We start from the raw sequence: 144,179 nt of genomic DNA on the forward strand, positions 1-144,179 counted from the left end.
TAAAAATTCTCTTCTTTTTAAAGTATTCTAAGAATAATTTTCATATACTACCTAGCATTAATAGAGCACTTTTAGTTTTACAAAATACTATATTTGTTATTTAATGTATTTAAATATTAAATAAATTAAATTAAATATATTTAATATATTTATTAATTTATTTGTTAATTTATATGAGGTAGGCATAATTACTGCTCCCTTTGACAAATGATGAAATTGAGGCAGAAATAAATTAATTGACTGCCCCAGGCGCCAAGAGCCAAGGAATATCTGAAGCACGATTCAAACTTAGGCTTTCCAAGTTCTCTGTTCTATCCACTGCCACCAAATAGTGATCCATATGGAAACATATATAGCCATTTTTATTAACAACTATTTTTGACATTCTGATAGGGAAGGTTTGATGAGTTTAACACACTGAGACCTTATTTGTTCTTTTCAGAAATAGATCAATGCATGAAATGTCCTGAAGATCAATATCCCAATACAGAAAAGAATCTCTGTCTCCACAAAGTGGTGACCTTCCTTGCCTATGAAGAGCCTTTGGGAATGACCTTGGCCTCAATAGATATTTGCTTCTCTCTCTCCTCACAGCTCTGGTTCTGTGGGTATTTGTGAAGTATCAAAACACCGCCATAGTCAAAGCTAATAACTGGGATCTTAGCTACATTCTCCTCATCTCCTTCACCCTCTGCTTCCTCTGCTCTCTACTCTTCGTTGGTCGTCTAACTGCAACCAATTGCCTTCTCCGACAGACAACATTTGGAGTCATGTTCACAGTGGCCATCTCCTCTATTTTGGCCAAAACAATCATTGCGGTTCTGACCTTCAGAGCCACCAGACCAGGTAGCAGGAGCAGGAAATGGGTGGGATCCAGAGTACCTATTTCAATTGTTCTCTTTTGTACCTTGTTTCAAGGTATGCTCTGTGGAACCTGGCTGCTGCTCTCTCCCCCACTCCCAGAGGCAGGTATGCACTCTGACCATGAACATATCATCCTGAAGTGAAATGAGGGCTCTGTCATTGCCTTCTACTTTGTCCTGGGCTACATGGGATTCTTGGCCCTGAGGAGCTTCATTGTGGCTTTTCTGGCCAGAAATCTCCCTAACACCTTCATTGAAGCCAGGTTCATCACCTTCAGCATGCTGCTATTCTGCAGTGTCTGGATCTCCTTCCTCCCCACATACTAGAGCACCAAGGAGAAAATGATGATGGCTGTGGAGGTCTTCTCCATCTTGAGCTCCAGTAGTGGCTCGTTAGGCTGCATCTTCATCCCCAAATGCTATATGCTCCTTCTACAGCCAGAGAGGAACACCAAGAAAACTTTAAAGAATAATACCAATTGCTAAGTCATTCTGAAATGTTTTGCATGACTTCCACTAATAGTGTGAGATGTTTACAAATTAACACAAAGTAGTCTTGCTTTGAAATATCCCTGTGAAACCTGTCTGAACTCTTGATTCTACTGAACTCTATTCTTATACATACCACACTGTTCAAATACCTTCTGAGGCATCAGTTTCATTAGGGCCCTCAATTTCATGAATCTGATGATGCATCTTGCATTGTTATCTCTCCTCCCCCCCCACTCAATTCATTTTTGATTTGGAGAAATTCTTCCATGATTTTTGCATGAAAAACACTTCCTTTCCATTTTTTCACCCATATCATGGGTTAGTCTTCTGCTTAATTTGTCTCTCTCTCCCAGAGATACTCCCTTTTTTCCTCTTCATCCTCTCTAACCTTCCTGAAAAGAAGATACATATACATTAAATATATTTTTCATTACAAAATTCATTTGTTTTTTGTATTGTCTCTTGTATACAGTTGCATCAAGGGATTGAATCTCCAGATAGATAGATAGACAGACAGACACAGCAAAGACAGATTGACTGACAGGCAGATAGACAGACAGACAGACAATCAGACAGACAGATAGATATATCTATAGATAGATAGATAGATAGATAGATAGATAGATAGATAGATAGATAGATAGATAGATGAAATTGATATAGGGGTAGTATACATATATATGTAGGAGGTGATGATACAAAAGACTGAAATTCTGGGATCTTATTTTTAGCCCTATAAAGGAAAAAAGAAGAAAATGTAAATAACTAATGATCCTTAATTATGTGGCATAGTGGATAGCTCCTATCCCAGAGACAGGAAGACCAGAGTTTAAGTGTGACCAAAGACACTTATTAATTGTATGATCCTGGGCAATCTACTACTTGCCTCAAATTATTTATCAATAGAATTAACCAAAGGAGAAAAGGTCAAACTACTTTCTTGCTAAGAAAGTTCCAAATGAAATCACAAAAGATCTCCATGACTGAATTGATTGAAAAACAACAAAGCACATCATTTTCAAATATTTTAAAGAATAATCTATGTATGTATGTGCTTCTAATAAAGTCATAAAATGAGTCAGTCACTAGGCATTTATAATATAGAGAAATTTGAATAGAGGATTCATAATACAGAAAATTAATTGAAAGGAGTACGTAGCACTTTACATTTTAAAAACTCAAAGTAAGGGGGCTGCTAGGTGGCGTAATGGATAAAGTACCGGCCTTGGAGTCAGAAGTACCTGGGTTCAAATCTGGTCTCAGACACTTAATAATTACCTAGCTGTATGGACTTGGGCAAGCCACTTAACCCCGTTTGCCTTGCAAAAACCTAAAAAAAATTGACTGACAAAAAAAGAAACAGGTAGAGGAGGAATTTTAAGGTAGAATGGTAGCATGTCAACCTAGAAAGTATATAGTCAAGCAGAAGAGGGTGATGCACAGTTCCTGGTACATTGTAAGCACTTAATGTAGATCAATTGACTAATCGACAGGCTCAAAGGTTGTTGAGAGATCAAGAAAGTTTAGGATTGAGAGGTGATTTGATTTAGCAATCAGATCAATAGTAATCTGGGAAAAAAGCAACTTTATTTGATTGATGAGGACAGATGCCAGACTGCAAAGAATTAGAAGGAAATAGAAGGAAGGAAAGCATTGATTATAGTGTATTCAATAAATGTTGTTGCTCATTTCAAATAGTGAATCCTTTAAGGGAAAGCACTAGTCTTGAATGTAATTCTGTTTTTGCATTAAGCTGGTTAATTATTATTATTATTATTATTATTATCTTTTTGGTGCATAGGTCTAGTCAGTAATATGAGAAGCAATTACTAAAATTAAATCTGATTCCAAGTTCCAAATAAGCATTTGTTCATATAGATGTGACAAGCTATAGAGCAAATGGAGAATGATGAATCAGAAAACTTTTAAGCTAAAAGTTGAGAAAATATGAACACCAGAACTGTTATGTGATTTGGGAAATGAGTGTAGTTTGAGGAAACTAGATGGTACATTGCTAAATTTAGTCAGGGATGATCTGAGCTCAAATCTAACTTCAGAGATTTTTAATTTTTTTTATTTTCTTCCAGTTTATTTTAACATTCATTTTTCTAAACTTTGAGTTCTGAATTCTCTCCCTTTTTTCCATCCCCCTACCCTTCAATGAGAAAGCATGTGAGACAGGTTAAACTGTGTAGTTTTGGAAAACTTTTCCATAATAGTCATGTTGTGAAAATTAATTTAGCCTGTCCCCCCATAAAAATATCAAGAAAAATGAAATTAAAAAGTATGCTTCAATCTGTATTAAGACATCATCAACTTTGTCTTTGATGGATAGTATCCTTTATCTTAAGTTCCTCAGACTTGTCTTGGGTCACATCATTGCTGAGAAAGGCTATCACTAACAACTGATGATCCTACAATATTGGTATTACTTTGTATATAGCACATTTCCCCTTGCATCTGTGCATGTAAGGTTTTCCAGGTTTTACTGGGAATATCTTGGGAGCCACTGGTTCAGTGCCAGGGGAAGCTGCTTCTGGAGCTCTTGACTCATAGACAGTAAGGGGATGAGAAGGAGATTATGGAGTTCTCTTTGCTATCACTGAGGCAAGACTCTTTTGCTTTGCACATACTTGGATCTGGGTCACAATCCAAGATTAGAGTCCTAGGTCTCAGTCCAGAAAGAGGAGTAATGTTTTTCTTGGCTACACAGTCTTAATCTACACCAAGTAATGAGGGATGTAGGGTGGGGAAGAAAGGAAAGAATTTAGAACTCAAAGTTTTGGAAGTAAATGTTGAAAATTGCTTTTGTATGTATCTGAGGGGAAATTTTTTAAAAAATAAAATAGAATCAACACATTTAATAAAATTTAGAGTGCAGAAAAAAGAAGTAAATGTGACTGTGAGAAATCAAGTAACAAAACCAAAAGAATGAAAAATATAAGACAATATAAATCATCTCACTGGGAAAAAAATTTAACTGAAAATAGATCAAGAAGAGATGATTTTAAAATTATTGAACTACTTGAAAGACATGATCAAAAGAACCCAAGACAACATCTTCAAGAAATTATCAAGGAAAAACTGCCCTGATGTTCAAGAACCAGAGAATGAAATAGAAATTGAAAGAATTCACCAATCACCTCCTGAACGAGATTCCAAAATGGAAACTTCCAGGAATATTAAGGCCAAATTTCAGAATTTCCAAGGCAAAGAGAAAATATTTTTAGTGGCTTAAAAGACACTATAATAATAACTGAAAATTCCAAAATGAAGTGAAATGTCATTGCCTCCAGGGCCTTCATACTCTAATATACAGTAATTTGAGTGAATATTGCAGAGGGCTTTTTTTTATTTTAGCAAAGGAACCAGAAAATTGTATACAGTACCAAAAATATTATAGTCTTAAACAATTGTGAATTAGCTACTATGATTTAATGCAATGAGCCATACTTTCAAAGGATTCATAATGAAAAATGATACATTTCCAGAGAGAGACCTAAATCACTCTGAGAAAACAGTGAAGATTTTTATTTTTTATTTTTTTAATCTTGTTTTTAACATCATGGCAAATATTGAATTCTATTTTGTACTATTGCACAAGTGTAATGAGTATTGCATTGGTTGCCTTTTAAAAAGTTGAAAAAAAATTAAAAGGGAACCTGGAATAGAAATTTATTTTTTTAAATCAACACAAAAAATTAGCAATGTGTTAGATAAAATAAAATATTGCTATTATTTTGTAAAAGATATTGATGTGTGGACAAAACTATGCTTCATGGAACAGAAACCAGAATCGATTAATTGGCTGGAATCAAAGAGTAATTATTAATAATTTAAATCAAGTTAAAAAGAGATCTTGAGTAGAGCTATGTTTTGCTCTGGATATTTAATATATTATCAGTAAATGATAAAAAGATATAGTTGACCCCTTGCCAAATTTTTAGATGGATATGAGCACATAAAATCTTTAAAGGTAATAATATTCATGTCAGTCTAAGAAAATGGAGTTTAGTGAAGCTTTATGTAAATTCTTATATAAGTTTAAAAATGCAATTTCACAAATACAAACTTTGGGCAAAATATAAAAGCCAGTAGAATTTGCTTGAATTTCTGGAGGAAATTCTGGAAATAATAATTAAAGAATTAATTCTGGACATCTAGAAAAGCAAATTATTACTCCAAATGAAAAGTATTTAGCCTTCCGGCCAAGGCGGTGGAGAAAAGACAGGCACAGTGCTAGTCTCCTGATCTTCCCTCACATATAATATGAGACAAACCTTTTAACAGAAATCCAATCTACAAAACCCAGAAAGAAAAGCCAGAAGAACATCTACCTCAGGATTTGTCTTCCACAATTGTGGGTGATACCAAGCTCAGAGGGTAGACTCAGCTGGGAACACGAAACAGGTGAGAGCCTGGGAGCCTGGATCAGCAGCAGATTACCCTGATTAGCAGTGGGACTGGAGCCCAAAAGCCTGAGGGCCTGAGAACCAGACCCGCACTATCAGCAGCAGGTCAAGAGCCTGGTCAGCTGCAGGGGCTCAGGCCAACTAGGGAACAGAGGCATTGGTTGTGGCGCTAACCCTCTGGAGTTTGCCGGCAGGGCTAGAGGGAGAGTTCCGGTGTCAGAGAGCTGCAGACAACAATCCCTGGGCCCCTCAAGTCAGAAGGAACTCAGAGTCCACACCTTCATTTCAGCAAAAGCCTCTTCCCAGAAGAAACACAATCACAGCCCACCTTCCTCCCTAGGCTAAGGTCAAGAAGCAGAACCATATCCGCTGTGAATAGGAGAGTGATGAGTTCACCCCAGGGTAGAGGCCACCATTGATCAAAGATAAAATTATTCAACAACTTCAATCACTTCTCAAGGCCAAGGGTGAGGGCCTCAATCCAGCAACCAGCACCCCCTACTGGCCAGCTATATATACTACACTCAGTGAGCAAAACCTCTAGTACTGCCTACTGAACAGCTGGAGATACTACACTCAGTGAGTAAAGCCTCTAGGGATCCTAGAACCAGCCCCTCCCCAACACAAGGTCTTAGGATAATGAAGAAAGACCAGCACAAAGGAGGGTCCATAGAAAGACTCTTGGAATGAAAAGACTCGGAGAGACCTAGAACCTCTGAAGAGAATATGACCTGCTCTCCAACACAGAAAGACTTCTTTGAAGAAATAAAGAAGGAGCTTAAAAATCAATTGGAAAATTGGGGAGAGAAAATTAACACCTTGCAACAAGAAAACAATTCTCTCAAAACCTCAACTGGTCAAATTGTAAACTCTTACAAAAATAGAACTGACCAATTGGAAAAGGAGTTGCAAAAAGGTAAATGAAAAAATTCTTCTCTTAAAAAAAAGAATGAAGTCTATGGAAATTAATGACTTCATGAGACAGCAGGAGTCTGTTAAATAAAACCAAAAAATTTAAAAGATAGAAGAAAATGTACAATACTTCATCAGCAAAACCACTGACCTCAAGAATGGATTGAAGGGTGAAAACCTGAGAATTATAGGCCTTCCTGAAAACATTGAAGTGAAAAAAAAAAAGCCTGGACTTAATATTACAGCATTTAGTGATGGAAAATTGCCATGATATCATGGACCAGAGGGCAAAATACTTATTGATAGAATACATCTATCCCTTCCAGAAAGATATCCTAAAATAAAACACCAAGCAATGCTGTGGCCAAATTCCAGAACTATCAGATAAAAGAGAAAATCCTGCGATCAACCAGAAAGAAACTATTTAAATACCAAAGAGCCACAGTAAGGATTACACAGGACCTGTCTGCATCAACATTAAGGGATCAAAGGGCCTAGAATGAGAAAATCTGAAGAGCAAGGGAACTTGGAATGCAGTCAAGAATCTACTATGGGGCAAAACTGAGCCTTCTCTTCCAGAGAAAAAGATGGTCATTTAATGAAATGGGAGAGCTCCAACAATTCCTGATGAAAAGACCAGAGCTAAATAGAAAATCTGGACATCAAACAGGAGGTTCAAGAGATACATGAAAAGGTTAAAAAAAGGTGAGGGGGCGGTAAAGAGGAAAACAAAATGCTATCCAATAGAACGAAACTGGCTATATTCCAGCAAGGAATTCTCTTGAGAATTGTAACTCTTTCAGAGAGAATATACTTACCCAGAAGTGATGAACTCCCATGACTTATCCATGAGACAGGAAGAAAGTGGCTATATCCCTACTACCTGTTTGGTGCCCTGCCAATCAAAATTCCAAAACATTACTTTAATGAGTTAGAAAAAGTTGTAAGTAAATTCAAAAAGAAAAATAAAAAGTCAAGAATTTCCAGAGATTCAATGAAAAAAAGTGCAAAAGAAGGTGGCCTAGCCCTACTAGATCTAAAATTATATTATAAAGTATCAGTCATCAAAACTGTCTAGTATTGACTAAGAAATAGAGTGGTAGACCAGTGGAATAGATTAGGTGCAATAGCAAGAAATGATTATAGTAATCTGATATTTGGTAAACCCAAAGAGTACAGCTATTGGGATAAAATCTCTCTCTTCAATAAAAATTGCTGGGAAAACTGGAAGTTAGTATGGAAGAAACTTAGATTAGACCAACACCTCACACCCTATATCAAGATAAGATCCAAATGAATACAGGATTTAGTCATAAAAAACAATCTTATAAGTAAACTAGAATATCAAGGAGTAGTTTATCTGACATATCTATGGAAAGAAAAGCAGTTTATGACTAAGGAAGAGATGGAGAACATCTCTAAAAACAAGCTGGATGATTTAGATTACATTAAATTAAAAAACTTTTGCACAGACAAAGCCACTGTAACCAAGACCAAAAGAAATGTAGTAAATTGGGAAATAATCTTTACAACTAGTATTTCTGAGAAAGGACTCATTTCTCAACTATACAGAGAACTGAGTCAAATTTTAAAAAAAAGCCATTCCCCAATTGACAAATGGTCAAAGGATATTCAAAGGCAATTTACAGATAAGGAAATCAAAGGGATCCATAGACATATAAAAATTGCTCTAAATCATTACTTATTAGAGAAATGCAAATCAAAGCATCTCTGAGGTATCACCTCACACCTCTCAGACTGGCCAATATGACCAGAAAGGACAAAGATCAATGTTAGAAGGGATGTGGGTACATTGTTGGTGGAGCTGTGAACTCATCCAAACTTTCTGAAGAGCAATTTGGAATTATACCCAAAGGGCAATAAAAATGTGCATGCCCTTTGATCCAGCAATACCACTACTGGGCCTATACCCTGAAAAGATGAGAAAAAAGAGTAAAAAATACTTGAGCAAAACTATTCATAGCAGCCCTGTTTGTGGTGGCAAAGAATTGGAAATCAAGTAAATGTCCTTCAATTGGGGAATGGCTTAATAAACTGTGGTATATTTATGTGATGGGATACTACTGTTCTATTAGAAACCAGGAGGGATGGGAATTCAGGGAAGCCTGGAAGGATTTGCATGAACTGATGCTGAGCGAGATGAGCAGAACCAGAATAACATTGTACACCCTAACAGCAACATGGGGGTGATGATCAACTTTGATGGACTCACTCATTCCATCAGTGCAACAACCAGGGACAATTTGGGACCGTCTGCATGGAGAATACCATCTGTATCCAGAGAAAGAACTGTGGAGTTTGAACAAAGACCAAGGACTATTACTTTTAATTTAGGGAAAAAAACTGATATCTTATTATGCAATCTTGCTATCTCTTATACTTTATGTTTCTTCCTTAAGGATATGATTTCTCTCTCATCACATTCAATTTGGATCAGTGTATACCATGGAAACAATGTAAACACTGGCAAATTGCCTTCTGTGGGGGTGGGGGGAGGTAAGCAAGATCAGGAGAAAAATTGGAAAACTCAAAATAAATAAAATCTTTAAAAGGAAAAAAAAGTGTTTAAACATGCTACACACATTACTGACATAGAAGTGATGCACCCAGCATTAAAACTCAGACATAGTTTGTTGGGAGAGATTAGTTTTACTTCACTATACAAACTTGCAATGAAGTTTTATATTTCTATCTTTTCCCTTGGGGAGAAATATAATTCAGCAGTCTAAACAAAGGATTTAGTATTTAAATGAATTGTAGAACTGCAGCCAATAGTGTGATATGACAGTTAAAAGAGTCATGTGATTCTGGTCCATATGAGGAGAGACATAAATGAGGAATAAGATGATAGTCCCATCATGGGTCCCTTGCTAGATATAATTTAAAGCATTGTATTCATTAATACATCAATTTAGGTTGGACATTTGATAGTTTGAGAAAATCAATAAGAAGCCATCTAAGACACTGAAGCATCCTGAATCCTGACCAAAGAATGGTGCAAAGACATAGATATATATAGAGAGAGACAGAGAGAGATAAATAGATAGATAGATAGATAGATAGATAGATATCGATATAGATGTATAGATGTATAGATGTATAGATGTATAGATGTATAGCTGTATAGATGTATAGATGTATAGATGTATAGATGTATAGATGTATAGATGTATAGATGTATAGATGTATAGATGTATAGATATATAGATATCAGCAAAGTGTTGGTTATAAGAAAGATTGACCCTGTGCTCTTCAAAAGAAGGAAAATGAAGACATTGTCAATTATCATTCTTCCATCAACAACTTCCACTGTGAACTCATCCAAAAACAAAAGAAGTATTCAATTCTCTCAAGATATAAGTTAAAATCTCATTTCTCCTCAGAATTTTCTCAATTAAATCATAATTCACTAAATTCATTGGAAATGAATTAAAATTCAATGATAATTCAGGAATTATATAGTTCCCCAAAGAATGGTAGCTAAATTGAATTGTCTCAAAGTGTCTTTTCAGAGAATCTCAAAGATGGCAATTATAATCAAAGCCTTTGAGATCATGGTTAGTCTTTGAATTGGTCAAAACTGAACTCCTTTTGGTATATGATAAAGACCTGCAGGCCTCTATGACAGGCAATGTGGAATACTGAAAGAACTATTCAACTGAAATTTATATTTGACCTGGAATAATTGCTATAGAATAATGGGCAAATCCTTTCTTGTTTCTGTGCCTTACTTTCTTTTTATTTAAAATGAAAGTAATACTACACAAGTTACAGAATTCTTTTGAAACAATCCCAATATTTAAAAGAAGTACCATATAAATGTCAGCCATTTGGTCCTATCTTTGGGCTTTATTTTTCTCTATTTTCATTGCATCCTTCTCTCATTCTTTCTACATCGTTATTCTTCTCCACACTATTAGTGTCATCATCTTCATCCTATAATTTTCATGCTAATTTCTCATCATATACACCTCATTTTTCTCTATTTATGTCTTTCCTTTATTCCTCCCACTTTTTCTTTTACTTTGAAAACATTATTCTCTTACCCATTATCTTTATCATCATGATAGTTACACCATGGGCACTATAAAAGGCATTTCTGCTGTAATGAATTCAAGATACCTTACTATAGCCAACTATGCTGAAGCATAATTCCCTGGTTTACATATAATGAACACATCTAAGACTTTAATAGAAGGGAATGTCCAACTCAGTGTGCTGGAAAGAGAAATGAAATAACTCAGTGTGACCTTGCTACCACAGGAATCAGCCTTGAAGTATCATCTCAGATACAAACAGAAAAGAATCTGTTTCTTCATAGAACTTTATTCATAGCAGAATTAAAAACTGCTTTAGGGCAGGGACTATCTAGATTTTTGTCTTTGGTAGCCTAGAAGCCTGCATATAGAGTTTAGTATTGGACATTAGACCCATAATTTCCTCAATACATAGCATTCTGCAATGAGAAAATTTCTTCTATAATTATAGTAGTAAATTATTAATAGATTTTTAGTGTATTGAATTCCCTCATGAGGTTAATTGACACATTTCAATGGGTCACTGATCTGCAAAATATAAAAATGTCTGCCATTCATGTAATTGGAGTGATATTATATGTTCCTTCATTCGGAGGACAGAATTGAGGATATGATGTCCTGTTCAAATAAGCAGAGATCTGAGGGACTCAGTGTTGAGATACCACAGAAAATAAAGATAGGTTCTTCTGCACCAGAACTTGTTAGAAATCAACTCAGGCAACAGCTACTGGGAAAAAATGTCTATCTACTCCTGGAAAAACAGAATAACTCAAGGCTGCCAGGCTTCCCGATATGAGAATATAAGGGATAGGAGACTGACATCATCTAAACTATGCTCATTCAGTCACTAAAACTTTCTGACTTTGTCGACTCTCATGAACTCTACATTGTTGCACCAGAGCAGAGTTACACTGGGAACTCAGGCTCCAACATAGGTTTTCACACAGTCTGAAGTTTCCCTGCCTCTGGAGAGGTGATTGGACTTGCCGCCCACTTAATCCCAATTGGCAGTGTTGAGGACACAGGAGTTGGAAAGGAGTGTGAAAAACAAGTTTTTCCCTGAGATACAGGGACTCAGGTGCATGGCCTCCAGCAGCAATGGTCCCAAGAGTCCCTCAGGAATTAAACTCCCTGTCTCTGAGAGGGACAATGCAAACACAGCATCCCATCCACACATACTGAAAAAAGCATTTTAATGATCTTTTAGCCAGAGCAAATCCTCATAAATAACCCTGAACAAGCAAGCAGTATTTCTCTCTTGGACATGAATCAGTCATATTGCACTGTGTCTCCACAAGTGTGAGAGGCAATAAAGCCTGAACAGCTGCTCAGGAAAGACACAACTTACCTTGAGTGTGAGCCGGGAAATAGTCTCCCTGATGTTCTCCCTGCATTTCTTCTTCCTGTTCCTGCAGCTGTCCCTATCCACGGGCAGGGAGGAAGGGGCACTTTGCCACCTAGAAAGGACTTTTAATCCAGGATATTACAGAGATGGTGACCTTGTTATTGGAGGATTTTTTCCTTTATTTATACATAAATTTGACAGCAATCCATATTGGAAAAGATTTGAGCACCATCCTCGGGAAATTAAAAGAGAATTTCAGTAAGTACTTATTCTATTTTATTTATAATTATTTTTTTCAATATAAGGATTTTTTCTGTATCACTTCCAATTTCCCAATGGAAGAAAAAGTAAAAAGAAAAGAAAAGTCCTTGTACCAATTAATCATAATCAAGCAAAGAAAGTGCTCATAGTGACCAAAGCAAAAATTGGGTATCTTTCATTTTTTCCCACATTAGTCCATCAGCTAAAGTGGGTTTATTCTTCACAACCAGTAAACTTGCAAGCCTTGTGAATCATTGTGTTACCCAGAGTTCTTAAGTCCTTTTGAGTTTTGGGATTTGGGGTTTTTTCCTTTTTTAAAATAAAATATTTTCTAGAGTATTGTTCATCTATATTCATATACATTGATTCATATATTCTACTGGTTTCTTTGTAATCAAATAGATTCATTTTCAACACTATACTAATAACAATTTCATTACAGCAATAAATTGTAATTTGTTCAACCATTTTTTAATCAATGGGCAATTCTTTAGGTATAAATGTTTATCACTACAAAAATAAATTATATATATATATATTATATATAATTATATTAACTATGTTATATATAATATATATTATATTTTATCATACCATATTTATATAATGACATTATATGTTATAAATTATATATATTATATCATATTATATTATGTCACTTAATATATATATATGTACAAATTCATTACATTTAGATCCTTTTCCTCTTTTTTTAACCCTTTGAAGGATTGCTTAGTCCAAAGATATCTAACATTCAGTAACCTTTTGGCTAAAGACAAGAATTCCTTTCCAGAATGTTTAAGTCAATTAGTTTTTATATCGATATAAAATCAATGTGACTATTGCCTTATGTGCCTTTACATATTTCTCTCTTTTCTGGTTAACTTTGCCAATATGATGGCTGAAAGTCAAAACTAAGTTGGTTTAATTTTCATTATCACAAGTAGAAACCATTTGAAGCCTTTTTTCATATGTCTAGAGATACTATGGATTTCTTTCCTTGATAACTACCAATTTGACTTCTTTGACAAAACACGAATTGAAAAATGGAAAAACATTTTTCAAATTTGAATCTATTTTGAGTAAATATCTTAGAAATAAATTTGTTAAAAGATGAATAATAAAATGATTTTTTCCATTTAACTCTAGCCCTTCTGATCTAAGGTGCATAGAATTTTTGTAAGGGTGGAAACCATTTTTTTTAAATTTTATGTCATCAAAATTTTCTATATTATATAATTTTTGTATATACCTTCTTTGGTCATGAATTCTCCAGTTTATAATGCTGAAAAGTAATTTCTTCCTTCTGTCTCTAATTTCAATAATATTTTTCTATCTATTTTACGTATTCATTTGGAAATTATATAGAGATATAGTATCAGGTGAAGGCATTGTTTTCACACAAACTGACGCCCAGTATTCCTAAAATTTTTTGTCATTCATTTTTATGAATATTTTTAAATGGCTCCACTTTTCAAAAATTATTAACTGACTATCTAAGGAATTGGGCAGTTCTTGGAATAAATCTCTACAAGGTTTGGAAATAAATTGGTACTTGACAGAGCAATTTGGCAATTTTTTGAGTGTGTTGATAAATATAAATGGGAGTGAAAGAGAGTCTCTGCTATAGCTTCTGACTCCCTTTGTTCTAGATACAGGTAAGATGGCAAAGTAATAAAGCAAAATATTTTAAGGTTACAAAAAAGAATAAAAAGATGGCTTTGGCTAAAACTTGTAGACACAAAATTTTACCTTCATAAGGGACAATTTTCAGTTCTTTGGAGGGGAGGGGAGAATCATAAGTAATCCTTAACCCTAACAAGCTTCTTCCCACTACAGGTGGCTGTTCAAATACTATTATCAGGTCCTGGCCTTAATATTTGCTGTAGAAGAGATCAACAAAGACCCCAATCTGTTACCCAATATTACCCTGGGATTCCACATCTACAATGCCTATCACAGTGATGAGAGGACCTTGGAGAGTTCCCTCTTGTGGCTATCAGGCCAGAGACAGACCATTCCCAATTACAACTGTGAGAGGCAGAGCAAGTCTATAGTGGTCATTGGAGGAGCCACTTCTGAGCTGACTGTCTCCATGGGAAACCTCCTAGAGCTCTATAAGTTTCCACAGGTAGGGAATCAGCCTATACTGACTGGAGGGCAGAGGCATGTCTTTGAGGATCTGACAATGTGACTTTGGTGAATTTTGGTACCTAATTTACCTTATAGGTGGTTCTTAGAGAAGGAAAAAAAAGAGCTAAGAGATTGAGAACAGACTTGTTCCTTTCCTAATGTCTTGTAGCAAGAAGCATTTTTCAACAAACAGAACTTTTCAAATTATACAATTGAAACCTCCAAAATATTTTTAATGATCTATTATTGGCAGGTTTCCACATTCAGTACTAAAGAAACAAAGAAGCAAAAAGACAGAAAACACATATATTTCAGCTACATTAGGTCTTATAAAGGAGATGACACCTGATAGTGGTCTGAATGATCAGAAGTACTTTAACAGGCAGAGAAAAAGAAAGAATCCATTCTAGGTAGAGGGGGATGATGATTGTAGGTCCAGTTGTGGAATTGAAGGGTGGGGTAATCATTTCCTACAATAAATTCATTAAACTGAAAATGGCTCATATTTGGTTCCTATTCAGATCAGCTATGGTCATTTTGATCCACTCATAAGTGACCCACTTCAGTTTCCTTCTATTTATCAGATGACCCCCAGGGATACCTCTCTTCCCCTGGCCCTGGTGAAATTAATGCTTCATTTCAAATGGACCTGGGTGGGTCTCATTGCCTCAGATGATACAAGAGATGAGAAATTCCTTAGGGACCTTCAAGAAGAAATGGTCAGAAATGACATTTGTGTGGCCTTTGTACAGAAAATCTGGATTGGTCAATCATGGAGTTATGAAATGTTTGTAGTTTTGTTAAATAACATATTGGCTTCTAAAACTAATGTGATTGTCGCTTATGGAGATGCAAATTCATTTCTGAGCCAGATGTTTGTAAAATTTCCTCATCGAGTTCTAAGAAGAATGTGGATAACCAACAGCCACTGGTATATTGCCAGAAAAACTGGTTTTAAGAAGTTTTTTATCTTCCATGGGGCCCTCATAGTTTCACAACAGACAAGTAAGATCCCTGGGTTCAAAGATTTTCTGAAAACCGTAAACCCTGCCAAATACCCAGAGAGTGGATTTCTTAAAACCTTCTGGAAATCAGCTGTTGGGTGTCCATTTGAATTTGAAGGTAAAGATGGATGGTCCTGTTCACCAAATCATTCTAAAGACACAATGCGTTTGAAATATTTAGACATCATTATGTCTGATCAGAGTTCCATTGTCTACAATGCTGTGCATGCTGTAGCCTGGGCTCTTAAAGAAATGTTCCTGTTGAGATCGGAGATGGAATCTAATGAAGATGGAGATAAGAGCATTGTTCACCCCTGGAAGGTAAGATTCCCCTCTTAAAAGCACTGATATCCAAATTATAGGAACTCTCATGTCCAGAAAAGAAATAATGGTTTAATCACTTAACTTACCTATTCTTGCAAAGAGGAACTTCTGCACAGCAGACCCAAGGAATAATTTCAGGTCATTTCCAATTTATGAACATTTCAGTTTCTTGTGACCACATGCAGGAGTGTTCATCTGTTCCTGAGGGTCTTTGCCAAAGAAGATATCAGAGGAAGGGTAGGATCATAAACACTCCAGATTCTGTGTCTACACCAGGGCTGAGGAAGTCAGAACCAGGCAATTCTCCTTTCTCTGGAAGACATAGCTACTCCACACTAGCATGATACTCTTGGAGAGATCTGGCTTCAGAAAAAAAGGATCGTGGTTCAAATCCTATATCTGAACCGTTTCCCCAAATTATGTGATGTAGAAAGACTTCACATGTAAATAAATAAAGTTGGACTAAATGGTCATGAAGGATCCCTCCAGCTCTAGATCTAACTCCTTACATGGGATATTAAATTTCAAAACAAGAATTTCGTTATTGACTTTTCTAATTTACAGACTCTTAAGAGCTGGGATTTCTCTTCTTTTTGTCTTTAGTCTCTAACACTGGAATGAGACTTTGATCACTTCATAGCACTATAATAGGTGTTTATTGGAAGAGAAAACCTCTTAACTGTGCCCCTAGTTTCTTGTTTCTCCTATTTCCCATTCACCATGGATAGAGCTGCTAATGGAGCCTCTGGTAGGTATGTATAATGATTCTACTAAAAGACAATATGCTATGTGGTGAAGACAGGAAAAGCAAGATGAAAACAAACATCCTTACTCTCAGAGCTTCACAGTTGTGAGTATGCATATATATTTCCAAAGACACGTTTATATTTATTTGTGTATATATAGTAAATAAAAATACAATATAAAAGATTTATATATGCATATAGGTACATAATATCAATGTACAGATTGAAATAAATGCAATCATATATTACACAAAACCATAAAAACCAACAAAACTGAGATCATTAGGAAAGGAAGAGAAATATTAAGAAATTAATCTCCCTAAAGAACATCTGACCAAATTTTCCTGATCCTCTATGATCTCGTGCTCCCTTTTTTAGGTTTTTTCCAAGATAATGGGGTTAAGTGACTTGCCCAAGGTCACACACCTAGGCAATTATTAAGTGTCTGAGGCCGGACCCAGCCATCCCTATGCTCTCATACTCTTGGTCAAGAACCATAAAAGATCCTATATCCCCTAAGGGAAAGGAACCAAAAAACATTCTCAGCTTGCAATTAAAAGTCCTACACTCTCTAATTCCAGTTTTTCAAGCTAAATTAACATTATATCTCTTAACATTGTATTTCAGCAAAACACTGCTCCTAGCTGTTCTCTGAAGTAGAATTGAGTCACCCAACTCTATAACCTCTCCCCAGGCAGTTTAGCCTGATACATACTGCTCCCTCCCCTCTGGCCACTAGAATCTCAAGCTTCCTTGTAGGCTCACTTTGTATTGGATCATTGACAAAAATCCTTTTATAGTTCACTTATCAACAAAGAGACAATTGTGGAAATTACTTAGCCCATTGCATCACACATAGAGGTGCTATATTAATACTTATTCTTTCCCTTCCAAGTTGGTCACATCTTCTTCCTCCAGAAATCATACTGTATTTGCTTCTCTGGTTCAATGATGTGGTCACCAAATGAATGAACATTCCTTGAAGACAAGAATTTATTATTATCATTTTATAACTTAAGGACCCAGCTACTTCTAGATAGAGGGCACGTAGTAAATAATTATAAAGCTTGGTTGAATTGCATTGGAAACATTCTGATTAAACATGAGAGTAAAATCTAAATCACTCACCCACTCCAGATTTACCTCTCAGACTCACTTCTAGGCCTCCTTTCCTGTTTCTATTCTCATCAAGGTAAGGGCACCTTTCTGATCTTTTCTTCCAGGTTGAAAAATTCTTACTTCCAGTTTCCCATTTGGACTAACCTTCTAAGCTTGGTGAGACCTTCTTAGATGCTGGTCCTGTTATACAATTTATTAGAAATTTATCCTAATTCTGTGACATTTAGTTACTGAGAAAAATGTAAGGCAGCATAGAGTCTAACAGACATCCATGCAAGATTTTACTGAGGAGATTCCATTTAATTTTCTTCTCTTTACAGCTTCATTCCTTTTTGAAGAACATTCAGTTTCCTGACAGTGCTGGGAATCAGGTAGTCTTGGATAAGAAGATGGACTCGGTGGCAAGCTATGAGATTTTCAATTATGTAACTTTTGATAATGATACGGATATTCTGGTGAAAGTGGGAGAGTTTAAATCTCAAGCTCCATTTGGTCAAGATTTCACCATCCAGGAGAAGACAATAGTGTGGCCCAAGTTGAAGCAACAGGTGAAGAGTGATTGAAATGTTGGTTTTATGAAAGATGTAAAATTAAAAAGATATATCATCAGAATAGTCATTAAAGTATTTAAATAGGATGCAAATGCCATAAATCTGACTGCAGATAACAGCTAATTAATGAAGTTTTTAGACCCAAATTAGTTGAGCTCAAATCCAATTCTTGTGCTTGTCATGGCGTCATCTCCCTGATGTCATGGTCTTCTTCAAAAATGAAGGACGGGGGTGGCTAAGTGGCACAGTGGATACAGCACCGGCCCTGGAGTCAGGAGTACCTGAGTTCAAATCCAGACTTAGACACTTAATAATTACCTAGCTGTATGGCCTTAGGCAAGCCACTTAACCCCATTGCCTTACAAAAACTAAAAAAAAAAAAAAAAAAAAAAAAGAGGGACAATCATTTCTTCTCCAATATATTTTATTAGAAAAATCTTAGGAAAAAGTCTCTCTTGGTTAAAAAAATTATAATTAATATGTTTAACTCCACAAAATATTATAAAATCCTACTCTAGTGAAAACGTAAATCAATAATAAAGTACAACTTCAGCCTCTGATGTTGATGTGGTTCAGTCATTCAATCTTCTCCGATTCTTTTTGACTCCATGGTAATAGTGCATCAGGCCCTTCTATCAACCACTATCTCTCAGAATTGATCCAAATCTATGACACTTAATTCCATGATATTCTATCTCCATCTCATCCTTTAAAATCCCCCTTTTATTTTCTCTTTAATGCTACACATCAAGGTCTTTTACAACAAGTCCCATCTTCTCATTAGGTGGTTAAAGTATAAAGGCTTCAGCTTCATTATTTACAGTTAGAAATGAATGGCTACTATTCATTTTTTGAAGTATTGCCTGTTTTGATATTTTTGATTCTAAAAATCTTCTCTAACAACAATAAATAAGATTAGAAAATACACCCTCATCATAGCCCTTATCTACTTTTAAACCAATCAGTTCTTTCAAACTTAGTTCTAACTGTTGGTTCACAGCCCACATACAGACTCCTAAGGAAACAATGAAGATTTGGTATTCTCCTCAATTTGAGGACTTGCAATATTTGCTGAAGTCACATAATCAGAGTGTAGTCAATGAAGATGTGAATTTTTTAAATGGAAATCAACCTGCTTTTCTAGTAATTCTTGGTTCACTTATCACAGAAGCCTATTTTATAAAATCCTAAATATATCCTTGCTGACATTTCACATGAAATTTCCACATTCCTTGGCTTTGTCCTTCTTTTGAATTGGTATGTGCAATTATCTTTCCAATTCAGTGGCTACAGTGTGTTTCCCGAATTTACTGGCATATGGAGTCCAGAAATTTAATAGCACCATATTTTAGTTTTAAATAACTCCATGAGAATTCTATTACTTGCACTACCTTTATAATTAACAAGGGTTCCTAAGTTACACTTCATTTTATTCTCCAGAATATCTAGCTCGTTATCAGTAACCAAACCATAGCAATTATTGCTGATATTCAGACTTTACTTGCATCGCTGCTTAGTGGAGTCTTCCCACTTCTTCAGATTATGATCTACTTCTGCTAAAACTTTAATATTGGTGTCTTTTATTATGCCCATTTCTGCATGAAACTCTCCCTTGGGACCTCCAATGGAGGGGGGGTTGCAAGGCAATGGGGTTTAAGTGGCTTGTCCAAGGCCACACAGCTAGGTAATTATTAAGTGTCTGAGGTCGGATTTGAACTCAGGTTCTCCTGACTCCAGGGCCAGTGCTCTATCCATTGTGCACCTAGCCACCCCTAGGACCTCCAATTTTTTTTAAGAGATCTCTTATCTTTCCTATTCTAGCAAAGGTTTTTTTTCCTATTTCATTGTGTTGCTTATTTAAAAAAAAATCTCCAACAATTTTTTTCTGATAATAGCCTCTCTTCTGTGGCTGGGAAGAAATAGAATTCCTTAGGTCTTTAGTGCTCTGGGCCCCTTTTACAAGGAAATTGATCCAAACTTGGCAGAATGACTGTTTTACTCATGTGAAAAAAGCATTGGTAGATTTTGCAGAAAATCCAGTTATATGTTTATTGCTACAAATAAGCTAAGCATGGGTAATAAATATTCTAAATCATGAATGGTGCTGCCTCAAAAGCCTTTGGATGCTTCCTTCTGTAGCCTCCTTACTCCAGATGCACAACAAGTTGTGGTCCTGGATTCCACATGAAAGCCAGGGAGGGAAAGCCGATCTGCTGTTTTGACTGTGTCCCCTGCCCAGAGGGATACATTTCCAACAATACTGGTAAGTCTGTGTAGACACTTCTGATCTTTCTCAACAAACATGGACTCAGGGTAACAAACCAAAGATCAATGGATCTCCTGGGTAAAATCAAGTAATGGCAAGGTTTTCCCTGTAGAACAAGATGTCCAGAGACCAAGAGAAGCCTAGAAGAAAGGTCAGAAATCTCAAACAGATTGAAGGTTAAGAGTTATCAATATTAGTGAGAGATTTTGGATTTGAGGTTTCCCCAAATTAGGAATTTCTTGCCCCTCACCTGTGACCCAATCACCAAGGGATAGATGCCTGGAGGAAAAAAGCCTTCTTACCCAGATCTCTTACATTTACTTAGGGCCTTACAGCTTTCATCAGTTCTTTCCCAACAAGACAGCAGTGACAAAATACAAATATTTCTACACTAGTTTCATAGAAGAGAAAGATAAAGTTACCATCCACAGTTAAACAGCTATCAAAGAGAGTTGAGACTTCAGTCAGGGTACTGGATGACAATCCATTTCATTTTTCAATTCCTGTAGACTGTCTTCTCTGGAAGTGTCTATTCCACCCCTATCTGGCACTCAGAAAATTCCCTCTCTTTCAGCTCATTAGACATCTATTTGAAGGTCAGACTTCCACTTATTCAATGCAACACTGATTTGTGGGAAAATGCAAATACACTTTGAAGAGATTTTAAGCTGACAAAGCTGGGCTACTAGGAAGAAATTTGACCAATTACTGCCAATGTGAGGGAAATAAAATAATAATAGATGATAATCATAATCATAATCATAATAGACAATGCTGAAATAATTTGACCTAGAGTAGTTCTTCCAGGACCAAGACCTCTGTGAAGTTGGGGATGGCACTAGTCATTGGAAAGTAAAGGAAAATCTTTAGGAAATGTTCTCTCCTCAGAAGAAAATGAAGAAAAGTAGTAGCTTCGGAGGGGCATCTATGGTACCTGTCTCAAAAGAAAATACTGAATATTGTTCTTGTCACCTGAAATAGAAGGAATTGAGCAGGGGTCTTCCCAAGACAGAGCAGGAATTCAGTTTTCAACCCTGGACTAAAACAAACTCCTATGCCTCCACCATTACTCTTTTGTTAAGTACATCTTATTAGAATATGCTTTCTTCCTAAAGGCAAGTATTCCTGGGTGCTTATAAGTGAATTGGAAGGTTCTCAGCAGCCTTCAGATCCCTAGGATCACACATCCAAAAAGTGGACATTCTGTTTCCACTTAAAGTTCCCCAACTTGAGGGTAGCATTCACCGCAATGAAGCCCAGACCATTTCTAGACCACTCTAATTACTGAGAAGCTTTCCCTGACATAGATCCCAAATGGTCTCTTCCTATTTCCCAGCCTATTTCCATGTTAATTCTCTAGCATTGAAAAAGACAAGTTCAGTCCTCCACATATCAGCACTTTAAATACAAAGCACCCACTGTCACATCCCTTCAGAATCTTGTAATCTCCAGGCAAAGAGGCCCAGGTCTTTTGATGAGTATTTCTAGAGCTTTCAGAGTTGATACCAAGCAAAGGAACTCAAAAATCATGTTAGCAAAGCCTGAATGACATGTCGTCAACAGAGAGTTGGATCCATACACTTCATAAGTATGTTAGTCATCGACAGGAAAGACAAGGGAACTGATATCTTTAAATGATGTAGGGGCAGCATCTCCATCCCCAATCCAGAAGAAGTCCAGAAAGAATAACACATTCAGAATAATAGAAAAATTCTCCTATAAGAAGACACTACAAAGAACTGAGACTTCTAAGCTTGTGTGATGAACCCTTAAAAAGGTTATAGTCCAATCCACACATGGAGGTGAAAAACAAAACAAAACAATGGAATTTAAGTGCAGAACAAAACATAATATGTTCACTTTATAAGACTTCTTTCCTTTCATTCTCATGGATTTTTCACTCTTAGTTCTAATTCTTCTTTCAGAAAATTACTAATGTAGAAAGATGTTAAATAGGATTGCATAGTTATGACTTAAATCAGATTGCTCACCGCCAAGAGAAGCTGGAAGGAAAGGGAGTCTAATAGAAAAATATGGAAATCAGAAGCTTGAAAAAGGTTAGAGGCTGAAAATTATCTTTCTGTGAAATTTGAAAAAATAAATATTAAAAATAAAGATTATAGTCCATGTCCAGGAAATGAAGTCAGCAAAGAAATGATTTCTTTAGTGTGTAACATACTACTGTCGTGTTTATTATTGTTGCTTCTAAGAATAATACCTCATATCTAAAAAGTATTCTCTAAATATTATTCATATAGGAGCTAGCATTTATATAGCAGCAATCTAATAAATACAGCAGTGGATAAAACACAAGACCTGGAGTCAGGAAGATTTATTTTTCTGAGTCCAAATCTGATCTCAGACACTTATTAACTGGCCAAGCCACTTAACACTATTTCTCTCAGTTTCATCATTTTAAAAAAAAGCTGGAAGGAGCTGGAGAAGGCAATACCAAGTAACGCCTGTGTCTTTGCCAAGAAAACCTCAAATGGGTCCTGGAGAGTCAGACACAACTCAAAATTATTGGAATTTATATAATACTTTAAGATTTATAAAACTTTCATTTATTAAATCATTTGATCTTTATAACAACTCTGTTAGATCAGTCCAATTATCATTCCCATTTTACAGATAATGAATTAAAGTAGAAAGAAGCTAATTGGCAAAACCAGCATGAGAAAGCCAAAATTATCTGGGGCAGGATTCAAATTCAGGTCTCCCAAGTTCTGTGTTCACCACATTCTCATCTCCATAGAACCAGACAGAACAATTTGTATTATTTTAACAATCATTTGGTGATCCTCTGATAGGAAAAGTTGAGGAATGCTAAAATGTTGAAATCATTTGTTCTCTTCAGATACAGATCAATGTAAAAAATGCTTTGAAGATCAATATCCCAATAAGGAAAGGACTCAATGCCTTCCCAAAATGGAGACCTTCCTGGCCTATGAAGAACCCCTGGGGATGACTTTGGCCTCAATAGCTATTTGCTTCTTTCTCCTCACAGCTCTGGTTCTCTGGGTATTTATAAAGCACCAAAACACACCCATAGTGAAAGCCAATAACCGAGATCTTAGTTACCTTCTCCTCGTCTCCCTCATCTTCTGCTTCCTCTGCTCTCTGCTCTTCATTGGCCAGCCAACTAAAACCAATTGCCTCCTCCGACAGACAACATTTGGGGTCATGTTCACAGTGGCCATCTCCTCTACTTTGACCAAAACGATCACTGTGGTTCTGGCCTTCAGAGCCACCAGACCAGGCAGCAGGAACAGGAAATGGGTGGGATCTAGAGCACCCATTTATGTCATTCTCTTTTGCACCTTGATTCAAGGCATACTCTGTGGAATCTGGCTGCTGCTCTCTCCCCCATTCCCAGAGGCAGATGCACACTCTGACCGTGAACATATTATCCTACAATGCAATGAGGGCTCTCTCATTGCCTTCTACTTTGTCCTAGGCTACATGGGACTCTTGGCCCTGGGGAGCTTCATTGTGGCTTTTCTGGCCAGAAATCTCCCTGACACCTTCAATGAAGCCAGGTTCATCACCTTCAGCATGCTGCTATTCTGCAGTGTCTGGATCTCCTTCCTCCCCACATACCAGAGCACCAAGGGGAAAATGATGGTGGCTGTGGAGGTCTTCTGCATCTTGAGCTCCAGTACTGGCTTGCTAGGTTGTATCTTCATCCCCAAATGCTATGTGATCCTTCTGAAGCCACAGAGGAACATCAAGAAAACTTTAAAGAAGAATTCCAATTCCTGAATCAAAGATCATTCTGAAATGTTCTGCCTTATTCCCCCAAAATAGCATGAATTGTTAAACAAGACAAACTTCTTTCCAAATGTCCTGATGATAAACTTCAGAACCCCACTTTCTACTGCCCAAGAGCCTCTTGCCTATTTCACATTGCCACAGAATCTGCTGAGGCACCAACTATGTTCAGGATCCCAGCTTCATAGACCTGATAATGACACTTTCAGAGTCATCTCCCCTTTTCTTCCATTCACCCAATGAGTTGAATAAATTCTTCCATGATTTCTCTATGAGCACTATTTCCTTTCCAATTCTTCAACAATTAGATTGGTTCCTTGATTACTGAGAAACCCCAGGAAACTGAAAAACTTTTTGGTTTTTCCTTTTGTTCTCCCCCCAAATTTCTTGTCTATGTGAAAGGAAAATTGCAGTTTTATTTTCATTTAATATATTTGCATCCCACAATTCATTTTTCTAATACCCGCGACTGATTTATATTGTCTTTTTCTATTGAGTGGTATCAAAGGATGAAAGAAAGACAGACAGAGAAGAAATACCAATGATAGACATAAGCAAATACATACATACATATATATATATATATATATATATATGAATGTGGATATGTATGCAAATGTGTGTATGAAGTTGTTGATGATACAGTAGCCTTACTGAAAAGCCAGACACTTCTTTATAGTCTAAAAAACAGGCAAAAATAGGCAAATGCCTATTGAAGATGACTAGCTTGATAGTGCAGCGGACAGAGCATCAGACTCACAGTAAGGAAGGTCCAAGATCATTGACATATCACCAAAGCCTGTTTGCCTCGGTGTCTTCACCTGTAAATAAACCAGAGAGAGAGAATGGCAGAGCATTCCAACATCTTTGCCCAAAAGAAACTCAAAAGAGGTTAGGAGGAGTCAGACATAACTGAAATGACTGAAAAACAGCAACAGCAACATTCTTTCCCCTACTGGTAGAGCTTCTCTTACAATACCTAATACTTTCAAGAAGACAGAGAGGAAATGATAAATAAAACGCTTCAACAACTGAAAGAGCTGATTTGCTCCATAAGATATTTTTATCTCTTCAAAAGAATACTGGGGAGGGGAGCAAGAGGGTGGCATATCTGTGTGCATTTCATTGCCTACCAAATTGTATATAGCGATAGGATGGCTAGGTGGTGCAGTAGATAGAACCCCAGCCCTGAAAGTCAGGAAGACCTGAGTTCAAATTCAGCCTCAGACATTTCATAATTACCTAGCTGTATGTCTTTGGGCAAGCCACTCAACCCCATTGCCTTGCAAAAAATAAATAGATATGGATATAGATAGAGATAGAGATAGAGATAGAGATAGAGATAGAGATAGAGATAGAGAAAGAGATAGAGATAGAGATAGAGATAGAGATAGAGATAGAGATAGAGATAGAGATAGAGATAGGCACAGGCACAGGCACAGGCACAGACACAGGCACAGACACAGACACAGACACAGACACAGACACAGACACAGACACAGACATAGACATAGACATAGACATAGACATAGACATAGACATAGACATAGACATGGACATAGACATAGACATAGACATAGATAGATGCTGTAGCCAGTCTCATTGTTGTGTGCTTTTGAAATCTGTACAGTATACAAGCACCAAACCAGGAAAATTCTGAAAAACATCCAGCAAGATAAAGTACCCAAACACACAGATTCTTTCTCCAGCTAAACTGTAAAGCATTCAAACTCTACTTCAGATGGAATGGAATATTCAAATGCCAAAAGGATGTTCACCTTATAGAGAACTCATAAAAAACTAGTGTCCATGTGTGGACATCAGAAGAAGCCAAATTCACTAGCAAAGTGTCTCTGAAATGCTTTGGGACTGATTGTAAGCCATGGGAGACCCTGAAAGGATCATCCAGCATGAAAAAAGAGGTTGTGTTCTATGAGTGACGCCAAAGTTCAGTAGCTTAAAAGAACAATGAGATGGGAGAATTTAGATAGCTCCAACACAAATGTCCATTGTGGGTACACAGGCTATTCTAACAGCCATGACACAAATCATCTCCAAGTAAAACTGCCACCTGGACAATCTCAGGAGCTGGCAAGCCACCCTGAGAGATAAGGTGAGCCAGAGTCCTTGGGAGCTGGACATTCCACCCCACTGACCAAGGGCACTAGGCACAGCTTTGTCTTATCACCTCCTCCCTAACATACCCCTTTATCCTGTAATGCAAGATGCTGTACCGTACACAATACTTGCACCCCCATTCCCTCATTATTCTTTGTTCTACCCCGGAAGACCTAACAGTATATATGTAGAAGCTAAGCAGTAATAAAATTGAGCTAGAGGCATAAGGCAGTGGTGGCTTGACTCCTTATTCTCAGCTCCCCTCCAGGAGTGAGGTCACTGCTGTGGGCCCCAAGGAAACAAGCCACAGCAGTCTATGTGGACACTTCTCTGTAGTAGAACCTTCTTGGCTCATGTTGGTCTGATCAGTCATAGTAAGACACACCTACCTGATTCCAATATAGTGATGTCATTTTGCTCCTCTTCAAGAACAAAAAGCAACAACCAACCAGTAAATTGACAAAAAGAGGTATGAGCTAATAGATTCTTTTTTTTTTAGTTTTTTTCAAGGCAATATAGAGTTAAGTGGCTTGCCCAAGGCTACACAGCTAGGTAATGACTAAGTATCTGCGGTAGGATTTGAACTCAGGTCCTCCTGACTCCAGGATGGGTGTTCTATCCACTTCGGCACCTAACCACCCTTAACTAATAGATCCTTAATGACAAATAGCAAATATGTTTTATATGATCAAATATATTTAAATAACATCCGGATTTCTTTCAGGATTGATTTTGACAATATCAAAACAGATCCAGATTTATAATCGCTAATGGTCACATTTTAAATTTCAGTTTATTCAAGGTCCATCTACTGTTATAACTTCAAAAAAGTCCATTATTATAATGCTCATTAAAAAAAAAGATTCATGGTGGCAATTTCCATCTCCCTAAGTTTCTTCCTCTACTTCCTCAAAGACCTGGATCAATTCTTAGTCCCCAACTTCTTTTAAGTCTCTTTACTGGTATTTGGCTTTCAATTTCCAGCCCCTGGAAATATCAAGCTTCCTAATCACAAATATTTACATACAGTTTCCCATATCCTCATCTGAATGAGATCAAAATTCTTTCTCATTTCTCTTTCCCAAATCTCCATAACCCCTTTACCTGGACTACAAAGCTTTCCTTAAGGTTTTGCTAATTTCCTCTTCTCTCTTAAATAGACAAAAACTTTAAAAAAAAACCTTCTCCTGGCATTTCTTTCATTACCTGATCAGCTTATCAATCACATCTCAGATTCCACCTTATTCCACTGGTATTTAATATTTCTTTTATCTGTTTTTCTGTTGTCTACCTCTTATACCTTGGCCACTATCAGAAAAAGGAGAGGAGTGGAACTCTCCTTTTTTTGTATTTTATTTTATTTTTTTACATTTTTTAAATTTTTCTTTAATTTATTCACACAATACTAAACTATTCTTGTTTAAGAGTAAACATAATACCCCCTCCCCACAAAAAATATAAAACCTCATGAAAAATAAAGTAAAAGAAAGAGAAACAAATGTGTTTCAGTCTGTGTTCTAATACTACCAGCTCTGTCTTGGGTGGGTCACATTCTTTATCATAAGTCCATCATAGAAGTGACTTCCATATTTTTCCACAGTTGCTGTTGCTGATTGTAATTCCCACCATCCATTCCTCCCCACTACCATCTATTATATTATCTCTCTCCTTTCACTCTGTCCCTCTTCAAAAATGTACTGTGGTACAGCCGAGTGGCCCAAGAGACAGCCAAGAGGCCCCAAGTCTACATCCCACCCCAGAGACCCAACAGGCCACCCAATCCCAGCACCTTGCAAAAAGTCAAAAAAAAGAAAAGGTGTTCTATCTGACTATCCTCCCTTATGACCTTCCCTGTCCTCTATCACCCACATCCCCCCTCCCCTCCCAGTCCCCCTTCTCTCCTTTTTCTTTTAGATGTCTATACCCTACTGAGTGTGTCTGCTGTTTCCTCTCTGAGTCATTTCTGAGAATGAAGGCTCCCTTATTCTCCCTCACCTTCCCCTCTTCCATACCATTGCAAAAGCTACATGAAATACCTTTTACATAAGATATCTTAGCCTATTCCACCTCTCCTTTCCTCTTACTCCCAGTACATTTCCCTTTCACCCACCAACTCCATTTTTACACTATACTATATCTTCAAATTCAGCTCTTTCCTGTGCCTCATCTATAAAAGCTCCTACCTGCTCTGTTAAATGGGAATGTTTATGAGTATTCTCAGTATCAGCTTCCCATGCAGGAATACATGTAGTTCATCATCATTAAGTCCCTCATATTTTCCCCTTCTCCTCCACTCTCTGTGCTTCACCTGAGTCCTGTATTTGAAGGTCAAACTTTCTGTTCAGCTCTGGCCATTACAACAGGAACATTTGAAATTCCCCCTGTCCATGCTTAATAAACTGTGACATAAGGGGCAGCTAGGTGGCATAGTGGATAAAGCACCAGCCCTGGAGTCAGGAGTACCTGGGCTCAAATCCAGTCTCAGACACTTAATAATTACCTAGCTGTGTGGCCTTGGGCAAGTCACTTAACCCCATTTGCCTTGCAAAAACCTAAAAAAAAACTGTGACATGAAACACAACCTGCATTGGGAGGGGGGGGCACTCCATTGATGGCCAAATACTGAAGATCTTGCCTTCTGATTGTGCTAATGAGCATCTATGCCTCTCCAAAAAGTCACTGGGAGTCCAGTTTCAGCGGACTTTCTTTCTTGCCTCATTGACTGCAGTTCTAGATTAATAATAAACACTTAGTAGTCTAATTTATTAAGACCAAACTCAAAATGAACAAAATCCAGCTCCCTTAGTAAATACCAGTATTTTCATGCAAATATATGTTAGATCTTTACTCACCTGCCCCACACTGCCCAGCACTTTTTCTTTTTTCTCTTCTTTTCTTTGTACACACACACACACACACACACACACACACACACACACACACAAACACACAACAGACACAGACAGACATATCAAAATCTCTATGGAGCTATATTCTCTACCATTTCACTACTGAAATGGCCCGCTGAGGACTGGGAGGGGGTTCACACCAGACTTCTTTCTTAACCCTGGCTTATGAAGAGGGAGGAGGCTCTCCCATAGTTTAAGTCAGAAGTCAAAAAACCCTCAAAAAAAATCCAGATTGTTTTTCACCATTTAATGAAAGGAAAATTATTCATTTGCATTTTTTACTTTGATTAACAAGGCAAAATTCAGAACAAAGAAAATTAAAAGGAGTTTATTAGAAATGTCAAGGTTATTTGACACTTTGACATATTAATCATTGAAGATCAGCAATGGCTTCAAAGCTGAACCAGCCTTCATAACTAACTTTAAGACAATTCAAATAGGTCTGAATCAGTAAAAAAAAGAGATCAAGACCTTACATCTCTCTTCCTCCCCAAGGAAGAAGATAGGAATACAAAAGACTCACAAATAAGGGATGACTTGGCTACATGAACACTATCAGGGGACTGAGGGACACCCCTCCTAGGTCTGACAGACAAATAGAATTGGGAATAGCAACATGCCAAGTCGATATAACTTTCAATATAAACATGAACTTGATTTCATAGTAATAGTACTAGCAAATACATAAAAGGCTCTACCAGTTTAAATTCACTGCTGTTGGGGTGGCACAGTGGATGGAGCATTGGCCTTGGAGTCAGGAGTACCTGAGTTCAAACCCGACCTCAGACACTGAATAATTACCTAGCTGTGTGGCCTTGGGAAAGCCACTTAACCCCATTGCCTTACAAAAACTAAAAAAAAAAATTCACTGCTGTTATCATTAAGTTAACTCGAAGTGGACTGAGTCAAGAATCATAAGCTAATCCGGTTTAAATTCCTTACTCTAAAACTCTAGATGGAGGACTGATCTTTGACTAGGCCAAAAGCTCTAAACAATTATGTCATGCAGCCAGGCATCTCCCAGTTTACAAAGAACAGAATGAGAGTTTAAACAATTATTCTCATCTCACATGATATAAGAAAACATTTAACATATTTTATAGCAGTCACAACTGAAACAGAGGGCGGTATTGAAAATCACAATAGCCAACATTTATGTAGGGTTTAATGTATAATATGGACAAAGCTTGATAGCAAGTATTCTATGAACAAGAGTTTCTTACAAACCATCCTCAGGGGTAGATGGGCACAAGTACTCAGAGCAAAGAAATTAGGCTTTAACTCAAAACTTGAATGTCTTATTTTGCATCAGTTGAAGTAAATACATTCTTCATAAAACAGCCCTTTGCACGCATTGTGGATCACTTTGTTGCTCAGATTTCTTACTTCTTTGGGAGTAATTTTTATGATATTGTTGTTAAAGTAGAAATTGTTTTCCTTGTTCTATCTTCATACAAGTTAAATGAAATGGCATTTCTTCATTTTCAACAATATGAAAGTATTCAATTACATCCATATGTCATAATTTCTTCAGTCAATCTCTAATCAATGGGCATTTCCTTTAGGTTCACTTGGTTGTCACAAAAAAAGAGATGCTATATGTATTTCACTTCATATGGTTCTTTTTCCTCTTTCTTTTAACTTTTTTTACAGATTACTTAGTGAAAAGGTGTCTACAATTCAGTAATTTTTTGGCCATATATACAAATTCCTTACCAAAATGTCCAAATAGATTACCAATTCTGTTGTTACATTACATGCCCTTACATATTTCTCTCTTTTCTGATTAACATTGCCAATCTGATGGATGTAAAGTCAAGAATTAGATTTGGTCTTATTTTGTATAAGAATAAGTATTAGTCATTTGGAGCATTTCTTCATATTTCTAGAGATAGATTGATTTTCTTACCTTGATAACTACTGATTTAAGTAATTTGACAATTTATCAATTAGAAAATGGGACTGATTTTTACAAACATGAATCAATTCTTAACATATATATATATATATGAAATAAAATTTGTTTAAAGAAAGCAATGCAATAAAAAGGTGTTTTTCCTACAAATATTTCCCTTCTAATCTCATTTTCATTGAATTTTATATAATCAAAAAGCTTTTATTTTCAATTTAATATAATCAAAATTTTCTATATTACATTATTTCTTTTTTATATCATCCTTTGATCATGAATTCTCCAATTTATAAGGCTGAAAAGTAATTTCTTCCTTGTATCTCTAATTTTTTAGTGGTGTTATTTTATTATATTTTATGTACACATTTTGAGATTATATTGAGATATGGTTTCAGGTGAGGGACCTATTTTCCACCAAAATGATGTCCAGTATTCCCAAGAATATTCATCTTATTTCTTATTTTTTATTGTAATAAACTGCTCTATTTTGTGAAAATGTAGCAACTCGTGGAACAACTCCATGTAATGTTTAGATATGAACTGGTAGTTGGTAGAAAGCTTCTATGATGCTCTAACTACAATGAAAAATCTGAATGAGGATAGAAAAGAGTCTACAATATAAACCTATGATGTCCTCACTCCAGATACAGGTAAGATGGTAAAGGCCTTCCTTGGTATCTGAATCATTGGTATTAATAAAATAAAATAATCAGAAGATAATAATGTCATTTAAAAAGAGAATTAAAAGGTGTCTCTGCCATAGCAGCCCTGTTTGTGGTGGCAAAGAATTGGAAATCAAGTAAATGTCCTTCAATTGGGGAATGGCTTAACAAAGTGAGTTATGTGTATGTCATGGAACACTTTTGTTCTATTAGAAACCAGGAGGGACAGGAATTTAGGGAAACCTGGAGGGATTTGCATGAACCGATGCTGAGTGACATGAGCAGAACCAGAAAAACACTGTACACCCTAACAGCAACATGGGGGTGATGATCAACCCTGATGGACACGCTCATTCCATCAGTGCAACATTCAGGGAAAATTTGGGGCTGTCTTCAATGGAGAATACCATCTGTATCCAGAGAAAGAACCATGGAGTTGAACAAAGTCCAAGGACTATTCCCTTTAATTTAGGAAAAAACTGATATCTTATTGTCTGATCTTGCTATCTCTTATACTTTATGTTTCTTCCTTAAGGACATGATTTCTCTCTCATCACACTCAGTTTGGATCAAGGTACAACATGGAAACAAAGTAAAGACTGACAGAGTGCTTCCCATGGGGGAGGGGAGGGAAGTAAGATTGGGGGGAAATTGTAAAACTCAAAATAAAATCTTTAATGAGAAAACAAAATTAGTTAAACAGTTGTACAAAGGAAAAAGGTGAAAAATCAATAGGAAAACAAAAAGCTGTACCAAAAACTAACAAACTATTGCTGCAAAACAGTTTGAATCATTAAACAAATTCCCTCAGAGGAAGCTGAAGCCAAAAAAAAGGTGTCTCTGGCCAAATATAAAATTGTTTTTTTGACTTCATTTGGCTGAGAAAATTTTTCTTCTGAAATTTTCAGTTCCTTTTCAGGATTGCGTAGAACTGTAAATAATCCTTGTCCCTGGCAATCTTCTTCCCTCTGCATGTGGATGCTCAAATACTATTGCCAGGTCCTGGCCTTAATATTTGGTGAAGAAGAGATAAACAAAGATCCCAATCTGTTACCCAAAAACCTTGGATTCTACAGTACCTATCACAGTGAGAAAAAGGCCTTGGAGAGTTCCTTCATGTGATTTCAGGCCAGGGATACACCATTCCAAATAACAGCTGTGAAAGGTAGGGTAAGTCTCTTATGGTCAATGGAGAGCCACTTCTGAACTGACCTGTCTCCATGGGCAATTTACTTGAGTTCTATATGAGAAAGAAAAGAAAACAAAGAGATTGAGGAGATCAAACCTGTTCCCTTCATCATGTTTTATAGCAAGCAGCATATTTTGATGTACCGAGTTTTTTTAAATTATACAATTGAATCCTCCAAATAGTTTTAAAGCATCTGGTATCTGCAAATATGTTTAATACTAAAGATACAAGAAGTAAAAAGACAAAAAATTCTTACATCTGTTTCAACTTGGGTAAGTTTGATGAAGGAGATGTTTGATATGGTGGAAATCTGAATGATCAAAGATACTATAATGGGGGAAAAGAAGAATGAGTCTATTCTAGGTAGAGGGTGATGAAGATTAGGTTTGGATGTGGAATGGTGGGATGGGGGAAATCTTTTGCCATAATTGGACTCAACCTGAAAATGACTTATATTTGGTTCTTATTCAGATCAGCTGTGATCTCTTTGATCCATTTGTAAGTGACCAGGTTCAATTTCCTACTGTTTATTGTGATGGACCCCAGGGACTCTTCTTTCCCTTTGTCATAGTGAGATTAATGCTGCATTTCAAATAGATCTGTTGTCTCATATGAATTCAAGAGTTGAGAAATTCCTCAGAGAACTTTAAGAAGAAATAAGCAGAAATGATGTCTGTGTGACCTTTATCCAGACTGGTCAACCATTGATTTATGACCCATTTCTTAGATCTGATAAGTAATATATTAGGGTTTTTTTAATTTTATTCATTTAAGGCAATGGGATTAAGTGACGTGCCCAAGGTTACACAGCTAGGTAATTTTTAAGTGTCTGAGGCCAGATTTGAACCCAGGTACTCCTGACTCCAGGGCTGGTGCTGTCTCCATCCACTGCACCACCTAGTTGCATCACATTTTAGGTTTTCAAGCTCATGTGATTGTAATTTATGCAGATACAAACTCAGTTCTGAGCCTGATACATACAAGTATCCTCAGCCAATTCTATGTTAATAATTTCCATGGGGCTTTGATCTTTCCAGAACAGAGAAGTAAGATTTTCTGGGCTCAAATATCTTCTGAAAACCATTAACTCTGCCAAATACATAGAGTCATTTTCTTTAAAATCTTTTGGAAATCAGTTGTCAGATGTGCATATGATTATGAAAGCAAGAGATGGATGGTTCTTTACACCAAAAGTATCTAAAAATACAATACATTTGTATTATTTAGACATCCCTATGTCTGACCAGAGTTCCACTGTCTACAATGCTGTGTATACTGTGGCTTGAACGCTTCATGAAATAGTCTTGATGAGATCTGAAGTGAAATGCAAAATAGATGGAAACAAGAGTGGTTCATCCCTGGAAGACAAAGTCCCCTATAAGCATTGATGTACAAATCTTTGATGATGGAAACTCTCGTGTCCAGAAAAGTAATAATGGGTTAGCAACTCAGTTCACCTCTCTTTTCAGTGGAGAAGCCCTGTACAGCAGACTCAGGGAATAATACTTCCTTTCTGGCCATTTCAGACTCATGATCATGTCAGAACTCTGTGACAGAATGCAGCAGTGAGAATCCAGTTCAACTAATTCCTGAGAATCTTTGAAAAAGAGGATGACAGAAGAAGCAGAAGAACATAGGTTCTGAGAAAGACAGAACCAGGCATCTCCCCTTTCTCTGGAAAATGTGGGTATATTCCTCCAGCAGCAGGATACAATGGAAAGAACGCTTGCTTCAAAGTCAGAGGATTCGGGTTCAATCTGAACTTATTTCTCTCAAGATTTTCAAGTCAATGTGATTGCACTTTATGAAGATACAAATTCATTTCTGAACCTGATGTATCCCAAGTGTCCTCAGCAAATTCTAAGAAGAATATGCATCCCACCAGTCACTGGGATATTGCCAGTGCTACCGGGGATATTCCCCAGGGGCTACTGAACAAGTTTCACAGACTTCATCTATAAATAAAATAAAGTTGAACTAAATGATCTTTAAGAGTCCTTCCAGTCCTAGACCTAAAAACGTAACATGGGATTTTCTATATTGGCTTATCTCAAGTATAAGTTCCTGGAAGGCAGGGATTTCTCATAGTTTTGTCTTCAAGCACAAGCACTATCACGATTAAATTATTTTGTTGGCACTTTATAGGTGCTGTTGAGTGGAAAAGGATCTTAATTGTCCCCCTCGATTCTGGTTTCTCCTGTTTCTACTTCATCATTGATAGAGCAGCCAATCAATCAACAAGTAGGCATTGATGATGGCTACGATAAATGACAAATAATATGCTAAATAGTGGACATAGAAAAACAAAGATGAGAACGTATCCGAACTCTCAAAACTTAACAATGGAGGAGGCAACATAAATGTATATGTATATATACATAAATGTGTATGTATATATTTACATCTGTACACATATTATATATGTAGCGAATATATATAAAAATAAATATAAGAGGTATACATAATATATGTATATATTATATAGATACATACTACTGATGCAAACATATAAAATGAATATACAAAAATACTATGCAAAACTAAAAATGCCCTTAGAAGATCATTATGGAAAGACGAATTTTAACAAAATAATCTTTTTTTTAAAGAACATCTGACCATGTCACACTCTCCTGACCCAATAAGATTTGATACTCTTGTTCACTACCCTCTAAGAGAAAATATAAAAAATTTTAAAAGCTCTTCAGTCCTGCACTCTGGTTCCAGCATTTCAATCTAATTTTGCATTATGCCTCTTAACACATTATATATTTCCAGCAAAACTCTTTTACTAGAAATATTCTGAATTAGGATTAAATCACCCAAATCCAGACCTCTCTGTAGACACTTCAGCCTGAGGTATCCTGCTCCTCACCTCTAGCTCCCAAAATCTCAGGCTTCCTTATGAGCTCACTTCTTTTCGGACATTTATGAAAATACTTTTTTAATTCCCTTATCCTCTAAGATAAGATTTGAAAAAAATGACTTCGCACGATGTCTTGCTCATAGTAGTTTTATATAAAATACTTATTCTTTCCCTATCAATTGGGTCAACTTTTCTTTCTCTTGACATCAAGCTGTACTTATTTTTCTGGTTCAAAGTTGCAGCCTCCAAAGGAATGAAAACTCCTCGGGATCAAATATTTATTATTTTTATGTTATAACTAAAGACCCAGCTCAATTCCTTAGAAATAGTGGGCTTTTAAATGATTACAAAGGCTAGTTAGATCCCATCAGAAGCATTCTGATTAATTATGGGGGTGAATTTTGGAGCACCCTACGGCACAGTCTGCTTTCTCTGCCTCCTTTCCCATTTCCACTCTCATCAAACTGAGGGTACCTTTCTGGTCCTTTCTTTCAGGCTGAAAAATTCTTACAGCCAGTTTGAAATTTGACCCAACCTTGCAGCCTTATGAAGTCTTCTTGGTTTCTGATTCTGATATTCACTTTATTAGCAATCCATCCCAATTCTGTGACACTTGAAAATCTTAAGATTGTGCTATCCCTGCCCGTATTCAAGTCATTGAGAAAAATGTTAGCCCACATACAGTCTAGCAGATATCCTTAAGAACAATTTCCACCTAATTTTCTTCACTTTTATCTCTGTTCCTTTCTGAGCACACAGTTTAATTACAGTGCTGGGAAATAGATGCCCTTGGATAATAAGAGGAACTCGTTGGCAAACTATGATATTTTCAACTGTGTCACCTTTGATAATTATCACAATGTTCTAGTGAAAGTGGGAGAATTTATTGCTCAGGCTCCACTTGGCCAAGATTTCAGCATCCAGGTGAAGATGACAGTGTGGCCCAAGTTTAGGAAAGAGGTGAAGAATGATTGACATGCTGTTTTATGAAAAATGTAAAACTAAGCATACAGTCCATTAGAAAATTAGAATTTTCAAATCTGTGATAAATGCCTGGAAGAAACCTTGGTAAATCCAATTTTTAGACTCAATTTAGTTGAATTGGGGTAAAGAGTCCCAGGATACATGGTTCTTTGGGTGAAGAATCTAAGGGCCAAGGAGATTTCCCCTCTGTACAGCTAGGACAGCAAGAATACCACCTGGTCCATGGTATCCAAGGCTGAAGGAAGAGGGAACATTCAGGAACTTCCTATTAGATCTAATGCTCTTGATCACTTGCTGCTAAAAACAATAAAGTTGCTTTGCTATTGCAGTATCCTGATTGACATCAGGGTTCTATCTGGAGACCTGGATTGTCATTAATGGGAATCATATTTTCCCATTTTATATCATACCATCTCACATACTGATAACTCTACCAACTCTCTCTGTCATGTGGATCCCTTTGCTTGAACAGGCAATGACACAATAAAAAGACAAAGGAAATCTGAAAAAAAATCAAAATTTTAATATAATGAAATTAGACAAGTCCCTAATCTGTACACAAAAGCAGTTTAGACACTAATGGAGTTTATTTTGATGAGGCTAACCAATTCCTAAAGTGTAAATTTTCTTAAAATTGGATACTCAGTAGGGTTAAGGAAGAGAATGACTATTTTTATCATAAAGCACAACCCTTCTCTCTTTCATTAATTCATTCTTCTATTCATTCATAAAGAATTTGTTAAAGATTTTGTATGAACTAAGTTGAATGTTTGGCATGATACAACGAGAATGTCAATATCCTTCACATGTGGTTCCTTTTAGATAAAATATAGGAGTTCAATTAAAATTGCTCTGAACTTATGCTTAGGAACATTTCAAACTTTAGGCTATGGATGGATTCCCTGCCTAACTTTACCTTGTTTCACTAGCTTCTCCTTGATTGAAGTAAAAATTCAGGTTCCTAGAAACATTTGGATAACAAAAAGGCTTATGTAATTATATTCTCTGTAGATAGGCAAGGGATGGAAAGCTGATGTAGGAGCCTAGATTTCCTCAGGACTTCCCTCAATGTACATCTTTGCTCCAAAATGCGTGTAAGAGATAAAGAACTTTGAGACTTTTCCTCTCTCTCCCACATCTCAGTCTGACTTTGTTCCTGAGAGATGCTAGAATGCCAAGGTTGCTCCAGTCTCTCCTCCTCTAGAACCTTTAGTTCTGAAAAAACTGCTGCCTTGAAGATAAATTGCTTGTTATTACAAGTGTCACAAACAATGACTTTAAAGAATTCAATAAAATGGAGATGTTCTGTTCACCTTCAGTTCAAATAAAATCAATCACATAATGCTCTTAAATAAGGTATCACTTTTAAGTGGAAGAATAATCAACGAAGCATTACACACACACACACACACACACACACATACACACAAATACACAAACACAGACACACACGTAAACACAGAGTTTTAATATTGGTTGTCCTAAGAAAATCTACTGGAGTATATTTAGCAAAGTCTCTAGTCTTAAATCTCAGACAGGTTTTCGTGACAGGAAGAGTCTGCCTTATCTTTTTTTAGTACTTCTCAAATAAATCTTACTAGAAAGTCTTAGAAATTATCTGTTGGTAAATATACATATATATATATATATAATTAACATTTTTCTCTCCCCAGATTTTAAAATTTTAAATAAATTTTTATTTATTTATTTAAATAAAATTTTAAATAGAGCACAACTTTACCCTCTGTTGTTTATGTTGTTCAGTCATTCAGTCTTAGCTAACTCGTTATGTCCTCTTTGTGATAGCACACCAGACCCTTCTATAATCCACTCCCTCTCCAAGGTGGTCCAATGCTATTACTATTAATTCCATGATATGATATTTCCATTTCATTCTTTGCAAACCCCTTTTCCATCTAAAGACTTAACATCTCCAAATAATATCAAATGTCACACAGTTTTCATTTCTTCTCTCTTTTTGCCATGAAATGATGGAATCAACTACCAAGATCTTGTGGGGTCTTTTCTTTTAGCCTCAAGACAGGGTTTGTTTAATAACTCTCATCAAGGGGCTTTCTTCCATTTCTGGCCTCATATTGTCGACATTTCTCCTGAAAAAACTTAATTTCAGTTTTTTGGTTCATCCAGCCTGGAATTTCTCACAAAGTACTTTGTGTATCATTAAAGGAACAAGGTAATAATATACGGCTGTGTCATACTCCTTTTTCCAGCTTTAAAACAATCACTTGTTGCCTGTTGATTTCTAACTGTTATTTCTTGGCCCAGTTACAGATTCCTAAGGAATCAAGCAAGATGATCTGATAGCCCCATCTCTTTCAAGACTTTCGTTGTGAATCACATCATCAATGTGTCGTCAAAGAAGCAGCCATAGATGTTTTTTCCTGCACCTCCTTTGCCTTCTCCATAATTCAGTGAAGTTTGGCCATTGATCCCTAGTTCTGCCTCTCTGAAACCCAGTCTCCATTTCTGGTAATTCTTGGTTCACTTAATGTGGAAGCTTAGTTTGAAACATCTTAAATATATCCTTTCTGGCTTGTTAAATGAGTGTAATTGCCAAAACTGCCTTTCTTTAAAATTGGCATATTAACTGGTCTTTCCAATCCAGTGGCCACTGTTGTATTTTCCAAATAGGTTGATATATTGAGTGCAGAAATTTAATAGCACCATCTTTTAGGGTTCTAAATAGCTGAGCTGAAATTCCATTACTTTCACTAGTCTTGTTATTATTAGCAAGGCTTCCCAAGACATACTGGATTTCCTTCTTCAGGAGATCTGCCTCTTGATCACTAACCATACCGTCATGGTTATTGGTGATGTTTAGTCTTTAATTGTAGGGTTGCTTTGTGTCTTCTTTCCACCTCATCAAAATATGTTCTGCTTCTGTTAAACCCAAACTAGTTGTATTTTATCATTCCCATTTTTACATGAAACTTTTCCTTAATAACTACAATTTTCTTGAAGGGATCTATAATCTTTAACATTCTATTGTTTTCTTTTATTTCTTTACACTGCTTATTTAAAAAAAAATATCTTTTGGGGGCAGCTAGATGGATAGTGGATAGAGCACTGGCCTTGGAGTCAGGAGTACCTGAGTTCAAATCTGACCTCAGACACTAAATAATTACCTAGCTGTGTGGCCTTGGGCAAGCCACTTAAATGGTTACTAACCTTGCCTTGCAAAAAAACCTAAAATAAACCATCTTTTTGTTATTATGATAATAGCATACTCTTGTCTGCACCCAGGAAGAAATATAATTCCTAGGGTCTGTAGCCATCGAAGTCCCTTTTGCAAGGAAACTGGTCCAAGCTTTGGCAAAATGACTGTTGTACTCATATGAAAATAGCATTGGTAGGTTTTGCTGAATAATCGGATTGTGCATATAGTTACAAATAAACCAAGCATGAGAAACAAATTATATTAAATCATGAATGATACTGCCTCAAAAGTATTTGAATACTTACGAGTAGCCTCATTACTCCAGATGTACCATAATCTGTGGTCCTGCATTCTATATGAAAGCCCAGCAAAGAAAACCTGTCTACTGTTTTCACTGTGCCCCCTGGCCAGAGGGGCAGATTTCTAGCCAGAAGGGTAAGTCTATGTGCATACTTTTCTTCTCCCTTTGCAAGCACTGTCTCAGGGTTACAAAAAAAAAAAAGTAATGAGGCTTACAGACAACAATCAGACAAAGGAAACTTGTTTCCCATGAAACAGTGCATGGAATGTTCCCAGTAAAACCCTCTTAGAGTTAATATTCCTAGTGAACTCCTCTCAGGGTTAAAAAATATTAAGGGAAAACCAAACTTTTATTCTTAGATTATTCCTGGGAGAAAGGCCTTGCATTCCAAGCGAGATACATAAAGCCACCTGCTTTCCAATAAGGATATTTTTACTAACTAGGAAGATAGTAGACTATTCCTAGAAAGTCCTTGCATTCTAAGACAAGCTCATAAACTTCCTGTTTCATCTTAAAATTATTTGTTTTACTTAACACTATTTCATTTAGATAAGTATAAACATGAAGGTCATTAGAATTTTTTTTGGTATTCTCACCATCTGGATAATGCGGTCATATTTTATGACAACCTTTCATTCTTTTCTTTGTTGTTGGGGTAGATTTTCACAAGTAGTATGGAACTCTGAATTCTGAACCATTGGGTCAACAGAACGGAGGGATAGGGAGGGGAAGAATTGTGTTAGGCCATATAATCTCACTTGGCTGTCAGCTCCCTAATCCTCATTGATTTTAGTGAGGTCTGGAGCTTGCCCCTCTCTCAAGAAAAGCAAGTAAACATTTTTTCTTTTTGCTCAGATGAGTCTTTGCAAATTTTTCCTAGTGAATTTTTTCTCACACAACAGGATGTTCAGAGACGAAGGGAATCCAAAAGAAAGGTCAGCAAGATCAAAAGACTGAATGCTTAGAGTGAGCAATATTAATGAGGTCCACCAAATTAGAAGTTTCTTGCCTAGTGTCTCTGTGGTCCAGTTTCTTGCCTAGTGTCTGTGTGGTCCAGCTGTCTAGGGATCAATGGTTAAAAAGAATACCTTTTTACAAAGATCTCTTAATTTACATGGGGCTGAAAGTCTGGATTTCAGTCCAGTGTATTTTTTTAGTTTGTTTTTTTTTTGCAAGGCAGTGGGGTAAAGTGGCTTACCCAAAGCCACCCAGCTAGGTCATTATTAAGTGTCTGAGGCCAGATTTGAACTCAGGTACTCCTGACTCCAGAGCTGGTGCTCCATCTACTGTATCACCTAGTAGCCCAGCAGTGTATTTTTCAATGTATTTCTCCTGGATGTATATATATATATATATATATATATATATATATATATATACATATATATGTATATATATATATATGTATGTATGTATATGTATATGTATATGTATATATATATATATATATATATATATATATATATATATATGAGGCACAATGGATACCAAGAAGGTATCAATCTACCTAATCCAAGCCCAGCAGTCACTTAGAAAATTCCTTGCCTGTCTACTCAAGTCACCTATTTTAAGCTCAGATCTCCCCTTATTCAATACAATATTTTGATTTGGAGGAAGATGCATATATACTTTGAAGAAAGTGTGACTGGCAAAGCTGAGTAAATAGGCAGGAATTTGTCAAATTGTTGCCAATGGAAAGAAAAGTAAATAATGAATGATTTTGATATAGTTCCCTAGAAAAGTTCCTCCAGCAACAAGAACTCTGTGATGTTAGTTCTTGCCATAGCCATTGATTACAAAAGGAAAATATTTGGGAAGATATTCTCTTCTCAGCAGGGGGTGAGGGAAAGTGGTAGCTTAGGAATGTATTTCAACAGTACAATTGTTCTCCTCACCTGAAATAGAAGGAATTGAGGGGGGGAATCTACCCAAGACTCAGTAGAAGAAAAGTTTTCATCTTAGGACTAAAACAAATGCCTAATCCTCTTCCATTGTCCTTTTGATAAGAACATTTCATTCGAATATTTCCTCCTCATGAAGGAAAGTATGACTGAGGGCTTGGAAGTGAATGCGTTCTGAGAATCATTAATTTCAGCAATAGGAAAGCCCTTATTAGTCTTCAGGTCCTCCGTATCACACAGCCAAATAGTTATCATCCAGTTTCTGCTTAAAGTCCCATAAGGAGAAAATAGGCTTCCTCGCAATAAAACCCAGGTCATTTTTAGCCCACTCTCATTATCAAGGAGCTTTCCCTGACATGGAATTAAATGCTCTCTCCTCTGTTGCGAGCCTCCTTATAAGTTTGTCTTCTAGCACGAAAAAGGGCAGGTCTAAAACTTCCTCTAATACCTCATAAAGCCACCTGCTTTCCAATAAGGACATTTCCTTCACCTATAAGTGCTTGGATGATAGCAGCAACTGTCCTGTCCCTTCCAAATCTTCTCTTCTCCAGGCAAACAGATCCAGTTCCTTTGATTAACATACTTAGAGCATTCACAGTTGTTGCATTGATTGTAGGTTGTTCTTAGCTTAAAAGAGTCTAAAAGGTAGTGTCTCTGGACAGTTCCCTTGTCTTGGATGGAAACATGCTTTTGAGTTAAGTAGGCCTCAACAGTCAATTTGTCTGTTGCATAGATATGCTCAGAGTTAAGAGATGTTACTAGAGTCTGACTCTAAGTTCTAAAAGAGCAGTGGCTCATTTAAATGTGATCAGCTGTAGAGTGAAGGAAGAATGCCCAATGAGCATTTAAGTTAACAAATTAGCAAAATACCCCAAAATGCCACAACTCTTATACAACTGAGGAACAAATGTAATTTGAGGAAGCAAAATGGTACAGTAGATAACATGATGAACCTAGAGAAGGAAGAGTTGAGTTCAAATTGATACTCAGACTTGTCCCAGCTATATGACATTTTTAAGTCACTCAACCTCTGTCTGCATCAGTTGCTTCAGCTGTTAAAAAGGATAATCATTCAATACTGACATCATGATAAATTAGATGCAATTCATAAAACCCTTTGCAAAGTTGAAACGGCTATATAATTGTTAGACCTTGTTAATAAAAATTTACTTTATCTTGGATAAATAAGATTTGATTACAAATCATAAGCTAAGATTTCATTGTTCAAGGTCAGAAACCTAAGTCTGAACCATAAAGATGAGTGAATTTATAACACAAATATTACAAACGTGTCAAAAAAAGTTCATAACTTTCTGTGTGCAATTGGCTGGGTATAGGCAGTGGCTGACGAATGAAAAAGAGAATTCTGCATACTGACCCTGCCATCAGAGAGGAAGAAGGAATATAGAGAATATATTGGACTCTAATTAGAGAGCCTGAAAAGAATCAGATGAAAGAAAATTGATTTTCTATTATGATGTCCTACTGAGAAGACAAAAAGATTTTTCTACAGCTTCATATATTGTTACTGTGAGGTAGATGAGAGGACTTCTGCCAAGAGCAATATTTAAAATGACTTTTTAAAAGAAAAAGAAGGTAATGATAAAGACAAAGAAGAAGGAAGAAGAAAAATATGAAAAAGAAGAAAGGAGGAGGAGGAGGAAGAGGAAGAGGAGGAGGAAGAAGAAGAGGAAGAAAGAGGAGGAGGAGGAGAAGAAAAGAAGGAGAAGAAGAAGAACAAGAACAAGAACAAGAACAAGAACAAGAACAAGAACAAGAACAAGAACAAGAACAAGAACAAGAAGAAAAACTGCTTTAGGGCGGGGACAATCTGGACTTTTGTCTTTGGTAGCCTAGAAGCCTGCATATAGAGTTTAGTATTGGACATTAGACCCATTATTTCCTCAATACATAGCATTCTGCATTGAGAAAATTTCTTCTATAATTATAGTAGTAAATTATTAATAGATTTTTAGTGTATTGAATTCCCTCATGAGGTTAATTGACACATTTCAATGGGTCACTGATCTGCAAAATATAAAAATGTCTGCCATTCATGTAATTGGAGTGATATTATATGTTCCTTCATTCGGAGGACAGAATTGAGGATATGATGTCCTGTTCAAATAAGCAGAGATCTGAGGGACTCAGTGTTGAGATACCACAGAAAATAAAGATAGGTTCTTCGGCACCAGAACTTGTTAGAAATCAACTCAGGCAACAGCTACTGGGAAAAAATGTCTATCTACTCCTGGAAAAAACAGAATAACTCAAGGCTGCCAGGCTTCCCGATATGAGAATATAAGGGATAGGAGACTGACATCATCTAAACTGTCCTCATTCAGTCACTAAAACTTTCTGACTTTGTCGACTCTCATGAACTCTACATTGTTGCACCAGAGCAGAGTTACACTGGGAACTCAGGCTCCAACATAGGTTTTCACACGGTCTGAAGTTTCCCTGCCTCTGGAGAGGTGATTGGACTTGCCGCCCACTTAATCCCAATTGGCAGTGTTGAGGACACAGGAGTTGCAAAGGAGTGTGAAAAACAAGTTTTTCCCTGAGATACAGGGACTCAGGTGCATGGCCTCCAGCAGCAATGGTCCCAAGAGTCCCTCAGGAATTAAACTCCCTGTCTCTGAGAGGGACAATGCAAACACAGCATCCCATCCGCATACACTGAGAAGAGCATTTTAATGATCTTCTAGCCAGAGCAAATCCTCATAAATATCCCTGAACAAGCAAGCAGTATTTCTCTCTTGGACATGAGTCAGTCATATTGCACTGTGTCTCCACAAGTGTGAGAGGCAATAAAGCCTGAACAGCTGCTCAGGAAAGACACAACTTACCTTGAGTGTGAGCCGGGAAATAGTCTCCCTAATGTTCTCCCTGCATTTCTTCTTCCTGTTCCTGCAGCTGTCCCTATCCACGGGCAGGGAGGAAGGGGCACTTTGCCACCTAGAAAGGACTTTTAATCCAGGATATTACAGAGATGGTGACCTTGTTATTGGAGGATTTTTTCCTTTATTTATACATAAATTTGACAGTAATCCATATTGGAAAAGATTTGAGCACCATCCTCGGGAAATTAAAAGAGAATTTCAGTAAGTACTTATTCTATTTTATTTACAATTTTTTTTCAATATAAGGATTTTTTTTTCTGCATCAGATCCAGTTTCCCAATGGGAGAAAAGGAAAAGAAAAGGAAAGTCCTTGTACATATTAATCATAATCAAGCAAAAAAAGTGCCCAGAATGACCAAAACAAAAAATGGGTATCTTTTATTTCTTCCCACATTAGTCCATCAGCTAAAGTGGGTTTATTCTTCATATTCAGTCACTTGCAAGCCTTGTGAATCATTGTGTTACCCAGAGTCCTTAAGTCCTTTTGTGTTTTGGGATTTGGGTTGTTTTTCTTTTTAAAAAATAAAATAGCTGCTAGAGTATTGTTCATCTATATTCATACACGTTGATTCATATATTCTACTGGTTTCTTTGTAATCAGATTCACTTTCAACACTATACTAGTTACAATTTGATTACAGCAATAAACTGTAATTTGTTCAACCATTTATTAATCAATGGTCAATTCTTGAGGCATAGATGTTTATCACTACAAGAAAGAAATTTTATATATACTATATATAATTATATTAAATATGTTATATATAATACATACATTATAAATTTATTAAGTCATATTTCTATATAATTACATTATATGTTATAAATTATATATACATTATATTATATTATGTAATTTTAATTCATTACATTTGGATCCTTTTCCTCTTTTTTTAACCCTTTAAAGGATTGACTAGTCCAAAGATATCTATAATTTAGTAACCTTTTGGCTAAAGACAAGAATTCCTTTCCAGAATGTTTAAGTCAATGTGACTTATGTGCCTTTACACATTTCTCTCTTTTCCAGTTAACTTTCCCAATATGATGGCTGAAAGTCAAACTAAGTTGGTTTAATTTTCATTATCATAAGTACTAACCATTTGAAGCCTTTTTTCATATGTCTAGAGATACTATGGATTTCTTTCCTTGATAACTACCAATTTGACTTCTTTGACAAAACATGAATTGATAAATGGAACTTATTTTTCAAATTTGAATCTGTTTTGAGTAAATATCTTAGAAATGAGATCTCTTAAAAGATGAATAATAAAATGATTTTTTTCCATTTAACTATAGCCCTTCTGATCTCAGGTGCATAGAATTTTTGTAATGGTAGAAACCATTTTTTTTTAATTTTATGTCATCAAAATTTTCTATATTATATAATTTTTGTATATCCCTTCTTTGATCATGAATTCTCCAGTTTATAATGCTGAAAAATAATTTCTTCCTTCTGTCTCTAATTTCAACAATATGATTCTACCTATTTTATGTATCCATTTTGGGAATTGTATAGAGATATAGTATCAGGTGAAGGCATTTTTTTCTCACAAACTGATGTCCAGTGTTCCTAAAATTTTTTGTCTTATTCTCTTTCATGAATATTTTTAAATGGCTCCACTTTTTAAAAACTTGTTAACTGATATTTAAAAAATTTGGCAGTTCTTGGAATAAATCTCTAGAATGTTTGGAAATAAATTGGTAGTTCACAGAGAGATTTGGGAATTTTCTGAGTCTGTTGATAAATATAAATGGGAGTGAGAGTCTCTGCTGTAGCTCCTGATTCCCTTTTTTCCAGATACAGGTAAGATGGCAAAGTAATAAAGCAAAATATTTAAAGGTTACAAAAAACAAAAAAAGATGGCTTTGGCTAAAACTTGTAGACACAAAATTTTACCTGTATAAGGTACAATTTTCAGTTCTTTGGAGGGGAGGCAAGTCATAAGTAATCCTTTACCCTGACAATCTTCTTCCCACTACAGGTGGCTGCTCAAATACTATTATCAGGTCCTGGCCTTAATATTTGCTGTAGAAGAGATCAACAAAGACCCCAATCTGTTACCCAATATTACCCTGGGATTCCACATCTACAATGCCTATCACAGTGATGAGAGGACCTTGGAGAGTTCCCTCTTGTGGCTATCAGGCCAGAGACAGACCATTCCCAATTACAACTGTGAGAGGCAGAGCAAGTCTATAGTGGTCATTGGAGGAGCCACTTCTGAGCTGACTGTCTCCATGGGAAACCTCCTAGAGCTCTATAAGTTTCCACAGGTAGGGAATCAGCCTATACTGACTGGAGGGCAAAGGCATGTCTTTGAGGATCTGACAATGTGACTGGTGAATTTTGGTAACTAATTTACCTTATAAGTGGTTTTCATAGAAAGAAAAAAAAAGCACTAAGACATTGAGAACAGACTTGTTCCTTTCCTAATGTCTTGTAGCAAGAAGCATTTTTCAACAAACAGAACTTTTCAAATTATACAATTGAAACCTCCAAGTATTTTTAATTATCTATTATTGGCAGGTTTCCACATTCAGTACTAAAGACACAAAGAAGCAAAAAGACAGAAAACACATATATTTCAGCTGCAGCACGTCTTATGAAGGAGATGACCCCTGATGGAGGTCTCAATGATCAGAAGTACTTTAACAGGCAGAGAAAAAGAAAGAATCCATTCTAGGTAGAGGGGGATGATGATTGTAGGTCCAGTTGTGGAATTGAAGGGTGGGGTAATCATTTCCTACAATAAATTCATTAAACTGAAAATGGCTCATATTTGGTTCCTATTCAGATCAGCTATGGTCATTTTGATCCACTCATAAGTGACCCACTTCAGTTTCCTTCTATTTATCAGATGACCCCCAGGGATACCTCTCTTCCCCTGGCCCTGGTGAAATTAATGCTTCATTTCAAATGGACCTGGGTGGGTCTCATTGCCTCAGATGATACAAGAGATGAGAAATTCCTTAGGGACCTTCAAGAAGAAATGGCCAGAAATGACATTTGTGTGGCCTTTGTACAGAAAATCTGGATTGGTCAATCATGGAGTTATGAAATGTTTGTAGTTTTGTTAAAAAACATATTGGCTTCTAAAACTAATGTGATTGTCGCTTATGGAGATGCAAATTCATTTCTGAGCCAGATGTTTGTAAAATTTCCTCATCGGGCTCTAAGAAGAATGTGGATCACCAACAGTCACTGGTATATTGCCAGAAAAACTGGTTTTAAGAAGTTTTTTATCTTCCATGGGGCCCTCATAGTTTCACAACAGACAAGTAAGATCCCTGGGTTCAAAGATTTTCTGAAAACCGTAAATCCTGCCAAATACCCAGAGAGTGGATTTCTTAAAACCTTCTGGAAATCAGCCGTTGGATGTCCATTTGAATTTGAAGGTAAAGATGGATGGTCCTGTTCACCAAATCGTTCTAAAGACACAATGCGTTTGAAATATTTAGACATCATTATGTCTGATCAGAGTTCCATTGTCTACAATGCTGTGCATGCTGTAGCCTGGGCTCTTAAAGAAATGTTCCTGTTGAGATCAGAGATGGAATCTAATGATGATGGAGATAAGAGCATTGTTCACCCCTGGAAGGTAAGATCCCTTCTTAAAAGCACTGATATCCAAATTATAGGAACTCTCATGTCCAGAAAAGAAATAATGGTTTAAACACTTAACTTACCTACTCTTGCAAAGAGGACCCTCTGTAAAACAGACCCAAGGAATAATTTCAGGTCATTTCTAATTTATGAACATTTCAGTTTCCTGTGACCACATGCAGGAGTGTTCATCTGTTCCTGAGAGTCTTTGCCAAAGAAGATGTCAGAGGAAGGATAGGATCATAAACAGTCTAGATTCTAGGTCTCCACCAGGACTGAGGAAGTCAGAACCAGGCAATTCTCCTTTCTCTGGAAGACATAGCTACTCTACACTAGCATGATACTCTTGGAGAGATCTGGCTTCAAAAAAAGAGGATCATGGTTCAAATCCTATATCTGAACTGATTCCCCAAATTATTTGATGTAAAAAGACTTCACATGTAAATAAAGTTGGACTAAATGGTCATGGGGGACCCCTCCAGCTCTAGATCTAACTCCTTACATGGGATGTTAAATTTCAAAACAAGAATGTCTTTATTGACTTTTCTAATTTATAGGCTCCTTAAGAGCTAGGGTTTCTCTTCTTTTTGTCTTTAGTCTCCAACACTGCAATGAGACTTAGATCTCTTCATAGCACTATAATAGGTGTTTATTGGAAGGGAAAACCTCTTAACTGTGCCCCTAGATTCTTGTTTCTCCTATTTCCCATTCACCATGGATAGAGCTGCTAATGGATGCTCTGGTATGTATGTACAATGGTTCTACTAAAAGACAATATGCTATGCGGTGAAGACAGGAAAAGCAAGATGAAAACAAACATCCTTACTCTCAGAGCTTCACAGTTGTGAGTATGCATATATATTTCCAAAGAGACATTTATATTTATTTGTGTATGAATAGTAAATACACATACAATGTAAAAGATTTATATATGCATATAGGTACATAATATCGATGTACACATATGAAATAAATATTATACAAAACCATGAAAACCAACAAAACTAAGATCATTAGGAAAGGAAGAGAAATATTAAGAAATTAATCTCCCTAAAGAACATCTGACCAAATTTTCCTGATCCTCTATGATCTCATGCTCCTTTTTTTAGGTTTTTTGCAAGACAACAGGGTTACGTGACTTGCCCAAGGTCACACAGCTAGGTAATTACGAAGTGTCTGAGGCTGGACCCAGCCATCATTATGCTCTCATACTCTTGGTCAAGAACCATAAAAGATCCTATATCCTCTAAGGGAAAGGAACCAGAAAACATTCTCAGCTTGCAAATAAAAGTCCTACACTCTCTAATTCCAGTTTTTCAAGCTAAATTAACATTATATCTCTTAACATTGTATTTCAGCAAAACACTGCTCCTAGCTGTTCTCTGAAGTAGAATTGAGTCACCCAACTCTAACTATTTTATTTTATTTTTTTAGGTTTCTTTTTTAAGTTTTTGCAAGGGAAATGGGGTTAGGCAGCTTGCCCAAGGCCACACAGCTAGGTCATTATTAAGTGTCTGAGATCAGATTTGAACCCAAGTACTCCTGACTCTAGGGCCGGTGCTTTATCCACTGTGCCACCTAGCTGCCCCTAGTCACACAACTCTATAACATCTCCCCAGGCACTTTAGCCTGAAACATACTGCTCCCTCCCCTCTGGCCACTAGAATCTCAAGCTTCCTTGTAGGCTCACTTTCTATTGGATCATTGACAAAAATCCTTTTATAATTCTTTCATCAACAAAGAGAACATTTGCAGAAATTACTTAGCCCATTGCATTGCACATAGCAGTGCTATATTTTTGTTTTTAGTTTTTGCAATGCAATAGGGTTAAATGGCTTGCCCAAGGCCACACAGCTAGGTAATTATTAAGTGTCTGAGGCCGAATTTGAACTCAGGTACTCCTGACTCCAGGGCTGGTGTTCTATCCCCTATGCCACCTAGCCGCCCCATAGAGGTGCTATATTAATACTTATTCTTTCCCTTCCAAGTTGGTCATATCTTCTTTCTCCAGAAATCATACTGCATTTGCTTCTCTGGTTCAGTGATGTGGTCACCAAATGAATGAACGTTCCTTGAAGACAAGAATTTATTATTACCATTTTATAACTTAAGGACCCAGCTACTTCTAGATAGAGGGCACGTAGTAAATAATTATAAAGCTTGGTTGAATTGCATTGGAAACATTCTGATTAAATATGGGAGTGAACTCTAAATCACTCACCCACTCCAGATTTACATCTCAAACTCACTTTCTAGGCTTCCTTTCCTATTTCCACTCTCATCAAAGTGAGGGCACCTTTCTGATCTTTTCTTCCAGGTTGAAAAATTCTTACTTCCAGTTTCACATTTGGCCTACCCTTCTAAGCCTGGTGAGACTTTCTTAGATGCTGGTTCTATTATACAATTTATTAGAAGTTCCTCCTAATTCTATGACACTTAGTTACTGAAAAAAATGTCAGGCAGCTTTAGAGTCCAGCAGACATCCATGCAAGATTTTACTGAGGAGATTCCATTTAATTTTCTTCTCTTTACAGCTTCATTCCTTTCTGAAGAACATTCAGTTTCCTGACAGTGCTGGGAATCAGATAGTCTTGGATAAGAAGATGGACTCGGTGGCAAGCTATGAGATTTTCAATTATGTAACCTTTGATAATGATACGGATATTCTGGTGAAAGTGGGAGAGTTTAATTCTCAAGCTCCATTTGGGCAAGATTTCAGCATCCAGGAGAAGACAATAGTGTGGCCCAAGTTGAAGCAACAGGTGAAGAGTGATTGAAATGTTGGTTTTATGAAAGATGTAAAATTAAGAAGATATATCATCAGAATAGTCATTAAAGTTTTTAAATAGGATGCAAATGCCACAAATCTGACTGCAGATAACAGCTAATTAATGAAGTTTTTAGACCCAACTTAGTTGATCTGGGGTAAAGATAAAGGCTCCAGAACACATGCCTTGAAGAGCCCAAGAAACAGACAGATTTCCCCACTGCACATCTGGGGTAGCAGGAGCATCATCTGTTCAGTGACATAACAAGGGGAGAAGGAAAGAGAAACATTCAGGAATTTCCTATTAGATCTAATGATTCTTGGTCATTTGATGCTAAACTCAGTAAACTTCTGTGGTATTGCCGTGTCGTGTTTGACATCTGGGCTCTTGATACATTGGAGCTCTGGGAAAATACTTGGATTATATTATTTCTAACTCTAGACTTCATTCATGGGAATCGAGTTTTCCCATTTTATGTCATATCACCTCTCTCTCTCTCTCTCTCTCTCTCTCTCTCTCTCTCTCTGTGTGTCTCTCTCTCTCTGACACACACACACACACACAAACACACACTCAAATACACACAAACACACATACACACATATATACATATGTGAGGCTGACCAATTCAGGGAATACAAATTTTGTAAAACCTATAGGCTGAGGAAGAGAATGACCATTTTTGTTTTTAAAGAATTCCTTTCTCTCTCACTAATTTTTTTATTCATTCAAAAATAATTTGCTACAGACTTATGAACTGAGTACTGGGTTTTTGGTGTAGAATGATATAAAAATAACATGAATATCCTTCATGTGTTTTTTTTTCTTCTTAGCTTTAGATGAAAAGTTATAAGTCCAAGTATAATTGCTCAGAACTCATGCTGAGGAAATTTCAAACTTTGGGCTACAGTTGCATTTCTACCTAACTTTGCTCAGCATAGGTCTTCTACTCCAAAATGTGTGTAGAGATGATGATGATCATCATGACTTTTCCCTTCTCTGCCACAGCTCAATCTAGACTTTACTCCTGAGAGGGAGCAATACCAAGCTTGAATACCAAGTTTGCTCCAGTCTCTCCTCTTCTGGACATTCAGAATCTTTAGTTAGGAAAAAGTTGCTGCCTTTTAATATAAATTCCTTTGGTGATTACCAAGTATCTCAAACAATGACTTTGAAAGATTCAAAGAAATGGAAATGTTCTGTTCACAATCAGTTCTAATAGAATCAGTCTCATAGTACTCTTAGTTAGTTAAGGTACCACTTTTAAGTGGGAGGAAGAATCCATGAAGCACTACATTTACAGACACATACATACAAAGAATTTTAATTTTTTTTTGTCCTGAGGAAATGCACTGGAGTTAATTTAGCCAAGTCTATACTCCGAAAACACAGAAAAGTTTTAGTGACAGGAAGTGCCCTCATTATCCTTTTTTAAAAATATTTTTCCAGTGTGACAGTAGAGGAAACATTGTTCTTAAGTCAGGAAGACAGGAGTTCAAATTTGGCCTCAGACTCTTACTAGCTATGTGACCTTGGACAAGTCACTTAACCCTGACTACCTCTCATCCAGGGCCATCTCTAGTTATCTTGATTCATATCTGGTCACTGGATCCAAATGGCTCTGGAGGAGAAAGTGAGACTGGTGACTTAGCACAACATCCCTTCACTCAAATCCAATTCTTGTGCTTGTCATGACATCATCTCCCTGATGTCATGGTCTTCTTCAAAAATGAAGGACAGGGGAAGCTAGGTGACACAGTGGATAGAGCACTGGCCCTGGAGTCAGGAGTACCTGAGTTCAAATCCGGCCTCAGACACTTAATAATTACCTAGCTGTGTGGCACTGGGCAAACCACTTAACCCCATTGCCTTGAAAAAATTAAAAAACAAAATGAAGGACAATCATTTCTTCTCCAATATATTTTATTAGAAAAATCTTAGAAAAAGTCTCTCTTGATTAAAAAAAAATTCTGATAATTAATATGTTTACCTCCCCAAAAGATTATAAAATCCTACTCTAGTGAAAAAATACATCAATAATAAATAAATAATGTATAACTCCACCCTTTGGTGTTGATGTGGTTCAGTCATTCAATCATCTCCAATTCTTTTTGAATCCATTGTAGTAGTGCATCAGGCCCTTCTATCAACCACTACCTCTCAAAATTGATGCAAATCTATGACAGTTAATTCCATGATATTCTATCTCCATCTCATCCTTTAAAATCCCCCTTTTATTTTCTCTTTAATGCTACACATCAAAGTCTTTTACAACAAGTTCCATCTTCTCATTATGTGGTTAAAGTATATAGGCTTCAGCTTCATTATTTACAGTTCCAAATGAATGGCTACTATTCATTTTTTGAAGTATTGCCTGTTTTGATATTTTTGATTCTAAAAATCTTCTCTAACAACAATAAATAAGATTAGAAAATATACCCTCATCATAGCCCTTATCTACTTTTAAACCAATCAGTTCTTTCAAACTTAGTTCTAACTGTTGGCTCATAGCCCACATACAGACTCCTAATGAAACAATGAAGATTTGGTATTCTCCTCTCTTTGAGGACTTGAAATATTTGTTGAAGTCACATAATCAGAGTGTAGTCAATGAAGATGTGAATTTTTTAAATGGAAATCCCTTGCATTCTTCATGATCCAGTGACTGATGGCAATTGATTCTAGTTCCTCGGCCTCGGTTTAAATCAACCTGCTTTTCTAGTAATTCTTGGTTCACTTATCATGGAAGCCTAGTTTAAAAGATCTTAAATATATCCTTGCTGACATTTCACATGAAATTTCCACATTCCTTGGCTTTGTCCTTTTTTGAATTGGTATGTGCAATTATCTTTCCAATTCAGTGGCCACAGTTGTGTTTCCAAAATTGACTGGCATATGGAGTCCAGAACCATATTTTAGTTATAAATAGCTCCACAACAATTCCATTATTGCACTAGCTTTACAATTAACAAGGCTTCTTAAGGCACATTTGATTTTATTCTGCAGGATATCTAGCTCGTTATCAGTAACCAAACCATTGTGATTCTTGCTGATATTCAGACTTTACTTGCATCTCTGCTTAGTGCACTCTTCCCACTGCTTCAGATTATAATCTACTTCTGCTAAAAGCTTAACATTGGTGTCTTTTATTATGCCCATTTCTGCATGAAACTCTCCCTTGGGACCTCCAATTTGGGGGTGGGGTTGCAAGGGGTTAAGTGGCTTGCCCAAGGCCACACAGCTAGGTAATTATTAAGTGTCTGAGGTCGGATTTGAACTCAGGTTCTCCTGACTCCATGACCAGTGCTCTATCCACTGCGCCACCTAGCCACCCCTAGGACCTCCATTTTTTTAAAGAGATCTCTTATCTTTCCTATTCTAGTAGAGGGTTTTTCTATTTCTTTGTGTTGCTTATTTTAAAAAAAAATCTCCAACAATTTTTTCTGATAATAGCCGCCCTTCTGTGGCTGGGAAGAAATAGAATTCCGTAGGTCTTTAGTGCTCCAGGCCCCTTTTACAAGGAAATTGATCCAAACTTGGCAGAATGACTGTTTTACTCATGTGAAAAAAGCATTGGTAGATTTTGCAGAAAATCCAGTTATATGTTTATTGCTACAAATAAGCTAAGCATGGGTAATAAATATTCTAAATCATGAATGGTGCCGCCTCAAAAGCCTTTGGATGCTTCCCTCTGTAGCCTCCTTACTCCAGATGCACAACAAGTTGTGGTCCTGGATTCCACATGAAAGCCAGGGAGGGAAAGCCGATCTGCTGTTTTGACTGTGTCCCCTGCCCAGAGGGACACATTTCCAACAATACTGGTAAGTCTGCGTAGACACTTCTGATCTTTCTCAACAAACATGGACTCAGGGTAACAAACCAAAGCTCAATGGATCTCCTGGGTAAAATCAAGTAATGGCAAGGTTTTCTCTATAGAACAAGATGTCCAGAGACCAAGAGAACCCTAGAAGAAAGGTCGGAAAACTCAGATTGAAGGTTCCAAGTTATCAATATTAGCGAGAGAATTTGGATTTGAGGTTTTCCCAAATTAGGAATTACTTGCCCTTCACCTGTGACCCAACTGCTAAGGGATAGATGCAGGGGGGGGGGCAGCCTACTTACACAGAGCTCTTACATTTACTTAGGACCTTACAGCTTTCATCAGTTCTTTCCCAACAAGACAGCAGTGACAAAATACAAATATTTCCACACTAGTTTCACAGAAGAGAAAGATACAGTTACCATCCATAGTTAAACAGCTATCAAAGACAGCTGAGACTTCAGTCAGGGCACTGGATGACAATCCATTTCATTTTTCAATTCCTGTAGACTGTCTTCTCTGGAAGTGTCTATTCCAACCCTATCTGGCACTCAGAAAATTCCCTCTCTTTCAGCTCATTAGACATCTATTTGAAGGTCAGACTTCCACTTATTCAATGCAACACTGATTTGTGGGAAAATGCAAATACACTTTGAAGAGATTTTAAGCTGACAAAGCTGGGCTACTAGGAAGAAATGTGACCAATTACTGCCAATGTGAGGGAAAGGAAAATAATCATAGATGATAATCATAATCATAATCATAATAGACAATGCTGAAATAATTTGACCTAGAGTAGTTCTTCCAGGACCAAGACCTCTGTGAAGTTGGTGATGGCACTAGTCATTGGAAAGTAAAGGAAAATCTTTAGGAAATGTTCTCTCCTCAGAAGAAAATGAAGAAAAGTAGTAGCTTCGGAGGGGCATCTATGGTGCCTGTCTCAAAAGAAAATACTGAATATTGTTCTTGTCACCTGAAATAGAAGGAATTGAGCAGGGGTTTGCCCAAGACAGACCAGGAATTCAGTTTTCAACCCTGGACTAAAACAAACTCCTATGCCTCCACCATTACTCTTTTGTTAAGAACATCTTATTAGAATATGCTTTCTTCCTAAAGGCAAGTATTCCTGGGTGCTTATAAGTGAATTGGAAGGTTCTCAGCAGCCTTCAGATCCCTAGGATCACACATCCAAAAAGTGGACATTCTGTTTCCACTTAAAGCTCCCCAAGTTGGGGGTAGCATTCACCACAATGAAGCCCAGACCATTTCTAGACCACTCTAATTATTGAGAAGCTTTCCCTGACATAGATCCCAAATGGTCTCTCCTTATTTCCCAGACTACTTCCATCTTAGTTCTCTAGCATTAAAAAGGACAAGTTCAGATCTCCACCTATCAGCACTTTAAATACAAAGCACACACTGTCATGTCCCTGCAGAATCTTGTAATCTCCAGGTAAACAGGCCCAGGTCTTTTGATAAGTATTTCTAGAGCTTTCAGAGTTGATGCCAAGCAAAGGAACTCAAAAGTCATGTTAGCAAAGCCTGAATGACATCCTGTCAACAGAGAGTTAGATCCATACACTTCATAAATATGCTAATCATCGACAGGAAAGACAATGGAACCGGTATCTTTAAATGATGTAGGGGCAGCTTCTCCATCCACAATCCAGAAGTCCAGAAAGTATCCTAAATTCAGAATAATAGAAACATTTTCCTATGAGTCGACACTACAAAGAACTGAGAATTCTAAGCTAGTGTGATGAACCCTTAAAAAGATTATAGTCCAATCCACACACAGAGGTGAAAAACAAAACAAAACAATGGAGTTTAAATGCAGAACAAAACATAGCATGTTCACTTTATAAGACTTCTTTCCTTTCTTTCTCATGGATTTTCACCTTTAGTTCTAATTCTTCTTTAAGAAAATTACTAATTTAGAAAGATGTTAAATAGGATTGCATAGTTATAACTTAAATCAGATTGCTCACCGCCAAGAGAAGATGGAAGGAAAAGGAGTGTAATAGAAAAATATGGAAATCAGAAGTTTGAAAAAAGTTGGAGGCTGAAAATTATCTTTCTGTGAAATTCGAAAAAATAAATATTAAAAAAAAAGGTTATGGTCCACAACCAGGAAATGAAGTCAGCAATGAAATGATTTCTTTAGTGTGTAACATACTACTGTCATGTTTATTATTGTTGCTTCTAAGAATAATATCTCATATCTAAAAAGTATTCTCTAAATATTATTCATATAGGAACCAGCATTTATATAGCAGCAATCTAATAAATAGAGCAGTGAATAAATCACAAGGCCTGGAGTCGGGAAGAATTATTGCTCTGAGTCCAAATCTGATCTGAGACACTTATTAGCTGGCCAAGCCACTTAACACTATTTCTCTCAGTTTCATCATTAAAACAAAGGTAGGAGGAGCTGGAGAAGGCAATACCAAGTAACGCCTGTGTCTTTGCCAAAAAAACCTCAAATGGGTCACAAAGAGTCAGTCACAACTCAGAATTATTGGAATTTATGTAATACTTTAAGATTTACAAAATTTTCATTTATTAAATCATTTGATCATTATAACAACTCTGTTAGGTCAGTCCAATTATCATTCCCATTTTACAGATAATGAATTAAAGTAGAAAGAAGCTAATTGGCAAAACCAGCATGAGAAAGCCAAAATTTTCTGGGACAAGATTCAAATTCAGGTCTCCCAAGTTCTGTGTTCCCCACATTCTCATCTCCATGGAACCAGACAGAACAATTTGTATTATTTTAACAATCATTTGGTGATCCTCTGATAGGAAAAGTTGAGGAATGCTAAAATGTTGAAATCATTTGTTCTCTTCAGATACAGATCAATGTAAAAAATGCTTTGAAGATCAATATCCCAATGAGGAGAGGACTCAATGCCTTCCCAAAATGGAGACCTTCCTGGCCTATGAAGAACCCCTGGGGATGACTTTGGCCTCAATAGCTATTTGCTTCTCTCTCCTCACAGCTCTGGTTCTCTGGGTATTTATAAAGCACCAAAACACACCCATAGTGAAAGCCAATAACCGGGATCTTAGTTACCTTCTCCTTGTCTCCCTCATCTTCTGCTTCCTCTGCTCTCTGCTCTTCATTGGCCAGCCAACTAAAACCAATTGCCTCCTCCGACAGACAACATTTGGGGTCATGTTCACAGTGGCCATCTCCTCTACTTTGACCAAAACGATCACTGTGGTTCTGGCCTTCAGAGCCACCAGACCAGGCAGCAGGAACAGGAAATGGGTGGGATCTAGAGCACCCATTTTTGTTGTTCTCTTTTGCACCTTGATTCAAGGCATACTCTGTGGAATCTGGCTGCTGCTCTCTCCCCCATTCCCAGAGGCAGATACACACTCTGACCGTGAACATATTATCCTACAATGCAATGAGGGCTCTCTCATTGCCTTCTACTTTGTCCTAGGCTACATGGGATTCTTGGCCCTGGGGAGCTTCATTGTGGCTTTTCTGGCCAGAAATCTCCCTGACACCTTCAATGAAGCCAGGTTCATCACCTTCAGCATGCTGCTATTCTGCAGTGTCTGGATCTCCTTCCTCCCCACATACCAGAGCACCAAGGGGAAAATGATGGTGGCTGTGGAGGTCTTCTGCATCTTGAGCTCCAGTACTGGCTTGCTAGGTTGTATCTTCATCCCCAAATGCTATGTGATCCTTCTGAAGCCACAGAGGAACATCAAGAAAACTTTAAAGAAGAATTCCAATTCCTGAATCAAAGATCATTCTGAAATGTTCTGCCTTATTCCCCCAAAATAGCATGAATTGTTAAACAAGACAAACTTCTTTCCAAATGTCCTGATGATAAACTTCAGAACCCCACTTTCTACTGCCCAAGAGCCTCTTGCCTATTTCACATTGCCACAGAATCTGCTGAGGCACCAACTATGTTCAGGATCCCAGCTGCATAGACCTGATAATGACACTTTCAGAGTCATCTCCCCTTTTCTTCCATTCACCCAATGAGTTGAATAAATTCTTCCATGATTTCTCTATGAGCACTATTTCCTTTCCAATTCTTCAACAATTAGATTGGTTCCTTGATTACTGAGAAACCCCAGGAAACTGAAAAACTTTTTGGTTTTTCTATTGTTCTCCCCAAATTTCTTTTCTATGTGAAAGGAAAATTACAATTTTATTTTCATTTAATATATTTGCATCCCACAATTCATTTTTCTAATACCCGCGACTGATTTATATTGTCTTTTTCTATTGAGTGGTATCAAAGGATGAGAGAGAAAGACAGACAGAGATACAAATGATAGACATAAGCAAATGTATTATATATATATATATATATAGTTATGAATGTGGATATCTATGCAAATGTGTGTATGAAGTTGTTGATGATACAGAAGCCTTATTGAAAAGCCAGACACTTCTTTATAGTCTAAAAAACAGGCAAAAATAGGCAAATGCCTATTGAAGATGACTAGCTCAATAGTGCAGTGGACAGAGCATCAGACTCACAGTAAGGAAGGTCCAAGATCATTGACATATCACCAAAGCCTGTTTGCCTCGGTGTCTTCACCTGTAAATAAACCAGAGAGAGAGAATGGCAGAGCATTCCAACATCTTTGCCCAAACGAAACTCAAACGAGGTTAGGAGGAGTCAGACATAACTGAAATGACTGAAAAACAGCAACAGCAACATTCTTTCCCCTACTGGTAGAGCTTCTCTTACAATACCTAATACTTTTAAGAAAACAGAGAGGAAATGATAAATAAAACTCTTCAACAACCGAAAGAGCTGATTTGCTCCATAAGATATTTTTATCTCTTCAAAAGAATACTGGGGAGGGGAGCAGGAGGGTGGCATACCTGTGTGCACTTCATTGCCTACCAAATTGTATATATAAATAGGATGGCTAGGTGATGCAGTGGATAGAGCCCCCCAGCCCTGAAGTCAGGAGTACCTGAGTTCAAATGTGGCCTCAGAATCTTCATAATTACCTAGCTGTGTGGCCTTGGGGAAGACACTTAACCCCATTGCCTTGTAAAAAAAAAAGATTATCAGACTGCCTTCTTGAGGAGGGGTGGAGAGGGAAGGGAGGATGGGGGGAAAAACTGTAAATTCAAAACCTTAGAAAAATGATAGATAGAAACTACTGTTGTATATAATTGGGAAAGAAAATAAAGTATCTATTAAAAATAATTTCCTTGATATTCTTGATCTTTTGTTTTTCCAGATAAATTTTATTGTGATTTTTTTCTACCTCTGTAAAAAATAATTGTTGGTAGTTTGATTTGTATGGCATTGAATAATAATTTGTATGGCATTGAATAATTTTAGGTAGAGTTGTCATTTTTATTATATTAGCTCAGTCTACCAATGAACAATACATATTTTTGTTTATATCTGCCTTTATTTATGTGAAAATTGTTTTGCAATTCTTTTCATATAGTTCCTGTGTTTTTCTACATTTTTCTACTGCTATTTCTTCCTTCTTTCCCCTGGTTGTGAACAGCATGGGAAAAGTAAATTTGCACTTAACATATTTACATATTAGTGATTTTGTTTGAAAGGAATTAGGACTAAGGGAAAAGAAAGAAAACCGAGGAGATGAAAGGGAAATATATGAGAGGTTTTTAAAAGAGTGAACAAAATATACATTCAGATTCAGATTGTTCCTTTTTCCCCCCCTCTGGATATGGATTGCATTGTCCTCTATGGGTCTCCCAGAGTTGCCCTAACTCTCTGAACTGCTGAGAGGAGCAGCATCCATCATAACTGATCATCTCACAATGTTGTTGTTAATGTGTACAATGTTCTCTTAGTTCTGCTCCCTTGAGTCAGCATCAGTTGATATAATTCCTTCTATGTTTCTCTAAAGCCTGACCACTCATGGCTTCTTATAAAAACAATAGTATTCCATAACATTCATACATCATATTTTGTTCAGTCATTTCCCAAATGATGTGCATCCCCTCAACATCCAATTCTTTGCCAATACAAAAAAAAAAGTTGCTATATAATTTTCTTGAGCATGTGAGATTTTCCTATGGTTTTTATTTTATCTGCAATCAGGTCTTGTATTGATACTGTTGTGTCAGAGTATGATCAGTTTTATTGCTCTTTGGGCATAACTCTAGATTGTTCTCTTGGTTGATTGGGTGACCTTAGGCAACTCACTTAAGCCCATTACCTTGCAAAAAAAAGACAAAAACAAGACAAAAACAAGACAAAAGCAGAATAGTTGGATCTGTTCATATTCATAACAGTTCAATGCATTAATGTCCCAATTTTCCCACATCTTCTCCAACACTGAGAATTTTCCTTTTTCATCACATTTGCCAATCTGATTGGTCTGAGGTGGCACCTCATAGTTATTTAATTTGAATTTTTCTAAAGGCAAAATCCTTTCTTTCTTCTGTATTTCTTCTCCTTCTCCTTCTTCCTTCCTACTTTTTTCTTTCCCCTCCTTTCCATGCAGTTCCTCCTCTTCCTCCTCCTTTTGCCTTCAGGTGACAACTTTTCATAGCTCTGCCTCATTGAATTAAAATCATATGCAAGTCAAGATATTACCCTCATGATGTCTTTGGTCCTTATCAAGAATAAAGGACAAACAATATCAACCTATTAACATCACCAGTGCCTTGCTACAGGCTCTTATCACCTCATGGTTAGACTAGTGATGCTGTTTGTCCTTCATTCTTGAGGACCACCACATCAGGGAGATGATGTCATGACATGCCTGTGAATTCAATTTGAGTGATTGGTGCTAGGTAAAGTCACCAGTCATACTTTCTCCTCTGAAGTCATCTGGCTCCAGTGGTCAAATCTGATTCAGGATGTATGGAGAAGGCCTTTGATATGACAAAATCAGTGTTAAGTAACTTGTCTAGGGTCCCACAGCTATTAAGTTCACTAGCTTTAGAAATAGCCTATTCGGGGCAGCTAGGTGACGCAGTGGAAAGAGCACTGGCCTTGGAGTCAGGAGTACCTGAGTTCAAATCTGGCCTCAGACATTTAATCATTACTTAGCTGTGTGGCCTTGGGCAAGCCACTTAACCCCATTTTGCAAAAAACAAAAAAAAAAACTAAAAAAAAATAGCCTACTGTTTCATATTGGTATCCCAGATCTCCCCACTTTAGTCCATTCTCTTTCAACTGTCAAATTGATCTTCATAGAATACAGGCCTAATCATATTACCTATAATATCCAGTAAATTCCAGAGATTCCTTATAAATCCCTGAAATCAAATATAAAAATTGGATTTTTAAAGCCCTTCATATGCTGACTCCATCCCATCTATTGTGTCTTACCCCTCCTCATGTTCTCCAATTCTGGCCTACTTCCTGTTCATTTTATAAGACACTCCAACGCTCCACTCCTAGTGTCTTCATTGGTTCTATCTACCAAGGCCTGGAATTTTTCTTCTTCTCTTCTCCACCTCTTGGCTTCTACCTTTCCTTACAATCCTGTGAGGAATCTAGGGTGCTGGTCTTCACAGGGTGTGGAGGGAGCCCTTAGGGAATTCATTACAAAGGGCCAATCACAAGACTGGAAGAGTTTTCCTAATCCCATCCCAAGGATACCAAACCCCAAACTGGTTCTCAAACAGGTCAAGAGTGACCTAGAGATCTTGACCTAATGCAACTGAGTTTGCACAATTAGGGAATTGAATATTAACCCACACACCCTCTGTGATTGGGGTTCATTAGCATATCACCAGTCATGTGATGTGGGGGGGGGTCATATTAGGGGCATATCATGGAAAGGATGGACCTCTTAGATTGTAACTCAAATTCTGAGAGCCTATGAACATCCCAGAGGGAGGGAAAAGAGTTTCTGAAGACCATAAATTACCTGACTTTGAAGACGAATTGGTGCCTCACACCTAGGAGTGAGGTACCCATATCTTGTAAGATATATCTTGCAAGGTTCGTGAATAAAATGTACAATTTTTCTCTCACTCTAGCAGGTTTTTCTTTTCATTCATTTATAACAATCCTGTCTCACATTAATCCTATTGCTTTCTTTCTGTTGATTATCACTAATTTATTGTTTCCCTACTTTCTCTTCATCTTGTACTTGGTGCACATGGTCTCCTCCCTAAACCCTAAGTTTCTCCAGGGCCCGTTACTTGTCTTTCTTTCTATCCCCAAAGCTTAGCACATTGACTGGCCCCAGTAGGTCCTAACAAATACTTTTTAGCTTAATTTAGCAGATAAACCTCTTCAGACTAGAATGAGGGAAAGTTACAGGAGTGGGGGGGGCATCTTGTAGATGGGCATTATTGGGGTGTAAAAGTGAAATTTCTATGAATTTATATTTCTGATCAAAAAATGGGTTTCTCAGCTTCTGATTTAGGTTCATAAGTCTGAATGGTAGCCTCTGCCCTTCTCAAGGTTGATGTCTCTCTTCAGCTATAAATGAGAAGACTGACTGTCTGCATGAAACAGTCTGGCTCCCTTCTAATTGCTTCTGGAAGCTAGACTTGCACATTTGTGTCAACAGTTAGACAAAGACCATCCTGAGAAGGCAGGAAACTGGTCTGGTTATCTCTGTAAGATACTTTAATAAATTCTTATACTTATGACATTTTGGAAAGGGAAAAATTCCAAAGTTTTATATGGGTATGACACATCTGATCAGCATAGGAGACAATAGTCCTGCTGCTAATGGTATCTTGGTCAATTCTGACAGAGAACAGACCTCATAGACAGGTAAGAGTATCATAAAGTAATCAATGTCCACCTTTATGTACTAACTAATGTGTATATTTGGTTGGACACCAAAAGTTTAGAACTCTATGTGATTTCTTTTTTTTGTTGTTGTTTTGTTTTGTCTTTTTTTGCAAGGCAGATGGGGCTAAGTGACTTGCCCAAGGTCACACAGCTAGGTAATTATTAAGTGTTTGAGGTAGTATTTGAACTCAGTCCTCCTGACTCCAGGGTCTATGCTCTATCCACTTCACTATTTAGCTGTCCCTGTGTGGTTTCTATCAATACATTTTCCTCATTAAGCTTTTGGTGGATAGCTTTAATTATATTTTCTTCCTCTAGGTTTTTCAGTAAACTTGAGAGAATAAAATTCACGTACAACCTAATTTTTTGTTATTTCATTTTTAACCCCCGAATAATTAAGGGTTGACAGTGGGGAGGGTTGGAATTCTGTTGGAGAAGGATTTCTTGGGGGGGGGGTCCAGGATGGGAAAAGAGTTGGAAGTAGGTTCAGCAGAGATAGGGATGTTGGACTGGATTTGTTGGGAAAGGAAGGGAATAAACAATTATTAAACAGTTACCAGGTTCCAGGCACTGTGCTAAGCGATTTACAAGTAAGATCTCATTAGGTCTTCACAACAACCCTGGGAAAGTAGGTGCCATTATTAGCTAATTTTACAATTGAGGAAATTGAAACACGGAAAGATTTGGTGTCTCACCCAGGATTGTGTACACAGATAGCATCTGAGACAGATTCTGAATTCAGTTCATCACTTTATTCACTTTGCCATTAAGAAGGAGCATGGAGAGGTGGGGCCCAGGAATACTGGTTGGGGTAGGGCAGTTACAATGCATTATTCTGGGTGGTAGAAATGAAGGTGCAAAAGGGTTCTTGTAAGATTAGGAATAAGTAAAGGGGGATGGGCTAGGAGAAGTGAACTCTGCCGGACTGGGGCAGGAAAGGGTATGTCTGGCTGGGGGGAAAGGCAGAAAAATTGTAGGGACTTTGTAGAAATTGAGGAGATAGTGTATTGGGGAATGATAAAAGTGGGAAAAAGAAGAGGTAGAGAGAAGAGGGAAAGTGTGGTCCTTCAGAATACATCTGTGCCTAGTGGAAGCGGAATGGAAGACAGAAGGATGACTAAACAGAAAGGGAGGTGAGAGAATTGGAGATAGCAGGAAAGACAAAGAGAGGGAAGCAGCCCCCCAGCCAAAAGCAGAGGACTTCTGGGAAGGCGGCTGTTCCTTACTCAAAGTCCCTCCCACTAGCATCCTTCTAAGCTCACAAGCCCATCCCATAATAGTTGTTTACAGCTTCATTATCCTTTGTGTTGCTGTACTTAATGATTGAGGGGAGTGGGGATGCCAATGAAGGGAAGGGGTGGCAGCTGGGCTGCAGAATCTCCATTTCCCAGGGGTGCCTCAGCAATTTGGGGAGCTTTCATGATTTCAGTCTTGGTGTCTGTCCCCAATTGGAAATGGCCAGCTTCCCAGGGCTCCTCTTCCCTTTTCTCTTTCTCAGTCCCTGAGCCAACAATCCATGCTCTTGGATGAACAAAAGTCCCATGGTGTGATGAGCCCCCCCTCCATGCCCAGCATCCTGTAGGTCCAAGGCTGGGGGGAAGCAGCTGTTAGAGAAGGGAACAATGGACCAGTTAAACTGGGAGAGAGGAAAGACAGTCTGGCCCAGAGATGGAAAAGGACTGGCCAGAGGGGAAGGGGGCTGTCTGGGGAAGGTTTCAGGTGTGTGTGTGTGTGTGTGTGTGTGTGTGTGTGTGTGTGTGTGTGTGTGTTGGGGGGGGGGGAAGTAATGGCTCCTGACCAATTAACCAGAAGAAACCAGAGTCGTGTAAATAATCCAGCTACTATTTAAACCCAAGAAAGGTGGAAGAGGATTCTTTTGTTAAGGTCCGAGAAAAGTCCCCAATTATGGAACAGAGGCACTCGACACCATGGAGATGCAATAGCAAGGGTTTATTAAACTAGCTCGAGCTAGGGTTATGTCCTAGGACAGGGCTAGGATCCTGGAACCCCGAGTAAAGCGAGGAGAGACCTTATATATTGTTCACTAGGGGAGTTCCAAGCATCAGCTGCTTGTCTTGAGATAGTGTGGCGTCTTATCATTGAATGCAGGGCCTCGGGGAGGTTCCCCCGTTGCATGGTCCGATAGATGACCAGGCAGAAACTTAGGAGCAGAAGTTAGGCAAAAGTTCACAGGTTTCCACACTCAGGGTCTTACACTTTAGTCTAGAAATGGCAATTTGGGGTGGGGAGGATGTTTGTAAGGTAGGAGCTGGGAGCTTGGGGGCTAGGGTATTCAGGACTAGATGTAATGGTGAGGTGGTGGTAAGAGAGAAGCAGAAGTCCTACCCTTGAAGGTTTGGAAGGGTCTGTGTGTGTGTGTGTGTGTGTGTGTGTGTCTGTCTGTCTGTCTGTCTGTCTGTCTGTCTTTCTGTGTCTCTGTGTCTGTATGTGTGTCTATGTGTGTCTGTTTCTGTATCTGTGTGTCTGTGTCTGTGTCTATCTGTGTCTGCATGTCTGTTTCTGTCTGTGCCCGTGTGTCTTGTGTATGTCTGTGTATGTGACTGTGCTTCTGTGTGTGCCTATGTCTCTGTCTATTGTGTACGTGTGTGAGTGTATGTGTATGTATGTGTAACTGTATTTCTATCTGTGTCAGTCTGTGTGTCTGTGTGCTTGTATGTGTATATGTGTGTATGTGTGATTGTGTGTGTCAGTAGGTGTCTGTATGTGTGTGTGTGGAAATAAAAGAGAGATGGAGAATTAGAGGTTGGAGGGAATGAGAGCTGGAGGAAGAGAGTGGTACCAAGGAAAAGCCCTGATGCTGAGTGAGGGGAGCAGAACCAGGATAACCTTGTCCACATTAACAGCAACACTGTGCAATGGTCAACTCTGAGGGACTCAGCTCCTCTTGGCAATTCAGTGTTTAAAGGCAACACTGAAAGCCTTGGGTTGGCAAATGCCATCCACATCCAAAGGAAAAACTATGGCGACTGAATGCAGAGCAAAGCACATTTTAAAACTTCTTTTATGGCTTTTTCTTTCTCATTTTTCTAATTCTTCTTTCATAACATGACTAATATGGAAAAATGTCAAACCTGATTGCATATTCAAGCTGTATCAGATTACTCACTGTCCCGGAAAGGGAGAGGAAAGGAGGCATGGCAGAACAATGTGGAACTCCAATGCATATAAAAAAGATGAATGTTGAAAACTATCTTTGCATGTAATTAGGAAAAAAAAGAAAAGAAAAGAAAGAACAAAAAGAGGTAAAGGAAGGAAACGTGATCATAAAGATGATTATATTGTGGCTTGCAGGACCTAGGATTATGGATCTGTAAGTATAGGGAATGACTGAGCAGGAAGAGGAGTTTTCAAAGGATAGGTGGGGAGAATTTGAAAAGAGGTCTCTCAAGGGACTAGAAGCAGAGAAAGGGATAAGTGAAAGAAAGTCTAAATTGTCTCTGTGTAAGATGCGAAGGTATATCTTCAAAGGTTTTTTGGGGGTGTGTGAGAGAGAACTGTATAAACTCAGTATTCAAAGCAGCTAGGTGTTGCAGTGGTTAGAGCACCAAGCCTGGAGTCTGGAAGAGCTGAGTTCCAATCTGACTTCAGATCCTTACCAACTATGTGACCCTTGGCAAGTCACTTCACCCTGTTTGCCTCAGTTACTTCATCTGTCAAATGAACTGAAGAAGGAAATGGCAAACCCAATATCAAGTGTCTTAGCCAAGAAAACCCCAAATGGGATAGAAAGAATTAGACACAACATTGAATAGGAACACAAACAGCATTTAAAACCATTCACAAACAACTTTCAACATTTTCTTTCAGTCTTATTAAATATTGTTTCTGCTCTTTTCAATCTCAAGAAATTGGCCTTGCTGTTCCTCCTGCCCACCCTCCCCTTTCCCATTTCCAAGTCTCCCCCAGCCTCAGCCCCACACATTAGGGTACACTCATCTTCATCTCCCTCCTTTGGAAACCCTTACTGCCTTTAAAGCCCAGTTCTCAAGCTGGGAAGGGTAAAACCGTGTGGATCTTGCCAGGTGCTAGTTCTCCCCACACTCTTAAAAAGTCCTTGAACTCGCTTTGCATTTTGTAACTGCTTCTATGAGTACGTGTTGTTACCTCTGAGAGATTATAAAATCCTTTCTGAAGTCAAGGATAAATCCATTTTTCCCTTGTCTTCCCAGCCCCCTGCATTTGGATGCTTAACTTCTTTTTTTTTCTTCACAAGACTAGGAGATTAACTGACTTGGCCAGAGTCACACAGCTAGTAATGAATTTGAATTCAGGTCTTCCTGACTCCAGGTCTGGTGCTCCATCCCCTGGGTCATTTAGCTGTCCTTTTGGGTGCTTCACTCTTCTTTGTTTCCAAGTCCTCTCTGGAGTTTGAAGATGCCTGTGGGGCTACTCTCAGATTCATTTCTTTTTAATGCAAAAAATACAGTACAACACTGTCTTCTGGCTTCCCTAGCCTCATCTAAAAATCTCACCTTCTTCCAGAAGCCATTTCAGGCTAGCCTTGATGCTAGTTCATTCTCTCTATGTTTATTTTCCTGGAAGAAATATCCCTCCTTTTAATTCCTGTGATAGATAACCGTTGTCAAATAATCACAACACAGAATTTTGGAGTTAGGAAGCCGACATTTACTGTGCTTGAGCTCAGGTTCAGGAAGTAAAAAAAATAACCTTGAGTAAAGATGAAAATTCTAATGATGTCATGAAGGTAATGATTTTTGACAAACAGCAACTTCATACATCCTCTTAATCCATGCTAATTGAACAAACTTAGTTAAAACAAAATCATAAATCTCATACATCTCCTATAGAAGCAAACTAGTTATATGGATCTACAGGTAAACTGAGTCAGGTTATAGCTTAAACTACATATAGAGAAGGTTCACAATGGACTGTTTAAAAGAAGGACATGGGGGCAGGTAGCTAGGAGCACTGTCCTTGGAGTCAAGAGGACTTGAGTTTAAACCCTACCTCAGACACTTAATAATTACCTAGTTGTAGTAAGTCACTTAACCCCATTGCCTTGGAAAAAAAAAAAAAAAAAAAGATGTACATGTTTCAAAGAGAACCAAGGTTTAGAACCCAGATAATCTTTCCACAAAGAGCTAAATCACTACAAAAAACTCAGCCTCCCCTTTTGTTTTTCCTTCCCCACCTCAGGAACTGCAAAAGGTCTTCCCTTAATTTGTCATTCAGTGAGTCAGGTTTTTGACCTGGTAAGGTGTATACTAACAGAAAACAGGCATTGTTTAGTCAAATGATGCAGAAAAAAATGGCATTATAGTAATCAAATAAAAATGAAAAATGATCATCACACTGTATATATTTTGCTTGATTTGCTATCCCCCCCTCACCTTTGAGCTTGAGCTCCTCCTCCTAGCCTTGCTTTTTCTCTTTCAGCACGCTGGACAGTTCACACCCTTTGTTTGGAACCCCAGAACTACAGAATAGAAAACATTGGAAGGGAGAGATACTCAACTTTCCTGGAAGCTGTTTGAGGGACCCTGGAAGGGATGTGCCCCAATCCTGGTCTGCTCAATCCAGGCTATGGTCTATGGCCACTTGACCAGAGGAAAGGAAAAGTCTATACCAGAGAGGCTGACAAATCTGCACCTAGCTAGCAGCCAGTGCTGAACAGCTTCACTTTCTCTAACCATTTCTCCTTCTACCTTTATTGTATCTTCCCCTCAGCTGCCACATGCATCATCATAATTAAAACAGGTGAAGAGAAATTGAACTCCCCTTCTCCATGATCCTCCTACAGTCATGGGTCATGCCACTGCCTTTTTCCTGACACCACAACCCAACTGATATAACCTGACTTCTAATTCAGCTTCAGATACTTACTAGTTGTTTCCTCTCTGTAAAATGGGAAAAATAAGAAATACTTACTTCCCAGGGTTAATGTGAGAATCAAATGAGATATTTCCAAAATGTTTTGAAAACTTTAAAAAGCTATAGAAATGATAGCAATTATTATTATTCTACCTTTTCATCCTCATTCTCAATCTCTTTTTAGCCTAAAACACTTTGTCATCCTCCTTTTCATTTTCTTTTTCCTTATCATCTCTAGTCTGTTCCTCTGCCATTTTCCTTCACCATTTTATTTTCCTCTTTTCCCCATGGGTTTTCTCAAATACTATTTTTTCCCTTTCTTTTCCTCCAGTCAAAGCAATTATTATTACATCCTAATACTAGGCACAGGAGATACAGAGTAGAGTGAAATTTCTTACTTTCAAGAAGTCATTCTTGGTCCTGAGTTCAATTGAATCCTCTAGAGATGTACAAATTCATTTACTTTTCTTGGCTAAAGGACTTACAGCTGTATAAAATATAGTTGATTACTTCCTCTTGTGAGTTACTCTAGAGTCCTCACTTTAGGGGGCCACCTGAAGCTGTTTTTGTACCCTGAGACCAAAACCAAGAAAATTCAGACACTCCCCAGCCCAATGAGGTAAGAATTCCCATTAAACTCCATGCTAAATTCCAGAGAATAGTTCGATTTCAAATAAAAAAAAATTCAAAAATAAAGCAATTGAGTTTTAAAAAGTGGTAGACCTGGGGCAGATAGGTGGTTCAGTGGATAGAGCATTGGCCCTGGAGTCAGGAGTACCTGAGTTCAAATTTGACCTAAGACCCTTAATAATTATGTAGCTGTGTGGCCTTGGGCAAGCCACTTAACCCCATTTGCCTCGCAAAAAAACTAAAAGAAAAATAAAAGTCATAAAATTTAAAAACTGATAGACTCACCTCATTGCAAGGCCAGCTTTGGCTAAATATCCAATGCTATTAAAAAGGGAGTTTACTCCCTTTCCAAGTCAAAATTTGTCTAATCTCAAATCTGTCAACTGAAACACAGGTTTGGAAAAGAGCAGAGATTTGAAAAGTTACAGACTTCTTTCCCTCTAAGAAGCAGAGACGGCTTGTCCCTCCTCAAATTCCCATCCATACCTGCATGTCACAGCAAAAAAAAAAAAAAAAAAAAGTAAATAAATAAAACTGTGAACTCTAAAACTGTAATCCTTAAAAAATAGGATTGAAATAAAATAACAGAAAATATAGGTTAGACAAGAAGTTTTATTTCTCTAGGATTTACCATATATAGGTGGAGGCCAAAGAGGACTACCCTGAACTGAGGTAGAGGAAAATCTTTATCCAAAAACACAAGTTAGGGGATCTTATAAACCTCTTTGGTGGCCTGACAATGAAGGTTGCACACTCTTAAGTTGTTCAATTGCCTTCTTATACAGTGCTATCTGATGAATTGCTATCTCTTCCTGGACTTTTAGCATCAGGCAGGCAGAACAAATTTTCCTGTATCCTAGCCATTGTCTTCCTGAGTTTGTAATTAGCTGCTGAAATGGATAGAGCACTGGCCTTGGGTTGAGGAGGCTGGGAGTTTGAATACAACCTCAGGCATTTGCCACTTGCTAGCTGTGTGGCCTTGGGCGAGTCACTTCACCCTGATTGCCTAGCTGGCCACTGGCCCCAAATGTCTCTGGAGAAGAAAGTGAGACCTGTGACTTAGCACAACACCCCCTCACTTAAATCCAATTCATGCGTTTATCATGGCATCACCTTCCAGGTGTCACGGTCTTCTTCAAAAATGAAGGACAAACTTTGTCATTGTTAATTAACAAAGGGGAAGACCCACAGGTCTTGACTTCTCATCTAATGACAAAGGTGCCTGAGACATAAAGGCTTTGATTACTGTCCAAAGAAGTTGCCTTTTATTACCAGGAATGCAGTTAAGACTTTGACAACACTAGGTAATTTTTACAAAGGGATGTTTATTTCAAAGATATAGGCAGGGCGAATATGCAAATGTTTTCGCCAAAAGGCATTCTCTTTCCCTAGACTATCTCAGTGTATGGAGGGAATAGGCTCAAAACTGCTCACTTTTTGTGAAGGGCATAGGGAAATGATCTTGTTGGACTTGAAAGTGATGCTCTTAGGAACAGTGAAGACTAGTGCCTAGAACACCTTCGATGAACAATGAGTACAGTCTTAGCCACTCCTTGGGAGCCACCCCTGTGGTATACATACACATACCTGGAACCCGGTGCTAAACCACTTCCTAAGTACCACCCTTGTCCAACCCACTATGGAAATGCATTTAAGCAAGGTTCTCCAGAGTAGAGCTCTTTTTCTCTTGTTCTTTTCTTTGCATTTTCTCAGCAAAGATAGTCACTTTCCCTGTCTGCTCCTGGTCTATGCTTGCTGGAGCAATATGGCCCCAGCTCCGTGGGGCCAGATTCATGTTGATCTTTCCCCTCCTGGGCTCCCTGCCATCTCCTTCTCTCTTCTTTCCTCTAATTTTCTTCCCGTTATTTCTGGGCTTGTAACTAAATTCTTTTGTAAGTCTATGGTTGTTTCTGTGAACTTTGCAGGCTTGTCAAATAGCAATCCAGAGCTCTCCCAACGCTGGGGCCAGTCCTGAAGCGAATGGCAAGAGCACCCATTTCGTGGGTTAGACCGACTCTGCTCAAGTGCAGAGGAATGAGGGATGACCGTGCTGGGTTTTGGAAAGCGGGATCACGCCCTTCTCGTCTTGCCCTTAGAACCCTGGGGCTCGGTGTGGGGGATTCCCTGAGATGAGAAGCCCCCTCCTCTCCCCTGGATAGCCGAGCACCAAACACGCGGAGCCAGGGGGCCCTCCCGGGCGATGAGGCCAGGAGGGGCACGGAAGTCGGTTCAACCCTTTTGGCAGGCCCCCCAGGGCTGGCAACGCCCCCCGCTGAGGCCCGCACCATGCCCGGTGCCGCAGACGTGGCGGCTCGAACAGAACTGGTGCCAAAGACCCTTCTTTGGCAAGTTAATGCGCTTCTCCAAGAGCCGCCCCTCCCGTAGGGAGATCCGTGTCTGGGGCCAGCGGCGCGCGCCAGAGGCTTCCTTAGGAATGAATGAATGAAATGACTGAATGAATGAATGACCGAACGAAGGAGTGAATGAAGCGCACGGTGTCCCGCAGCTGCCCGGGTGGGGGCGGGCCCCGCGGAACGAGCCTCCTTTTACCGGGGGGAGCCCGCAAAGACACGGCGGGGCCGGCCCCGGGGCGTCGCCATGGGGGTCCCGGAGGCCGCCCCTCGCTGCGAACCGGGAGGGCTGGGGGGCCGAGTCCACGCGGGACGCGCCGTCCGGGGGCGCCCCCTCCCCGTCGCCGCTCCTCTTTGGGGGCGCAAGCTGGGGCGGACCCCCCCCCCCCAGCCGACTTGGGGAGGGGAGGGGGCGGGGCGGCCTCCGCCAATCATCCGCCGTCGCCTTTCTCGCCCCGCCCCACTCCCGGCGCCCGGTCCCCGCCGTCCGGCCCAGTGCATTCTGGGCTTTGTAGTTCCCCGGTTTCTGCGCAGGCGCAGTTCTCAGGGGGAAGGTGGAGGGGCAGGGCCGGCGGTCCCCTTCGGGCGTCGTTTTTGGGGTGACTGCTGCGAGAGGTGAGCGCGGGCCGCGGGGGGGCGCCCGGCCCGGGGGCCTATGTGAGTCTGCCGGGGGGGCCGGGGCCGCGGCTGCCCCAAGACTCCCCTGGATCGTGTTTGCGTCCCCGAGGGAGCGGGGCTGGGGGGGCTTTGTGTCTCCTGGGCGTGGCGCGGGGGGGGGGGGGGTGCGTGTGCGCGCGCCTGGGGGGGGTGACTGTGCGCGTGCGTGTGCGCGTGCGGGGATGACTGTGTGCGCGCGCCTGGGGGGACTGCGCGTGCGTGTGCGCGTGCGCGCGCCTCTTGTCCCCGGGCCCGGCGCGGTCCCTGCCCCCCCCCCCGTGTCTCTGCCTCGCGGGGCCCCGACGGCGCCCCTGACGGGAGGGGCCCGGGGCGCCTGGGGGCGGCCTCCCCCCTCCCTCTGTCTCTGCCCCCCCACTCTGCAGGACTATTGATCCCATCGATCCCCCGAAGCCGCTGCTGCAGGCTCCGGGCTGCTCCCGCAGCGCCCCCCCACCCCCCTCGGCCGCCACTGCCCCTCCCCCTCCTGACCCCCGCGGCGCCCCTTTCTGGTTGGGGGGCTCAGCCGGCCTGTGCCAGGGTCAGTGCGCCCCGAGGTCCCGAGGCCGCCCCGTGCCTGTTTCCCCTTTGTCTCCTGCCCCTTGGACCCGCTGGCACGGGCCGCCTGGCACGGGCCGCCTGGCACGGCTGCCCTCCCTCACCCCGCTGGGGTTTTCTTTGCAGAGCCCTCATTCCCCCTTCCTCCAGTCTAGGGGACAGGGCCAATGGAAGCAAGCGCTGGGGGCCTGGACAGCTGCAGGCCCCAACCCCCAGACCCCTGGCACCCACCCCAGGGCCCGGGGCCCTCCTTCACCCGTTGCCACCAAAGCTTCCCCCTCACACCTGCACCACTCCTTTGCCACTGTCACCGTGGTCAAATCCAGGCCCTCCGTGAGCTCGCTGAGGCCCACCTAGCCCCCCACTCCTCCTCAGCTCCTCCGTCTCCCTAGCAGGGGTCCCGGCCCCCACTGAGCTCTCCTCCCCTTCATCCCCTCCAAAAATAGCATCTCCCTCTGATCTTCCTGAGAACACGGGTTGGGTGGCTCTCTGCACCTTTTTCTGTTCATATATACATATATGAATTATATATGTCCATATAAAATAATCTGTAGGTGTTTTGTGGCCTATTGATTTTTAGGCCTAAGCGTGCCTGGGATATAGTAGATGAGAGGGCTGACCCTGGAATCTGGAAGACTCCTCATTATGAGTTCAAATCCAGCCTCAGACATTGACTATCAGCGTGATCTGGATAGGTCTCTGCACCCTGTTTGCCTCAGTTTCTTCATCTGTCAAATAAACTGGAGAAGGAAATGGCAAAACAACCTAAATGGGGTCATGAAAAACCCAACGTGACAGAACAATGATGTCAACTATAAATGCAGAAAAAGGTTGCTGCATATAGGCATAGATATGTAATATTACTTATATGTGTGTATAAATTAGACTCTGAATACTTAAGCAGTTTTTCATAAAATAATTTTACTATTCTTTTTATTCCTAGCCGTCAGCCTAGGGCCTTGAATGAAGTAGGTACGGGATATATGTTTATGATGTGAGCCTGTGCCCTCCCAGAAAAGAGTTGGCAATTTTTCCTATTTTAGTACCATCCCTAGCCTCCCCAAGCCATGGTCTCCTTAGTGTTCAGACTTCCACACATTTCTCCTCTGCCCTCCCTGTCTCCTCAGCTTTGGGTTCTGAGAGGATCCAGAGTGTCAGAAAAGATCCATGTTCCAGAGAGAGCGAGAGAGAGAGAGAGAGAGAGAGAGAGAGAGAGAGAGAGAGAGAGAGAGAGAGAGAGAGAGAGAGAGAGAGAGAGAGAGAGAATATTTAGATCCATCTCTATGTATCTCTGATTATCTCTCTGTCTCATATCAGATCCTTCCCAGGAACCATTTAGAATCTCCAGCCACAGCTGGGACATGGACAGAGTCATTAAACTGGGGAAATCAAAACCCATTAAATGAGAATATGGCATTTTGATTAATTATTTATTCCTCCCAGTGTCTGGTGCATTAATTTTTTTTAAAGCAATAGACATAAAGGAAATAGCTTTGGTACTGCCATGGCTCCAGGCTGGTGCTATTGACCATGTGGAGCTATAGGTCTGGGGATATTCTTCCAGGAGCCCCTGATAAATTGATCCTGCCCCCCCCCCTTACACTGTGTATATCCAATTACTGAATTAAAGGCAATGTTTGCAGTGTGCAAATTCAGTCTGAAAGAGCAGGGCAATCCTGCAATTTCACCAAGAGGATTGGGGAATTTAGTTAAGCAGAGTTCCCTGCTGCATTTTCACAGTGGTTGGGAGAGCTCAGGAAGGTTGGTCTGGGGATCTGGTGTAGTGGAAAGCTCTGCTTTGAAGAGGAAATGGAGATTTGGATTGATAAGCTTGTCTAGCTGTTGTAGTTTGTCCTTATAATTTTTTCCAACATTTTATTTTTCCAGTTATGTTATGAAAGTTTCATCATTCATCCATACACATATGCATATTTTTAAATTACATAGTTTCCTTCCACTCTCCCTTCCCATCTCCCACCTCTTCCTCTCAGTGGTGCTCAGTTAGGTAAATATTATATAGACATATTTATATGTAACATATTTACAGGTTAGTCATGTTCTGTATAAGGAATTAGGATTAGGGGAAAAGAAAATGTTAACATGAGACAGGAAAGAAAATATAAGAAAAATTTTTTGAAAGTGAACATAGTGTTCATTCAGATTCTGTAGGTTTAGTTTTTGTTTTGTTTTGTTTTGTTTGTTTCTCTTTGGATGGGGATGGCATTTATCCATAACAGGTCTCCTAGGGTTGTCCAAGCTTTCTGAACTGCTGGGAAGAGATGTATCCATCAAGGTTGATCAACTCACAGTATTGCTGTTAATGTGTACAGTGATTCTGCTCTCTTCACGTAGCATCAGTTCCCAATAATTCATTCCATGCTTCTCTAGAGTCCGACCATTCTTGGTTTCTTCTAGAGTAATAGCACTCCATCACCTTCATATACCATAACTTGTTCACCCATTCCCCAGTTGATGGGCATCCCCTCAATTTCTAATTCTTTGTCACTATAAAAAGAGCTGTTACAAATATTCTGCAATGTGGGGAACTTTTCCCAATTTTTATGATTATTTTCTAAATATAGGCCTAGTATTGTTATTGCTGGGTCTATCACTCTTTGGGCATAGCTCATCCCTAGTTCGTGACCAAACTGTTACTAACTATATGACCTTGGACAAACAATTTCAAAAATCTTTGACCTTGAGTTGCCTCCTCTGTAAAAATTAAATAATAGTACTCCCCCCCCCCCCCCCGGGTGGTTGTAAGGTTTCAGATGTATTCTTTAGATGAGGAGGTTGGGAAGCTGGGAACAAAGGGATGCAGAGGTCACTTGAGATCCCAAGGAGTGGATTTGTGGAAGGAATTGTGGGCAGAGGGTTATGTCCAAAAGGAAAAAGGTTGCCTTAGGAAGCCCAGGGATACAGGGAAGAGATCAGGACCTGAGAACTTGTGGAAGGTACGGAGAAAGGAGGCCAAGAACGTGGGAAGAACATTAGAAGTGTTTGATACTTAAGTAATTAGTAAATGGTTTTTCCCTTCATGCAAGGATTCATTCATTCATTCATTCATTGGTGGGAGCTCTGGGCCTTGGAGCCCAAGTCTTTGTCTAACAGCTAGCAAATATATCACACTGTAGGGTTTGAAAAGTGTTTTATTTCAACTGAGCCACACAACGTCCCTGGGAGATAAGGACCATTATTATCATCCCCATTCAGTGGGAGAACACTGAGATAGAGTGACTTACCCAAGGTCACACCGAAGCAATTCCAGTGATCATGAAAGAATTCTGGCCCAGAAAAAAGATTTAGGGAAAATAATATAGCTATCTAAGAATTACTGTGGTAAACAGAAGCCAGGAGAAAGGAGACTGGAATAAAGACAGTTGGGGATGGCTGATCCTTGAGGGATGAGCAGCTGGACAGTCAGTCAATAAAGGGGGATGTGGAAGGAGGGAAAGGGGCAGGAGATGGGAACAGTTGCCAGTTGACAATTGGGCTACTGAGAACTGTGACTTCCGTCTATAAAGATTGAATTATATATGTTGGGTAGAATGGACTGGAAAAAGATGGGGAGACATATTTGAGGCAATTCCCAACATCTAGGGAATTTGCTTCTCAGGGGACTGAGGTATTTCCCACCACCTAAGTACCCAGTTTCTATGAGAAAAACTTATATTCTAGTAGGTTCTCTGTGTCCCACAATGGGGCTATTTATCTAGATAACAATGAGTGTGACATGATAATATTTCCTCCCCCACAAGACATGCCAAGCAGGCACAGAGAATATTTTTTCTTAATATTTCATCTTCCTCAGCACAACTAGTAAAGGTCTGAGGATGGATTTGAACCCACATCTTGTTCCCATATCCAATCATCTATCCACTGCCCCAACTAGCTGCCTCTACATCTAAATGAATTAATCATGAAGGAGGTTAGCCTTTTGCCCTTGTGTATGGTCTCTGGACATCTTGAGAGCCCTGGTGTTAGACTATAGGACTGATATGGCCGGACCCCCCCTCCCCCTGCTAATTTTTGTTGGTTTTACTCTTTCCCCAGAAACTTTTTTGGTGGAGTCTCCTGGGCCTAGACCTGGTAGATCTGAGAGAGAATTCCCTTCTTGGAATGGGGTGTCAAAGTATAAGATTCTCAAAACTATAATCCTGATAAAAGGATTCATTTATTCAGAGAGGACTCAGCCTTTACATAGCAGTCACCCTGCCAAGCTTAATCACCAGCCTCCCTTTTTCCCTCTGCAGTCATCTGAGTGCAGTGGCCAGATATGAATAAGGCGACTGGAGATGGCCATGGATGCCAGGCAAGCAGGGTTAAGTCACACAGCTGCTAAGTGTCTAGTGTCAGTGTGAGGATTCGAACTCCAATCCTCCTACCTCCAAGGTCAGTGCACTGTCCACTGTGTCACCTCGCAGCCCTTAAAGACTTCTGACTATCTTCCCTTTGTTGGGAGACCTGTCCTGCCAGGAAGAATCAACAATAGGTCAGACAGTATTGGACAAGGCTGATGGTCTTTGAAGAACAATTTAGGCAAACTTACAGCTTTCATGGTCAAGCCACAAAGGAGGTTAAGGATTTTCCCTGTTCTCTGTTTTTGCATAAAAGATCAACTCTTTCCCAGTTGAAGTGTGGTCATTTTCCTATTGACCTCCACCTTAAGGTTCAGAGCCAAGATTTTAGAGAATAAAACTTAAAAAATGTCTAAACTAGATTTTCTGTCATTTTTAACCCTATATTCTTTTTTGTTTTTAATATTTTTGCAAGATGAATAGGGTTAAGTGGCTTGCCCAAGGCCACACAGCTAGGTGATTATTAAGTGACTGAGACTGGATTTGAACCCAGGTACTCCTGACTCCAGGGCCGGTGTTCTATCCACTGTGCCACCTAGCCGCCCTAACCCTATATTCTTAAGGTTCACAGTTTTAAGTCTATTTTTTTAAGGTTTTTACAGTTTGACAGTTAAGGTCTGAACTGAGCCCTAGAGCCTAGGGTTAAACTAAAATGACCTCCCTCTTAAGTCCACAAGAAGGCAAGTGTCAAAGGTGAATGAGTTTTATACTTCTATGTCTTTAACAAGTAACTGGAAACAGAGTGGGATGGGTGAAGTTTTGGTACCCCAATACTTCTTGGTAATCAGAACAATTGCTCTTTGAAGAGGGTTTTCCTTTAATGGTAAAACAAAATAAAAGGAACATCTTATAAAGGCCTTCTGAATTAGAGACTTTCCCTTTTACTTGACTCCCTCCTCCCCTTTCCCCCACTCCTACTGTTCCAGGATTCCTTCTGCCTTCTTTACACCTTGCCCCTTCCCCATTCTAAATTGGGGTCTGTACCCTTCTTTGACTGGGCAAGCCCGAGGTGATATTTCAGATCCCATCTGCTATGGGCACTGATATTGAAGTCAGTAGATCCACCCATCTGGCCTCATAATTCTCCACTTAGAGAGAAATATCATTAAATGTGCTTGTTAATTCGTTTTAGTCTTTCTTAGGCCAAAATCTCCAATAACTCTTATCTTTAATTAGGACAAATTCTGGGAAGGTTAACACACATTTATTTTTAACAGGTCAAACTCAACCAGGGCCTCTCCTCATTGCAGGGGTGGGGGGAGATCCATCCTTCATAGGAGGTATGGGGGATCCCTGTCCTGAGCAGAAATGAATCCTGGGAGAAGATACAGCTGACCTGGGACCTTTCAGAGGAGCTGAAGTCTGATGACAGTGCCTAGAGACGATTCCAGAAGGTCTCCTGATAGTCTTGCCTGGCAGGACCAGCCCTGAGGAAGATCAGAAGGTTCAGAGGAGAACAGGGAGGGCTGTAGCCATGGAAGCCTGGGCTTCAAGGATGGAAAACAGAGGTGAGAATCTCATTACAAGGGGACTGGGGTAGGCTTGGGGGGTGGGGTCTGCTTCAACTTTCCTATAATTAGGATTTGGGGCCAGTCATTCAAACTTCTTCATCCATCACATGAGAGTGTTGGACCCATTCATCCTTTCTGATCCTAAGTGTAGCATCCTATGATCCTCAACGGATATTGAGGCGGGGAGGGCGGGTAGCGGTATATGGGAGGATGGCTTAGCCCTACATCTGGCCCTACTTCCGTATCCATGCTTCTGTCTCCATCATCCCCATCCTAACCCTACCCCCAGTAAACACAACATTCTGTCCCAGCTCTGTTTGCTCAGTCTCCTGACAGCCGCTGGTCTGACATCAGCCCAAGGAAACAGGATGCCCCTCCCTGGCTGGCCTCAGGTGTGGACAGAGCCCTTTTTTTCTCTAGCTCCTTTGAGACAAGGAGGAACTTTTTCTAAATGAACTTTTTACTTGGAGGCTCTGGGGAAAGAAAAGTTACTGGAACACCTGATGCCCACCCTCCCAGCCGCAAGGGTTGTTTTCCAGCCCAAGGTTTCCTAGATCTTGACCCCAGGAGACTCTGGTGGGCCCTGCTTCTTCAGTCTTTCTATGCTGCTTGGGGGCCCCTGCTCTTTGACCCCCTTTTTTCTCCTCTCTCTCCTCCAAGGTCAGGGCTGAGTTTCTCAGTTCCGTAGGATGATGGGTTATTAAGTCATTAATGGAAAGGGAAAAAATCTCCTGATCCTGACAGGGAAGGGATCAGGGTGGGGTTCTCTCTAAATAGGCCTTTCCTTCCTTACGGGGTGCATCAGCTTTGGGTGCCTTGGGTTGATTTTCTGTCCCTTTTGGTCTGACTCAGGGATGTGGGGCCACCTCCTAGTGCAAATCCACCAAATCTAGAGTCTTAGAGAATCCATCCCAGGACACTGAAAAATTAAGGTAATGAGGGTCACCTGCCCAGCAGGTGCTGGACTTGAACCCTGGCCCTCCTGAGTGCTGCAGCTCCTACAGCCCCCCTTCCTCTGCCCTCTGAATAATACTGATAATAGCCAGCCTTTGGAGGAGCTGAGCTCGAAGGAATCTTAGAGCCCACTGAGTCTCCTGCAGCCTAATTTTACAAGGGAGACTGGCCTGGGTAGACCATGTGCCTCCTCGCGAAGCTACTGAGGCAGGATTTGAACCCAGTTCTTCCTCACCTCAGCTCTAGCCCTCTCCCCTTCATTTCATGGCTGCCTCAGAGACCAGGAGAGAGGAATGTCTCCTGGCCTCGTTGCTAGGATCAGTGAGTGAAAATGTTTGAGTGATGATGATGGTAACATTAACTGTAAATGGCTAGCATTCAAAGGGCTCCCTAAGGGTTGCAAAACCTTGGTAGATTTGGTTTTGCATTTGATCACCAACAGCCCTGGGAGGAAGGTGATATTATTGCCCCATTTTTCATACAGTGAAACTGAGGCAGACGGCTTCAGATAGGTGAAGCAGCTTGTCCAAGGTCACATCTGAGATAAGACTTCCCAATTCCATCCACTGGGTCACATAGCAGCCCTTCCTGCTTCGCGTCCTCTTCCAGATGAGCCATGGGCTCTCTGAATCCAGACTGTCTCCACTGGTTGTTCCATGGGAACAGCCCAAGCACCCCAATAACAGAGGGCTCCATGATCAGGAAGACCCCAGATACTTAGCTGTGTGTACCTCAAAGGGTCACTTATCTACTGATTGTCTCAGGTTCCTCAACCTCCCAGGACAGTGGTGAGAATCAAGTGAGATAATGATTATAAGGTTATCACAGGACCTGGTTCCCTGTAGACCCCCTATAAAGGCTTCTCCCTCCCTCTCTCCTTCCTAACAGTTGTCCTGCCCTGAAATCAGTGATCCTGGGCTCTCAGCTTCAGGAAACTGGGAGCAAGAGTCCTTTCAAATGAGATCCCATCTGCAACATAGAGGCTCGACCTTGGAGGCTGGACAACCCTAAGCTGTGGTCTCTGAGCTGCTGCCTTATCTCCTCTGGTCTTCAGAGGGTCCCCCCTCTGAGATGGATATCCCTAGCAGGGTCGAGTCCCTGACCAATTTCCTACCAAATGTCAGCCAAAAGGGGGAGGCCACAGAATGGGGACACGGCCTAGTTTGCAGCATTTTCACACAAGACCAGAACTCCTTGAGAGACTTTGTAGTTCTGCCTCCTGGGGCTCCTTCCTCCCTCTCTTCTGGCCTGTGGAGATGGTCCCGAGTTCTGGCTACAAGCCCTGCCCTCTGATAAACACCATCCAGATGGGCTTCCTTATCCAGGGTTCCAGGCAGTTCTCTGACATTTGTTTTCTTGGTCCAGCAGCTACAAAAGGCCAGCTACAAAAATGTAGAGAGTGGAGACAAGAAGAGGAGGTGAGCTCCACATTCTTGACTGCCCAGGCCCAGGTAAGTCAGTTTTCTCTCCCCTCTGCTAGGGTGAGTGTATTCTCTTCCTGGGGCCTCAGTCACCTTTGCCCAACCAAACTCTCCTCCAAGCCTTGAACCCAGTGTCTCATCTGAAGAACGTTATTAAATTAGGGGACTTAATAAGGATCCGCAGTCCAAGTATGGGAAGGGGGGGGCTTGAACTCCATTGAGTCCAGTTCACTCTTTACAGATGAGGCAGCCTAGCGGGGTTCAGTGATTACTCCAAGATCACACAAGGAGTCCCTATCAGAGGTGGGATTTGAACCCAGATTCTCTCCTAGAACTTTAGTTTTAGGTAATCCATTTAGTGAGATCTACGCAGGTTCCAAGAGCCTAGTGGCAGAACTGGGTCTAGGAACCCAGTGACCTGATTTTACACTAGCTGCTGCTCTAGAAGTAAAAACTGTGCCTAGAATCCTTCCTAGTGTTCCATCCCTTTCCATAATTGTACATGGACTTTTCCACCACCTGCATAATTTTCTTATTTATTGTATTCATTGGTGCTCCTGTGTTGTTCTCTTGTGTTAATCTACCTTGGGCCGCCATGCATTTGGCTTGTTTCTGATTTTAATAATCATGGATCACATAGCTATAAACATATTTGTTCTAGATTATTTCCCTGAGATTTATTCCTAATGCTAATTTTCAAGGTCTCAAGGGTATGACTAGTTCTATGATTTGTGTTGTCCCTTTCCAGGTCATTCACCAGCACAGTAGTCTGTACCAGTTTGCACTATGAATGGGTGTACCTATTTCTCTATAATCCTTTCAACTTTTTTTTTTACAAGGCAGTGGAGTTAAGTGGCTTGCCCAAGGTCACACAGCTAGGTCATTATTAAGCGTCTGAGGCTGGATTTGAACTCAGGTCCTCTTGACTCCAGGGCCAGTGCTCTATCCACTGCACTGCCTAGCCACCCCTAATCCTTCCAACTTTTGATTTGATCATTTTTATATAGCTTTGTGTTTTGCTGTCTTTCAGGTGGTAGAAACTTCTTCATAGCTATATTCTTTTCCCTTTCTTGAATTATTGGAGAAGCTGAACATTTTTCAGTGCTTCATTGCGATTTGTTTTTATCTTTTGTGAAGTAATATTTGTATTTTTTCACTGTTGGTTTTTTTTTAATTCTGTCATTTTCTCATATTCTGTTATCTTGATTTTATAAAATTCTATAAAAACCCTCAGAAAGGGGTTTAATCTTTCTAAGCCTCACTTTCCTTTTCTGTCAAAATGAGAAATAACATTTTTTTGCAAGGCAAATGGGGTTAAGTGGCTTGCCCAAGGCCACACAGCTAGGTAATTATTAAGTGTCTGAGACCGGATTTGAACCCAGGTACTCCTGACTCCAGCGCTGGTGCTTTATCCACTGTGCCACCTAGCCACTCCGAGAAATGACATTTTAATGACTTTTCCCTTAGGACTCTGGTGTAGACATGAGGAAAGCATTATTATACATGTGGCAGATAATTTTAATTTCTGTAATAATCTAGTGCTCTGGTTTGCAACTTCTGTTGGGAAATTTTACCTAGCATCACATCTTACCTCAGTTGAACTTTCCAACAATGCTGTGAGGAAGGCACTAGTATCATCATCATCATCATTATTATTATTATTATCCATTTTACCAATGAAGAAACAGGCTTAAGGAGGTTAAGTGACTTACCTAGTACTGTGTAACTTAGTAAATACCCAAGGTAGAATTTGAACCCAGACCCTGTCTCCAATCAAACTCATCAGCTTTTTCCTTGGTGATTTCATTTCTCTCTGAATATAGGGTCCAGGTTTCCCATTTTTTTCCCATTTAAAAATGTGTGTGTGAATACTCACAAACAAATATGATGTAAATGATGAGACTTAAATGATTTCAAAGATAATGACTTTCATCAGAACCCAGACTCCCTGTTCCTTTACTTTCAAGGGTTTGGAAGGGTTTTTTTTTGTTTGTTTGTTTGTTTTTTGTTTTAGGTTTTTGCAAGGCAAATGGGGTTAAGTGGCTTGCCCAGGGCCACACAGCTAGGTAATCATTAAGTCACTGAAGTCACATTTGAACTCAGGTCCTCCTGACTCCAGGGCCGGTGCTCTATCCACTGCGCCACCTAGCTGCCCCCAAAGGGTTTTGTTTTGTTCTTTTAACCTTAGTTTTCTTTGGAGTTTCTATGGCTCTAGGCTTTGGTCAGCAGGCAGCCAGTCCCCTGGGGATGAGTGTCTCCTCTGTTGATCCAGAGGTCCCTGTTACCACCACTGTGGAGCCCACAGTCACCCCATCCTCAAGCTGTCTCAGACCAGGGGGACCAGCCAGGGCTCCCCATCTGTTGGCAGTCTCAGAGAACCTATTCTCTGTACCTGCTGTCACAAGTGCACGTACTTGTTGTGTCTGCCACATGGAAGGCCCTTAACAAATGTTTGTTGATTGATTGCTAGTACAGAAAAGCATTAAGCAGGGCCCTCATCCCACTCCCTGCAGACGCCTCCCTCCTTTTCTCTATGATTCTTATCAGATGCCCCCCCCCCCAATATGTGAAAGGCACAAAATGAAAAGGGCTGACACATGGCATCATTTATTCAACCAGTTTTGCCGCTGAGCACCTTTAAGTGAAACCACTTCATTGATATTTTTGTCTTTTATGATCTCTGTTCCAATTCTAGTTACAAGGTCTTCCCCCATCTGGGTGGTGAAATCAATCTTTTCTCCTCTGTTTAACAGCATGAAATTTTGGTATTGAGATTACTTGGAATTTGTTGTGTTACACGCCTTAGAGTTCTAGTTTAAATCTATTGTCCAGCACATATAGCATATGCTTTTGCCTTAAAAAGTCAGTAAGACCTGAGTTCAAATCAGCCTCAGACACTTGTTAACTCTGACTTCGGGCAAGTCACTTCATCTCTTTACCTCCATTTCCTCACCTGTGAAATGGGAATAATAATAATGCCCACATCTCAGCATTGTGAGGATCAAGTGAGATGATAAAATAAAGCATTTTATATAGTCCTGAGTACATAGTACCCACAAACAATCCTTCCTTCCTTCTTCCCCTCCTTCTTCTATCCCTTCCTTCCACACTTGCCACTATCTCCCTTTTCACCAGTAATTTTTCAGCATTTCCCTACTGGTAGTCATGGGGGGGTTCTGTATCTGCCCTAGTGGGCAAAGTTCTCATAAAAAGAATCCCCCACCCGGAGTCACTGATGGTTTCTAGGACCATCCTTCCAGTCTTCAGGTTGACAGCCAAGTTAGTGACCAAATGCCAATTCTTCCTTCACAACACCTCCTCCCATCAGATCCTCTCTCTTCACACCACCGTTGCTCTAGTTAAGGGCTTTCTTCCCTCTTGCTTAGATGCGAGTAACAGCCTCCCTGCAGGTCTCCCTGCCTCCTTCCCACAGCCCCCTGACTGGTCTCCCTGCTTCCTTACCCCAGCCCCCCACTGATCTGCCCACCTCCTTCCCATAGCCCCCTGACTGATCTCCCTGCCTCCCTCCCATAGCCCCATGATTGATCTCCCTGCCTCCTTCTCTAGGCCATCCTCCACCTAACTGCCAAAGCAATCCTCCAAGGCTCAGATCAGATCATCCCCACCCCTGCTCCAGAAGCCCAGGAGATTCCTGGTATCTCTCAGTCAGACGGCAGCTACTCAGTTGGGCATGCGATCCAGGCTCCAGCCTCCTTCTAGACTAGTTCCGTGTGAGCTCCCGAGAGCTGAGTTGGTTTTGTTTGGTCCTCCTTTTCTTGGTATCCCAGGGGCTCGGCCTGGTGTGCTTTCTGTTTAGAAGCTGCTTCTTCCTAGCCTGGTTGTCTGCACAACTCTGGCCTCAGAGTCCTGACCTGTGACCTCGGCCTCCGCGGCTTTGCCCAGGCTGCCTTCTCTGTCTGAGGGCGTCCTCTCCTATCCTCTAAGCCTCCCCAGACTCTTTCCCAACCCGACTCAAGGGCATCCTCCCCACCAGGCCTTTCCTCCTCTTCCCCTCTGCCAGTCTCCCTGTGCCCGCCCAAGCACCATAGGCTGCCAATTTCTGACTTGGTAAAAGAGTCCCCACACTTTTGTCTCCCCAGATCACAGGCCTCTTTTAGGAGGAACTGTTTGGTTTTTCTCTTTGCATTTGAGGACCCGGGACAGGGCCGAGCCCATATTATGGCCCTGATGCTTGTTGCCTCATGGCTTGCTCTGACTTGGTATATCTTCACCAAACTAATCTGCACACAATCTTCCAGTAGAGCATTAGCAGTTGAAGGACAAGCACCTGCGTATTTTTGGTCTTGTTTACCAAAGGCTTTTAAAAAGGACCTTATGGGGGCAACTAGGTGGCTCAGTGGATAGAGTACTGACCCTGGAGTCAGGTGGACCTGAGTTCAAATCCAGCTTCAGACACTTAATAATTACCTTAACCTCATTGCCTTCCAAAAACAAAAAAGGACCTTACTTGTTTTTCTCATGAGTCTTCATTTGTAGTGGACAGTGGATACACAATAAATGCACATGGAAAATTATTTTTAAATCGAATTTGCTTGACATCCTTTAGGGATTGGGGGTTTTTTCCCCCCATCCTTCATCTTGTTGAGAACATTTTCTGTATTATAAATCATGCTAGCTCTTGGTTGTAACTTGATTCTGTTAAAGAAAGGTCCTTTGTTACTCTGGTGTTTAAGTATTTGCTGAAAACAAAAAAAAAAAAAAATCAGGACTGCATTTTGCCAAAGGTTTTTCCTGCTGCTGTTAATATCATTGGGATTTTTTACTTTTTTACTTTTTTACTTTTCTTATTCATGCAATGAAATATGTTAATAGTGTTCCTCCCATTGAACCAGCCTTCTATTCATGATATAAATCTGTCTTGGTCACAATTCAACAGTTTCAGTTCACTTGTAGCATTTTTCCTAATACTTTGTTTGATATTGCATCAACATACATTAGTGATATCAGTCTCCATTTCTTATTATGAAGATGGGGTCCATATTTGTGTCATAGAATGAATTTGCTATAGGGATTTCTCTATATTTCTAAGAGAATTTTATCAAGCTTAGGGATTATACTTTGAATCTGTTTAAATATCCATCTGGTCAAAGAGGTTGGCTTTTTTCATTTTCTATAGGAATCCACCTTCAGCTTGCTTATCACTCTTTGTGAAAGGAGCTTCCCTAGACTTTTCTATTTCCTGGATTTGTTAATCTGAATGTTTTATATTTTTTTAAGAAATTTGGTTTTGTTAGCCTACAATGGGATGTAGTGAATTCTGTTGTTCTTTCTTTCTTCTCCTTTCATTATGAATTCCTTCTCATCCTTTTTTTTTGTTAAACCCAGTTAATTTGGCTTTCTTTTTTTTTTTAAATTAATCACATTACTTAATGGCATATTGATTTTGTTAGTCTTAAAAAAAACATCGTTTTGTTTATCAGTTCAATAGCCTTTTGATTTTCAATTTGATTTCTTCAGACTTCAAAATTTCTTTGTATGTTTTGGAATTGTTAATGTGTTCTGTTTGAATTACTGTTCTGCTCATTGTGCTTCTCTATTTGTCTTTTGTTCCAAGCTATAAAATTTCCTTTAGCAACTGCTTTAGCGACATTCCATAAATCTTATAAATGAGTATGTGGCCTCACTGTTATTGTCTCTAATACAATTACTCATTCTATGACTTGTTCTTTGATCTGCACATTGCCCTCTTGTAATTTAGTCTCAATTTTCATTTATTTTTCCTTTATTGAAACAAAATACATAATGACAGAGCCTTGGAGACAGGAAGACCTGAGTTTAGGTGCTCTCATACCCACTAACTGGGTTTTCCCTCTAAGCTCAGGGTGAACTCCATAAGTGTGAATTTCTGATTTGAAGGGTGACACTTTTACATTAGGAGCTCTCTACACGAGGAATGTGTCTGAACACCACCCAAAAAAATGGCATTCAGTGCCTGTGGACCCACTGTTGTGTTGTTTTACTATCTCGCGATACCTCTAAGCCTTCTACAGTTCCTTACTTGTTTCTCTCATGCGTCTTCATTTGTAGTCTGAATTTATCTGAAGTCCTGACCACAGCTCACACCTTGAATTCAGCTGAAAAATCTTAATCAGTTTTATTTCAGTTCATCATATTATTGTTATGCATCTTCTTGGTACAAAGAAAATTGTTGTCTGCTCCATTTTGTAAATTTTTCTCAAAGGCAATGCTATATTCATTATCCAATTTTTTTATTTCTGTGGTTGACCAGACTAACCTGCCAGGTGGCTCCATGCATCATTCACGTTGAGGGGAGCCTCTGAAGGACTTCAATTTCCAGGGAAAATAGATTTTTTTTCTCATGACCCTAGTAACACATGTGAACAACTATTTCCTTATTTTTATGCTTCCTTAAGACAGACACTCAAGTCATTGAGCAAAGTTATCTTCTTGTTCAAATAAGTCATGGAATGTGTTCTGGTCTTGACCTATATGTTAAGAGACACTGGCTTTGAGATGTTCCTTTAATGTTTTGACTCTAATGAACCAAGTGCTTATTTTTAGTTAAAAAAAAATAGAATAGATTCGTACTCTCCTAATTGGTCTCTGTTTCTCCCCTACTACTATTTCAGGAAAAGCCCCAGCCACACTTCAATTCATTCCCAACTCTGACCATCTCCTGCACAGCTGCAGCAGTCTTCATCTTCTGCATTGCTTCCCTAACCTTCCCACCCCACCCTTTGAACCCTCTAGTTCTGGATCCATAAACTATGTTCAAATCATCTCTGCTATTGGTCCTAGTTAGCAAACTACTCCCTGATGGCCTTACTTGCTGTATATCTATAGTAGTCTTCTGGACCAGTGCCTCCCTGTCCATCATTCTCTATTCTATGTTGTTTTATCCATTATCATTTAGAATGCAAACTACTTAAAAGAAGGGACTAATTTTGTTTTTGTATTGATATCTTCAGGTCTTAACACAACATTTAACATGTAGTAAGCTGGGGGGACAGCTAGGTGGCACAGTGGATAGAGCACCAGCCCAGAGTCAGGAGTCCCTGAGTTCAAATCCAGCCTCAGACAATAATTACCTAGTTGTGTGGCCTTGGGCAAGCCACTTAACCCCATTGCCTTTCAAAATCCTAAAAAAACAAATAAAAAAAAAAACATGTAAGCTGTTAAATATTTATTTTAACCTTAGTTTTTTGGAGTTTCTGTGACTCCAAACCTGGAAAGGAGTGTTTCCTAACTTGACTCCATAGATCAATGTGGGACACCACAATCATTCATTCATTTAAGGGTCTTATCTACTCTTCACCAGAGATGTCAAACTGGAAGCTACTGCTAAACCAGATTAATAGGCAATTGAGAAATATTTAATAAAGTGAATAAAAATTCAATAAAACTTAGAGATTAACACTTGATTTTCTAAGTTAATATACAGCTGGTGAATTTAACTTCACTATTCTACATTGCTTATCAGTTGCTTAACGTTGAAGATACAATCTATTGCAGAAAATTCTCTATGAAATCCTGAATGATCTTTTGTACATTTTCATCAAGAATGACTTCGATGCATGAATAATAGATTTAGAGCCAGAAGGGACCTGAGAGATTACCAAATCCACCCCCCCCTTTTTATAGAGGTGAGAATATAAACATGTGGAACTTGTGATTTTTTTTCCCGATAGCTTCTAATGATGATAATACCATTGTAAGTTAGAGTCCTCTCCTCTTAACAAAATCTTAGAAATTGACTCTTGAGGGCCTTTAAAATTGTGCTGATGCTGGAAGAATTTCCTCCATGTTTATTCAGCTCCAACCAGTCTTCTTTACTTATCTTTTTAGATGCCACTGCTACTTCCTTTTGTGGTATTTGGAGATGTTAAAGGTTTAAAATCTAAATGCTAACATTCCTCTGTTTCGGCTGATTAGAACAGATTGCCACAGGCCTCATCCCTGGTTGTCAGCCCATTTATTTTCTGATCAAATGTATTTTGTTTTTTTAGGGAATGATAATCTTCCTCCATCCATCATAATGCTTTAATAACTGAACTTAGGTCAGTCTTACCCTTAGTTACTGTCATTGCTTGTTGACTAACATGGTTTGTTGTTTCTTTCGGCCTTCTGGTGACTATTTTTCACAGCCTTAACCTCCCCAGAAAGTCTTTTGTCCTTTTCCCAGTTTTAGACATCAACAAACGCCACTCTCCCCAATCTTGAATTCTAGAATTTTTTTTAATATCTCTGCTTTCAGAGCTGTAAGTTTATTTTGCTTATAACTGTTCCCACCCCAGTATTAACTTTGTTCTCAAACCCTTCTCTCCTCCTCCCTACCTGATCCCTTGCTATATTCAGCATATTTCTTCTATTTATTGTTTTTATGTATGTTTTTAACCCTCAGGAGGCTCATCTGTTATGCCCTCTCCCTTTCTCCATTTTTGCATAATCTCTTTATGAACCCTGTTCTTCCTCCTTTCTATATGAGAATACTTCTTTTATCCTTCCTTTTTATTCTCCCTTTCAAATTTCCAGAGCAGAATAAATCTACCCCTACCCATCTGTTTTTCTTTTTTAGCTCCCTCAATACTCTTTCCAGATATTTAGGTAAACATTGCTTGATCTAGCTCCCCATCAGAACATGAGTGCCTTGTCATATACCCCCTTCCAAATGCTCAAATAAATTTAGCTTTTGTTGTTTTTCTTGACTTGTATTTTTAATTTAAAGTCCCCACTCAGCCCTGGTCTTTAGATTAGAAATGCTTGAATGTTCTTTATTCCATTTTAGAACCAATTTTTCTTTTAAGGGATTTTACTCAACATTCACAGTAGGGTAATTCTTTCTTGTAAAGCCGCTACATTTTGCCTTATGGAATGTTCTACTCCAGTATCCATTCTCATTTGAAAAAAGAAGCTGCCAAGTCTTGTGCAGTCCTGACTTTGGTCCTGTAGCCCTCAAAGTGCTTCTTGCTTAATACTTGGGAGTTTTTTCCTTTGTATATGACATTCCTAGGACTTTTCCTTTTGGGGTTTCCTTCAGGATAGTCATTGACTTCTTTCTACAAATGAAAGCATTATCCCTCACCCAACTCAATACTGATTATTGAGAAAAAGATAGACCTAGGCTGGAGATTGTATCATCATGAAGGTGAACAAGCACATTCTTATCATGACCTTTTCAGGAAAAATTAATCAATCATTTTTTCCAAATATTGCATTATTCATTGAGGCTCCACTGTCTTCTTAGTGGGGACAAGTGCAGATTTATGCAAAACCCTTTTTAAAAGGAGCCATGCTTGCAGATTGGCCCTCAATTAGATAACAGTTTGGAAATTGTAACAACAGAAATCTCATGTAAAGTCAATTCTCCCTTATAGAGCCTCCTAGTTTTCAAACTTGATATAGAAATTCCGTAAGCTACCTACATTGTTAATGCCAGTTTTCAAAAAAGATGTTTAGTCAATTTATCACTATTAATAATATTTAACATTTATATAGAATTAAAGATTTGTAAATAACCAATACACACATATATAAACTCAATTTTGTTCCTCAGATAATTCTGTGAGGTCGGAGTTATTAGTATCATTCCCTTTTTCTACACTTGAGGAAACTGAGACACAGAGGTTAAGTGACTTGCACAGGTTACACAGCTATGTATCTGAGGCTCATGTCTTCCTCCAAGTTCCACCTCATTGCCCCAATAATAGCTTGCATTCATACATCGGTTTAAATTTTCAAACTGCTTAACAAATATCATCTTATCCTCACAATAACCTTTGGAGGTAGGTAGTAATAGTCTTCACATTTCACAAGCCAGGAAGCTGAACCTGAGAGGAGTTAAGTCACCCAGCTAGGAAGTGCCTGGGGCTGAATGTGAATTAATGACTTCCTAATTTCAAATCCAACCCTCTGTGCCACCCAGCTGCCAGTTTAAAGCCCATTTATCTCCAGAAGCCAAAAAAGAATACAAAATTAGAAGGGATGCATAATAAGCCCTAGAGAATGGAACTTGGAGTAGAAAACAAAGATTTGCCATCTGCGGTGTCTTTTGTATTTGTAATTAGGGAAATAGCCATGCACAAAGTGAATCTGTTAGGTGCTCGTGACTCTTGAACATGAGGTTTTTGTATTAATGTTCATATTTCAGCATTAGATAGCCAATTCAAACACATATTGAGTCTTAGTAGTTAATTATTTCAATCATTTGAAAATATATTGTCTCGGGGCATCTAGGTGGCACAGTGGATAGAGCACTAGCCCTGGAGTCAGGAGTACCTGAGTTCAAATCTGGCTTCAGACACTTAATAATTACCTAGCTGTGTGGCCTTGGGCAAGTCGCTTAACCCCACTGCCTTGCAAAAATCTTTTAAAAAAAAAGAAAATATATTGTCTTATTAAATTCAGCCTTGTAAATTAGTCAGTCAGTAATTCCAATGCTTTGTTTCTGTGACCCCTTAACTGCATAAATAGAAGTAATGGCACAAATCTAAAGGTGCTATGTGATATTCCTCTTTGAATTATATCTTAGCATGATTCAAATAACCTAGATTTATTGGGGAGATAACTGTTGAAATTCTGTAAAATTATTAGTAGATGTGCTTCTGAGCCATAATTTTCAATTCACAATCACTTACTTTTCTCAGTTTACATCTGAACCTTCTCCGGCTATTATTAGACAAGTAAAAAGTAATTATTTTGCTAATTACTTTTCATAGCTGATCAAGCATTTAAATTCAGTTAATTCATTCAAAGGGCTTGGCAAACCTATAAAAAAGTCAGTTTTAATAAGTTATTTCAACCTCGTATTTACTGAGTGTCTGCTGACCATTTGTTTGACTGACTGAGCTGTTCAATTCGATTAAAGAATTAGGACTGGTGATTTATGTTGGCCTGATCTACATTAGTAGTAATAATAATGTTTGTCCATCATTTTGAAGAAAGCCATGATATCAAGATAGAGATGCCATCACAAGCACATCATTTGAATTTGAATGAGGGGACTGTGGTGAGTCCCCAGCCTTACTTTCTCCTCTGGAGCCCTCTGGCCAGATATGAATCAGGATGACTGGAGATGGTCTTGGATATGAGGTAATCAGAGTTAAGTGACTTGCCCAAGGTCACACGTGTATGAGGTCAGATTTGAACTCAAATTCTCCTAACTTCAGGGTAACCCTAACCCACTGTATTGATGATAGAAAGCCATTACCAGACTAGTGGTCTCCTTTTATGCCTAGATGATGTAGATTTCCATTTTTGTAATGATAGATTCTTTTACTTTTTTCCGTGTTTGGAAATGTGTAAGGGGTGTGGAATGTATAATCATGTAGGAATGAAGGAGTTCCCTATTTTGTATGGAATTTTAAGCAAAAATTTCAGTGTGGGCATATACTCTAGAGTTGATAACCTCTGGCAACTCATCTCTGACAGCTATCAAAAAAAGGGCAACTCGACCAGTGTCAGAATAAAAGACTGTGAAATAAGTACAGGTTTTTAGTGTGTCAGTTACTTGTCTGTAATAGGTCAAATTATGAATTTTTTTGAATGTAAAAATGAGTATTACAAGAAATCATGCAGATAGATGTTTAATACTATTGATTGCCTTTATTTTTACTAATAGACTAGATATTGGGGAGGGGAGGGAGAAGAGTCAATGGCTACTCTAAGTCTACAAATTTAAGTGAATGGAAATATAATATTAGCTAGTAAAAATAAACAGTTAAATATAATTACTGTGTGCTAAATGCTTTCTAGTTATCTATTTTGGGGGGGTTGTTTTTTTTGGGGGGGGGGCAGTGGAGTTAAGCAACTTGCCCAGGGTCACACAGCTAGGTAATTATTAAATGTCTGAAGCCGGATTTGAACTCCTGTCCTTCTGAATCCAGGGCCAGTGCTCTATCCACTGTGCCACCCAGCTGCCCCTTTAGTTATCTATTATAAAATACCTTTACTCTTAGTTTGCTAGCATTAAAGCCAATAAACAATTATATCTATCAGTAGAAATCGGGGGAAGTCCTTAATTTTAAAAATTATTTTTATTTTTAATATCACGGTTCTTTCCAAATGATTCCACTCAATAAAATCCTTTTTCATAAGCAGAAACAAATCAACCAGTAAACATTTATTAAGCTCCTTCTATAAATGAAGCATTGTGTTAAGTGCAGTAAATACAAAAGAAACAAAAAAGAAGTCCCTGCCTTCAAGGAGACTACAGTCTAACCTAGGAGACAACTTGCAAACAAGTATGTCCAAACTGTCACAGGATAAATAGGAAATAAAGAGAGGGAAGGTTGAAGAATTCAGAGAGCTTGGGGAATACCTTCCATAGAAACCAATTAAACCCTTTAGCAAGCCTGATAGAATGTGAAAGATTTGGCGCCTGTATTGTATCACCTCGCCACATAGATGAGAGAAGTATCTTGACCACCAGTTTTGTGGATCCAAGATTAGACATTGTGTAGAATTTGAACTCTCCGGTCTGTTGATAAAGTCTTCATGTAGTTATTGAGTAAATCATTTTCCTGGTTCAGTTTCAGCAATAGTTCATTTGTATTCTTTTATTTATTTATTTTTAAATGACATCTGAATGACCCAACCTTCAGTTCTCCTATTGTGACTCTCTCCCAGGTCTGTGTCCAGGTCAGCTTTCTTCTCCTCACCATCTCTTAGTGACCTCTTCTAGTTCCACTCCTCATCCCATCTATCTACCAGCTCTGACCTCTCTCTTGAACATACCAAGCCTCCAGGTTCCCATTCAACATATAGACCTAATTGTTCTTTTGGTGTCTCAAACTCAAAAGGTACAAAAGAGAATTCTTTTTCATGCTGCCTGAGCAACCCTCCCTTCCTCTCTCTGGTGACAGGCACCTTGGCATCAAGGTCCTATCACCATGGGCAACTAGGTCGACAGTAGATGGAGTGCCAAGACTGAGTTAAGACCTGAATTCAAATTTGACCTTTGGCACCTCCTCGCTGAGTGACCTTACACTAGTCATTTAACCTTTGTCTGCCTCCCATTTCCTCAAATAGTAGATGCAGGTAATGATGCCAGGCAACTGCCTCCAAGGGATATTGTGAGGACATCAGATCGGCCCTATGTAAAGGCATATATGCTGTTGATGATGACTGTTAACTTACCATTCTCTCAAATTTGCCTTCGTGAAGTCCTCCATTATTCTTCCCTCTCACCACCCCTTCTCCCCATATCATCTGATTCCACTCTGCCACATCTCTGCCATCCCCCCCTTCACTCTCAGACCACTGTCCCAAGGAAGCCTTTATTGCCACCCCCCATCCCAGCTGCAGCCTCGTGATCTCTTCTCTCCCTCTCCAGCCCATCCTCTTCATTATTGCCACCATCATCTTCCTAACACACATTCCTCTGCTCAAAACTCTGATCAGTTCCTTGCTGCTGCTTGGAGGCTGTTTGTGGCCCTGCCTCCCTTCCCAGACTGATCACTTGCCATTTCCCAGAGAACCCCTTATCCTCCTCCAGTGTAGTCCCATCTCCACAGCGGCATCCCTAGTTTGGAATGCGTTTCTTCATCTCCATTTTGCAAAAGCTTCTTGTTCGTTCTCAGCTCAGCATGAAGTCTTTCTTGGTCTTCTCCAAGTATTCAGTTCTTTGTCTTCTCAAATTACTTTGTCATCTGTGAGTAGGTTATATCCCTCTAGTAGAATGGAAGCTCTTTGAGGGGAGGGACTGTGTTGAAGGAATGTCTTGATATCAAGAGCCTCGGAGTGTGTGGCACATACAAGGATCTTGTGATGGTCCAGTAAGATAATATCTATAAAGCACTTAGCAAGTGTTTCAATGCCACTTACTAATAATAATTTTGTTATTATTTGTGTTATTATTATCCCATCACTTCCAAGCTTTCTAACGTAACCCTACAAAACTCAAACAATGCTTCTAAAACCAGTTGGGGTGTACTGATAAATGTTTAACAGTGGTGGCAAATGTTTGCACATGGTTAAGTTTTTAAATTTTCATTATTCATTTAATTTTCATTAATTTAGCAGTGGATTCACTAATTGGGTGATTTTGTAATTTCATTAGCTGCATCAAAGGAGAGCAAAAATATCAAAATCCTAGTGAAATTTATTGAAGGACAGTTTTTGACAGCCAGCTGAGGATGATCTTCTCTTCAGGCCCTGAAGCTTAGAGCAGATAGGTGGTGCAGTGGATAGAGCACTGTCCTGAAGTCAGGAGATGCTGAGTTCCAATCCAGCTTCAGACATTTACTATCTGTGTGTGACCCTGATCAAGGCACTTAACCCCAATTGAATCCAAAAACAAACAGAAAGAGCAGCATTTATTGTATTAATGGACAACCAAGTGATTCAGTGGAGAGCACTGGTCCTAAAGTCAGGAGGTCCTGAGTTCAAATCCAGCCCCAGACAGTGGTCACTTATTAGCTTATGTGACACTGGGCAAGTCACTTATCCTTGCCTGCCTCTCATCTAGTCATTCTGATTCCTATCTGGCCACTGAACCCAGATGACTCTGTAGGAACAAGTGAGGCTGGTGACTTAGCACAGCCCCCCACACTCAAAATCCAATTCATATGCTTGTCATGGCATCACCTCCCTGATGACATTTTCTTCTTCGAGAATGAAGGACAAACATGAAAAATCATCAGGTGATCCACCAAACAATAAATAAAGCCCTGAGCTGTAGCATTTGTATTTTTGAATGTAAAGACCCACCCAAGAAAGTTTAACAACGGGCTGACCTAAAGGTGACACAGCCTATTTACCTATCTAATTTAGCTTTAACCACCTCCTATATCCTATATATACAATTTGCTTCTCTCCCAAGTGCACTCATTGTACTTTTTTTAAATTTAGAATTTTTAGAATTTTCTACTTTCCTGTTGGCCAAACATCTTGCTCCAAACATCTGTCTGCCAAAAATAACTACATTTCTACTACAGCCACACAGCCAGGAGAACATAGTGGCCACTTAATAAATGTTGGAGAATACAATTTGACTTGATAGAACAAAATGTAGTTTAAAATCATAAGGTTTTCTCCTATATTAAGGTCCGTTCAGTGACCCTCTGATTATTCATCAAAAGGATGGCATGATGCAGAGATGGACATAAGCTTCCCAGAGTTCTTTGGCTTTGTCCTGGGGAATGCCCCATGCCAGGCTGGTGAGGCCCTCCAAGTGTTACTCTTTCCCAGAGATGTTGTGCTGACTCTGCTAAACCACTTAAGTGAGATCCCTACTTTCTCCAGATATCAACCTAACAGGACAGACAGCCACAATTTAGAGGATGACAAATGTCTCTTGTTCAGAATTCAGAATTTGAATGACCCAGCCCAGTGAATGGGGATATTATTTTCATCTATCTCAGATGAGCATTGCTGATGGGCATTCATACAGATTGAATTTGGGGAATGACCTAGTGTTTTCCATGATCCCCCACACAAAAAAGCCATCTTTTCAACACAACCGTCTCAAACCAAGCTGCATGTTTAAGAATGTTGAAATATGACATTCTCAATAACAAAGATGGGGTGATCCAAAGGGAATGGGAAAGCTGTATGGTAGGCGGAAGAAGGCCACACCATTCTTCCACTGGTGATGTCAGTGGGAAGAATGGCACAGAAATCTTAGATAGGAAAGGATGTGGGCCAGTCATGTAGAAAGAGCAAAGGGTCTATGAGATGGACCTTCTGTGGAGAATCTTTGAAATAACAGAAACAGATTTTCCATGGGATAAGAAAATCTGAATGAATGGCGTAATTGGGTGGTGCAGTGGATAGAGCACTGGCCCTGGAGGCAGAAGGACCTGAGTTCAATTCTAGCCTCAGATACTTAATACTTAATTGTGTGATCTTGAGCAAGTCACTTAAACCCATTGACTTCCAAAAAGGAAAAAAAGATTGAATGGGGTGCAATGGTATTCCTGAAAATACTCAATTCAAGATCACATGACATTTCCATTCCTGGTAATTGTGCTAGTATTTGGACATTTTTTGAAAAGCAATAGCAGGGGCGACTAGGTGGCGCAGTGGATAAAGCACTGGCCCTGGAGTCAGGAGTACCTGGGTTCAAATCCGGTCTCAGACACTTAATAATTACCTAGCTGTGTGGCCTTGGGCAAGCCACTTAACCCCATTGCCTGGCAAAAAATCTTAAAAAAAAAAAAGAAAAGAAAAGTAATAGCAGCAGTAAATAGCCTTGCTTTCTTTTAACTTCTTATAATATTAATGGCATTGCTTCAGATATTTTGTCACTGCAAATAATGTTGGCTCTTGGTTTCGGCCCTGCATTATTAAGAACTGATCTCACTACCTCATGTTTTGTTTTGGTTTGTTTTCTATTTTGTTCTTCCCAAATGTTTGTTGTTTTGGTCACTGCTTTTTCTGCATATATTACTTAGAGAGTCAGCTTAGGAGTCTTGTTTCAAGACTAGAGATCTAGCCTCTGATCCAGGATGATCTTGGGTTCAGATTCTGCATCTGAAGCATCTTGGCTGTGTGAGCCTGCCAAGATTTAACTTCTCAGTGATTTGGACAGGTTTCTAAGACTATGAATTGCAGGGAAGATGACAACTTGCATTGATGGAGGGGGTTTCCAATTCCATGTAACACACACACACATACATACCTATAGACATACATACATACTGCAGGCACACATCGTGCAGTTCTGTGGAGCCTTGGTAAGACCCAGAAGTCTAGAATAAATGTAGTTAAGTTACTTTTGGTAGACAGATGGAGCAAGATGTATGACCAACAGGAAAGTAGAAAATTCTAAAAATTATGAATTAAAAAAAAAAAGTAAAATCAGTGCACTTTGGGGAGAAATAAATTGTATATAGGCTTATAGGAGGTGGTTAAAGGTCAATTATTTAGGTAAATTATTATGTCCTGATAGTTACTACTAAAAAGTATATTTTATTTAGTGGTATAAGCTTGTATACTTGTAAAGCTTTGTATGTAACAGAAATAATATAGTTTAGTACATGACAGTAAAGAGCTCATTAATTCATTTGGAGGCTCATAAAGATTTTAGAAATGAAGAGGTGAGCAAGTTCTCCTATCTGTGACCCTCACCATTTAGTAGCAGATTACCCATTTGCAGATGGGGTTAAGTGACTTGCCCAAGTCCACGCAGCTGGGTAATTATTAAGTGTCTGAGGCCAGATTTGAACTCAGGTCCTCCTGATATACATCTGTGCATCTGGTGGCTTGCTCAAGGCCACACAGGTAATTATTAAGTGTCTGAGGCTGGATTTGAACTCAGATACCCCTGACTCCAGGGCCAGTGCTCTATCCACTGCACCCCCTAGCTGTCCCCCATTTGGGTGATTTTTGTCAACTACGTTGACAACTATATGTTGTTAATTACAACAAAGGGGACCACAAAACTTCAAAATCCTAGTGAAATTTATTGAAGGATGGTTTTTTGGACAGCCAGCTGAGGATGGTCTCCTCTTCAGACCATGGTATCCTATTGTTTTTCTAGTCTGCACCTTACATTGCATCTGTAGGCAGTGTTTCACGTTGATTATGTGGCTCACATGACTTTTTGTTCTCAGAGCAGTTTGTGGATGGTGGCCCTTGCAAAGACTGCTCCCTTCCTTTTTTCCTTCTATTCATAATGAACCACGTTTCTGACACTTTAGTTATGCCTCCTCAGATGTAAGGTTTCCAGTGATTCTATGTAATTGCTTGGCCTACAGTATGGGGGTGGCAAGCACAGGACAGATTGTTTTATTCCATCAAGGTCTCTTAAACTGAAAGAATTTGAGAACAACATTGCCCATCATCCCAGAAAGCAAAGTATCATAAAACACTCTTCTGCCAGGGCCTGAAATGAGAATTATTTGTGAAGTCTGATTTTTGGAGACAAAGAAAAAGCTTTATAGATATGAAGAACAGCAGTTAGAATCAATAAACTGCATAGTTCAGCAAGAAACAAAGTCTGGAGTCAATGTTAATTCTAAAATTCTATTTTCAAACTAGCTGAGTTCCCTTATCCTTAATTAATCAATTATTGGCAAAGTAGTAATCTCTAGGCTTGTTTCCAACTGAATAACAAGCAACGACAACAGGACTCTTCATCCAGGGGATTTCAGCTTTCTCTTGAGATTTTGCACGTTGAAACAAGCTTGGATTTTCAAAGGGGGAAAGGGTCCCGCAATTATAACTATCCAGGGGATGCTTCCATGCCCTTCATTTAACGCACAAAAGGGCATGGAAGCAATGTTATTGTTGTAACTCTGGATTTTCTCAAGGGAGGCATGTATGCAATCCTAATTGTCAATGAGAAAATTCCAATTCATATCCAAAAGGGCACAAGGTCATGAATATTCACATAGGCATGTATATGTTCATTTTCTGAGAGATTCTCCCTCATCTTCACTAAAGAAGCCTAGTAGCACATTGAGAAAAATCCTAAATAATAAATTGATCTTCATATTCCCTATACAAAGCCAAACATTTAGTCTTGGCAGATACTGATTGACTAGCCTCAATAATTCTCTAAGGTTACTTCCTGATTTACAAATCCTATAGCATTATGGCAGCGATTCATTGTGATGGAAAATGAACTTTGATGATGAGGTTATACATCTAACTTCAAGATGAATCTTGCTTGAATTTGTGCTTAGATTAGGGGGGTTAATTAAAGGAAGGTTATTTCTTGGGATTCACATTGCGAGCTAAGTTTGTCAGAGGTGGGGGGGGGTGGAGAATAAACCAAAAAGGCAACAATTCCAGAGTGACCAGTAAACATTTAGGGGAGTTCACTCGGGACCCTGATCATTGTCCTTACCTCTCCCCACATCATGTAAGGGCAGAAGGAGCCCCAAATAAGTAGCAATATGTTTTCTATTTCAGGAATCAGTCACTTTCAAGGATGTTTCTGTGGACTTTACTCGGGAAGAGTGGGGACAACTGGACCCTGCTCAGAAGAGCTTATACAGGGATGTGATGCTGGAGAACTACAAGAACCTAGTCTCCTTGGGTAAGGATGGCTTCTTTCTGTTCCCATTTTCTAAAGTTTGGGGTGGGCAAAAGGATCTGACTTTCCTTAGCTGAGTCTTGGGGATGTTAAGATTTCAAGGCACAGCTTCCCTGGAGAAGCTTACTTTCTTTTTTTTTTAAGGTTTTTGCAAGGCAAATAGGGTTAAGTGACTTGCCCAAGGCCACACACCTAAGGAATTATTAAATGTCTGAGGTCCTCCTGATTCCAGAGCCGATGCTTTATCCACTGTGCCACCTAGCCACCCCAAAGCTTACTTTCAGTATTTAGATTTGAACAGTTACACTAAGAAGTAAATGCAAGGTAATAGGGGGTGGGAGAGATAGCACCTGAGCTAAACCTTGAGAGCCACTAGACATACTAAGAAGCAGAAATGAGGATTCTACAACTCTTTATAAATGGTTTCCCAGAAGCCCCTTCATAGACAATCACAAAATGATGCAGTTGGGACAGCTAGGTGGCACAGTGGATGGAGCTCCAGTCCTGAAGTCAGGAGGACTTGAGTTCAATTCCAGCTTCAGACACTTAATAATTACATAGCTGTGTGACCCTGGGAATGTCACTTAACCCCATTGACTTGCAAAAACCAAAAACTTTTTAAAACTTAAAACAAATAAAATGATCCAATCCTTGCTCAACATAGAGAATCTCACAAAGCCATGCAAGTCATGATCTTCAAATCTCTGAGCCTACCTCAAGCACATCTGAAACTTCCAAACTAGCAACAGTATGCATATCCCCAAAGTTATCAAGTCTTTGAAAGATGTCTTATTAAAGAAATAGTTTATTCTTTTCCATTGATATAACAGTGTATGGTGATGTTTAGCCCAGGTCAACTGGGTGGGGGGGCCATCACAGACCCAATTGACCATAAAAGAATACTGAATTCTTAATAGCACATGCTCAGAAATGTAGAAAATCTCAAGGGTTTGATTCAGTTTCTCTCTTCCTTGAGTAGATACTTGTCTCTAAAACCCCAAAACTGCACAGAGATAGAGTCAATATATCTATAAGCACCCTTTGCCACACTGATCTGATACTTCCAGAAGAGAAAGAAATTATTCCTAGGGCAAAAGAGATTACTCCAAAGGGGAAAAAAGATAGTCCTCAAAGGAATTGGAGAAGTAAAAACTTATAGTGTGGTAGGTAATAAGTATAATATTACACATTCCAATATACACTTGGATTGTTATCCTCTTTGCTCAAAGCGTCATGTGAAGAACCATACTACTTCTAGGGTCTCCCCCTCTCCTACATTTGGATAAGCTTTCTCTGAGGAAATTTTTCTGTAGTTCAAATCTCAATGTGCTTTTTTGAAGCTTCTGCCCATTATCCTTCCGTTATCTAGGGCCAAGATGAAAAACTCAACTCTTTCCACATGAGAATCCCTCATAGACTTAAAGATAACTCAGGCCTTCAAGCAGATATCTTTTTGCAGATCATTTTTCCAGCCCTATTCTTTCTCCTGAATTCCAGTCATCCATTCTCAACTGCCTTTAGGAAATTTCCACCTAGATATCTTTCACTCAAAACCAACAAAACAATTCACTATCTCCTCCCCCTCAATACATCCTTTTTCATAATGTCCTTGTTACCATTGAGGGTACCACCATTCCTTCCAGTCACCCAGATGGGCAATCTCAGAGTCATTGACAACTCTTTGATCTCCCTCATCTCATATGCATCATTTGCAAGTTTTGTTATTAGTACCTCCATAATGTCTTTCCCATCCATTCCTTCTTCAGCAATGATGCTGCTGCTGATGATGTTTGTCCTTTGTTCTCTAAGAAAACCACAACTTCAGGGAGGTGATGCCATGACATGAGCCATGACATGAATTGGATTTGACTGAGGGGATTATGCTAAGTCACCAACCTCACTTTCTCCTTCAGAGCCATCTGGGTCCAGTGGTCAAATATGAATAAGAACTCCTGGAGATGGCCCTGGATGCGAGGCAATCAGGGTGAAGTGACTTGCCCCAAGTCACACAGCTAATGAGTACTAAGTGTTTGAGACCAGATTTGAACTCCTGTCTTTCTGACTCCAAGGCCAGTGCTCTATCCACTGTACCACCTAGGTGCCCTATTCCCTCTTTAGCACACACATGGCCTTATTCAAATCCTCTTCACCGCTCACCTGGACTCTGTCGGGAGCTTCAAAACTAGTCTTCCTGCCTCTCATCTCAGGTCTTCTGAGTCCACATCTAGTCATTCCATCCTCTCTGCCACTGACTTGTGTTTAAAGAGCTATCAACTTCTGCCCATTGTCTGTCTGTTATCTAGGGCCAAGATGAAAAACTCGGCTCTTTCCACATGAGGACCCCTCATAGACATCAACTCAGGCCTTCAAGTAGATAACTCTTTGCAGATCATTTTCCCAGCTCTGTTCTTTCTCCTGAACTCCAGTCAGGTGGCAATATTATAGCTATGTATGTGACCTTGGGCAAGTCACTTAACCCTGACTTCCTTGCATCCAGGGCCATCTCCAGTCATCTTGATCCATATCTGGCCACTGGACGCAGATGGCTCTGGAGGAGAAAATGAGGCTGGTGACTTAGCACAGCTCTCCCTTACTCAAATCCAATTCAGGTCATGGCATCACCTCCCTGATGTCATTGTCCTCTTCGAAAATGAAGGGGAAACAACATCCATCATTAACCTGGGGTCTCTGAATTTGGATGAGAACTTAATTATATTTTCCCTCCACTAATCTAACTAAAATTTAACATTTACTTCAGTTATAAATATAGACAACAAACCTTACCTGACTACCCAACTAGTACCTGACCTAGAGTACAGAAAAGAGAAGAGGACCTATGACAGAACTTTAGGAGAAGATGTGCGTGCTAATGGTGAATCTCCAGGAAAGGAGGCTGACCTTCCCCACCTAGCCTCTTCCTATCTTCCCATGCTTCAGCTGCTTCTGTCTCATATTCTCTGATCCAGCCCCATTGGCCTCCTTATGAGGCACATGACATTCCATTTCCCATCTCCTTGGAAGGATGCTCTGCCCCCTTACCTCTGCCTCTTCATTTTCCTGGCCTCCTTCAAGACTCAGCTCAGACTCTCCCTCCTGCAGGAAGGTTTTTCCCAGTCCTACCCACTGCCAACATCTTTTTTCTGGGCTAACCTTCTTGATAGTCTGTATAGTTAGTTATTTTCATGGTGTCTCCCCCCATAAGTCCTTGAGGACGGGGCTGTACTTTTTCCTTTCTTTATATTCTCAGCACTTAGCACAATATTTGGCAAATAGGAAGTGCTTAATGAATATGTATTGACTTGACTGACTAGGAGAAGCAAGAAGAAGGAGCAAAACCATGGATGCCCAGAAAGCAAAGTATATGTGGGAAGAGAAGATGGTAGGCATAAGCTGTTAGTCATAAGGAGTGAAAATATTGGACTAAATAATGATAAGACCATTGTAACCTAGAAGAGAGTTTCATTATAGCTGGAAGCCAGAATGATGCCTGAGGTAAAGATGAGACATTAGGAAGTGGAAGGATTAATCTAGACATCCATCTCTATGACCTTGTCTGTGAAGGGGAGAGACATCTTAAATGAATTGTATGGCTGCATGAAGATTTCTTAAGGACCCAAGAGCCCTGGGTATGTTTCTCCTTAACAAGGAAGGAGTCAGGATTTTGATGATGAAAATGAGAAGATGTGATTGACGGGCCAAGCTCCCAGTAGAAATAGGATATCAAAAGAAATAGAGAAGTTAGCACTGGCCAAGAGGAAGCCCCAGAAATATGGGCAGAAGAAGGGAAAATGAGGGATAACTGTATGGTGTTTTGAAGTGTGGTCTAGGGGAGAAGACAAAGGCAAGAGACAAAAGTGTTAGTGCAAACTGGCAGCCTCCTTGTGTTTCGGGGCCATAGCCTCAGTCAATAAATTGTTAGTACTATGTGCTAGCAATGTACTAAGTTCTGAGGATACCAATAAATGCAAATATAAGGTCCCTATCCCCCCAGAGGTCACAGTCTTTTGGGGGAGCAACATGTGAATAGTGAGGCACACAGGATGTAGACAGAGCAGATGAAAGGTCATCTCCCAGGGAAGGTATTAGCGGGTAGAGGAGGAGTGTGGGCTAAGACAGGAGGACTTGAGTGAGTCTCAGAGGGGAGCAAAATGAAGAGGCACATCAGACATGAAAGATAAGGAGGGAACATGAAAGGTCATATTAAGGGACAGCAAATCAACCAGTGTTACAGGATTGTAGAGTGTGTGGACAGTATCCTCTTTCACGGACTTGCTCAAATGCTTGAAGAGAGCAATGGCTGGAGATGGTTCTGATCCTAACAGAAAATGAATCGAGTGAACTAATTATCAGATTCCCCACTCCACTCTGCAACCTTGTTTCTTAACAGTGTAATGGGAAGTCTACTTCCCAGGTGCTCGGTGCCCTACACTTCCTTATATGCCCTTTTTCCAGGAGTAGATGGGATTGAGGTTGAATTCTGGATGACTGTTCTCCAGGAACTTTACTGTTTCCTTGTCTATGATCAGGGCTTCAAGTTTTTAAGCCAGATGTGATCACCAAGTTGGAACGAGCAGAAGTACCATGGACACTGGAGAACAAAGTCCTCAGACCCTCCTACCCAGGTAAGTGAAAGAAAACCAACAGATGGAAATTGCCATGAAGAACAACTTTCCAGCTCATTCATCCATTTCAGAAGCATCCCCTCCAAACTACCACCCCCCAAACTCAGGCCTGTGAAGAAGGGTGGAAGTTGTTGGATCTTGATGCTAAAATGACACTTTGTCTCCAGCCTCTGTTCTTCAACCATGAACTGAGATCCTTCCTCCATCCTTTATCATGCAGCCATCTTCCTGGCATCTTTCTCCATGTTCTCTAGACCAAGGTCAAGAGCCATCCTTCTTGGGTATCTGGCTAACCCTTCCATTTACTCTCAGATGCCCAGGCTGTTCTGGTCCCTGAGGACATTGTTCCCATGAGAAGCAGCACAGTCCAGTTGCAACAGCACCAACTTTAGCATCAATCATCAAGGGTTGATTAAGTATTTACCATGTTCCAGTACTTTGCTAAAGCAACAAGGATATATAGGAAGTCAAGATGACAGTCTTCCCTTAGTCTATTAGGAGGAACACTGTGCAAGCAACTACATACATATAAGCTACATGCCAGATAAATCGGAGGTCACCCACTGAGAGCAGACATTCATAGCATCTAATGGTATTGGGAAAGATTTCTAGTAAAAGGTAGGATTTTGGCTGGGACTTGAAGGAAGTTTTCAGGCATGGGTACCAGCCAGGGCACAATTGGGATTTGGAGGGTCACATGTGAGGGGCAGCAAGGAGACCAGTTTCTGGTGCATCAGAGTGGATATAGCAGGGAACCATAATAAGAGCAGAAAGGGAAAAGTCTATCATGGTGGGCTTTCAAAGCTTGAAAGGGATGGCAAGACCAAGTAGCCTGTTACAAGTGACTAGGAGAGAAAGGGTGAGGATCTGTGTTTTAACCCCAAAGCACCTTCATACCTCCATTAATCGCTCTTGATCCTTTGATAGTTTGCATTATCCTTATTAAGAGGAGGCACAATGAGAGTTGGAGTCAGGAGAACCTGAATTCGTGTCCCACTTTTGATTGGAGCTAGTTCCCTTACCCAAGATAAGTCACAGAAGCTCCTTGCCTTTCTTTGTTTTGTACATAGTAGGCACTTCATACATGTTTGTTGATTAACTGACTGATGAACCTTGGCCTATATTTCCTCATATGTAAGATGAGGGGATCGAGCTCAGTGACCTCCACAGATTGTGCCAATTTTAAATCCTCGATCCTTTGGTCTATCAATGTACTACCTAACATCAGCGACTCTTGTCAAGTATTCCCTTCCCCATCTTTCCGGATTGACCTCTCCTCAGTCTTTGTCCTTTTGGTACTTTGGAAATTTTGAATCTTCAGTATGTGTTTTATCCTTTAGATCTGCAAATATGTTGTGCCAGGCACAGACTTAAATACTGGTAACTTCCAGAATGGAACAGAAAAAGCAACTCAGAAACCCAGGTCTTATAGAATCCACCAAAGGAAATACCTAATGCAGGGCTCCATCCAAGAAGGTGGCTTCTCTACGACCGAAGGCAGGAGGCCTGCCTTCATCTTTATAATCAGAGAATTTCTCTAGTGACTGAATAAAGCCAGTGCACTGTCCCATGTTCATTTTATTTGCAGGGTTTCCTGTTGATGTCCCTTCACAGATTTTGACATCCCCCACATGCCTAAGAGCTTATTGTTCACCATTCCTCACTGGTCTCATTAGCTCTTAATAAGTGTCTATTTAAAAGTGAGGACTTGCTTCTAGAAAGGGAACACACACACACACACACACACACACACACACACACACACACAAAATTATACATATTTTTTTTAATTTTAATTTTTCTTCTTTCAGATTGGGAGATGAAGCTTGAGACCAAGGAGGCCATTTCAAAATGGGGCATGTATATGGAAGCTTCATTGCCCGAAAAACTAGAGAGTGATGTTCCCTGGAATTGTACATTGGGACAAGTATGGAGCTATGATGGGAAGTTCAAGAAACAATGCAGTAACCAAGAGAAAGAGTCAAGGGAAGTAACCATCATCCCCAAGAAAATACCCAATGAGATGAGAAGTCAAGCAGGTAATTTCAGAAGGAATTTGGGACAAATGTCATTTCTTGTTGCACAGCAGAATATCGTTACAAAAAAGAGTCTCCATCAATATGATTCAGATGGAAACAACTTTAAACAGTATTCAGAACTAATAAAAAATAATAGAATTTCCCCAGGATCGAAAGCTTATAAATATGAACACAGTAAAGCTTCCAATTCCAATTCACACCTTACTCAATATAATAGAATACCTTCTGTAGAGAAAATCTCTGATTTTGATGAATTTGGAAAAACTTTCCAACAAAAGAAGCATCTTATCCAACCTCAGATAAATCATGCTGGACACAAAGTCTATAAATGTGGTGAATGTGGAAAATTCTTCAGACAGAGCATGCACCTTATTCAGCACCAGAGAATTCACACTGGAGAGAAACCCTATAATTGTAATGAATGTGGGAAAGCCTTCAGACAGAAAATTCACCTCATCCGTCACAAAACTCTGCATAGTGAAGAGAAACCGTTTAAATGTAATCATTGTGGGAAATGCTTCAGTGACAGCTCATCACTCAATGTACATCAGAGAATTCATACTGCAGAAAAACCTTATCATTGTAATGAGTGTGGTAAAGCCTTCAGCCTCAGTCAGTACCTTATTCAGCACCAGCAAATTCACACTACTGAGAAACGTTATAAATGTAGCGAGTGTGGCAAAGCCTTCAGCCTGAGTCAATACCTCATTCGGCATCAGAAGATACATACTGGGGAGAAACCCTATGAATGCAATGAATGTGGGCAAACCTTCACACAGCAGGGAAGTCTCACTCAACATCAGAGAAGCCACGCTGGAGAAAAACCCTATAAATGCAGTGAATGTGGAAAAGCGTTTGGCCGGAGTCTATATCTTACTCGACATCAGCGGATTCACACTGGGGAGAAGCCCCACATATGTGGTGAATGTGGAAAATCCTTTAATGATACTGCAGTCCTTGCTTTACATCAGAGAATTCATACTGGAGAGAAACCTTGCAAATGTAATGTTTGTGGGAAGGCTTTCCGCCACACAAACCAGGTCACTCAGCATCAGAGAATTCATACTGGAGAGAAACCTTATAAATGTAATGAATGTGGGAAAGCTTTCACTCACTGCGCTGGTCTTACTCATCATCAGAGAATTCATACTGGAGAAAAACCCTATAAATGTGATGAATGTGGAAAAGCATTCAAACAGAAAGTTTACTTAACCCAGCATCAGAGAACTCATACTGGAGAGAAACCCTATAAATGTGATGAATGTGGGAAGACCTTCAGACAGTGTTCAGCACTAATTTCTCATAAAAGAACTCATACTGGAGAAAAACCCTATACATGTAGGGAATGTGGAAAGGCCTTTAGTCATAGCTGTAGCCTTACTTTGCATCAGAGAATTCATACTGGAGAAAAACCCTATAAATGTAACGAATGTGGCAAAGCATTTAGCCAAAATATATTCCTTACAAGACATCAGAGAACTCATACTGGGGAAAAACCCTTTAAATGTAGTGAATGTGGGAAAGTATTTAGCCAGAGTATGTCTCTTACCCGGCATCAGAAAACACATACTGGGGAGAAACCCTACAAATGTGATGAATGTGGGAAAGGCTTCATCCAGAAGATACAGTGTATTCAACATCAGAAAATTCATACTGGAGAGAAACCTTAAAAATAAAGCTCATAAAAAAGGTGGCTCATCAGTGCAGATGTATAATCATTCAATATCATAGAATTCATATCGAGATAGAAATGGTCTAAAAGTAATGAGCATTAGATGGCCTTCAAGTGTAGTTTATTCCTCACCATAGATTTCAAAAAAAAAAAATAACAGAATATTTAAAACTTTAGTCTTATTTATCATTTATTGACTAATAAAAAAATATTTATTAAGCACCCATTCTGTTCCACATGCTGGAAATACAAATGCAAAAAATGAAGCCATCCCTGCTCTCAAGAAGCTTACATTCAATAAGATTCAAGAGAACAATTTGATACATGAAACCAAGAAAGAAAAGTAGTTTTCTCTTTCCTGTAATACACGTCTGCCCTAGAGGTTTTTGATATACATATTCCTGAATAGGAAATGCATAGGGCTAAAATTTAATTAAGACCTTTGAGAAATATGGACCTCCAAGGTCACTTGCAGATCTAAATCTATGATTCTGTTACTCATATGAACCGATGCAGACCACACAAGATTCAGGTAATAACATACAACATGATTACCATGAGATATATGGAAGCCACCCTAAAAGGTAGCTGAACTCGGATTAAATACAATAAGCAATCTTGGTTCCAGACAATATATGATGATACATACTTCCCTTTTGTTTGAAAGGTGAGAAACTGCAGACATGGAATGTTGCATGTGTTGTCAAACACAGTCCGGGCTTAACATTCTCTTGGCTGAACTTTTTTTTCGTTGTTTCAAGGGAGGGTTCTGTGAGGGTGGAAGGGTGGGAAAAGACAAGCAGGAAATCAATGGCACTGTCAAAGGGAAACATATAAAGTGGAATAAAATTTCCTCAAACACTGTGCTTTCTTGAAAACAAAAAGAGAAATCACTGAAATTTTGGTTTCCAAGGTTAGATGACATGTTTGTGTGCGGGAATAAATAAAATATATAGATAATTAATAAGCCTTAAATAGATATATTTTTGACTCCACTGCCTATGAAACCTTTATTCACATGCATTTCACTTGGTAGATGTTGGCTGGTACAAATAGTCCCATCTTTATGAATCATCCCCAAATATTCTCATATTTTCATCAGAGAAGCTAGGATGGGGACAATGTAACCCTTGGATGTGTTATGGAAGAGCATCATAGAGGTAGAAGTGATATGAGTTGAGAAGCTGCCCTGGAGAATCTGACATTCCTGAGGACAACAGTTGTGGTAAGGCAAAGAGGAAACCAAGTGTGTTGATAAAACACCTACTATTGCTAAACTAATTGTTCTACAAATATGGTTTCATTTGAGGTTTACATAACTTTGTGACATAAATACTATTATTTGCCTGCTTTACAGTTGAGGAAATGGAGGCAGGGGGATTAAGTCACTTGCCCAGGGTCTCAGCTACTTAGTGTCTGTAGCAAGATTTGAACCCATACCCTGTGGTTTGGATGGGGAGGGGAAGGGGAGTATTTCTTGTAGGTATCACCCATCACACTTTCCAGACACCAGTAAAGGCCATGTGATCCAAAACCTCCCAATAAACCCCTTCCTTTCCAGAAGGCTGGGCTGCTATTGGATAAATTTGACCTTTGACATGTCAGAGACTTTTCAGATCTGACATCTCTAGTTATCCTTGCTCTCTCTCTAGGCCTCTGGAGGGCAGGGCCATGGTACACCTCATATCTGAGGTAACCTGACACAGTCATGGGCTAGGGATCAGGCCTGTGATTTCACTGGCAGAAGAGGAAACACTCTCTTTGCCAGTGCAGCACATTGCCTTCCCTACAAATTAAGAGTTGTCCGGCAAACTTGCGCAGGGTCAGAGTTGGCACTGCCTCAAATCTGACATCATCCCTTGACTGCACTAAGGAGCCTCTCTTGATTCACACCAGTAAAATAATCCCAAAATACCAGGACCCAACCCACCAATGATAATATTTGTTTTATACATAGGTTAGGAGTCCAAAATAAAAATCATTTTTGTTAATTAGCCTGAGATTTTCAGAATAATACCCTCGACTCACTACTCCCTAATAACAAATTTACATTCCATGAAAATCAAACAAGGGTGACTCCCAACTACATTACCCAGTTTCCCAGTTCTGGCTACCTGGGCATCTGGGAAGGCTACATAATGTCCAACAGAGCAGCAGGGAATACAACAGAGTACTTTTCCAGAGTGACATAGCTTGTAAGATTCTCAAGGCATAGTATTTAGACACACTTAAAATGAGGGTCCAGACCTCCAATAACAGGGTGGCCTTGTCATTTACAATCATAACACATAATTGGATTCCTAACTGCTTTAGAGCTAGTAAAGGTTGTTATGAACGCCAGAAAAAAATTAAAATGATTAAGAAAATCTAAGATGAAATTTCACTTCTTATATATTTTAAAATTTAAATATATATATGTGTGTGTGTGTGTGTGTGTGTGTGTGTGTGTAGATCCATATAGAAAAAAATCATAAATAGCAAAGAAAAAATCCTGCCCACCAATACACATGTGTTATGATTTTAAAGGGATCTATCCTGACTGATGCAAATAGGAAAGGCCTAAAAAGAAGATATTCCCAGACAAATCCACCAAAATTTATGTGATCCTTGTGACACATGGTACCTTAGATTTAGAATATTACCTCAAGTGTTTGGGGCTCCCTAGAAGAAACTGGGCACTAGGGGGCTACCCAAAAGGCAAGCTCCTTCCCATTAGGCCTATGTAATCCAAAATAATTCAGTAATAGATGGAAGACCAGGTTTGCTCCCTCACCACATGGTTCAAGGTCTTATTCTTGTTCTCTAAGAGACATTGCCTAGGCATTCCCATGCCCCTTCTCTTCCTTGAAGTCTGGTTTCCAAGACTCATCACTCTATAAGAAGACAAATTCAAGAATTTTTTAGGTTTTTGCAAGGCAGTGGGGTTAAGTGGCTTGCCCAAGGCCACACAGCTAGGTCATTATTAAGTGTCTGCAGCCAGATTTGAACTCAGGTCCTCCTGACTCCAGGGCTGGTGCTCTTTCCACTGTGCCACCTAGCCTCCCCAACGCAATCTTTTTCTTGATACAATTTGTATCCCTGGTCAGGGTGTTGCTACTTCTTGGAGCCAAGTAGTTCTTCTCTCCTTGGTTGTCACCTCTGTCACCAAGAGGTTGACCCCCTGACTCCCCACAACTGCCCCTAGGATCTGGAGGTGTGGATACTTTTGCTCTCTCTCATTTCTTTCTACTGCCACCATTTTTCAGATTGAAAGGTCCAGCCACTATCTCCACAGCAATCATTTCTGGCATCAGATAGAATGGAGCAGATGGTCCAAAGGACCATTTTGATGGACATGCTTGATGGACATATTTTCTCATCTTACTCTGCCCAGGACCACTCTGCTCTTTATACTTTCTGTCTCTGACTCTGTCTTTCCCCATTTTTTGGTTCCAGTCTCTGGCAGATCTCTCTTTTGGAGGTCCAGGGTGCAGCTCATATCTAAAGGTTCTCACATATTTCCCACATGTCAAGGTTGAGTAAATCAATAGAAATGTTTGCACTGATTAGGGACGCTGATTAGGCTTCAATTAAAGAGCTCATCTTTTCATCATAAATTACCTTAGCTTGCATGCTTCATGTGGGGGGCGGGGAAGCAATGGATTCCATCTTTGCCATTTCACAATTGAACAAAAGATGTAGAGAATTTAAAACCTCACTGTTCTTGTTATTTGTTAAACACAAAAATCAAAAGCATCGTATTTTAAATTTATTTCATTTTTACTTTGAATTTTTATTTTTTATGACCAAGTGTCTCCTATCTAGGTAATGTCAAAAATGTCAGAGCAGATGTCTGTTTAATGTCAGACATCAAGTGCTGAATAAAACAGATCCATCCTTTTTTGGTTATAATTTAGGATCATGACACAATGAACATTAGTAACATCACAAGGGTCAGGATATTTGTGCATGCCACATCTTTAATAAGAAAAGTCATTTTTTTGTTTACTAATTTTGACATTCAATGCTGACCTGTTTTGAGATTAATACATATGAGTAAATAGAAAAAACATTTTGTCATAAGTACCTCACAAGTACTTAGGGCCATACACAACTTCTCTCAGTAGACTCCTTCTTAAAGACTGACACCCTAAACTGAACTTACTACTCCAGATGTGGTCTGAAAAGGGTTGAGGTCATGGATTGTCACCTTATTCTCTAAATTTATACCTTTCTTAATGGAGTCCAAGGTAACACTACATCACATTTACCTTCATATTCAGTTTGAAATCCACCAAAATCAGATCTTTCTCAAAGTGCTGTGTAAGCCAGAGTTTTCAAGCTTAGTATTTGTGAATTCATTTGACTGAAATGGCAGGTTTTATCCCTATTGAAAATTTTACATTTATTCCCAAGAATTTGATTTTACTAGATTCAGCTTTTTGTCAAATGTGTCAAGATATTTTCACAGTATTTTGGCTAGCTCTGCCAGCTTAATGTCATCTGCAAATCTGCTGTAACTGTCATTTTTGTGTCTAGCATCCAAGTCATTGATAAACGTCTAGAATCTAAGTCATTGATAAAACACAGGGTCTGGGCCACTCTACAGGAGACCTATTGCCAAATGCTCCTTAAACCATTAAAGAATACCCTTTGATTCCAACCATTCAACTAGTTTAGCATCCATCTATTTCTATTATTTAAAAATATTATCAAGCATTTTCTCCCTTCTACCTCCCCTCACCCATTGGGAAGGAAGGAAGGGAAAGAGAGGCAGAAAGGAAGGAAGGAAAGAAAGTGAGATAGAAAGAAAAAAGAAAGTAAAAGGAAGGAATGAAAGGAGGGAGGGAGGAAAGGAAGGAGCCCTGTATCATATAAGAGTAGCTAAGCATAGGGGCGGCTAGGTGGCACAGTGGATAGAGAACCAGCCCTGGAGTCAGGACTACCTGAGTTCAAATCCGGCCTCATACACTTAATAATGACCTAGCTGTGTGGCCTTGGGCAAGCCACTTAACCCGGGTGCCTTGCAAAAACTTTAAAAAAAAAAAAAAAAAGAATAGCTAAGCACAAATTCCCACATTATGTTTCTAATTCTGCCATTCTACATATTCATTATCTCTGTCATTAGATTGGCATCATCAGTCTTCTAGTCATAGATGATTACTTAGTTGAGCAAAAGTCAAGTCATTCAGAAATGCTTATTTTTTACAATATTGATACTGTAGTAACCATTGTTCTCCTGGTTCTTCTCACTTTGCTCTGAAGCCATCCAGGTGTTGTAGGAAAGCTCTCCTATGAAACCATCTTTTTCTTGCTTCCTTAAAACATAATAATATTCCATTAAATTCATATTCCACAATTTGCTTAGGTATTCACCAAGTGTGAGCACCCCTCCCCTTAGTTCTTTGCCACTATCAAAGAGTTGCTGTAAACATTTTCATATATATGTTTAGGGTCTTTTTCTTATTTTTTCTCAAGAATGTGATGGTGTATTCTTTCTGTTTCCATTTTGCCTTCTACTTAAGTCATCTAGGTCATTTTTTATTTTTTAAATAAGATGATTAAGCTCATTTTTTTCCTTTTTTAATTAAGGATATTAGTTAATTCAATTATGTTTACATTTTCTCTCACCTGCTTTCTAGGTGAATTGATTTGCTATGAGTTACTTTACATTTTCTTTAGTCTTTTGACTTTGTTTAAATATTTTTTATCTCATAGAATCATTCACTTTTAGTTGGTCTATTCTAATTTTCAGGCAATTCGTTTCTAGGTTAAGTTTTTGATTCTCTTTTTTCAAAATGTTTATTTTCTTTCTAATTTTTCCCCATTTTTCCTTTAGAGCTTTCATTTATTTTTTTCTTGATTAAATTTTAATTTATTTTTTATTTTACAAAATAAAAAATTGTCATTTGATCACTAAAACATGAGAGGAACCATAATGTAAAACAATAAATTTCAATTTCAAGAAAGCCTAAATACTAAATATTACACATGTTCAAAATTGCCCCTCTTTTGCTTGCTTCCTTGTAGGTTTTCTGCTATTATTTATCTGATATCAGTTTACTTATTTTTCCCCCTCTCAATTCCCGTGGGATGCTTATAAGCATGGAAGTGTGTGTGTGTGTGTGTGTGTGTGTGTGTAATCTGCCCTTCATAGAATCCCTCCTTTATATTTCCTTCTATAACCCCCACCCCATTGCTCTCCAAATCTTTCTATATACCTTCTTATCCTATTCCTTTACCCTCTAACTCATTACCCTCCCTAACCTTTCTCTTATTTCTTTTTTGAATTTAGGCTTTTATAGTCATATATAAATGTATGTACATTGTGCCCTCTTTATTTAAGTTCACATCTTTCTTGCAAAAAATCCTGAAAATGACAATTTGTTGAATGTCCTTTTCCCATTCAAGATTGTATTTAACTTTGCTGAGTATGATTTTTTAAAGTAACTACTGCTAGATTTTGTGTAATTCTAATTATGGTACTGCCATATTTAAATTGTTTTTTCCTGTTGATCTTAATATTCTCTCTTTAGCCTGAAATTTTTGGAATTCCTATCAGTTTTCCTCCTAGGACTCTTTTTCAGGTGGTGATTGATGAATATTTTCTATTTCTACTTTCCCCCTTGTTCTAATACGTCATGACAATTTTCTTTAGTTATTTCTTGTATTATATTAAGATTCTTTTTTATCATAGTTTTCAAGTAGTTCGATTATTCATGTTTTCTTGATCTGTCCTCAAATCTGTTGTTTTTCTTGTTTCACCTTCTCTTCTATTTTTTTCATTCTTTATATTTTGTTCTATTATTTCTTTGCGTCTTAAAACTTCACTGGTTTTCTCTTGCCCCATTTTAATTTTCAAAGAGTCATTTTCTTCTGTAAGATTATGGATATCATTTTCCAGTTGCTGTACTCTCCCTTTTAATAATTTTCTTAATTTTCTTAGATTGTACTTTTCTTTTTTAGTTTTCCTCAATGTCTCTTAATTTTATTTTTTTTTTAGTTTTTTGCAAGGCAATGGGGTTAAGTGGCTTGGCCAAGGCCACACGGCTAGGTAATTATTAAGTGTCTGAGGTCGGATTTGAACTCAGGTACTCCTGATTCCAAAGCCAGTGCTCTATCCACTGCGCCACCTAGCGGCCCTTTAATTTGATTTTTAAAGTCTTTTTTGAGTTCTATGAATTCTTATTGAGCAGGTAGCCATTTTATATTACTCTTTGGGATGGGGGAGGCTTGTTTTCTTTCAGCACCTTCCTCTGAAGATGAACTCTGTTCTTCTCTATTCCCATAGTACTGTCTGTAGTTGGGTTCTTTCTCCCTTGCCTGTTCATAAAAAAAAAATAAATAATTCAGGGCAGGTAGGTAGTGAAGTCAATAGAGCACTGGCCCTGGAGTCAGGAGTACTTGAGTACTCAAACACTTAATAATTGCCTAGCTATGTGACCTTGGCCAAGTCACTTAACCCCATTGCCTCAAATAAAAAAAAATTTTAAAATTCTTATTTTCACCTCTAGTCCTACAGTGTAAGGGATGCTTTGTCCTGGATCCAAACTATGCACTCCTTTCCCCCTCCAAGCCAGAGCTGAGACACCTCTAACACTGAAACACCTAACTGCTGAAAATGATCTTACTCTTTGAGAACCCTCCAGTGGCTATAACTTCAGTTCTCCCCCTGACCTGGAATCAAGACCAAGAACTCAGTTGTCCTGTAAATATTACAGCCAGCAGAGTCCTGAATCACTGCCTCTGGTTTGTGTTCTTTCCTTCTTGCTCAGTCTCATCTCATTGGCACAGGTGACCTGGAGTTCCTTATCAGCAGAAGTTCTCTCTCCCCACCATCCCTCCTCCTTAGATGCTGACTCCTTAACTTTTTCCAGGAGATGAAAATTTCTGAGGAAGAGGCAGAGGCTACCTCCCTACCTGGCTGCCCCAAAGTGCCCCTACCACTTTCTTCTTTCAGGGAGCTAGCCTGGAAGTGTTTGCATTTTACTAAGTAAATGAATCCTCAGTCCCAGGATCTTTCTTCAGATGCTAGAAGGAAGCTAGATCTTCTCCATTTGTCCCAGAAGGAATTCCGTTCATTTGTTTTTGCCACTCTTCTTTCACCCTTGTTTTGTTTTGTTTTGTTTTTGACTTGCTAGTGGAAGAAATCTAGGGAGCTTGGGATTTTCTCATCTATTCTGCCATCTTCCCAGAATCCCGCCCCCATCATTTGGTTTTGAAAATAATTTGAACTTAAAAAGAGAAAAAACTAAACTCTGCTTTATCTTTTCTAGGAATTCTAGTTATGCCTGTGCCAAAGCTACTTTTCTTTGTTCTTCTCTTTGAGCTTTTCTTTTCTTCTAGGATTATGTCTTGAATTTCCTTGTCAGCATAACAGCTCTTTATGTTGAGATTCTTTTTGAGTTTGCTGATTCTTTCAATCTGCTTCCTGACTTTGGACTTAATGTGAATGGGCTCTGTATACTTCTGGCTGGGGAGGATATTTGGCTGAACTTGTGTCCTCTTGCATTTTGCTTCTGTGGACCTACAGATGTAGCAAGGGAAAGGTCTGGGACCACCAGTAACCACATGTTCTCCCAAATAAATGCATGCACAGGGGATCACCATTCTGTTTGTTTAAGAGCTAGTTCTCATGGTTCTTTTCTCAGAACCGCTCTCTCTCATCTTGATCCTGCAGGATTTCTATGCTTCCAAAATGATCTCATTCAGTGCCAATTCTTATCCCTGCCCCCCAGTCTGAATTTTTTCAGTACCTAATCTGGATTTGGGGCGATACAACACATTTGTGGGATTTCTCTTGTATGGAGTTCCAGTAGATGGCTGTTGTTAGTCATTGTCAGTCAGCTGAAAAACTTTACTGATTCAGTGACAGAATTGCAGGATCCCCTTTGGTCTGGGATTCTTGCCCTGCTTATTTTCCCTGTAAGCATCATATGGACTGGGAATTAGAAATGAACTTCTGGAGTCAAAGTTCCCATGACCTTGCTCCTGATGGTACATAGCCCAGGGCCTGCAACCATACTTAATCCTCTAAAGCTAAGCACAAATCCCCTCTTTTATCCACCTTAGCTCTCACATGTGCAGGAAGGACTAAACTTGTGTTTGCAAGCTTTACACTCCATTTTTCCCCCCAGTGTCTATTTTGCTTGTGTTGTATAAAGACTGAACCCTTTCTTTAGCTCTTCCACAATCACTATATTTGTGAGGTTCCTCTCTATCATGAGATCTCTAATGCTGTGTGAAGCTACATTTTTAATGAAACATTTCCCTATATTCACAGGGTTCTCTCTAATAGAGAGCTCTCTAATGAGTAACTAAAGATTTTTCCACAGTCCTTGAATTTCTCTCTAGTATGGGTTTTTTAATATTGTTTGACATTATAGCTATGTTCCCCACATTCACTGCAATTGTAGGATTTTTCCTCTGTTATGAATTTTTAATAGTGAATTAAAAATAGAGGTCTGTCTCAAGGCCTTAGTATAGCCATTGAATTTTTCTGGCCTTTTCCCATTATGAATTCTTTGATGTGGAGCAAAATTTCCCATGTGAGTGAAGATATTTTAGTATTTATTACATTTGCAGGGTTTCTTTCCAGGGTGAATTCTCTGGTCTTCCATTAGCTATATACACCTTTTAAAGGGGTTTTCACATTTGCTACATTTATAGGATTTCTTTCCAGGATGAATTTGGGATGTTGAGAGAGATACATCCCTTTATAGGCTAGTTTTTCCAACTTTATAGGATTCTTCTTCAATAGACATTACATAAGCTTAAATAAGGTCTGAGGGGTAACACAGAACTTTACCTACATTCATTATATTTGCCATTCTCTTCCCAATGGTTATTCTATTATTTTTATATATCTATGAATACTGTGTGAAACCATTTTCTTATATATCAAACATAGGATAACTTTTTTTTTTGGTAGTTAACACTTGGGTTGTAATGATTTCAGACTGATGCTTTCCTCAACTTTACTATATTCTTGGCCTCTCACTTTACTGAGAATGTAAATATTACTTATCTCAAGCTCCCTCTGTATTGCTATGCTGCTTCTCCAACCTCATGTCATATTCCCAGACTTGTTTCAGGGACCATTCCTCTTGAGTCTTTTCTGTAATGAATCATCCACAGAAGTGCCCTGAATTGATACTGTTTCTTTAGTCTGTAGCCTTGCATCCCAATCTCAAAGAGATTTATGAAATGTATTATCTTTTGTGTTGAGCAAAAAGATACTACTAGACAGTAAGTCCTGATTGTTTATCATAGATACTTTTTCCAAGGGTAATAAAAACAGATTCTAAACCACAGGGACTTCCTAAAGGTAGAAAAGTTAGAGAAAATACCTCTTACTCTCAATAAATGTTTACTGGATGGGAATTCTAGAAATATGTTAAATATAAGGAAATCTCCTGAAAGTACAAAAACTTTATTCAGTATTTGAGAATATATCCTAGAGAGAAATTCTACCGATAACTTCTCCTCAAAAGAATTTTATTCATTGTGAAAGAATCTTAGCTTTCCTCCCTACCAGCCTCCTACCAGAATCCAGTGTGAGGGATTGTTCCTAATGCAATACAAGTTATGTTGAGTCTATAGAGAATATTGATAGGCAGGGGCCCTGATTGCAAGCAGAAGCAAAAGAAGACCTTGAACCTGTTTTAGGAATGCAAATGGGAGAATCAATACTTCTCTGCAAGGATATGTGGTTTATATAAATTAGTGCATACCATGAAAAGGCCAGGTCTAAGTTAGGGAGCGAACACATTTGAAGGGACCAACAAAGGATTAATTCATTTTCAAATGATAAAATAATGGTAACAATTAAGAACAGCCCAGGAGGCAAGGAAGTAAAAGGTCACTGGGTAAATGGAGTAAACAAAGGGAATGGAAGAAGAAATGTTAGAGGAGGAAAAGAGCCCAGTAGATATAGTCTGTAATTGGAATTACTTTATATACTTTATTATATATAATTATATACTTTATTAGTGCATTAAATCAACTGCCTATTCAGGCTGGCTTCTCTTTCCTGCTCATAATAACCAGATTACTCTCCCTACAAAAATCTATTTTATTCCATTACTACTTGGGTAAAAATCAGATAATTCTCTTCTCTTCACCCCATCTTCTCAACTTTGCTTTAAAAGATATAGTCAAGGGGTGGCTAGATGGCACAATGGATAAAGCACCAGCCCTGGAGTCAGGAGGACCTGAGTTCAAATTCGGCCTCAGACACTTAATAATTACCAAGCTGTGTGGCCTTGGGCAAGCCACTTAACTCCATTTGCCTTGCAAAAACCTAAAACAAAGATATAGTCAAAAGTTTTCAACAAAGAATTTCAAAAATCTTCCTACTGTAATTGAATCCTACCCTCCAACAGTAGTAGTCATAGTCATCCTCTTAGAGGAGAAGAAAAAGGAGTAAGAGGAAAAGGAAATAACATATAATACTTTAAAGTTTACAAAGCATTTTACCCACATTATTTCATTTTATCCTGTGTTATTAGCCATTTCACAGAGGAAGAAATTGAGACTGGGAGAGAAGTTCAATCATTTGCCAAGTGATTATTGGAGGCAGGATTCCTGATCCTAAGGTGAACATTATTGCCACTACCCAGGGATACAAAACACATACAGACACCCAAGAATATCCACAAACACACTGAGAGAAGCTATTATTAAATTATTCTATTAATAACCAATTATTAATTTGATATTCAGGATTTTTCCTCCTGCTACAGTCCCTGTAGCAAATCAGTCAACCTCTGAAGAACTTGGCTGATTAATGATAGTTATAACTTTCAATTTGTGGGCCTTGGACCCCACCCAATGAGGAGTTTATTTCTCTTTAGGGTGTAAACAGAAACCAGGCTAGGACAGTTCCAAACTTAAGGAAATGAAAGCCTGTCTTTGTAACCATTCATTAAAATTTAGGGTGACTAGTTCATGAAGGAGAAAACCATCCAGAGTGGCCTGGAGAGGGATGAATATTGATCTCATGATCAATAGCAGGAGGTGCTGAATTCTTGTGGTCTACTTCCTCATTAAATGTCCACAAATCAGGGTTGATTTTCCCTTGCAAGGGGCATACTCTTTTCCAAAAATATATTAAGGCATCAGCTTCTCAATGATTTTATCTTTAGTTTTAGGTGGGGGAAAGCCATTGATCATCAGTGTATAGCTGGCCTAATTAATAAATTGATTATTAATTATCCAGCAACCCTGTCTCAGATTTTTCATTCATTCATTTGTTGACCTTGGAAGGGACTAGAGCTCTGCAATTTCTTATGAGAAGACTCCCCTATAATTTTTTGGGACAAAGTGAAAAATTTTCTCACAAGGGAGAATTTTCTGTGAAGTCACTGACTGAGACTTGTCTATTTCTTTATTATCAGCAATTATATCCACCCTGGGTATGTCCTATGTCTGTTTTAAGTGTTTTCCTTATGCTGCAGCTTCTAATTTTCATTTCCAATAGTGAAAAAATGAGTCAAATTTATAAGAACGTGTCATTTCCCATTTCTTGTAGCACAATAGTTTTCCATCATAGTCATATACTTGTTGCTAGTCATCTCTGCAATTTCTAGTGCTTTGACGCCACTAAAAGAACTCCTATAAACATTTTAGAATTTATAGATTATTTTCCTTTTAAAGAAAATAAATCATTCCTCAATTGATAAACTATCAAAATATGTGAACAGGCATGCTTCCAGTGAAGAAATCAAAAGAATTTATATTCATTTAAAAAAATGGTTTAAATCATTATTAATTTTTTACAAGGCAATGGGGTTAAGTGGCTTGCCCAAGGCCACATAGCTAAGTAATTAAGTGTCTGAGGCCAGATTTGAACTCAGATACTCCTGACTCCAGGGCTGGTGCTCTATCCACTGCACCACCTAGCCACCCCCAAATCATTATTAATTAGAGAAATGTAGGGGCAACTAGATGGCACACTGGATAGAGCTCCAGCCTCAGATACTTAATAATTACTAGCTGTGTGATCTTGGGCAAATCACTTAACCCCATTGCTTTGCAAAAAAAAAAAAAAAAAAAAAAAAAAAAAACTTTAAAAAAAGATATATAAAGGGAAAATGTTCTCCACCTAAGGAGAAAAACACTGATAAATAGAAGTATCCATAGTATGGTTTTTAAAGATATGGAGAGAGAGTTCAGAACTTACAATATAGCAAAAATAAATCATTTTTTTTAAAGTGGGTGTATTACATACACCCTTCCAATTAAGTTCCTAGGAGCTAGTACCACTCCCCACTTTCCCACATACTTGAATCCCTACAAAAATAGACCCCTTCCCCTCTGCCCATTCCTTTTCCATCCCTAGTTCAGCCTAGCATTTTCTACCTCCAGTTTAGCTGAGTAATTCTTCTCAAACATCTGGTTGCCCCCAACCCTGGACCTACAGAAATATGGGGCTGGTGTGTTAATAACAACGTGGGAATTTTACTTAGAGAAAGGCATGACTGTTTTGCTTAGAGACAGAGAAAGGTAAACGGGAAGAAAATCCCTGGGAAGTAGAGCTATTCAGATTAGGGAAAGGCACCAGTATATGCCCTGAGAAAACAGGTCGGCCCTGGGATTGGATGTGGGCTCAAGATACAAACCAGGCTATTCAAACTGTTGTCTCCCACCTACTTACCAACCTCTCTAGCTCCCTCTTAATAAAACCTCATCTCCCTTAACCATTAAGTACTGGAAGACAAATGATAATGAAACTATCAACTATTGTTATGAAATGTAATTCTGTGGTTAGAAGGATCTTGGTGGGAGAGACCTTCATTACTGAACAGTCCTATTTTTAGAAGTCACCTGCATTTTACTGGGTACCAGTTCCTCAGTTGCCTTCTCTGATCCCAAATGATATCCCCAATTCTCCCACCTCTCATCCTTGAGAACACTTTCACCCCATTTCCCTCTACCATCAAAAGATATGCTGATTATGGAGAACTCCTCCCTCCTTACATTTACCCATTCTCTTTCTCACTCTTCTCATCCCAGACATCATTGTAGCCCACTTTTATCTCCTCATAAACTCTTTAAAAATTTTTTTGAATTTTATTATTTCCCCCCAATCTCACTTTCCTCCAATCTCTTCACTGTCAAATCCAATGAGCTTTTATCATTCTTCAGCCTTCCTGATCTTCAGGACCTCTTGACCACCAAGAAGACTGGTTATACAAGAAGAGATTTTCTCTTCCCTCCCACAGAAAGCAGTCTGATAGTCTACTTTGCCCTCATAGACTCTTGAAACTCCTTCCAATTTTTTGCCTCCTCACCAATGCAAATATAGTCTTCCCTACACCCAGTCCTGCAGAGTCCATCTATCATCCTACCCTTTGCCTCCTCCTAATCCTAAAGAACCGCTGTCTATTAACTCTTCTACTACTAGGAATGATGTATTGTACTATTGAGCTATTGTTCCCTTGCAGTATTAACTGCCCTGATACCCAAACTCTCATCTAGATAGATGGTAAAGTGCTGACATGTCAAGCCTGTATTTAAGAAAAGTTGAGTTCAACATTTGCCTCAGATGATAGCTATATGACTCTAGGAAAGTTACCTAACTACCCCGTGCCTCAGTTTCCTTAATTGCAAAATTGGGACAATGATAGAAACCACCTCCCAGGATTGTTGTGATGGTGTTCAAATGAAATAGTATTTGTAGGGTGCTTAGGACAATGCATGGTTGATAATACTAATAGATACTAACTAGTAAGCTACAGGTTTTGCCCTAATCTATCTGAAAGAAGCTAAGATTTAACCACAGATAGATATGGGGACTGAAAGAAGATGACACCAAGTTTGTCAGCATCAGCCTGCATGACTAGGAGGATGCTGCTGCCATTGACAATTAGAAAGAAATTAGGAATGGGGGTGGGGAGAGGATAGAACAAATTCAGTTTGGGATATGTTGAGTTTAAGATGTCTATTGAATAACCATTTTGAAATGTCCAATGGGTTGTTGAAAATGCTAGTTTGGAGATCATGAGAGAGGTCAGGGCTGGGTAAATAGATCTAAAAATCACAGCATAGGGATGATCATTAAGTACATGTGGGCTAGTGAGATCACTAAATAAAACAGTATAAAAGGAGAAGAAAAGAAGACCCAGTCCTGAGCTCTACGGGACCATTTAGGGTTAGTGAGCATGATTTGGATGGAGCTCCAGGGCAGCAGACTGGACCAGAGTAGTAAGAGAAGAACCAGAATAGAATAGTGTTATAGAAACAGGGAGGGAAGAGGAAATCCCTTCTGGTGTGATCTGTCTTCTTGGTGGTCAAGCGATTTTGGAGATCAAGAAGGCTGAAGAATGCTAAAAGCTCATTGGATTTGACAGTGAAGAAATCATTGGTAACTAGAGATATCAGACTGAATTGAATAATGAAGTTGAAAGAGAATTAAGAAGAGAATGAGAGGGAAAGTGTTGCAATTATTGATTGGAGCTGATCTTCTAATCCTGCAGAGCCCTCTCCAAAAGCATGACCCATTCTCAACCTCTAGGGAATACACAGAGCTCCTCTCCAATACAACTCACACAGCCTTTTGCCCACCTAAGAAAAATCCTCTTCTTCTCTTCTTCCCCTTTCAAGTGAACAGTTATTTGTCAGCCCATCTCTCTGGATCAAAGGAATCCTCTTCTCTATTCATGTTGGAAACCTTCCTTCTTAACTCTAAGACCCATCTGAAGTCTAATGTTGTAGCCTTCATTGTTGAAGAAGCCCATGACATTAAAGAGGTGATGCCATGACAAGTTTGTGAATTGGATTTGAGGGGGAGCTATGCTAAGTCACTAGCCTCAATTTCTCCTCCAGAGCCATCTGGGTCCAATGGCCAGAAATGAATCAGGAAGACTGGAAATGACCTTGGATGTGAGTCAGTCAAATGAAGTGACTTGGGGGCAGCTAGGTGGCACAGTAGATAAAGCACTGACCCTGGAGTCATTAGTGCCTGGGTTCAAATCTGGCCTCAGACACTTAATAATTACCTAGCTGTGTGGCCTTGGGCAAGCCACTTAACCCCATTTGCCTTGCAAAAACCTACAAAAAAAACCAGATAAAGTGATTTGCCTAAGGTCACACAGCTAGTAAGTATCACTTGTCTGAGGCTGGATTCAAACCTCTGTCCTGACTCCAAGCCACTGCTCTATCCACTGCACCATCTAGCCATCTGAAGTCTATGGCTGTTTGGAAAAAATACATTTAGATTGCCTTCATTCAAATAGTTACAGGATATTAGTTGTCAAAAATGACACAAGTAGGGATGGCTAAGTGGTGCAGTGGATAGAGCACCAGCCCTGGAGTCAGGAGTACCTCAGTTCAAATCTGGCCTCAGACACTTAATAATTTCCTAGCTGTGTGGCCTTGGGCAAGCCACTTAACCCCATTTGCCTTGCAAAAACCTAAAAAAAAATGACACAAGTTGAGTGTCATGAAATGGAGTTGGGAATGCCTTACAATAATTTTGATGCTGATAATGATTCTGTAAGGTAAATACCGCAGGTGCAACTATCCATCAAAATGACATATTCATGGTCATACAGTTAATAAGTGTTAAGAACAATATTTAACCCAGATCTTTCCTCACCTCAGATCTGGCACATTTGGCACTGCACCATCTTGTCTTACTCAAAACTTCCTGTTGATCTTGTCTGGCGTCTGAGGTCTCCTGCCATTGTTTCTTTCAAGATAGTATTGGACCAAATGACCTCTAGAATTGAATCCAAGTCTGAATCCTATAATTGCATGCAACCTATGATCTAGGTCAGGACTCTAGCTGTGGGTCTTGGATTAACTTGGAAATGGTTGAACAAATCATGATACATGAATGAATTAGAATATAATTGTGCTGTATGAGATGGAACACAGGATCAATGCAAAGAAGTGGGGAAAGCCTTTAAGAAAACAATATACACAATGACTACACAAATTTAAATGGGAAGAACCACACCAATAAAGTAACCAAAACTGAATGTCATGAAATAATAAAGATCAAAAAAATGACCCCAAGGAATAAACAAGATGACACCCATCCCCGCCCACCCATCCACCCCACACACACTTTTGAAGAGATCAGTATCTTCAGAAGCATCAGATCTTTTGGTTGTTGAAAAGTTTTATTGGTTTTTCCCCCTCACCTTCCTCTTAAAAATATGAGATATTGTAAGAGATAGCTTTGCAAGTAGGTAGGGGAAAGATGTTGTTTTTATTGTTCTATCATTTCAGGTATGTTTGGCTCTTCATGATTTTATTTGGCGTTTTCTTGGCAAAGATATTGGAGTGCACTGCAATTTCCTTCTTTGACCTCTTTTATAGGTGAAGAAACAGAGGCAAACTGGGTTAAGTGACTTGTCAAAGATCACATATCAAATGAGTCTCTGGACTCAGTCTTCCTGACACCAGTTCTAATTTTCTATCCACTGCATCATCTAGATAGGCATCATTAATTATTTGCCTATTCATGTCTGTTTTTTAGATTACTAAAATTTTCAGTAATCATTTTTTATCATCAAATCCTTCATATACGCATTTACATACATATATACATGCATACATACATACACACATATATATTTACCTATGTCTATCATCTATACCTCTGTCTCTCTGTCTCTGTCTAATCACTGGATTCAACAAGACAATATAAATCAATCATGGATATTAGAAATATAAATTATGTGATACAAAATATATTGGATGGGGGTGGCTAGGTGGCGCAGTGGATAAAGAACCGGCCCTGGAGTCAGGAGTACCTGGGTTCAAATCTGATCTCAAACACTTTTACCTAGCTGTGTGGCCTTGGGCAAGCCACTTAACCCCATTTGCCTTGCAAAAACCTAACAAAAAATATATTGGATGAAAATAAAATTATAATCTTGCTAGAGACTGTGGGGAGAATTAAAGAAGAAATAAAAATTGAGGTTTCTCAGTAACTCAGAAGCAAACAGAAGAAGACTGTGACACAATCTGGTTGAAGAAATGGAAAGAAAACAGTTCATGTAAAAATCATGGAAGAATTGTTATAACTCAGTGGAATGAATGTAGGAAAAAGAGAAATAATGATGAAAGATGGCATCTGATCAGAAAGATACCTCAGCAATGTGTAATGGGCTAGAAGCTGTTGTTCAGCAGAGTGTAGAGTTCAGATGGATAAGTCTGGGACATTTGGAAGCAAGACAAGTTTGCGTGGTTAAAACTCTCATTATTAGTGGTTGATATACAGAATATTTCAGATTGATTCTCTACTCAACATTTGGAATTATTTTTTAAAGTTTTCTTGATGTTCCTCTGTGGCTTCAGAAGGATCACATAGCATTTGGGGATGAAGATACAACCTAGCAAGCCAGTACTGGAGCTCAAGATGGAGAAGACCTCCACAGCCACCATCATTTTCCCCTTGGTGCTCTGGTATGTGGGGAAAAAGGAGATCCAGACACTGCAGAACAACATCATGCTAAAAGGTAATGAACTTGGCTTCATTAAAGGTGTCAGGGAGATTACTGGCCAGAAAAGCCACAATGAAGCTCCCCAGGGCCAAGAATCCCATGTAGCCCAGGGCAAGGTAGAAAGCAAAGAGAGAACCCTCATTGCATTGTAGGATAATATGTTCATGGTCAGGGTGTGTATCTGCCTCTGGGAATGGAGGGAAGAACAGCAGCCAGATTCGACAAATAATGCCTTGAAACGAGGTACAAGAGAGAACCACAGAAATGGGTACTCTGGATCCCACCCATTTCCTTCTCCTGCTGCCTGGTCTGGTGGCTCTGAAGGCCAGAACCACAGTAATTGTTTTGGCCAAAATAGAGGAGATGGCCACTGTGAACATGACTCCGAATGTTGTCTGTCAGAGAAGGCAATTGATTGCAGTTGGGCGACCAATGAAGAGCAGAGAGCAGAGGAAGCAGAAGATGAGGGAGATGAGGAGAAGGTAACTAATATCCCAGTTATTGGCTTTCACTATGGGTGTGTTTTGGTGCTTTATAAATACCCAGAGAACCAGAGCTGTGAGGAGAGAGAAGCAAATACCTATTGAGGCCAAAGTGATCCCCAAGGGCTCTTCATAGGCCAGGAAGGTTACCTCTTTGGGGAGGCATTGAGTCCTCTCCTTATTGGGATATTGATCTTCTGGGCATTTAATACATTTATCTGTGTCTGAAGAGAACAAACATAAAGTCTCAATATTTTAATGTTAGCAAATATTCCCTATTAGAGACTCAGAAAGTGCTTGTCAAAATAAAACAATTTGCTCCATCTGGTTTCATGGAAATCAGAATCTGATGGACACAGGACTTGAAAGACCCGAATTTGAATTCTGACTTAGATACTTCTTTGTTTTGTGTTCTCAATTTCAATTTGTGTTCTCTCCTCCAAATAAATCATCTCTATAATGGGGATGACAATTATTTCTCCCTCATAAAGTTATCGGGATCCAATGATTTAATATTTAAAAACTTTACAAATCTCAAAGTACTAAATAAATTGCAACAAATTTGAATTGTGTCTGACTTTTTGTGACCCCATTTTTATATTTTCTTGGCTAAGGTACCTCCATTACTTGCATTTCTTTCTCTAATCCTGCTCTTCCCCTTTTTGATGATGAAGCTGGGGTAAACAGGGTTATGACTTTCCCAGAATCACATAGTAAGTTTCTGATTTGAACTCAGGAATATGAAGAATATGAGTCTTTCTAAATTCAGTTCCTGTCCTTCATCCACTGCTCCATCTACTTGATAATGGCTAAATTAGTAGCTCTTATATGAATAATATTTGCAGAGTACTTTCTATATATGAGGTACTATTCTCTGTAACAATAACAATAATAAATATGATAACAGTAAAGAAATGCATTTTATTGCTGACTTTATTTCCTAAAGTTAGACCATAATCTTTAAAAGGGTTCATTGCTTGAGTTCTCTATTCTTTGTAGTTTCTTCTTGCAAGAAAATGATTCCCTTGCTCTGAATACATTAGTCTTTCACAACCTCTTCTGGAATGTGGGTGGACATGCAACCCCTACAACTTTTAACATTTTAGTTCCTTTGTCTTTCTTGTTCATGCTTCATATATCCATGAAGTGTCTCTTTATAACTTCTGTTGACATTATGTCTTTTGGGCTTCACCAACATGACTGTTAAGTTCCTTTGATTGTCATCAACTCTGAATGGCTTAGGAAAACTAATGAAAGAAACTGACCATTTGCCTGAGAAGAGAAGATTTTAAAGGTACATGAGAACTGGTACTATGTATTCCATGTGAAGGAAGGGCTAAACTTTTGTCCTTTTGGTTCTAGAGGACAAACCTGAAAAAGGTTCAGAACTGAGTAGAGATCCTATAGGTTCCCTGTCAGAGAAAGTTCCTTAATAATGGAAGTGGTCTAGAAAGGCCAGGGCTCCATTGCTCCTAAGAATATCCTCTCCTTGTGGGACTTTTAGCAGAAGCTAGATGATCACTTTTAGGGTGAGTGGTAATGGGGACCTGAGGGTTGCTGAGGGGCTCCCCTTTGTGAAAGGTAATGATTCTTAGCTCAATTCCCTTATAAGCATCCAGTCTTATTTTGCTTCATGAAGAGGGCATATTCAATGAGATCTCCTTGCTAAAAGAAGAATGGAAAGGGTACAGAGGTTTTTTGTTTGATTGTTTTAGTTTTAAGCTTAAAACTTTTTTCTGTTGTAATCTGTCAGGTTCCTGCTCAATTCCTTCTATTTCAGGTAAGGAGAACAATGCCCAGTATACCTTTTAAACAGGTTCAGTAGATGCTTCTCGTAATTTACCACTTTTCCTCCTTTCCTGCTGAGAAGACATCATCCCAATCACTTTACCACTGACTACTGAAAGAACTTCCTACACAGAGGTTCCTCCAGGAACTGTTCTAGGAATAATCATCACAATAGAATTCTTTACTTTCGTTTTTCTCCCATTCTTTTCAAAATATATTTGAATCTTCCCCAAATTCAAAGTTTTGTGTTGATTAAATGAAAATCTGTACTAAAAATAGATGAGTGTTGAGCAGAAAGGCAAAGAATTTTCTGAGTGACTGATGGGATTGGGAATAGGTAGATTTGTTCCTTCTTGGCTCCCTAGTGCATCACATAGGTAAATATCCAGGAGGAACAGTTGAAATGAATTGGAGAGCACAATAGATTGCAGTCCAGTACCTTATCTGGTTACTAACTATGTAATTATAATTGGCCGTATTAATTTCTCTTCTGTCAAACTTAGTATAGAAGGATTTATATTTTTTCATTTCTGTTTTGATGGGAAAAAGTTGTTGAAAACTAAAGTCCCATTAAATGTAAGAGATATTTGCAAAGAAGTATTCTTTGCAGCAATCAATCCCTAAGCAATTCCCTAATTTGGGGGAATCTCAAATTCACAAACTTTCACTAATATTGATCACTCTAGGCTTTTGATCTTTCTTCTAGGATTCCCTTTTGTCTCTAAACATCATGTTCATAAACTACAAGTTTCCTTTTCCTGTTCATTACTTAGGAGACTTATTCTGCTTCATTCTGTTATCCTAAATCTTTGTTTAATGAGGGAGATCAAAGTATCCATTTGACTTACCAGTCTGATTGGAAATCTGCCCCTCTGGGCAAGAGGCACAGTCAAAACAGCAGACAGGCCTTCCTTCCATGGTTTTCGAATGGAATCCAGGGTCACAGCTTGTAGTGAATCTAGAGTAAGGAGTTTGGCTTCCCAGAGAGGGATCCAAAGGCTTTTGAGGTAGCATTATTCATGTCTTAGATTTTATCTATGGCTAGGTTGTTTGTAGAAATACACACACACACTAAGTATTCTGCAAAGCTTGCCAGTACTATTTTCAGATGAGTATAGTAGTCATTTTACCAAAGCTTGAATCAATTACCTTGCAAAAGGGGCTGAGGGCTAAAAAAATCCTAGGAGTTGTATTTCCCAACTGCGGGAGAGGATAGTATTAGGGTCAGCACAAATAGTTCAGGTTTTCTTAAATAAGCAAGGCAAAGAGGGGCAGCTAGGTGATGCAGTGGATAAAACACTGGCCCTGGAGTCAGGAGTACCTGGGTTCAAATCTGGTCTCAGACACTTAATAATTACCTAGCTGTGTGGCCTTGGGCAAGCCACTTAACTCTGTTCGCCTTGCAAAAACCTAAAAAAAAAAAAAAATAAGCAAGGCAAAGAAATAGAGGAAAACAATAGAATAGAAAAGAAAATTAGAGCTATCAAGGAAAAATTTCATGCAAAAATATTCATGATTAAAGGTAAGAGTATTAGGGATTTAGCAGAAGAAGAACATAATTTGAAGAGGTGGGAAGAATATGCAAAGCAACAATTCCAGTAAAATCTTCCTGTTACCAATAACACAATTGTGTGGTTACTGACCAAGAGCCAGACATCCTGGAGAATGAAATCACGTATGCCTTAGGAAACTGCTAACAATAAGACGGAATGGACATAATAGAATTCCAACTCATCTGCTTAAAACTAAAAGATTGTGCAGTTAATGTGGAAAACACACCAATGCCCTCTGGATTAAGATCATTTTACAGGCCAATTTTAGAGAACAACAATGCCAAAGAATGTTAAAAATGATTGAGCAATTGCCCTCATTTCACATGCCCGCAAGGATATGCTTAAGATTTTATAAGCTAGGCTTTAACAATAATTCAACCAAAAAAGCAGGCTGGTTTTCAAAGAGGCAGAAGTATAGAAAATAATTGACAACATTCATTGGATTATGGAGAATGCAAGAGAGTTGCAGGAAAAAAAAATCTACTGCTAATTCATTGACTAAACATTGACTGTGTGGTTTACAACAAATGTGGCGAATCCTCAAAGAGATGGGACTTCCAGATCATGGTATTTGATTCCATAGGAACCTGTATGTGGGCAAAGAACTAAACATTAAACATTTGATTGGTTTAATATTCAAAAAAGGAAGATGACAAGGTTGACTATTATCTCCTTGTTTATTGAACTAATATGCAAAGTACGTCTTCATAACTGCCAGACTGGATGAAACAAAAGTTGGAATTGTTACCCAGGAGAAATATCATCAATCTCAGAAATACAGACAATACCTTTCTGAGGGCAGAAACAGAAGAATTAAGAGGTCTCTTGAAGAGAATGAAAACTCTTGATGCTTAAAATTTAAAAAAAACAAAAACAAAACAAAAGAAAAACAAGATCTCCTTAATGGGTCCCATCTCTTCCTGATAATTAGAGGGAAAAGAAATGAAAGCAGTGGAATGTTTTATATTCTTGACTTGAGATGGTGACCATAAACATGAATTAAAAGAGTCTTCTCCTTGGAAGGAAAGCTATGGCAAATCTAGACAATATATAAAATAGTAAAGGAAACACACCTTGCCAACAAAAATCTATGCAGTTAAAGCTATAGGTTTTTTTTTCTAGTAGCTAAGGATGGCTATGATATTTGGAATATAAGAAAATCTCAGCACAGCAGAATTGTCATATTTGAATTGTGTTGGTAGAGAGTCACTGGGTTAGCAAAAAGATCAAATCAATCGATTCTTCAAAAAAATCAATACAGGTTAGTCTCTTGAAAATAAAGACTGATGTCTTTGGCCACATAAAAAGAAGACAAGACTCATTGGAAAAGATCTTGTAAAATATCAAAAATAAAGGAGAAAATAGAGCCAAGATGGCAGAGTAAATGCAGGGACTGGCCCAAGCTCTCTGCCGAACTACCCCAAATACCTTAAATATTGACTCTACCCAAGTTCTAGAGCAGCAGAACCCACAAAAAGACTGAGTGAAATAATCTTCCAACCCAAGATAACTTGGTATATCAGCAAGAAAGTTCTCTTGCACCAGGGTGAGATTGTAGCACAAAGCAGCAAGGACTACACCACAGTGAACCAGTCCCAGCCATCCAGTAACAGAAACTCTGGAGACTGGGTCAATGGAAGCCATGACAATTTCCAGATCTCTCAGACCATGGATTGCCAAGGACAACACGGAAGGTTAGCAAGACAACTCTATTGCATTGGGGTGAGAGTAGAGCCAGCCCAGAGCACACCTCAGTTATATTGACCTGAGCCCAGTAGACTTAGAACAGGCTTCAGGATCCACTGAATCAACAGTGGTAGATGCTTCCAGAGCTCTCAAGGCATGAGCAGTAAAAAGGTCAGGAGTTTACAGGGATCCCTTTACTATCCCCAAGGCAAGACTTTGTTACTTTGCCCATACTCTGATCTGTGTCATAGTTTGGGGCCCCAGTGCCAGGAAAAGGAGCAGTAGCCACAGAGATTACTGCTGCAGCAGAGCAGTAACTGTCCTCACAGTTCCAGAGTAGAAAGTTTCCCAGAGACCAGAGACAGAGAGTAGTCATAACTTCTCATTAGATGATAAGAACTTGAAAGAACTGAAAACTTACAGAATCTCTGAAAACAGTTGCAAAAACACTCAGAAGTTTGGGGCAGTAAGTCATCTACCCTGAAAGTAGAGCCTACCTTAACAAAGAGTTAAAATCAAATCAGAAGCTAAGGAAATGATCAAACAACAGAAGAAAATAAATCTGACCATTGACAGTTACTTTGATGATAAGGAAGATCAAAACACACACTCAGAAGATAACAAGGGGGGAGCTTCTTCATCCAAAACCTCCAAGAAAAATAGGAATTGGACTCAGGCTATGGAAGAGCTCAAAAAGGATTTTGAAAAACAAATAAGGAGGGTAGAGAAAAAATTGGGAAGAGAAATGCAAGTGATGTAGGTAAATCATGAAAACTGGATCAGCAGCTTGGTTAAAGAGATACAAACACTGAAGAAAATAACAACTTAAAAAGCATACTGGACCAAATAAAAAGAAGTACAAAAAACTAATAAGGGATTGCCTTAAAAAGCAGAATTGGCCAAAGGAAAAGGAGATACAAAAATCTCACTGAAGAAAATAATTCTTTAAAATATAGAATGTAGCAAAGGGAAGCTGATGACTTAGTGAGAAATCAAGAAACAAAAAAAAAAAAAACCCAAAAGGATGAAAAACTAGAAGAAAATGTGAACTATCTCCTGGGAAAAAAACAATTTATCTGGAACACAGACCCAAGAGAGACAATTTCAAAATTATTGGCCTACTTGAAAACCATGACAGGAAAAACATGAACATCATCTTCAAGAAAGTATCAATGAAAAGGGCTCAGATATTCTAGAAGCAAAGGGTAAAATAGAAATTGAAAAGAATCTACCAAACAAGCTGTGAACTCATTCAACCTTTCTGGAGAGCAATTTGGAATTAGGCCCAAAGGGCAATAAAAATGGGCATACCCTTTGATCTAGCAATACCACTCCTGGGTCTATACCCTGAAGAGATCATGTAAAAGGGTAAAAATATCACTTGTACAAAAATATTCATAGCAGTCCTATTTGTGGTAGCAAAGAATTGGAAATCAACTGAATGTCCATCAATTGGGGAATGACTGGACAAATTGTGGTATATGTAGGTTATGGAATATTATTGATCTATTAGAAACCAGGAGGGCTGGAAATTCAGAGAAGCCTGGAAAGATTTGCATGAACTGATACTGAATGAGATGAGCAGAACCAGAAGAACATTGTACACCCTAACAGCAACATGGGGTTGATGATCAATCTTAATGGACTTGTTCATTCCATCAGTACAACAATCAGGGATAATTTTGAGGTATCTGTGATGAAGAATACCATCTATATCCAGAGAAAGAACTGTGGAGTTTGAACAAAGACCAAGGACCATTACCTTTAATTAAAAAAAGCAATTATCCTATTACATAATTTTGCTATCTCTTATATTTTATTTTTTTCCCTTAAGGATATGATTTCTCTCTCAGCACATTCAATTTAGATCAATGTATAGGAAATAAACGTAGAAAACCTATGAGACTTCCTTCTGTGGGGGGTGGGGAGAGGGAAGTGAGAAAGTGAGATTAGGAGGGAAATTGTAAACTTTGGAGAGAGAGAGAGAGAGAGAGAGAGAGAGAGAGAGAGAGAGAGAGAGAGAGAGAGAGAGAGAGAAGAGAAGAGAAGAGAAGAGAAGAGAAGAGAAGAGAAGAGAAGAGAAGAGAAGAGAAGAGAAGAGAAGAGAAGAGAAGAGAGAAGAGAAGAGAAGAGAAGAGAAGAGAAGAGAAGAGGAGAGGAGAGAAGAGAAGAGAAGAGAAGAGAAGAGAAGAGAAGAGAAGAGAAGAGAAGAGAAGAGAAGAGAAGAGGAGAAAAAAAGAAAAGAAAAGAAAGAATCCACCAAACATCTCATGAAAGAGATCCCAAAATAAAAACTACCAGGAATATCATAGGCAAATTTCAGAGCTATCAAATCAGAGAGAGAGTATTGCAAGCAGCCAGAAACAAAATCCAAATATTATCGAGCCACAGTCAGAATAACACAAGATTTAACAACTTCTACATTAGGGGATCATAGGGCTTTGAATATGATGTTCCATAAGGCAAAAGGAGCTCAGATTACCACCAAGAATCAAGTATGGTAAAATTTAACATTCTTTCAAGGGAAAAAGTGGACATTCAGTGAAATAGAGGACTTTCAAACTTTCCTGTTAAAATAATCAGAACTAAAAAGAAAATGTGATCTTCAACTACAAGATTCAATGAAGTATTAAAAAAGGTAAGTAGGAAGGGCAAATCATAAGGGACTTAATGATGTTGCACTGCTTATATTCCTGATACTGACAACTCAAATGAACATCTCATTTATTAGGGTAGTCAGAGACAAGAGTTTATATAGACAAGGCACAGGTAGGAATTGAATTTGAAGGACTAATATATAATTAAAAAGATGGAGTGAATAAGTAAGAGAAGAATGAACTGGGACATCCCTAATTAATATGGATGCAAAAATATTAAATATAATATTAGCAAAAACAATTATAGCAAGTTATCACTAGGATAATACATTATGACCAAGCAGGATTTATACCAGGAATCCCAGATTTGGTTCAATATTAGGAAAACTGTCAGCATAATTAACTATATCAATAACAAACATAACAGAAATCTTGATTATCTCAATAGATGCTGAAAATACTTTGGACAAAATACAGCACCCATTCCTACCAAAAAACACTAGACAGCATAGAAATAAATGGATTATTCTTTAAAATGATAAGCAGTACCTATCTGAAACCACCACCAAGTATTATATGCAAGGGGATAAGCTAGAAGCATTCTCAATAAGATCAGAGTTGAAAAAGGATCCTTGTTATCACCATTATTCAATATTGTGTTAGAAACGCTAGGTTTAGCAATAAGAGAAAAAAAAAGAAATTGAAGGAATTAGAATTAGTAATAATGAAGAAACAAAAATCACCCTCTTTGCAGATGATATGATGGTATACCTAGAGAACCCTAGAAAATGATCTAAAAAAAAACTACTGGAAACAATAAGCAACTTTATATCCACAGGATATATAATAAACCCACATAAAACCTCAACATTTTTATATATTACTAACAAGATATAGCAGCAAGAGATAGAAAGAGAAATCTCATTTAAAATAACTCCAGATAGCATAAAATACTTGGGAGTCTACCTATGAAGGCAAAATCAGAAACTTTATGAACACTTTTTATTTTTCTTGAGGTTCCTCTTTCTTTGTGAGGGTAGGGGTTATGTTTACTTTTACAACATGCCTTGTAGTAATGTTTTTCATGGCTACATCAAGTAACTTGCTTTCTCATAGTAGAGTCAGGAGTAAAGTAGGAGGAAGGGAGAAAATTTGGAATTCAAGGCTTTGGAAATAAATGTTGAAACTTCCTTTTGCATGTAGCTATGGGAAAAATTGAAAAAAAAGTATGTAAAAAAAGAAATCATCTTATTCTAAAGGGAAGTAGGAGAGGAAAGGGATGGGAGAAAGGGGACAGAGTAGGTGATAGAAGGGAGGAAAGATTGTGGAAGGAGGTAGAGGTAAAACACTTGAGAAAATGAATGAAAAGAGGGAGATGGAATAAATGGGGATGGGGGGAGTAGAATGAGGGGGAATACAGTTATGAATAGCAACTTTGAGGGAAAATATTAAAATGTTTTTCTGCTTTTTCTTATTTCTCAAACAAAGAGAATTGGGTGAAATTTATAAAAAAAATAAGAGCCATTCTCTATAGTTTCAGATGAGGTTATCAATAGTATCTATTTAAATCATTTTTTAAAAAATGTTCTAACTCACTATTGACAGGAGAAATGTGAGTTGGAACAATTCTGTGGTACTACTTTATACCTATTAGGCTAATAGAAAAAGAGAAAATGACAAATGTTAGAGTAGATATAGGAAAAATGAGACATTAATACACTATTAAGACGGGATTCAGCAATTCCATAGAGCAATTTGGAACTATGAGTAAAGGGCTATAAAACCATGCCTACCTTTGACCTAGCAATTCCAGAGTTGAAACAACAGGAAGTAAAAGAACCAAAATGTATAAGGATATTCAGAGAGTTCTTTTCTAGTGGCAAGGAACTAGAAATTGGGGGGGATGCCCATCATTTGCGGAATGACTGACCAAAATGTGGTATGTGATTAAGATGAAATGCTATTTTGTTATAAGAAATGATAACAGGATGTTCTCATTTAAAAAAAATTGTATGAGCAGATGCCATAGGAAATACATGGGAAATACAAAGTAACAGCAACATTGCAGGATGATTAGCTGTGAATGACTTACCTTTATTCAGCAATGCTATGACCCAAAAGAACTCTTGATAAAGAATAGTATACATTCCAAAGACAGAGCTGATGGTGTCTTTTTTTTACATTATTTTTCTTGAGGGTTTTTTGGGGAGGGATTATGTTTATGTTTACAATATGTCTTTTTTTGGTAATGTTTTTCAGGACTACACATTTTTAACCTATATCAAATAACTTACTTTCTCAATAGAGGGATTGGAGTCAGAGGAAGGGAGAAAATTCAGAACTCAGAGTTTTGAAAGTTAATGTTGAAACTTGTTTTTCCATTTAACTGGGGAAAAGTAAAATGAAATATAAAGTAAAAAAAAAAGACAAAACAAAAATGGAATTGGAGACCATGACATAGAAAGATAATATCCTGAAACAGTCACAGAACTGGACCCACTTTGTAAGAATGGAGGGTAGAAAGGCCTTGTGTCCTTCACAATAGAGTCACAAAGAATTGGATAAGACTAAAAGACTGAATAATACCAATAGCAGAGTTGCAACTGTGTTTGTATGTCTTTTGGTTTGTTATTGTTACTAGAAGAGGATTTTAAAATCTTCTTCAGAGGGAAAAATGTCAAATATCAGAATTTCTTACCACAGAGACTTTTTCTTTTTTGAGGGGGGGTTTTTGCAAGGCAAATGGGCTTAAGTGGCTTGCCCAAGGCCACACAGCTAGGTAATTATTAAGTATCTGAGACTGGGTTTGAACTCAGGTACTCCTGATTCCAGGGCCGGTGCTCTATCCACTGCGCCTCCTAGCCGCCCCCAAAGAGACTTTTTCTAAGGCTCTCAAGCAAAATGTTTTGGAGAAGTTATTTTAGAAAGGATATCAGAGACACTTCCTGTCACTTTTTGAGGCTTGAGACTGTAGACGCTGCTAAATACACACCAGTGAATTCCTTCAGGACCACAAATATTAAAGCTCTTCCTGTATGTGTTTGTGTGTGTATGTAGTGTGTAAAAATGTGTTTTATTGATTATTCTTCCCACTTAACAGATTTTAAAATGGTACCTTTATAAAGTTAAAAGCATTAGGTAAATGACAGTCAGTACCAAATTTGAATTGAACATTTTCATTTCTTTGAATCTCTTAAAGACGTTGTTTGAGACTCTTAGTAAAAACCAAAGAAATTTATGGAAAAAAAAGTCAAAACATTTTTCAGAACTAAAGATTCTGAAGACTGAAAGTGGAGAGATTGGAGCAAGTTTAGTATTTCAGCATCCCTCTCAGGAGCAAAATCAAGACTGAACTGTGGCAGAGAAGGGAGAAGTCTTAAGGATCATCAGTTCTTACACACATTTTGGAGCTGAAGACCTGTATTGAAGGAAGTCCTGAGAAAATTTCAGCTTCTTCTCCTATTTTCCCATCCCTTATATGTCTATCTGGAGAGTATAAACATACCTACTTTTTGGTGACCTACAATTTTCTAGGATCCTGTATTTTGCTTCAACCATGAAGAGGCCAATAAAACAAAGTAAAGCTAGTCAGGGAGCCCAACTGTAGGGTAAAGTTTGAAATTTTCCTAACCACGAATTCAGAGCAATTATCCTTTAACTCATACCTTTTTATCTATAGCCAAGAAGAAGAAGTCACATATGAAGGATATTGATATTTTTGTATCATCTCAAACATCCAACCCAGTACTGAGTTCATACAGTCTTTAACAAATTCTCTTGGAATGAATACAAGTATGAATGAATGAGAAAGGATTTGTGTTTTTAAATAAAATTGGTCAATCTCTCCCTCAGTCCTACTGGTTATCTACATTCACATTTCCTGAATTGTTTATCCTGATCAACCTAAAATCTATAGGTGATTGAGCTGTTTATAGTGACTTGATTAGATATTTTGGTCTATTTCGTGATATAAAAGTTGATTTTTGTCAAATTTCCTTTGTCTTCTACTTTGTGTCATTGCTATTACAAAGAAAGGGATCCATATAGCAGAGGGAATTGGTATATTTATCATTGTGTGACATGGTATGATATAAAATGGGAAAACATGATAAACATGAATGAAGTTTAGAGCTAGAAATTGGACAACCCGTAGTCAGGCCATAGCTACTTTACATGGCTTAGTAGCAAATGACCAAGATCATTAGATCTAGTAGCATGTTCCTGAAGATTCCCCCTTCCTTCTCCCTTGGATAACATGGAGCAGATGATGTTCTTGCTGTCCTGATTAGACAGAATTCTCCCTGTTCCTTGGACTTTTCACCTGGGATCCTTATCCTTCCCCCAGGAAAACTAAACTAACACTAAAACCTTGATTGACAAACTGATTTCTCTAGACTGCTTGTGCCATTTATCCTAGGTTTGAAAATTCTAATGACTATTCAGATGGTCTGTGTTCTTATGTTTATATCTTTCAAAAAACTAGCATCTCAATCATTCTTTACCTGTTTCCTCAACTTGGGCCACACTATTATCTTCTCCTGAATGGTGAAATCTTGGCCAAATGGAGCCTGATGAATAAACTCTCCCACTTTCACTGGAGCTTCAGTGTGATTATCAAAGGTCGCATAGTTGAGAATATCATAGTTTGCCACGGAGTTTCTGTTCTTGTCCAAGAGCACCTGATTCCCAGCACTGTTGTTAAACTGGAGGTTCTTCAGAAAGAAATGAAGCTAAAAGTGAAGGAAATTAGAAAGAAGCTCCTAAGTAGAGTCCCTCAGGATGTTTGCTAGACTCAATGCTGTCTAACACTATTCCAAATGACTTGAATATGTATTGGGATAGAACAACACTTAAAATTTTTCAAGTGTTGGAATGGATTGCTAATAAAGTACATAACAGAACAGTATCCAAAAAGGTCTTATCAGGCTAGATGGTTGGACCAAATATCAGTAAGAATCTTTCAACTTGGAAGAAAAAACCAAAAAGGTGCAGTTTGCTGAAAGTGGAAATGGGAAAGGAGGTAGAGAAAGAGAACTTAGTTTGGTGCTAGTGGAGTTATGCAGAGATCACCCCCATAATTAATCAGAATGCTTTCAATGCAATGTAATAAGTCTTTATAATCATTTATTAAGTGTCCTATAGTTCCAAGCAACTGAACTGGGTACTTAAGTTATAAAATGAGAATAAGTACCTGCCCTCAAAGAATTTACATTCTTTTGGCAACTGCCTCACTGAAGCAGAAAAGTAAATTCAGTGTGATTCTAGGACAAAAATACAACCAAATTATAAAGGAAGAAGAAGTATGTATTAAGCATCTACCATGTGCAGGGCCCTGGGCTAAATAATCTTTACAAATGTCCTCTTGGTTGACAAGGGAATTGAAAAAGGATTTTTTGTAGGTGATCGGCAATGAGGCTCCAGATTCTAGGAGTCAGAGGCGAGGGAACAATATGTCTCAGTCAAAGTGCTTATGAAGAAGCCTGGAACTGGATAACTTAATCCTAATTCAGAGAACTTTTAGGAGTTGTTGGAATATATAAGATGTTGAGGTATAGTGTAGGAAAACTGAAATCAAAGACTTCAAGAGTTTTAATTCTGAGTATTTTTTATTTTCTCTTAGAAATTAAAGGAAGTCATTTATGATTTCTGACCAAGAGTAGAAGGTAATTGTGGGCCAGGAGAGTGACATCATCAGATGTCCTTTAGGAAGTTAGTTTTCTTTCTCTTTTTTATGTTTTTTGCAAGGCAATGGGGTTAAGTGGCTTGCCCAAGGCCACACAGCTAGGTAATTATTAAGTGTATGAGTCTGGATTTGAACTCAGGTACTCCTGACTCCAGGGCCGGTGCTCTATCCACTGGGCCACCTAGCCTCCCTGGGAAGATAGTTTTCTTAATTTTGGTCTTCCTTCATAACAATTTGAGCTTTATTGGTATTTATAATCTTCTATAATATGTTTTTATATTTATTGTGTATGAATACATCAATACTTTTTACCTCTATAGGATTTGTATAACATTTATTTTTATTTTGTGTGTGTATAGATTTATATATATTCACAATATACATATAAAATTATAGATAACATTATAGAAATAAAAATATGTATATATATATATATACATTAATTCATATTGTCAACTCATTATGTAAGGATTATTTTTTCATCTTTTTTTGCTTATCTTCATTGCATACATTTCAAATTACTTTTCACTTAACATCACTGATGATGATGTTTGTCCTTCATTATCGAAGAAGACCACAACATCAGGGAGCCATGAACTGAATTTGAGTGAGAGGACATTATGCTTAATCGGCAGTCTAACTTTCTTCCCTAGAGCCATCTAGATTCAGTGGCCTATTGGACTATTGGAAATGGCCCTGGATAAAAGGCAGTCAGGGTTAAGTGACTTGTCCAAGGTCACACAGCTAGTCCAGTGTCTGAGGCCTGATTTGAACTCCCTTCCTTCTAACTTCAAAGTCAGTGCTCTCTATCCACTGCACCACCAAGCTGCCCCTCTTTCAATGATAGACTGGAGATGGGAGAAACAAGAATCCCAGGGGACATATATACACTCACACACACTTGCTTTGAGATTGACATCCCATGTTCATATTTTGATCTAAAGATGGAAGGCTTCAGAGGTCATTTAGTCTAAATTTATTTATAGATGAAACTTATGAAAATCAAATAATTTGTACAGTGAAACATGAGGAATAAGTTTGAGAGGTAGGATTTGATCCAGAATTCTAAGATTTTGAAGCAATAACTCTCTCCACTGTATCATGCTGCCTTGGCATACCTAAGTCTTCCAGAGAATGGTGAGATACATGGTTCTAACTTCCTCAGAATCTGTTGGATGTATGGAACCTGTAGTGTTTATGGTCCTACTCTTCTCCTAACAACTTCTTTGCTAGACTCAATGCTGTCTAACATTATTCCAAATGACTTGAATATGTACTGGGATAGTAAAGTCCCTCAGGAACCATTTGAACTGAATTCTCATTCCTGCATCCTGTCACAGAAACATGAAATGATCATAACTTTCAAAGCATCAGAAAGTATTCCCCGAGTGTGCTAAGCAGACTAAATAAAGAGGTAAGCTGAGTCACTAACCCCTTATTTCTTTACTGGACAATATACTGAGTTCCTACTATCAGAGATTTAGACATCCGTGCCTATAGGAGAGAACCTTACCTTCCAGGGGTGAACAACCCAGTTGTCTCCTATATTGGATACCATTTGTAATCCCACCAAGAACATTTCATGAAGGGCCCAGGCCACAGCATACACAGCATTGTAGACAATGGAACTCTGGTCATAGTGATGTCTAAATCATTCAAACGCATTGTGTCTTTAGAGTTATTTGGTGAACAGGACCATCCATCTTTCTCTCCATATTCAAATATACAACCAACAGCTGATTTCCGGAAGGTTCTGAGGAAACCACTCTCTGGATATTTGCCAGGGTTCATGGTTTTCAGAAAATCTTTGAACCCAGGAATCTTATTTGTCTGTTCAGAAAATATCAAGGCCCCATGGAAGCTATAAAAATGGCTAAATCCAGTTTTTCTGGCAATTTACCAATGACTTATGGTGATCCACATTCTTCTTAGAACCCAATGAGGATACCTTGTAAATATCAGACTCAGAAGCAAATTTATATCTCCATAAGTCACAATCACATTGGTTTGAGAAGCTATTATATTATTTATCAAAACATGAAAAGAGTCTTCTCCCAGTGGTTAACCAGTCCTGATCTTTTGTATGAAGGCCACACAGACATCATTTTTGTCCATTTCTTCTTGAAGGTCCCTGAGAAATTTCTCACCATGTGATTCATCTGAGACAGTAAGACTCAACCAGTTCCAGTTGAAATGCAGGATTAATCTCAACATGGCAAGGGGAAGAGATGTGTGCCTGGAGGCCATCTGATAAACAGAAGGAAA

The 144,179-nt window shown here is 38.9% G+C and overlaps 4 protein-coding genes and 1 pseudogene across 4 annotated transcripts in view; 4 read left to right on the forward strand and 1 right to left on the reverse strand.

The window, feature by feature from the left end:
- The window catches only part of LOC141508937 (vomeronasal type-2 receptor 26-like), a 35,149-nt gene extending 33,800 nt beyond the window's left edge, over positions 1-1,349 (forward strand). Inside the window, 2 exon segments of the mRNA XM_074218035.1 lie at positions 443-579; positions 582-1,349. Of these exon segments, the coding sequence (XP_074074136.1) occupies positions 443-579; positions 582-1,349 (905 nt within the window).
- A 10,767-nt stretch (positions 1,350-12,116) lies between these two features.
- On the forward strand, positions 12,117-24,280 carry LOC141509756 (vomeronasal type-2 receptor 26-like). Its single transcript, XM_074219527.1, has 6 exons — positions 12,117-12,340; positions 14,183-14,474; positions 14,998-15,801; positions 17,990-18,217; positions 20,360-20,483; positions 23,344-24,280. The coding sequence occupies exons 1-6, from the start codon at positions 12,117-12,119 to the stop codon at positions 24,246-24,248; spliced, it is 2,577 nt and encodes an 858-aa protein (XP_074075628.1). The 3' UTR covers positions 24,249-24,280.
- Positions 24,281-46,928: 22,648 nt separating this feature from the next.
- Positions 46,929-59,171, forward strand: LOC141508942 (vomeronasal type-2 receptor 26-like). The gene is given in 6 exon segments (XM_074218049.1): positions 46,929-46,981; positions 47,160-47,451; positions 47,973-48,776; positions 51,316-51,543; positions 55,247-55,370; positions 58,222-59,171. Coding segments are annotated over 6 exon segments (2,451 nt in total).
- Positions 59,172-73,491: 14,320 nt separating this feature from the next.
- On the forward strand, positions 73,492-109,774 carry LOC141509759 (uncharacterized). Its single transcript, XM_074219529.1, has 6 exons — positions 73,492-73,553; positions 79,726-80,016; positions 82,339-82,424; positions 101,232-101,358; positions 105,882-105,977; positions 107,789-109,774. Exons 2-6 carry the CDS (start codon positions 79,983-79,985, stop codon positions 109,684-109,686), a joined length of 2,241 nt encoding a protein of 746 aa, XP_074075630.1. The 5' UTR covers positions 73,492-73,553; positions 79,726-79,982; the 3' UTR covers positions 109,687-109,774.
- Positions 109,775-127,613: 17,839 nt separating this feature from the next.
- LOC141508946 (vomeronasal type-2 receptor 26-like) overlaps positions 127,614-144,179 on the reverse strand; it is a 17,446-nt pseudogene continuing 880 nt past the window's right edge.

The sequence above is a fragment of the Macrotis lagotis genome, chromosome 1 (genome assembly GCF_037893015.1).
Source record: "Macrotis lagotis isolate mMagLag1 chromosome 1, bilby.v1.9.chrom.fasta, whole genome shotgun sequence".
NCBI classification, from domain to species: domain Eukaryota; kingdom Metazoa; phylum Chordata; class Mammalia; order Peramelemorphia; family Peramelidae; genus Macrotis; species Macrotis lagotis.

Excerpts from the sequence above, each read along its gene's own strand:
- LOC141509756 (XM_074219527.1), top strand. The coding sequence starts at position 12,117 with ATGTTCTCCCTGCATTTCTTCTTCCTGTTCCTGCAGCTGTCCCTATCC. Across the intron at positions 12,341-14,182 it reads GAAATTAAAAGAGAATTTCA|GTGGCTGTTCAAATACTATT; the intron begins GTAAGTACTTAT and ends TTCCCACTACAG. Across the intron at positions 14,475-14,997 it reads AGCTCTATAAGTTTCCACAG|ATCAGCTATGGTCATTTTGA; the intron begins GTAGGGAATCAG and ends GTTCCTATTCAG.
- LOC141509759 (XM_074219529.1), top strand. The coding sequence starts at position 79,983 with ATGGAAGCCTGGGCTTCAAGGATGGAAAACAGAG. Across the intron at positions 82,425-101,231 it reads TCTTGACTGCCCAGGCCCAG|GAATCAGTCACTTTCAAGGA; the intron begins GTAAGTCAGTTT and ends TTTCTATTTCAG. Across the intron at positions 101,359-105,881 it reads CAAGAACCTAGTCTCCTTGG|GGCTTCAAGTTTTTAAGCCA; the intron begins GTAAGGATGGCT and ends GTCTATGATCAG.